This window comes from Ranitomeya imitator, chromosome 10 (genome assembly GCF_032444005.1).
Source record: "Ranitomeya imitator isolate aRanImi1 chromosome 10, aRanImi1.pri, whole genome shotgun sequence".
Taxonomy (NCBI): domain Eukaryota; kingdom Metazoa; phylum Chordata; class Amphibia; order Anura; family Dendrobatidae; genus Ranitomeya; species Ranitomeya imitator.
In genome coordinates this window covers 122,001,255-122,145,433 of record NC_091291.1, presented here as the reverse complement: position 1 = coordinate 122,145,433, position 144,179 = coordinate 122,001,255, and the positions used below count along the sequence as shown (strand labels likewise).

The 144,179-nt window shown below is 43.1% G+C and overlaps 4 protein-coding genes across 4 annotated transcripts; all 4 read left to right on the top strand.

Annotated features, from left to right (window-relative positions):
- Positions 1 to 19,813: 19,813 nt before the first annotated feature.
- Positions 19,814 to 38,455, top strand: LOC138652250 (5-hydroxytryptamine receptor 3A-like). Its single transcript, XM_069743017.1, has 9 exons — positions 19,814 to 19,868; positions 23,639 to 23,799; positions 24,464 to 24,508; positions 29,919 to 30,028; positions 30,425 to 30,594; positions 31,820 to 31,977; positions 35,181 to 35,391; positions 36,297 to 36,524; positions 38,187 to 38,455. Exons 1-9 carry the CDS (start codon positions 19,814 to 19,816, stop codon positions 38,453 to 38,455), a joined length of 1,407 nt encoding a protein of 468 aa, XP_069599118.1.
- A 17,303-nt stretch (positions 38,456 to 55,758) lies between these two features.
- LOC138652248 (5-hydroxytryptamine receptor 3A-like) lies at positions 55,759 to 81,215 on the top strand. Its single transcript, XM_069743016.1, has 11 exons — positions 55,759 to 55,813; positions 57,496 to 57,656; positions 58,020 to 58,064; positions 60,756 to 60,865; positions 62,749 to 62,918; positions 63,973 to 64,130; positions 65,020 to 65,230; positions 66,175 to 66,405; positions 68,315 to 68,491; positions 69,020 to 69,255; positions 81,132 to 81,215. The coding sequence occupies exons 1-11, from the start codon at positions 55,759 to 55,761 to the stop codon at positions 81,213 to 81,215; spliced, it is 1,638 nt and encodes a 545-aa protein (XP_069599117.1).
- A 468-nt stretch (positions 81,216 to 81,683) lies between these two features.
- LOC138652309 (5-hydroxytryptamine receptor 3A-like) lies at positions 81,684 to 95,302 on the top strand. The gene is made up of 8 exons (XM_069743100.1): positions 81,684 to 81,836; positions 83,793 to 83,837; positions 88,123 to 88,232; positions 88,953 to 89,122; positions 89,270 to 89,433; positions 91,461 to 91,665; positions 91,782 to 92,015; positions 94,506 to 95,302. Exons 1-8 carry the CDS (start codon positions 81,741 to 81,743, stop codon positions 94,763 to 94,765), a joined length of 1,284 nt encoding a protein of 427 aa, XP_069599201.1. The 5' UTR covers positions 81,684 to 81,740; the 3' UTR covers positions 94,766 to 95,302.
- Positions 95,303 to 104,738: 9,436 nt separating this feature from the next.
- On the top strand, positions 104,739 to 138,971 carry LOC138652247 (5-hydroxytryptamine receptor 3A-like). Its single transcript, XM_069743015.1, has 10 exons — positions 104,739 to 104,781; positions 105,854 to 106,005; positions 108,389 to 108,433; positions 110,630 to 110,739; positions 117,744 to 117,913; positions 118,035 to 118,192; positions 119,781 to 119,985; positions 123,411 to 123,632; positions 127,929 to 128,045; positions 138,886 to 138,971. The coding sequence occupies exons 1-10, from the start codon at positions 104,739 to 104,741 to the stop codon at positions 138,969 to 138,971; spliced, it is 1,308 nt and encodes a 435-aa protein (XP_069599116.1).
- Positions 138,972 to 144,179: the final 5,208 nt, after the last annotated feature.

Below are 144,179 nucleotides of genomic sequence, written 5' to 3'. Positions count from 1 at the left end.
AAATCTGGTGGCAGCTTTGGCCCTTGGCAACCTCACTCACATCCCATGTCTGGCACATGTGCTCAATTTGGTTGTGCAGAGTTTTCTGAGGGACTATCCGGATCTTGATGCCCTGCTGCACAAGGTCCGCCTAGAGTGTGCTCACTTGCGGCGTTCCAGCTTGGCCAGATCCCGCATTGCTGCTCTGCAGCGCCGATTCCGCCTTCCGGAACACCGCATCATATGTGACCTACCTACCCGGTGGAATTCCACGTTACATATGTTGGAGCGGTTGTGTGAGCAGCAGCAAGCAGTTATGGAGTACCAGCTGCATCAGGCGCAAAGAAGTCGCAGTCAGCGCCGATCAGACTTCACAACCACAGAGTGGGCCACTATGAAGGACGTCTGCCAGGTTTTGCGTCCTTTTGATTATTCCACGCGGATGGCAAGTGCAGATGATGCACTAGTCAGCATGACTGTCCCCCTTATCTGCCTGCTTCAGCAAACTTTGCAAGGGTTAAGGGATGATGTGGTGGAAGAGGTGGAGGATGAGGAGTCACCTTTTCCATCAGCTTCTGGAGAGTCAGCGCCACGTGGTTCCTCACAAAGGGGTACGCAGGGGCCAATTTGTGAGGAGGATGAGGAGGAGTCAATGGAGGAGGAAGAGCTCCGTCCAGAGGAGGGAGCGACACAATTGTCCAGTGGTCAGTGTGTACAGCGAGGGTGGGGTGATGACGAGCGGGCAGAGATCATGTCTCAAGCAGGGGACAGCGTTTCTGGGCCGGTTGGCACTCTGCAGCACATGGTGGATTTCATGCTGCAGTGCCTGAGAAACGACCGCCGCATCGACCACATTCTCAACATGCCTGATTATTGGGTGTTCACCCTCCTCGATCCTCGCTACCGGGACAACGTCCAAAACCTCATCCCTGCGTTGACCCGGGAGCGTAAATTGCGGGAGTACCACGACACACTGGTGAATTCCATCATCTTCTCCTGTCCAACTGAGAGGAGTGCTGCTAGTGCTTTACAAAGCAGCTCAGTGCGTCGAGGCAGTGGGGGAGGCTCTGCCCAAAGAGGGAGCAGAAGCAGTGCCTCTGCCCAAGGCAAGCCCAGTATGGCACAACTCTGGCACACTTTTGTGTGCCCGCCCCAAATGTCTACACCATCACCGGCGGCTCCAGTCAGCAGGAGGCAACGGTTCCGTCAGATGGTGACAGACTACATGGCTTGCCCTCTTACTGTACTCCCAGACGGCTCTTCCCCGTTCAAGTTTTGGGTCTCTAAGCTGGATACATGGCCAGAGCTAAGCCAGTATGCATTGGAGGTGCTGGCTTGCCCTGCGGCTAGTGTCTTATCGGAACGTGTCTTTAGTGCCGCAGGTGGTGTACTAACAGACCGTCGCATGCGACTATCCTCCGATAACGTTGACCGGCTTACTTTCCTGAAAATGAACCAGGCCTGGATCTCGCAGGAATTTGCCACTCCTCTGCCTGATTAAGTAATTGGGTGTCATCCAGGTCTCCTGCTGTGTTCATCTTTCTACCACCTGAACTGCTATTCCTGGGCTCCAACACCGCCAGTTGCGGCTCAGAAGTGCAGGCTGCACAGTAAAAACATACGACCCAGTGTTATTGGGTTTCAGTAACGTCAGCTGATCCCCAGCTGTGTAGCCGGCAATGTGTCCTGCGACCGCCACGCTGGCACAACAACCTAAATGTAAGGGAACCTGTCCCCCCCCCCCCCCCCCCGTCGTTTGTTACTGAAAGAGCCATCTTGTGCAGCAGTAATGCTGCACAAGGAAAAGGTAGCTCTTTTTTTTTAGCTCTTTGCACACGCAGAACTTAACACTTATAAAATGTGTTCACTGATACCGTTATACCGTCCCGGAGCTGGGACTTTCCTTCGTAATGTGACGCAGCACAGCCGTCATTCCTACCCCCTTGGTGCCATGCGCTGCCTCCTCAGCGTTGTTTTAAGCTGTCACGGAGCCTGCGCTGTTCTGTTATCCCTTGGGCATGCCCTATTTGCGCTGCCTGTCTTCTGACATAATTTGGTGTCAGGCTGGCTGCGCCTGTGCGGCCGCGGTGCCCGAGATCCCGCCTCGCAGTGTCTTCTGATTGAGTCACACTGCGGGCCTGGGATCCATGGGCATGCGCAGTGCATATCTTCCCCTCGGGCTCTCGCTCATTTCCCTCCGCCTTCTTTAGACTGTGCGCCGTCAGCTGATCCCTAGCATGCCACGGCCGTGACACCGCACAGTCTGAAGAAGAGGGAAGGAGGGGAGTGAGAGTCGAGGTTATGCACTGTGCATGCCCATGGTTCCAAGGCCCGCAGTGGGATTACGTTAGATGAGACTGCGAGGTGGGATCTGGAGCAGCGTGGACGCACAGGCACTGACAGCCTGACACCAAATTATGTCAGAAGACAGGCAGCGCTAATTGGGCATGGCCAAGGGCTAACAGAACAGCGCAGGCTCCGTGGCAGCTTAAAACAACGCTGAGGAGGCAGCGCACGGCATCAAGGGGATAGGAATGACAGCTGTGCTGTGTCCCATTACGAAGGAAATTCGCACCTCCGGAACGGTTTAACGGTATAAAGGGACACATTTTTAGTGTTTACTTCGGTGTTTGCAAGGAGCATAATTAAAAGAGCAACCTTTTCCTTTTGCATCCTTAGTGCTGCACAACATGGCTCTTTCAGCTACAAACGTCTTGGGGGGGGGGTTAAAGGTTTCCTTTCAACTTGCTCCAATCAGGCTTCGGCCTACACTCTGTTCCTCTGCTCCTCCTGCTGTCCCTGGGCTCTAACACCGCCAGTTGGTGCCTGGAAGTGCTGTATGCACAGTCAACAGTCGCTCCTCTGTTATTGGGGTTCAGTAACGTCAGCTGATCCCCAGCTGTGTGTGCGGCAATACCTCCAATCTGCTCCTCCTGCTGTCCCTGGGCTCTAACACCGCCAGTTGGTGCCTGGAAGTGCTGTGTGCACAGTCAACAGTCGCTCCTCTGTTATTGGGGTTCAGTAACGTCAGCTGATCCCCAGCTGTGTGTGCGGCAATACCTCCAATCTGCTCCTCCTGCTGTCCCTGGGCTCTAACACCGCCAGTTGGTGCCTGGAAGTGCTGTGTGCACAGTCAACAGTCGCTCCTCTGTTATTGGGGTTCAGTAACGTCAGCTGATCCCCAGCTGTGTATCCGGCAACGTGTCATGCGACCGCCACGCTGGCACAACTAAAATGTAAGGGGACCTGTCCCCCCCCCCCCCTAGGCGTTTGTTACTGAAAGAGCCACCATGTGCAGCACTAATACTGCACAAGGGAAAGGTCGCTCTTGAAATTATGCTCCTTGCAAACGCTGAACTACACACTCATGTAATGTGTCCCCTCACACCGTCCAACCGTCCCGGAGGTGGGACTTTCCTTTGTAATGTGACACAGCACAGCCGTCATTGCTACCCCCTTGGCACCGTGCGCTGCCTCCTTAGCGTTGTTTGATTCCGTCATGGACCCTGCGCTGTTATGTTATCCCTTGGCCATGCACAGTTTGCGCTGCCCGTCCTCTGACATCATTTGTTGTCGTCCTGGCTGCGCCTGTGCGTCCACGCTGCCCGAAATCACACCTCGCAGTGTCGTCTAATGTGATCCCACAGTGGGCCTGGTATCCATGGCCATGCGCAGTGCATATACTAGCCTCTCACTCCCCTTCTTCACGCTTCTTCAGACTAGGCGGCGTCAGCTGATCCCTAATAGCATGCCACGGCCGTGACGCCGCACAGTCTGAAGAAGCAGGAAGGAGGTGAGTGAGAGGCGATGATATGCACTGCGCATGCCCATGGATCCCTGGCCCGCAGTGGGACTACATTAGATGACACTGCAAGGTTGGATCTCGGGCAGCTTGGACGCACAGGCACTGCCAGCCTGACACCTACATGATGTCAGAAGACGGGCACCGCTAACTGTGCATGGCCAAGGGATAACATTACAGTGCGGGCTCCGTGACAGAACCAAACAACGTTGAGGAGGTGGTGCCCGGCACCAAGGGGGTTGGAATGACGGCTGTGCTGTGTCACATTACAAAGGAAAGTCCCACTTCCGGGATGGTTTGACGGTGTGAGGGGACACATTATATGAGTGTGTACTTCAGCGTTTGCAAGGAGCATAATTTTCGGAGCCACCATTTTCCATGTGCAGTATTACTGCTGTACAAGATGGCTCTTTCAGCAACAAATGCCTGGGGGGGGGGGTTAAAGGTTCCCTTTCAACTTGCTCCACTGCAGGCTTCGGCCTACACTCTGCTCCTCTTTGATTCCCTGGGTTTCAACACTGTCAGTTGCCACCTGGAAGTGTTGTCTACACAGAAAAAAACACTAGGTGATGTGTCAGTGGGGTTCAGCACCGCCAGCTGTTCCCCTGCTGTGTAGTCGGCAACGTGTCCAGCACAAGCCACGCTGGCACAACAGAACAAAAGCTGCCACCAGTGCAGGCTTCGGCCTACACTCTGCTCCTCTCCTCCTCCTGCTGACCCTGGGCTCAAACACCGCTAGTTTTTGCCCGGAAGTGCTAGCTGCACAGAGAAAAACACCAGCCAATGTGTTAGTGGGGTTCAGCAACGCCAGCTGTTCCCCTGCTGTGTAGCCGGCAACGTGACCTGCAAACGCCATGCAGGCACAGGAACTGAAATTAAAAGGGAACCTGGCCCCACCCCCCCAGGTGTTTCTATGTATAACAGCCACCTAGTACAGCAGTACTGCTGCATTTGTACAAGGTGGCTGACTTTTTCTCCTTGCCCACGTGGAACTCAACACGTACAAAATGTGTCTCATTGAGACCATTCCACTGTCCCTGAGGTGTGACTTTCCTTTGTAATGATACGCAGCACCCCCCTTGGTAGCGTTTCCCGTCTTTTGTCATCATGGTTAGCTGGCTGCGCCTGTGCATCCGCCCTGCTAGAAACAACGCCCCTCGTTGTCATATTTATTTTGTCAGCGAGGGTGTGGTTTATGGGCACGAGCAGTGCATATGTTCGCCTGTCTTAACTCATCTCCTTCCGCCTTCTTCAGACTGTGCGGCCTCCTGGCCGTGGTAGGCGATAAGGGATCAGCTGAGGCCGCCCAGTCTGGAGCCGGTGTAAGGACATGTGTAAGCGGCAAACCTATTTACTGCACAAGGCCACGAATCCCAGCCACGTAGTGTGATTGTTTGAAAACACACTGTGGGTCTGGGATTCATGTCCATCGCTAACCGCAACGGCCGACATGAAATGAGGTCAGAAGACAGGAAGCGCTCACAGCGCATGGCCAAGGGATCACAATAGCGCAGACTCCTGTACAGCAAATAACAACGCTCAGGAATCTGCGCCCAGTACCTAGGTGCAAATTTTGACACCTGTGCTGCGTCTCGTTAAAAAGACAAGTCACGCCTCCACAACTGTTTGACAGTATAATGGGCTAAATAGTGTACGTGTTTTAGTCAGCGTGTGCAAGGAGCAAAACAAATAGAGCAACCTTTTACTTGTGCAGCATTAATGCTGCACAAGGTGTGGCTCTTGTACCTTGCAACACCTGAGGGGGGGGTTAAAGGTAACCTTTGAAATTGGTTCAACTAGGCTTCGGCCTACACTCTGCTCCTCTACTCCTCCTGCTGACCCTGGGCTCAAACACCGCTAGTTTTTGCCCGGAAATGCTAGCTGCACAGAGAAAAACACCAGCCAATGTGTTAGTGGGGTTCAGCACCGCCAGCTGTTCCCCTGCTGTGTAGTCGGCAACGTGTCCAGCACAAGCCACGCTGGCACAACCGACCAAAAGCTGCCACCAGTGCAGGCTTCGGCCTACACTTTGCTCCTCTCCTCCTCCTGCTGACCCTGGGCTCAAACAACGCCAGTTTCTGCCCGGACATGCTAGCTGCACAGAGAAAAACACCAGCCAATGTGTTAGTGGGGTTCAGCACCGCCTGCTGTTCCCCCGCTGTGTAGCCGGCATCGTGTCCAGCACAAGCCACGCTGGCACAACCGACCAAAAGCTGCCACCAGTGCAGGCTTCGGCCTACACTTTGCTCCTCTCCTCCTCCTGCTGACCCTGGGCTCAAACAACGCCAGTTTCTGCCCGGACATGCAATCTGCACAGAGAAAAACACCAGTCAATGTGTCAGTGGGGTTCAGCAACGCCAGCTGTTCCCCTGCTGTGTAGCTTGCAACGTGACCTGCAAACGCCACGCAGGCACATGAACTGAAATTGAAGGGAGCCTGCCCCCCACCCACAGGTGTTTCTATGTATATCAGCCACCTTGTACAGCAGTACTGCTGCATTTGTACGAGGTGGCTGACTTTTTCTCCTTGCCCACGTGGAACTCAACACGTACAAAATGTGTCTCATTAGAGACCATTACAATGTCCCTGAGGTGTGACTTTCCTTTGTAATGACACGCAGCACCACCCTTGTTAGCGCTGCCCGTCTTTTGACATCATTGGTTAGCTGGCTGCGCCTGTGCATCTCCCCTGCTCGAAACAACGGCCCTCGGTGTCTTATTTTTTTGGACAGCGAGGGTGTGATTGATGGGCATGTGCAGTGCATATGTTTGCCTGTGTTCACTCATCTCCTTCCGCCTTCTTCAGACTGGGTGTCCTCATGGCCGCGGCAGGCGATAAGGGATCAGATGAGGCCGCCCAGTCTGAAGCAGGTGTAAGGACATGTGTGAGCGGCAAACATATTTAGTGCACCAGGGCACGAATCCCAGCACCGCAGTGTGATTTTTTAAAAACACACTGTGGGTCTGGGATTCATGTCCATCGCTAACCGCAACGGCCGACATGAAATGAGGTCAGAAGACAGGAAGCGCTCACAGCGCATGGCCAAGGGATCACAATAGCGCAGACTCCTGTACAGCAAATAACAACGCTCAGGAATCTGCGCCCAGTACCTAGGTGCAAATTTTGACACCTGTGCTGCGTCTCGTTAAAAAGACAAGTCACGCCTCCACAACTGTTTGACAGTATAATGGGCTAAATAGTGTACGTGTTTTAGTCAGCGTGTGCAAGGAGCAAAACAAATAGAGCAACCTTTTACTTGTGCAGCATTAATGCTGCACAAGGTGTGGCTCTTGTACCTTGCAACACCTGAGGGGGGGGTTAAAGGTAACCTTTGAAATTGGTTCAACTAGGCTTCGGCCTACACTCTGCTCCTCTACTCCTCCTGCTGACCCTGGGCTCAAACACCGCTAGTTTTTGCCCGGAAATGCTAGCTGCACAGAGAAAAACACCAGCCAATGTGTTAGTGGGGTTCAGCACCGCCAGCTGTTCCCCTGCTGTGTAGTCGGCAACGTGTCCAGCACAAGCCACGCTGGCACAACCGACCAAAAGCTGCCACCAGTGCAGGCTTCGGCCTACACTTTGCTCCTCTCCTCCTCCTGCTGACCCTGGGCTCAAACAACGCCAGTTTCTGCCCGGACATGCTAGCTGCACAGAGAAAAACACCAGCCAATGTGTTAGTGGGGTTCAGCACCGCCTGCTGTTCCCCCGCTGTGTAGCCGGCATCGTGTCCAGCACAAGCCACGCTGGCACAACCGACCAAAAGCTGCCACCAGTGCAGGCTTCGGCCTACACTTTGCTCCTCTCCTCCTCCTGCTGACCCTGGGCTCAAACAACGCCAGTTTCTGCCCGGACATGCTAGCTGCACAGAGAAAAACACCAGCCAATGTGTTAGTGGGGTTCAGCAACGCCAGCTGTTCCCCTGCTGTGTAGCTTGCAACGTGACCTGCAAACGCCACGCAGGCACATGAACTGAAATTGAAGGGAGCCTGCCCCCCACCCACAGGTGTTTCTATGTATATCAGCCACCTTGTACAGCAGTACTGCTGCATTTGTACGAGGTGGCTGACTTTTTCTCCTTGCCCACGTGGAACTCAACACGTACAAAATGTGTCTCATTAGAGACCATTACAATGTCCCTGAGGTGTGACTTTCCTTTGTAATGACACGCAGCACCCCCATTGTTAGCGCTGCCCGTCTCCTGACATCATTGGTTGGCTGGCTGTGCCTGTGCGTCCCCCCTGCCCGACACAACGCCCCCCGTTGTCTCATATATTTTGACTGCGAGGGTGTGATTGATGGGCACGAGCAGTGCATATGTTCCCCTGTTTTCACTCCCCTCCTTCCGCCTTCTTCTGACTGTGCGGCCTCATGGCCGCGGCATGCGATAAGGGATCAGCTGAGGCCGCCCAGTCTGAAGCAGGTGTAAGGACATGTGTGAGCGGCGAACATATTTACTGCACAAGGCCACGAATCCCAGCACCGCAGTGTGACTTTAGGAAAAGCCACTGTGGGTCTGGGATTTATGGCCATCGTTAACCGCACCGGCCAACATGAAATGAGGTCATGAGACGGCCTGCACTAACAGGGTATTGCCAAGGGATAACACAAGAGCGCAGACTCCTGTACAGCAAATAACAACGCTCAGGAATCTGCGCCCAGTACCTAGGTGCAAATTTTGACACCTGTGCTGCGTCTCGTTAAAAAGACAAGTCACGCCTCCACAACTGTTTGACAGTATAATGGGCTAAATAGTGTACGTGTTTAATTCAGCGTGTGCAAGGAGCAAAATTAAATAGAGCAACCTTTGACTTGTGCATCATTAATGCTGTTCAAGGTGTGGCTCTTGTACCTTGCAACACCTGAGGGGGGGGTTAAAGGTAACCTTTGAAATTGGTTCAACTAGGCTTCGGCCTACACTCTGCTCCTCTACTCCTCCTGCTGACCCTGGGCTCAAACACCGCTAGTTTTTGCCCGGAAATGCTAGCTGCACAGAGAAAAACACCAGCCAATGTGTTAGTGGGGTTCAGCACCGCCAGCTGTTCCCCTGCTGTGTAGTCGGCAACGTGTCCAGCACAAGCCACGCTGGCACAACAGAACAAAAGCTGCCACCAGTGCAGGCTTCGGCCTACACTTTGCTCCTCTCCTCCTCCTCCTGCTGACCCTGGGCTCTAACACCGCTAGTTTTTGCCCGGACATGCAATCTGCACAGAGAAAAACACCAGTCAATGTGTCAGTGGGGTTCAGCAACGCCAGCTGTTCCCCTGCTGTGTAGCTTGCGACGTGACCTGCAAACGCCACGCAGGCACATGAACTGAAATTGAAGGGAGCCTGCCCCCCACCCCCCCAGGTGTTTCTATGTATAACAGCCACCTTGTACAGCAGTACTGCTGCATTTGTACAAGGTGGCTGACTTTTTCTCCTTGCACACGTGGAACTCAACAAGTACAAAATGTGTCTCATTACAGACCATTACAATGTCCCTGAGGTGTGACTTTCCTTTTTAATGACACGCAGCACCCCCATTGTTAGCGCTGCCCGTCTCCTGACATCATTGGTTGGCTGGCTGTGCCTGTGCGTCCCCCCTGCCCGACACAACGCCCCCCGTTGTCTCATATATTTTGACTGCGAGGGTGTGATTGATGGGCACGAGCAGTGCATATGTTCCCCTGTTTTCACTCCCCTCCTTCCGCCTTCTTCTGACTGTGCGGCCTCATGGCCGCGGCATGCGATAAGGGATCAGCTGAGGCCGCCCAGTCTGAAGCAGGTGTAAGGACATGTGTGAGCGGCGAACATATTTACTGCACAAGGCCACGAATCCCAGCACCGCAGTGTGACTTTAGGAAAAGCCACTGTGGGTCTGGGATTTATGGCCATCGTTAACCGCACCGGCCAACATGAAATGAGGTCATGAGACGGCCTGCACTAACAGGGTATTGCCAAGGGATAACACAAGAGCGCAGTTTCCTGTACTGCAAATAACAACGGTAAGGAATCTGCGCACAGCACCTAGGTGTAAATTTGTACACCTGTGCTGCGTCTCCTTAAAAAGACTAGTAGTCACGCCTCCACTACTGTTTGACAGTATAATGGGCTAAATAGTGTACGTGTTTAATTCAGCGTGTGCAAGGAGCAAAATTAAATAGAGCAACCTTTGACTTGTGCATCATTAATGCTGTTCAAGGTGTGGCTCTTGTACCTTGCAACACCTGAGGGGGGGGGTTAAAGGTAACCTTGGAAATTGGTTCAACTAGGCTTCGGCCTACACTCTGCTCCTCTACTCCTCCTGCTGACCCTGGGCTCAAACACCGCTAGTTTTTGCCCGGAAATGCTAGCTGCACAGAGAAAAACACCAGCCAATGTGTTAGTGGGGTTCAGCACCGCCAGCTGTTCCCCCGCTGTGTAGCCGGCATCGTGTCCAGCACAAGCCACGCTGGCACAACCGACCAAAAGCTGCCACCAGTGCAGGCTTCGGCCTACACTTTGCTCCTCTCCTCCTCCTCCTGCTGACCCTGGGCTCTAACACCGCTAGTTTTTGCCCGGACATGCAATCTGCACAGAGAAAAACACCAGTCAATGTGTCAGTGGGGTTCAGCAACGCCAGCTGTTCCCCTGCTGTGTAGCTTGCAACGTGACCTGCAAACGCCACGCAGGCACATGAACTGAAATTGAAGGGAGCCTGCCCCCCACCCACAGGTGTTTCTATGTATAACAGCCACCTTGTACAGCAGTACTGCTGCATTTGTACGAGGTGGCTGACTTTTTCTCCTTGCCCACGTGGAACTCAACACGTACAAAATGTGTCTCATTAGAGACCATTACAATGTCCCTGAGGTGTGACTTTCCTTTGTAATGACACGCAGCACCACCCTTGTTAGCGCTGCCCGTCTTTTGACATCATTGGTTAGCTGGCTGCGCCTGTGCATCTCCCCTGCTCGAAACAACGCCCCTCGGTGTCTTATTTTTTTGGACAGCGAGGGTGTGATTGATGGGCATGTGCAGTGCATATGTTTGCCTGTGTTCACTCATCTCCTTCCGCCTTCTTCAGACTGGGTGTCCTCATGGCCTCGGCAGGCGATAAGGGATCAGATGAGGCCGTCCAGTCTGAAGCAGGTGTAAGGACATGTGTGAGCGGCAAACATATTTACTGCACCAGGGCACGAATCCCAGCACCGCAGTGTGATTTTTTAAAAACACACTGTGGGTCTGGGATTCATGTCCATCGCTAACCGCAACGGCCAACATGAAATGAGGTCATAAGACAGGAAGCGCTCACAGCGCATGGCCAAAGGATCACAAGAGCGCAGACTCCTGTACAGCAACTAACAACGCTCAGGAAGCTGCGCCCATGCAAAAAGGTGTTTTCGACACCTGTGCTGCTTTTCTTTAAAAAGACAAGTCACGCCTCCACTACTGTTAAACAGTATAATGGGCTAAATAGTCTACGTGTTGCATTCAGCTTGTGCAAGTAGACAAATTAATAGAGCAACCTTTTACTTGTGCAGCATTAATGCTGCAGAAGGAGTGGCTCTTGTTCTTTGTAACACCTGAGGGGGGGTTAAAGGTAACCTTTGAAATTGGTTCAACTAGGCTTCGGCCTACACTTTGCTCCTCTCCTCCTCCTCCTGCTGACCCTGGGCTCTAACAACGCTAGTTTTTGCCCGGAAATGCTAGCTGCACAGAGAAAAACACCAGCCAATGTGTTAGTGGGGTTCAGCAACGCCAGCTGTTCCCCCGCTGTGTAGCCGGCATCGTGTCCAGCACAAGCCACGCTGGCACAACCGACCAAAAGCTGCCACCAGTGCAGGCTTCGGCCTACACTTTGCTCCTCTCCTCCTCCTCCTGCTGACCCTGGGCTCAAACACCGCTAGTTTTTGCCCGGAAATGCTAGCTGCACAGAGAAAAACACCAGCCAATGTGTTAGTGGGGTTCAGCAACGCCAGCTGTTCCCCCGCTGTGTAGCCGGCATCGTGTCCAGCACAAGCCACGCTGGCACAACCGACCAAAAGCTGCCACCAGTGCAGGCTTCGGCCTACACTTTGCTCCTCTCCTCCTCCTCCTGCTGACCCTGGGCTCAAACACCGCTAGTTTTTGCCCGGAAATGCTAGCTGCACAGAGAAAAACACCAGCCAATGTGTTAGTGGGGTTCAGCACCGCCAGCTGTTCCCCTGCTGTGCAGCTTGCAACGTGACCTGCAAACGCCACGCAGGCACATGAACTGAAATTGAAGGGAGCCTGGCCCCCACCCCCAGGTGTTTCTATGTATAACAGCCACCTTGTACAGCAGTACTGCTGCATTTGTACAAGGTGGCTGATGTTTTCTCCTTGCCCACGTGGAACTCAACACGTACAAAATGTGTCTCTTTGAGACCATTCCACTGTCCCTGAGGTGTGACTTTCCTTTCTAATGATACGCAGCACCCCCCTTGGTAGCGCTTCCCGTCTTCTGACATCATTGGTTGGCTACTTGCGCCTGTTCGTCCGCCCTGCCTGAATAAAATGCTCCTCGTTGTCTTAATTATTTTGACTGCGAGGGTGTGATTGATGGGCACGAGCAGTGCATATCTTCGCCTGTCTTAACTCATCTCCTTCAGCCTTCTTCAGACTGTGCAGCCTCATGGCCGCGGCATGCAAGAAGGGATCAGCAGAGGCCGCCCAGTCTGAAGCAGGTGTAAGGACGTGTGTGAGCGGCCAAAATATTTACTGCTCAAGGCCACGAATCCCAGCACCGCAGTGTGGCTTTATGAAAAGACACTGTGGGTCTGGGATTTATGGCCATCGTTAACCGCACCGGCCAACATGAAATGATGTCATAAGATGGGCAGCGCTAACAGGGCATTGCCAAGGGATAACACAAGAGCGCAGACTCCTGTACAGCAAATAACAACGCTCAGGAAGCTGCTCCAAGCACCAAGGCGTTATTTTGGACACCTGTGCTGCGTCTCATCAAAAAACCAAGTCACGCATCCACTACAGTTTGACTGTAGAATGGGGTAAATTGTGTATGTCTTTCATTCAGCGTGTGCAAGTAGACAAATTAATAGAGCAACCTTTCACTTGTGCAGCATTAATACTGCACAAGGTGTGTCTCTTGTACTTTGTAACACCTGAGGGGGGGGTTAAAGGTTTCCTTTGAAATTGGTTCAACTAAGCTTCGGCCTACACTCTGCTCCTCTCCTCCTCCTCCTGCTTCAACACGGGCTCTAACATCGCTAGTTTTTGCCCGCAAGTGCTAGCTGCACAGAGAAAAACACACGCCATTGTGTTAGTGGGGTTCAGCAACGCCAGCTGTTCCCCCAGTGTGTAGCCGGCAAAGTGTCCTGCAAACGCAACGCAGACACAAAGCTGCCTCCAGTGCAGGCTTCGGCCTACACTCATCTCCCCCTGCTTACCCTTTGCTCCAACACCGCTAGTTGGGGCTCTAGGAAGACAATCTTTAATAGGCAAGGCAACGCATCCGGGTTCCAGCACCGCCAGCTGGTTCTCGGCAGTGTTTTTGTCACAGGTACTCCCTCGTGCCAAGCCTGGTTTCAGCACCGTCAGCTGTTTCCGGGTTGTGTCAAGCTCACTGAGACACCTATGCTTGCCTCGTCGTGGTGCGGTCGGGTTAGCCAACTCCAGGGTGCCTCCAGTTTAGGAGCTTCCTATGTGGGCTGCGTGAACTGGTAGTCAAGGCTGGTTCTGTAGTGCCAGTAGGCCCAGCTCCCCCTGTAGGACTGTTGGGGTTCGGTAACTGCGGCTGCCTCGCGGCCTAGCTGTTCTCTCCTCTCCTGTGGACCTTCGGGTCCACCACCTGGTTCCAGCACCGTCAGCTGGTTCCGGGCCGAGCCTTTGGCTTAGGTGCCTCCTCCTGGGTATCCGAGTTCCGCCAACGCCAGGCGGTCCTTGGTAGTGCTTTTAAGCGCGGGCACCTACAGCTTAGTAACCGGGTTCCAGCACCGTCAGCTGGTCCTCGGTCGTGCCATTGGCTCTTGCACACTGGGGCAACGCATCCGGGTTCCAGCACCGCCAGCTGGTTCTCGGCAGTGTTCTTGTCACAGGTACTCCCTCGTGCCAAGCCTGGTTTCAGCACCGTCAGCTGTTTCCGGGTTGTGTCAACTTCACTGAGACACCTATGCTTGCCTCGTCGTGGTGCGGTCGGGTTAGCCAACTCCAGGGTGCCTCCAGTTTAGGAGCTTCCTATGTGGGCTGCGTGAACTGGTAGTCAAGGCTGGTTCTGTAGTGCCAGTAGGCCCAGCTCCCCCTGTAGGACTGTTGGGGTTCGGTAACTGCGGCTGCCTCGCGGCCTAGCTGTTCTCTCCTCTCCTGTGGACCTTCGGGTCCACCACCTGGTTCCAGCACCGTCAGCTGGTTCCGGGCCGAGCCTTTGGCTTAGGTGCCTCCTCCTGGGTATCCGAGTTCCGCCAACGCCAGGCGGTCCTTGGTAGTGCTTTTAAGCGCGGGCACCTACAGCTTAGTAACCGGGTTCCAGCACCGTCAGCTGGTCCTCGGTCGTGCCATTGGCTCTTGCACACTGGGGCAACGCATCCGGGTTCCAGCACCGCCAGCTGGTTCTCGGCAGTGTTCTTGTCACAGGTACTCCCTCGTGCCAAGCCTGGTTTCAGCACCGTCAGCTGTTTCCGGGTTGTGTCAACTTCACTGAGACACCTATGCTTGCCTCGTCGTGGTGCGGTCGGGTTAGCCAACTCCAGGGTGCCTCCAGTTTAGGAGCTTCCTATGTGGGCTGCGTGAACTGGTAGTCAAGGCTGGTTCTGTAGTGCCAGTAGGCCCAGCTCCCCCTGTAGGACTGTTGGGGTTCGGTAACTGCGGCTGCCTCGCGGCCTAGCTGTTCTCTCCTCTCCTGTGGACCTTCGGGTCCACCACCTGGTTCCAGCACCGTCAGCTGGTTCCGGGCCGAGCCTTTGGCTTAGGTGCCTCCTCCTGGGTATCCGAGTTCCGCCAACGCCAGGCGGTCCTTGGTAGTGCTTTTAAGCGCGGGCACCTACAGCTTAGTAACCGGGTTCCAGCACCGTCAGCTGGTCCTCGGTCGTGCCATTGGCTCTTGCACACTGGGGCAACGCATCCGGGTTCCAGCACCGCCAGCTGGTTCTCGGCAGTGTTCTTGTCACAGGTACTCCCTCGTGCCAAGCCTGGTTTCAGCACCGTCAGCTGTTTCCGGGTTGTGTCAACTTCACTGAGACACCTATGCTTGCCTCGTCGTGGTGCGGTCGGGTTAGCCAACTCCAGGGTGCCTCCAGTTTAGGAGCTTCCTATGTGGGCTGCGTGAACTGGTAGTCAAGGCTGGTTCTGTAGTGCCAGTAGGCCCAGCTCCCCCTGTAGGACTGTTGGGGTTCGGTAACTGCGGCTGCCTCGCGGCCTAGCTGTTCTCTCCTCTCCTGTGGACCTTCGGGTCCACCACCTGGTTCCAGCACCGTCAGCTGGTTCCGGGCCGAGCCTTTGGCTTAGGTGCCTCCTCCTGGGTATCCGAGTTCCGCCAACGCCAGGCGGTCCTTGGTAGTGCTTTTAAGCGCGGGCACCTACAGCTTAGTAACTGGGTTCCAGCACCGTCAGCTGGTCCTCGGTCGTGCCATTGGCTCTTGCACACTGGGGCAACGCATCCGGGTTCCAGCACCGCCAGCTGGTTCTCGGCAGTGTTCTTGTCACAGGTACTCCCTCGTGCCAAGCCTGGTTTCAGCACCGTCAGCTGTTTCCGGGTTGTGTCAACTTCACTGAGACACCTATGCTTGCCTCGTCGTGGTGCGGTCGGGTTAGCCAACTCCAGGGTGCCTCCAGTTTAGGAGCTTCCTATGTGGGCTGCGTGAACTGGTAGTCAAGGCTGGTTCTGTAGTGCCAGTAGGCCCAGCTCCCCCTGTAGGACTGTTGGGGTTCGGTAACTGCGGCTGCCTCGCGGCCTAGCTGTTCTCTCCTCTCCTGTGGACCTTCGGGTCCACCACCTGGTTCCAGCACCGTCAGCTGGTTCCGGGCCGAGCCTTTGGCTTAGGTGCCTCCTCCTGGGTATCCGAGTTCCGCCAACGCCAGGCGGTCCTTGGTAGTGCTTTTAAGCGCGGGCACCTACAGCTTAGTAACCGGGTTCCAGCACCGTCAGCTGGTCCTCGGTCGTGCCATTGGCTCTTGCACACTGGGGCAACGCATCCGGGTTCCAGCACCGCCAGCTGGTTCTCGGCAGTGTTTTTGTCACAGGTACTCCCTCGTGCCAAGCCTGGTTTCAGCACCGTCAGCTGTTTCCGGGTTGTGTCAAGCTCACTGAGACACCTATGCTTGCCTCGTCGTGGTGCGGTCGGGTTAGCCAACTCCAGGGTGCCTCCAGTTTAGGAGCTTCCTATGTGGGCTGCGTGAACTGGTAGTCAAGGCTGGTTCTGTAGTGCCAGTAGGCCCAGCTCCCCCTGTAGGACTGTTGGGGTTCGGTAACTGCGGCTGCCTCGCGGCCTAGCTGTTCTCTCCTCTCCTGTGGGCCTTCGGGTCCACCACCTGGTTCCAGCACCGTCAGCTGGTTCTCGGCAGTGTCTTTTGCTCTTGTACCTTCTGCTCCCCATCCTGGTTCCAGTACCGTCAGCTGGTTCCGGGCAGAGCCTTTGGCTTAGGTGCCTCCTTCTGGGTATCCAAGTTCCACCAACGTCAGGTGGTCCTTGGTAGTGCTTTCAGGCACGGGTACCTCCTGCTTAGTAACCGGGTTCCAGTAACGTCAGCTGGTCCTCGGTAGTTCCATTGGCTCTTGGACCTTCGGCTACCCATCCGGGTTCCAGTACCGTCAGCTGGTTCTCGGCAGTGTCTTTTGCTCTTGTACCTTCTGCTCCCCATCCTGGTTCCAGTAACGTCAGCTGGTTCCGGGCAGAGCCTTTGGCTTAGGTGCCTCCTTCTGGGTATCCGAGTTCCGTCAACGTCAGGCGGTCCTTGGTAGTGCTTTTTAGCACGGGTACCTCCTGCTTAGTAACCGGGTTCCAGTAACGTCAGCTGGTCCTCGGTAGTTCCATAGGCTCTTGAACCTTCGGGTAGCCATCCGAGTTCCAGTTCCATCAGCTGGTTCTTGGCATTTTCTCAGCCTTCTTGTACCTTCTGCTACATTTCCAAGTTGAAGACCCTAACGTCGACGACCCGGAAGACCACCACGATGACGACGACACGGAAGACCACCCCGATGACGACGACGACGACGGCGGAGATGACGACACTGGAGACGACGACCCTGGAGACGACAACATGGAAGACCGAGAAGCAGAAGAACAAGAGGCTGCAGAACAAAGAGCAGAAGAACATTAAGCATAAGACTTAATATCAGAGCAAAAGATATTATCTAAATTATATGCAGAAGAAGACTAAGCAGTGTATGGGGGTGAGTCCGTTCCTCCTCGTGGTGCCCCTGGATAAAGCCTGATGCTGCAGGCCAAACTGAACGCGGACAAATGTAACTTTTGTGACTGGCAGAACGGAAGGTGTAATCTTCAAACTTTTATAGATAACAACTACGGGAATGCCTGTCACAAATGAGAATATGATGAAGAAGTAGAATAGGAAGAATAATAACAGTGGAATAAAAAGAATATGTAGAATAAGAAGAATAATAATAGTTGAATAAAATGAATATGAAGAATGTAATAAAAAAAAAAAAATAGGTAGAAGATGAAGAAGAAGATGAATAAGGTGAAGAAGTTGATGTCAAAGATGCTGATGATGATGAAGATGAAAGTGTGGGAAAAGAAAAAAAAAAAGAAAAAAAAGAAGGGGAAGGGCGTGGAATAGTGAAACATCAATATCTGACAAAATAAAAAAAAAATTTACATAGTCAATATCTTTGTCACTCCGAACGTCTTAAAAAAAAACAAAAAACATGCTATTCTATTTGATTGGGATAAACCTCTATGACTTTAATGTCTCCGCCACCTCCCCAAATACATCCGGCATTATTCTTAGTTGTTTTCCTTCATGTAGAATGAACCTACAAGGAAAGAAAGGGTTTATTTTAATTCCGATATTTTGGTCCCATTGACTTGCATTGGGATCGGGTATCGGTATCGGCGATATCCGATATTTTTTGAATATCGGCCGATCCAAACCGATACCGATACTTTCCGATATCGGAAGGTATCGCTCAACACTACTTACTACCGAACGTGCATAGATCCTGCCATATTCCAATGGCTTGCCTATTTTAAACTGGGAAAGCCTATATTTCTCTCATAGACAGGAGAGCAGGAGCTGCCCATTAATATACATGTATTAAAATATATGGCATACTATAAATAAATATATAAATATAATACTAGATGGTGGCCCGATTCTAACTCATTGGGTATTATAGAATATGTATAGTAGTATATAGCACAGGCCACGTAGTATATAGCACAACCCACGTAGTATATTACACAGCCCACCTAGTATATAACACAGCCCACGTAGTATATAGCACAGCCCACGCAGTATATAACACAGCCCACATAGTAAATAATACACCCCATGTAGTATATAACACAGCCCACCTAATATATAACACAGCCACGCAGTATATTGCACAGACCATGCAGTATATAGCAAAGGCCACGTAGTATTTAGCACAGAGATGTAGTATATAACACAGCCACATAGTATATAACACAGCCAACCTAGTATATAACACAGCCCACGTAGTATATAGCACAGCCCACGCAGTATATAACACAGCCCACGTAGTATATAACACAGCCATGTAGTATATAACACAGCCCACATAGTATATAACACAGCCACGCAGTATATTGCACAGCCCATGCAGTATATAGCAAAGACCATGCAGTATATAGCACAGAGACGTAGTATATAACACTGCCCACATAGTATATAACACAGCCCACATAGTATATAACACAGCCACGTAGTATATAACACAGCCACGTAGTATAACACAGCCACATAGTATATAACACAGCCCACGTAGTATACAACACAGGCCATGCAGTATATAACAAGCCCACGCAGTATATAGCAATGTGGGCACCATGTCCCTGTTAATAAAAAAAATTTAAATAAAAAAATAGTTATATACTCACCTTCCGTTGGCCCCCAGATCCAGGCCAGGCGTTTAGCAATGCTCCTCGCGATGCTCCAATCCCAAGAATGCATTGCGGCAATAACACGTGATGATGTAGCGGTCTCTAGAGACCGCTACGTCATCTCCGGCCATTGCCAAAATGCATTCTTGGGACCAAAGCGTCGCGAGGAGCAAGAAAGGCGCCGGAAGGTGAGAATATAATGATTTTTTATTTTTTTTATTATTTTTAACATTATATGTTTTTATTATTGATGCTGCATAGGCAGCATCAATAGTAAAAAGTTGGTCACACAGTGTTAATAGCAGCGTTAACGGACTCCTAAACCCCTATGTGGCCGGCACCGCTGACTGGAGGAGAGTATGGAGGGGGCACTGACTGGAGGGGAGTAGGGAGGGGCCAATTCGCGGCCAGACTGTGCCTGTCACGGATTGGTCGTGGCCAGCCGGCCGCGACCAATCAGCGACCCGGGATTTCCGCGACAGACAGACTGAAGTACCCCTTAGGCAATTATATATATATAGATTAATATATGTAACAAAATATTTTATTGTTTATTATCAAATTTTTCATCGCATTGATTACGTATCAGATTTTTCTTGCTCATTTCTGTAATTTTTTATCATTATTATTGATATCTTTTTATTTGCTCGTTTACATCTGTTCTGAATTTTTGGTGTTTGTTGCTCATGGAAGCAAGTATATAGAATTGTTGACATTCACTTACGGACTCACTTAGGATACTTTTACTATTTAATGGAAACTCCCAGGAATTATTGGTCAGACTTATTTGACTAAACCTTTGATCGGTACGTCCACGTTCTTCAGTGATATTAAAATAGTGCCATAAATAGGAGAACATTAACCACAAATTTGCTAGTTATTGTGGAGTCGTGACTCGTGCCACAGGTGCAGCACACAATACTTGTAGGACGGGCTTTAATAAAGTGGACTGCCAACTGCAGCAGATATCATTTCTTCTGTTCGGCATCTTGGTTTCTCAATCTGCACCACAATGATTCTTGGTTGGATTCACGGCATCATCTTCTACCTTCTTCACGTCTGTTCAGGTAAGTCCAGTGTAAATGTCATGTTCAGGAGATGCATTCCCTCCTTTATCATTAATAACAACCAGAAATGAACCCCGGTACCGGGGATGTGGTAAATTTTCTCGAATGAGTCTTCCTTGAGTGAACCAAATGGTTCCATATTCTGTGGCTCTCTCTATGCTTGTAGATGTCGTGTAGATCATCTCTTCAGGATAGCACAAGCTCTTTTGGTGGCCAAGACAGATGTTTCACAGTTGGTCCCTGAAGTTCAGCAGATGGACGATCATTAATTAGAACTAGAAATGAACCCCGGTACCGGGGATGTGGTAAATATTCTCGAATGAGTCTTCCTTGAGTGAACCAAATGGTTCCATATTCTGTGGCTCTCTCTATGCTTGTAGATGTCGTGTAGATCATCTCTTCAGGATGGCACAAGCTCTTTTGGTGGCCAAGACAGGTGTTTCCCAATCCCACCACAGATGGTCCCTGAAGATCAGCAGATGGACGATCATTTTTAATCAGATAAATTTTTATTGATCATAATAAATGTTATCTACTTATACAACAAGGTGCATTTGTGTTTTTTATTTTAACAAGAAAATATACCCCTTCTCCCCCCTCCCTCCCTCAGATAACCAACCCCAACTTTCCCCCCCTCCTCCACAAGAAGATCTTCTTTATTACAAACATATTGCATTATTAACATTGTTTTCCACAACCTCTTAATCATTCCCATTTAGCCATGGCTGCCATAGCTTTTGAAAAAATCCCATCCTATTCCTCTTGGTAAGGATGCTTTTTTCGAGCTGGACAATATGATTCACTTGTGCAACAAACTCTCGTCTGGTTGGAGGTTCCTCCCTAATCCAGTATCTCGCAATCACTTTCCTTGCAACGAAGAGCAATCTAGCTATTGCCATTTTGGCAGTTTCATCGGCCGACAATTCCTCCACATACCCAAGTATACAAACCACTGGATCCCTGGGAACCGCACATCCATAAAGCACCCCAATTTGGTTCAACACTGCTACCCAATACGAAAAGAGCCTGGGGCACACCCACAACATGTGAAGCATATCCGCCTCAGTCTGAGTGCACCTAGGGCACTCAGAATCCAATCTCACTCCGGCTTTGAACAAGATGGACGATCATTAATTAGAACTAGAAATGAACCCCGGTACCGGGGATGTGGTAAATGTTCTCGAATGAGTCTTCCTTGTGTGAACCAAATGGTTCCATATTCTGTGGCTCTCTCTATTCTTGTAGATGTTGTGTACATTATCTCTTCAGGATGGCACAAGCTCTTTTGGTGGCCAAGACAGATGTTTCACAGTTGGTCCCTGAAGTTCAGCAGATGGACGATCATTAATTAGAACTAGAAATGAACCCCGGTACCGGGGATGTGGTAAATGTTCTCGAATGAGTCTTCCTTGAGTGAACCAAATGGTTCCATATTCTGTGGCTCTCTCTATGCTTGTAGATGTCGTGTAGATCATCTCTTCAGGATGGCACAAGCTCTTTTGGTGGCCAAGACAGGTGTTTCCCAATCCCACCACAGATGGTCCCTGAAGATCAGCAGATGGACGATCATTAATTAGAACTAGAAATGAACCCCGGTACCGGGGATGTGGTAAATGTTCTCGAATGAGTCTTCCTTGAGTGAACCAAATGGTTCCATATTCTGTGGCTCTCTCTATTCTTGTAGATGTTGTGTACATTATCTCTTCAGGATGGCACAAGCTCTTTTGGTGGCCAAGACAGATGTTTCACAGTTGGTCTCTGAAGTTCAGCAGACAAATGGACGATCATTAATACTACTTGTTTCCTATTTCCCCCATTCTCCACCAATCCCACCACTTACTTTGCCCAGAACTGGTGGTCACACATGATCAGTAGTTCAGTAGAAGCTCCCAGCTTGCTTGCACATGGGCATCAAAGTAATTCTGCTATTTTGTAGGCCAGCCCAAAAGATTAAGTTCACTAGCAGAGTCATCTTCTCAGGAAGGAGTAAATTCACCCAATGTTCTTATATCTGTATAATCCGAATTAGTTTTCTTGTGCGTGAACTATTGACAACTGATGGAAAAACAGCATCGGTTGTCGTCAATGTTTTTCAACGGTTTCTATAACAAAACTAGGGAAGGCAGATTTAAAAAACACACAACATGCGACATTTTCTGATCCGCCTACTTCAAGGGTATAGTGCAACAGCAGATACACCAAATTAATGGGAATGAATGATCCCATAGAAAACTGTGGGATTTCTTCCTGCATTAACCGGTGTTTCATTTCAGTCTTCTTATAAAATTGTCCCTAGTGTCCATGGGTCTGGAGCAAGCAAATTACATTCTTAGCCCGGGGTCAAAAAATATTGTTAATGGTGACAATTTCTGTACTTGACCGATTCAACTTTACAGCTCCATAAAATGAACTCCATATGATAATCATGGGTAACTATTAGATTAGAGAGTTTGGGAAAACAAGGAGATATCTGACATTTGAAAAAAGGTCCATGGGACATACCGTGTGTTGCAGCTGGTCTCCATTCAGAAGGTTCCTAATTGTCTAGTTTCTTGGGAAAAAAATAAATTCTCATCTCTTACAATCTAAGTCTTGCAGTTCCATACAGTCATATATATATTATATACTGCATACATAAATCACAGTTTTCAAACCTCTTCTTAAAACTAGTAATGATGAGCTACAGTATAATAAGAGATATGCCATGCCCTGGTCTGTCACCCAGTCTGGTCCGTCACCCAGTCTGGTCCTCCTTGGCCTCCAATGTTGCATCGAACATTCTTAGAACCTCTCTGGTTGCCTTTCACGGTTTGTTCATCACTACATCATGTGAAGCCTATTGAGTATACATTATGAGACTTCATGAAGTTGCAGAGCATATGTGAGGAGTTTACTGCGACACAGAGGAGCTAGAAGACCCCAGCGTCTGATTTCTCCTACTCCTGCACAGATTAGAACCACTTCACCTTCATATTAAATGGAGCAAGTTTCTTTTAGCAGTACAGGGGTTAATCTGCTTAGTGTAGAGCTCCTATAAGCTTTCCTGCATTAAGGCTCATAGCTGTTCACTGTTAGCCACTCCCATCTCCTATATAACCTGGGTCCTGGCTAGCACTCATTGTCAGAGATAGCTTTGCTGCATGGCTGGAGGTTATAGGTGGTTATTGGAGAAGGCATTTGGTGGATTTATCTGTGACTATTGCTAGGTTTTGAGTGTGTGATAATTTCCCCTATTTCTCCTACATTAGTTTTACCCCATCATCCTCTCCTCGGTGCATACTTCTGTTGTTTGTGTGAGTATATGCGTATGATTGGTAGTTTCCTTTATCCCTGTTCATATTACCTTGTTAGTCTAGATCTTTCATTACTGCTCACTACTACTCCCCTCTTCCCTGGGTGGGAGAAGGGTACAGACTGAGGGCAGATTCAGCAGCTAAGGCAAGGTACGTTGCCTCAGCGTTTTTATCATCAGAAATAATCCAGGTAACAGGGTGAGCTAGGGCGCCCCTAGTGTTAGGGACAGGGAAGGAGCCTCTGGTCCTCGAACACACTACAACAGAGCAGTGACAGCATAGTAAGCGCCATAGGCACCTAGAATCCTGGACCAATAATGCCAGGCAGTCATGTTGTCGGACAATGGCACTGCAAAATAAATTGCTCATCCCTAGTTATAATGTGAAACCTAATTTCAGATGGCAACACTGGACATGTATAAGGTACTCTTGACATTGATAATATATTTTATTTTTCATTTTATTGATAATTTGGAGGTGCCCATGAAATATCCATCACTAAGCAGTCAAACTCAACCCCAGGACAACTTCTTCACTATCTGATGGAAGGATATGAAGCAAAGCTGAGACCAGTACGAGACTGGAGAAAAGCCACCTTAGTGCAGATAGATATACTTATCCTTGGTATCCTCTCAGTAGTAAGTATACATGTATGACGTCATATATTCTGCCAGTGGGAATACGTGGGAACGGCGACAATATGCGCAGTGCATGTTATCACTATTTGGCACATTTGTTCCAAGCCTGGAGAGCCCATTTAAAGGGGTATTCTACTTTCTTTCTATAAGGAAACGTTATTGAATGTTGCAATTTCTGAAATAATTCTTTGCAATATCCAGATCTATGACTTGAAGCCAGGATTTTCTGTAAAGTCATTAAAGTGATTTTCTTCCGTAGTCCAAGCCCCTTTTATAAAGTTTATCAACAGCGCTGCACCCAATGAGTGAACTCGACAGCTCTGCCCCTGTAGGCCACTGAGCTCTCTGATTGGCTGCAGCACTGTCAGCTTGACGTCAGCGCTGCAGACAACCAACAGAGAGCAAGGCAGTGGTGAAGACTCAACACTGGATCCGGAGAGGCTAAATTATACTCAGTGTGTTTTGTTATAACTACTACAGCTTATAGCAGAAAGTTTTCTGAAAGTGGACAACCCCTTTAATTATGCCACCATTCGAATTAAGTATGTTGGTAAATGCTTTCCTCTCCAGGTGTAGATCGTAATCATCATTACATTGTTTAATTCAATTATTAATTATTTTATACATTATATTCTTTAATATGTTACAATTTTCTAATTCAAAGGATGAGAAAAAACAGCTGCTGACAATATATTACTTGTATAATCAGGTGAGATACGAGATCATAGATCGCTCCTAAAAATAATAGTAAGTCAGAGGCCGGAGACATAAAACATGACCAAAAGTAAGAGATTAACTGCAAAGTCACATTTAAACTTGTCTTGTAATTTTTCTCTTTTTCTTTATCGTCTTCCCTCTCTCTCCACAGTTGTGTAAAACCAATTTGTCATCGATATTAAGAGAATCTAATAAACTAAACTCTTTAACCTCACAAATACACATGTACGTGATGGACTCATGTTTTTTAATCATATTAACTATGTAAATTTACCTTACACTTACACATGTGCAGTGCACACATTACACAGCACATACATTACAGTACACACATTACACAGCACATACATTACAGTACACACATTACACAGCACATACATTACAGTACATACATTATACAGCACATACATTACAGTACATATACAGTGGGTCAAAAAAGTATTTAGTCAGTAAGCAATAGTGCAAGTTCCACCACTTAAAAAGATGAGAGGCGTCTGTAATTTACATCATAGGCAGACCTCAACTATGGGAGACAAACTGAGAAAAAAAAATCCAGAAAATCACATTGTCTGTTTTTTTATCATTTTATTTGCATATTATGGTGGAAAATAAGTATTTGGTCAGAAACAAACAATCAAGATTTCTGGCTCTCACAGACCTGTAACTTCTTCTTTAAGAGTCTCCTCTTTCCTCCACTCATTACCTGTAGTAATGGCTCCTGTTTAAACTTGTTATCAGTATAAAAAGACACCTGTGCACACCCTCAAACAGTCTGACTCCAAACTCCACTATGGTGAAGACCAAAGAGCTGTCAAAGGACACCAGAAACAAAATTGTAGCCCTGCACCAGGCTGGGAAGACTGAATCTGCAATAGCCAACCAGCTTGGAGTGAAGAAATCAACAGTGGGAGCAATAATTAGAAAATGGAAGACATACAAGACCACTGATAATCTCCCTCGATCTGGGGCTCCACGCAAAATCCCACCCCGTGGGGTCAGAATGATCACAAGAACGGTGAGCAAAAATCCCAGAACCACGCGGGGGGACCTAGTGAATGAACTGCACAGAGCTGGGACCAATGTAACAAGGCCTACCATAAGTAATACACTACGCCACCATGGACTCAGATCCTGCAGTGCCAGACGTGTCCCACTGCTTAAGCCAGTACATGTCCGGGCCCGTCTGAAGTTTGCTAGAGAGCATTTGTATGATCCAGAGGAGTTTTGGGAGAATGTCCTATGGTCTGATGAAACCAAACTGGAACTGTTTGGTAGAAACACAACTTGTCGTGTTTGGAGGAAAAAGAATACTGAGTTGCATCCATCAAACACCATACCTACTGTAAAGCATGGTGGTGGAAACATCATGCTTTGGGGCTGTTTCTCTGCAAAGGGGCCAGGATGACTGATCCGGGTACATGAAAGAATGAATGGGGCCATGTATCGTGAGATTTTGAGTGCAAACCTCCTTCCATCAGCAAGGGCATTGAAGATGATACGTGGCTGGGTCTTTCAACATGACAATGTTCCAAAGCACACCGCCAGGGCAACGAAGGAGTGGCTTCGTAAGAAGCATTTCAAGGTCCTGGAGTGGTCGAGCCAGTCTCCAGATCTCAACCCTATAGAAAACCTTTGGAGGGAGTTGAAAGTCCGTGTTGCCAAGCGAAAAGCCAAAAACATCATTGCTCTAGAGGAGATCTCCATGGAGGAATGGGCCAACATACCAACAACAGTGTGTGGCAACCTTGTGAAGACTTACAGAAAACGTTTGACCTCTGTCATTGCCAACAAAGGATATATTACAAAGTATTGAGATGAAATTTTGTTTCTGACTAAATACTTATTTTCCACCATAATATGCAAATAAAATGATAAAAAAACAGACAATGTGATTTTCTGGATTTTTATTTCTCAGTTTGTCTCCCATAGTTGAGGTCTACCTATGATGTAAATTACAGACGCCTCTCATCTTTTTAAGTGGTGGAACTTGCACTATTGCTGACTGACTAAATACTTTTTTGCCCCACTGTATTACACAGCGTGCACACATACATTACAGTACACACATTACACAGCACATACATTACAGTACATATATTACACAGCACATACATTACAGTACATATATTACACAGCGTACACACATACATTACAGTACACACATTACACAGCACATACATTACAGTACACACATTACACAGCACATACATTACAGTACATACATTACACAGCACATACATTACAGTACACACATTACACAGCACATACATTACAGTACACACATTACACAGCACATACATTACAGTACATACATTACACAGCACATACATTACAGTACACACATTACACAGCACATACATTACAGTACACACATTACACAGCACATACATTACAGTACATACATTACACAGCACATACATTACAGTACACACATTACACAGCACATACATTACAGTACATACATTACACAGCACATACATTACAGTACACACATTACACAGCACATACATTACAGTACACACATTACACAGCACATACATTACAGTACATACATTACACAGCACATACATTACAGTACACACATTACACAGCACATACATTACAGTACACACATTACACAGCACATACATTACAGTACATACATTACACAGCACATACATTACAGTACACACATTACACAGCACATACATTACAGTACACACATTACACAGCACATACATTACAGTACACACATTACACAGCATATACATTATAGTACATACATTACACAGCACATACATTACAGTACACACATTACACAGCACATACATTACAGTACACACATTACACAGCACATACATTACAGTACACACATTACACAGCACATACATTATAGTACATACATTACACAGCACATACATTACAGTACACACATTACACAGCACATACATTACAGTACATACATTACACAGCACATACATTGCAGTACATACATTACACAGCACATACATTACAGTACACACATTACACAGCACATACATTACAGTACATACATCACACAGCACATACATTACAGTACACATTACACAGCACATACATTACAGTACATACATTACACAGCACATACATTACAGTACACACATTACACAGCACATACATTACAGTACACACATTACACAGCACATACATTACAGTACACACATTACACAGCACATACATTACAGTACACACATTACACAGCACATACATTACAGTACATACATTACACAGCACATACACTACAGTGCGCACATTACACAGCACATACATTACAGTACATACATTACACAGCACATACATTACAGCACACACATTACACAGCACATACATTACAGTACATACATTACACAGCACATACATTACAGTACACACATTACACAGCACATACATTACAGTACATACATTACACAGCACATACATTACAGTACGCACATTACACAGCACATACATTACAGTACATACATTACACAGCACATACATTACAGTGCGCACATTACACAGCACATACATTACAGTACATACATTACACAGCACATACATTACAGTACACACATTACACAGCACATACATTACAGTACACACATTACACAGCACATACATTACAGTGCGCACATTACACAGCACATACATTACAGTACATATATTACACAGCGTACACACATACATTACAGTACACACATTACACAGCACATACATTACAGTACATATATTACACAGCGTACACACATACATTACAGTACACACATTACACAGCACATACATTACAGTACATATATTACACAGCGTACACACATACATATACAGTACATATATTACACACATATATAGCACATACATTACAGTACATATATTACACAGCGTACACACATACATATACAGTACATATATTACACACATATAGCACATACATTACAGTACATATATTACACAGCGTACACACATACATATACAGTACATATATTACACAGCATACACACATACATATACAGTACATATATTACACACATATATAGCACATACATTACAGTACACACATTACACAGCACATACATTACAGTACATATATTACACAGCGTACACACATACGTATACAGTACATATAACACACATATATAGCACATACATACAGTACATATATTACCCACCATACACACATACATATACAGTACACATCTTACACACATATACAGCACATACATTACAGAGCACACATTACACATCTTACACACATATACAGCACATACATTACAGAGCGCACATTACACACCATACACACATACATATACAGTACACATCTTACACATATACAGCACATACATATAGAGAGCACACATTAGACATCTTACACACATATACAGCACATACATATACAGTACATGCATTACCCACCATACACACATATATATTCAGTACGCATCTTACACACATATACAGTACATTCTGCACATGCATAGTACACCCATTACACACGTTGCACACATACATATACAGTACATACATTACACACCATTAACACACATATTTATAATATGCACCTTTTTCACAAATACAACACATACATACATATACAATACATGCATTTTACACCATACACACAGACGTACATTTACAGTACATAGTGCACATATATAGTACACTCATTACACATTTTACACACATACATAAACAATACACACATTACACATCTTACACACACATATACTGTACAGTAAATACATTGCTGCCCTTACATTCACACATATACAGTATATACATTACACGCCATCAACACACTTATACAATACACTTTACACACATATACAATACATGCATACAGTATATAGTACACCCATTACGCATCATACACATGTACATTTACATGTAACACATACATTACACGTCTTACACACATATACAGTAAACACATTGCTGCTGTAAATACACACTCATACAGTATATACATTATACACTTTACACATATACACATACAGGCCATACATTACACACATACATATACAGTACATACATATATAGTACACAATTACACACCTTACACACATACAGTATACAGTACATATACTTCACGTATACTTGTACACACATATATATATACAGTACATACATTACACACATACATATACAGTACATCCATCATTATACACTTTACACTCATACATATACAGTACTAATGCAGTATGTACCTGTATATCATTATACACCTTACACACATATATGCAGACAGTATATGTGACTTATTATGGTAGAATTCAAAGTCAGGAAACTATAGCAGAGCAGAAATGTATCTATGATCTATGATGTAGAAAGCCCTTGCATGGTGCTGAGTCCTATGTTGTGTAAAGTGTGCTGCTTGTGTTATACTATTATGGTGTTTTGTCTCCATGTAGTACTGGAGCGATGAATTTCTGCGATGGAATCCAGCGGACTTTGACAATATGACTCTTATTTCCATTCCTACGGAGAGCGTATGGTTTCCAGATATACAGATTGCTGAACTGTGAGTGCGGGTTTGACCTGCTCGATATTGAACAACTAAGTGAACATAAATATCAAACTCCTTAAGGAAATACTGACCCCATAAAAGACCCGGAAGATTTAACCATCTCCTAATTTCTTCAGCTTGTAATCATCTTCAGTCCCATTTGCTGCTGTGGTTAATGTTCTGGCACTGGAGCAAGTATCAGAATATATCTACGATGGCTCTTTGTAGTGAGTTCCATAAATGGGGACCAGTGAGTATTTAGCCCACTGGGAAAGGACAAAGGGATCCTTTTCATTTGAGAGATTAAATGTTTACATTTTCCGGGAGATTCCTGGACATTTCATTGTTGGCCGTTATGCATTTGTAGTCAGTGAACAACATGCACTGAAAATATTTTTCCTCTTCCCGCAGTGTGGATTCTGGAAAATTATTAGGAAATAGTTTTGTCTACATTGATAGCACTGGACTCATAAAATATCAGGTGGCACTCCGACAATCGTTCGTGTGCATGTTCTACATCTTCTTCTACCCTTTTGATGCTCACAATTGTACTTTGAGTTTTTACAGTCAGCTTCACACAAGTACGTCTTTTGCTTCTAATTTTGATATCAATTACAATACTCTAATTTAGGGAACTGTCATAATATATTGTTCTGCACTGCTGATTTTTAAATTGGTTTTCCAGGCACACAGATTATTAAGGAATTGTAAAGCCTTTCAGAAATGAAGAAACTTCTTAATTTACATGCTGTTAAAATTCTGCTCTGCTCCTAAACTGTCACGTCTTGTTGTGACCTCCGACCCCTTAATTCCTGCTACAGTCAATTCAAAGCACAGAGTAGAGTTTCATGTCTGTGCTTTGCTCAGCCGGTAGATCTGCAATGAGCTCTGATCTCTGGTGTTGTGGCCTGCAATCATTGGCTAGTTTCACAGGACTGGGGGGTGAGCAGGAAGCGAACATTACAGGCTTCACGCAGAAATCTTATCAGTAGAGATGGGCCAACCCGAACGGACTTCTCACGGAGGTCCGTGTTACTGTTCGGGTTTGGCAACCCAAAAAAATCTTGTTGAAAGTCTGGAGCACAACCAATCAAAAAAGCTTTTTTTGTGTGGGCACTTCCAGTCCCAACACAACAATGTCAAGTATTGGCATGACTGTGATTATCCAGAGAACGATGTAAAAAAATATATAAAATAATAATAATAAAAAAAAAGGCACTGCAAGCGCTGACCTCAGTAAGGTTGTTGCAGTTCATAGATGACAGAGTGGGAACCGCCAGATGTTCGGCCCCCCATTCCATTCTGGGAAGCGAACCAAACTTTTTTATAAAGATCGGCTGAACTCGATGGACCCGAACATCCACGGGTCCGCCCATCCCTACTTATCAGCTTGTGAGTGGGGCCGGAAGGGATGTTGATAAGTGTTCCAGAGTGCTAGATTACAATATAATGTATGAATGCATTGTCTAGCTCACTGCTGCAATACGCTGAGTCTGTGTGGTGCCAATATCAGCAACTGTAACACTACTCACTGCAGGAGAGTGTCAGGATAGCACATAATAAAGTAAAAAAAAAACCTGACCAAGCATTTAACCATCTTGAGACTATATAGTAGTCTCAGGATGGTGCTTTGTACAGTATGTAAAGTGGATGGGCACTGAGAGTGATAGTGTGTGACCTGTAGGACAGATACAACTCTTCCTCTTAGGAAATGTACTCAAGAGCTAGCAGGAAGTTCAGGATGTAAACAATATTGGACATATTGGTAATGGACCTATCAGCCTTTTGTGTCTCTCTTGTTTCCAGTTGAACATATTAATTTGTCAGCATGGGTAGCATCAGACAATTTGAGATTGCAACTGCAAACGATTTTCTATCCAGGGGAATGGGAACTTTCCTATATGTCTTCCAGTTACAGAATGGAGACTGACGAAGAAAAGGAATATGCAGTGCTGGTCTTTCATGTGAGTTGGCATTTTTTCAATGTCATTTTATAATATGCAGTGCATGACTATGTTACAGTTGTGCTCAAAAGTTTACATACCCCGGAAGAATTTTTCAGACAATGTGAATGATAACACCAAAACCTTTTCTCCACTCATGGTTAGAGGTTGGGTGAAGCCATTTATTGTCAAACTACTGTGTTTTCTCTTTATAAATCATAATGACAACCCAAAACATCCAAATAACCGTGATCACAAGTTCACATACCCCTTTTCTTAATACCGTGTATTGCCCCATCTAACATCAATGACAGTTTGAAGTCTTTTGTGGTTGTTGTGGATGAGGTTCTTTATTTTCTCAGATGCTAAAGCTGCCCTCTCTTCTAGTCAAAAAGCCTCCAGTTCCTGTAAGTTCCTGGGCTGTCTAGCATGAGCTGTGCGCGTGAGATCTCCCCAGAATGGCTCAATGATATTGAGGTCAGAAGACTGAGATGGCCACTCTAGAACCTTCACTTTGTTCTGCTGTAGCCAATGACAGGTCGACTTGGCCTTGTGTTTTGGATCTTTGTCATATTGGAACATCCAAGTACGACCCATGCGCATCTTCCAGGCTGATCAGTGCAAATTTGCCTTCAGTATTTGCTGATAACATGCTGCATTCATCTTTCCTTCAACTTTGACCAAGTTTCCTGTGCCTTTGTAGCTCACACATCCTGAAAACATCAGTGATCCACCTCCATGCTTTACAGTAGGAATGGTGTTCCTTTAATCATAAGCCTTGTTGACTTCTCTCCAAATGTAACGTTTATGGTTGTGGCCAAAAAGTTCAATTTTGGTCTCATCACTCCAAATTACCTTGTTCCAGAAGTTTTGAGGCTTGTCTCTGTGCTGTTTTGCGTATTGTAGGCAAGATACTTTGTGGCATTTGCGCAGTAATGGATTTCTTCTGGCGACTCAACCATACAGCCCATTTTACTTCAATTGCCTCCTTATTGTACATCTTGAAACATCCACACCGCTAGTTCTCAGGGAGTTCTGTATTTCAGCTGATGTTATTTGTGGATTTTTCTTTGCAACTCTAGCAATTTTCCTGTCAGTTGTGGACAACATTTTTGTTGGTCTACCTGACCATGGTTTTGTTTTTACAGAGCCCCTAATTTTCCATTTGTTAGTCACTGTTTGAACCATGCTGACTGGCATTATCAATTCCTTGGATATCTTTTTCCATCCCTTTCCTGTTTTATACAATTCAACTACCTTTTCCCATAGATCCGTTGACAATTCTGTTGCTTTCCCCATGACTCACAGTCCAGAAACCAGTGGCTGGATGAAAGATGCAAGAGTCTGTCTGGATAAACTCACTCAGCTTTTATGCACACACACTGATTACAAACAAACAGGTCACAGGTGAGGATGTTACCTTTAGTAGCCATTCAAACCCATTTGGGTCAACTTCTGTGCATGTTATCAGGCCAAAATCACCAGAGTATGTGAACTTTTGATCAGGGCCATTTGGATGATTTAAAAAGATAAAACAGTAGTTTGACAATAAATGGCTTCACCCAACCACTAACCATGAGTGGAGAAAAAGTTTTGGTGTTATCATTCATATTCTCTGAAAAAAGAAAAGGAAAGCAAAAAATTCTGCTGCTTTTGGGCACAACTGTAACTATGTACAATATATTTTGAAGAAGCCCCATGGCTCCCATGAACATTTAAAACACCCTAAGTGATGGGTCAGTATACCCTACAGTAATATATGTGCCAGCTCCTGTCATTTTCGGTCTTGCTTCGGCTGCTAGGCAGTGTCGCCCCTTTGTTACAAGTGATGCGTGACAGCATCGGTCCTGTTTAATTCCTGGGAATTTTGATGCCACTAGATCAGGCAGCTATGGAGTTAATTGTCTGACTTCTTGATTACTCCTTTCTGAGAGCCTTGGGTAAGGCTGCATGCTATTTAAACCCTTGTGTCTCTTACTTCCACGGACATTCAATCAGTTGATTTCTTTTCTAGTCTGCTTCTGCTGGTTTCCTGATACCTCCTCTTTTCTGACCTTGGCGTGAATTTTGACTATCCTCTTATTTTATATAACTCTTCCTGCCATGACCTGTTGGCTCTGATCCTGCTTGGAGACCCTTCCTGCCTCTGGTTAGCTCCTTCGGACAGTGGCTCTCCTGTGAAAACCATCCGCAGCATCCCATGTCTCGTAGGATAGCCATGCACCTTAGATAAATATCCAACAATTGAATGTGTAATTACATTGTAAACTTTCCCAATTGTAGACATTGGGGGAAGCAAGAATCGGGCAGATTATATCTGAACCTGCCTAAAGCTGGACATATACATACACCTTCAGCAGTGAGCCACCTCTCTTTCTACTCTGATAGATGAGCGGATTTATCCATCAGTCTCCTCCATTGAAATACACATGCAGCAGGTTTGTAGGTTAGACTTTGTGGCCGCTAACCTCCAGTATATAAAATCTGCAGTATTATTTGTTTGTATTCATAGATGTGAAAAATAATACATTTCGTCCTTCAACTTCAAAAATTCGCAAGGTTTCAAAGGTGTAATTTTTTGGATGACGGTGTTCCTTTAAATGCTACAGGAAAGATATATATCTTGGTACCGTGTTAGCCAGTGGATAGACAAATATTTAGAATTGAGAGTCCTCAGTGGTTGATGCCTTTTAATGGCTAACTGAAAAGATGGTAACAAATTGCAAGCTTTCGAGACTACACAGGTCTTCATCAGGCAAAGACTAAAATAGTTCTGAAGAATCACATATTTATGCACAATACAGCCCAGGAAAAAATGCCATAGATAAGACAGGTGATGTGAAGCAAAACCACCATTATGTGAGAGTGCTAAAATGTTTATGTCGATAAATATTGGAACAGTTCATAGATAAGACAATAACATTCACACTCCTTATCCTTAATGGTAGTTCTGCTTCACGTCACCTGTCTTATCTATGGCATGTTTTCTGTGCTGTGTTGTGCATAAATATGTTTTTTTTCAGAATTTCTATTAGTCTATGCCTGATGAAGAGACCTGTGTAGTCTCGAAAGCTTGCAATTTGTTACCATCTTTTCAGTTAGCCGTAAAAAGGTATCAACCACTGAGGACTCTCAATTCTAAATATTTTCCTTTAAATGCTAGTATTAAAAAATACATTTTCTTTTAATAACGCGGTAACTTTTTCTAAATCATTTTTCTCTAGATTATCTTTAAGAGACTTTCACTGTACTATGTTGTGAACTTAATAGTGCCCAGCGTGTTTCTCATGATTTTGGATATCATTGGATTCTACCTCCCTAATGAGAGCGGAGAAAGGATTTCCTTCAAGATCACGCTGCTGCTTGGTTATTCTGTGTTCCTCGTCATAGTTATGGACATATTACCGGCTTCATCACACACAACACCAATAATAGGTATGGCCAAAGTTGTACATCATCGTATATATTGGTAATTTTATACTGTATGTTTCTTGGTAGTTTACGGTGGATTTAAAGATGTAAGAATTAACAGGTTCACATTCATGAGAAGCAATGGAATGAAACTGAAAGGGAGAAGATACAGATTAGATATTAGAAAATACTTTGTGACAGTGAGGGTGATCAATGAGTGGAACAGGCGGCCTCGAGAGGTGGTGAGTTCTCCTTCAATGGACGTCTTCAGAGGCCGGACAGACATCTGTCTGAGATGGTTTAGTGACTCCTGAATTGAGCAGGGGGTTGGACATGATGACCCTGGCGGTCCCTTCCAACTCTAACATTCTAAGATTCTTTATTCTTATTTGCACATGGTAACACAATGGCTAAAGGAAATAATACTGTTTACTTAAAGGGGTTTCCCCACAAACAAATTTTAATTAATAGATCTTGGAATAATAATAACTTTCACAATTGGATGTGTGTAAATAAAATGTTCCTGTGCTGAGATAATCTTATAAATGCGTCCCTGCTGTGTACTGTGTAATGGCTGTGTCTGACCGTACAGGAACATTTATAGGATTATCTCAGCACAGGAACATTTTATTTAAACACATCCAATTGTGGAACTTATTATTATTCCAAGAACTATTGATTAAAATACATTTTCATTTGTTGGAAAACCACTTTAAGTAATCCGGGTATATATCGCTAGATTAAGAAAAACAGTGGAGTTTACACCTAACAATAGAAAGTTACATATTTATGGTTAGTGACAAGACCTCATTAAGATTGATGGTTATTAGTATGCAAATACGCAAAAAAAATTCAGTCGAGGTTGGATTTGGCCTAACCTACTAAAATGCCATACGTTTTCTTTTGTTATTTTTTGTTGTTTGTTTCAGATATTTATTTCGTCGTCTGCATGGCTCTGCTTGGGATCAGTTTGGCAGAAAGTATTCTCATTTTTCATATAGTGAGTAATAAAAATAGCCCCTGTAAGGTACCGATGTGGGTGAGGAAGCTGGTTCTGGAAAGGATAAGCAAGCTGATACATATGAAGAGCAAGCATTGTGATACTGAGCCCAACGGAGAGTTCAGTGAAGCACAAGAGATGAGCTCTGCTAGTAGTGGTGAGTGATATAAATCTGCATTTTATGGGATAAGCAAATCAGATTTACATTTAGTTTACAAAGTAAGTGAAGAGGTTGGGTTTTTGGAAAAAAACAACTCAATTTTGTTAGTGTTAATCCACTACTAGGACAACCCCTTCTCAATCTGAGTGTTGGTCCCAGTTAAAATAAAAACCCTCACCATGCTGGTGACGTTCCAGCAATGGTGTTGGCACTCGTTCTTCGGGAACTCACATTGTCCAAGTAGTGGACAACTCCTTTAAGCCCATGTGTGACGCCTCATTCGTTAATGCCGAATTTACACAACCATGTAAAGACAACCATCAGCTCAGTCATGTCTAGAAGAAGTGGAAATGACTGGCATCTTTGGGAGTTTGTGCCTTCCTTTACATTGAGTACATGTGCACGTTAAGTGTTTCATTTGGCACAATTTGAACCATCCGACTCTTGACTGTGTGTTGTGTTGCATACTGGGATTTGGTCTACTCAGACCCCAAATTGTGTTTCTGCTGTTTGCGTGCAGTCCGTCGTGGAGTACGACACCACACTTTTATTGACTGGCCAAAGTTCAGACCACAACATATTCTTTATATGTTTTTTACTCATATAAATTGAGTCTTTGTTTGTCTATTAACCATCCACCTGCTGTAAGCATTATGAACTGTTTTCTGGACTTGATCACACTACAAGCGCTGCTGCAAATCCTGGACTGACTATACATCTTCAATTCCAGTATGTCACTCTACCCTAGAGTCTTCTAATGTTCTCTGCTCAGATTGTTTGTCTGCATTCCTTATCTCACCTGTTGAAGTGATGCTGACCAAAGGCGATGGCAGAGTGGGCAAGACTTCCTGGATGGCAATTAAAAGAGTAAAGACCAGGAATGCAAACAAACAATCTGAGGAGAGAACATTAGAAGACTCAGTGACATACTGGAATTGAAGATGTATAGTCAGTCCAGGATTTGCAGCAGCGTTTGTAGTGAGAACAAGTCTAGAAAACAGTTCATAATGCTTACAGCAGATGGATGGTTAATAGGCAAACAAAGAGGCAACTGCTGGCAGCAGAAATTAACAGGTAGACTACTTTATAAAAATGATACACTGATTCAGAAGTCTTAGAAGAGTGAACAACAACAGAGAAGAGTCTGTAATATTTACATCAGACAATAAGGGTTATCTGCAGGTTTGAGCCAAGAAGTAAATAAGATTGTAGAAACAAACAGGAGTTTGCAGAGATGATTGCAGCTGAGCCTGCCAAATGATTGTGGAACCTTATTTGGGGTTACTGTACGTGAGGACTATAGATTATTTCAATCCCTTTTTGATTCTATTATGATATTTTTTTTACTAAATAATGTGCACACACATGAGAACAATGTATGGGCATCCCACCAATAATGTTAAACATTGATCAGGCAGCGGGCACAGGAGGTGAGGCTGCAGATGAGCTACGCTTTCTTTTGCATTCCTTTCTATGGGAGTTGCAGATGCAATGCAGTGACGCCATACACTGCTGTTTGTTTTCAAAGCTCTACCTGCCATAGCGGTGCTTGAACACTGTTTTTTTCCAGTTTTAATCATGAACATGTGAGGTTGTAAAATCCGTATAAAGAAAAGAATGAATCGTCTACAGTATAATGTATTTTTCTTTCACTGACAGATAAACTGGATAAATATCCTAAAAGCAAAGAACCCACTTCTCAGCCAACTGGTGTTATGGGCGTAAGCCAAGATGTCCTGGAGAACATCTTCAAGGAGATCGTTACAATCCGGAAGTATATTGAAGGCAAAAGAGATGAGGAATCTAACAAGGAATGGATACTGATTGGACATGTTCTGGATAAATGTCTTTTCTGGGCGTATCTGCTAATTGTCTTAGCTTTTATTGTCAGCTTAGCTATTTGCTGGTCAAATCATATGGTCATATAAATCATATCGATGGTGAAAATGTAACAAATTCATAATGTTGATCTAGAGGAAGGAGAATATAATTTTTGGGATGGAACTTATTGAACCACAACATATATTTAAAGGGGACCTGGCAAAAATAATTGTCATCCAGTCCATTTACATGACTGTATAGCCCTTTAAATTATGAGCCAGCTGAACACTTTATGACCCAAATTGCGTCTTGAGCCGTGAGAGAAATCTCACTTTCAAGTTCTGCATACATAAATCTGGAAGTGCGTTGGGGTTTGATGATGCATTTCCAGTTCGTCAGCCTCACGTTGAGTTCCCTGCTTGACGCTACCATTTTTTATATCAAAGCCAGCGAACTGTCAATCAGCCAGAGGAGGATGGCGCTAGGCAGATAATAAATACATTGTCAGATTCATGTATACAGAACTTCAAAGCGTGATTTCTCGCTGCTCACTTTTGGAATATAAAGGGATCAATTGACTTATCTTTAAAAGGGCTAAATACTCCAATAATTGTTTTTTGTGGGGTTGAAGTTTTTGACAGGTTCTCTTTAAGATCATCGTTCACTTTTGGAAATCTCTTTTTGTTAGAAGGGTCACCGGACTATTTTGTTCTCATGGTGTCTTCTCCAAGTGCTAAGCTATAACAAGCTATAAGAAGCTAAGAAACTGGTAGCAAGTCCCCAGTTTCACTGTAGCACCCCTACAGGTGCAATTAACCATTACACTCAATTAAAATCGATTGCCTATCTGTAGTGTGGAAGGTTATTGAGGTTTCTCCACATAAAGAAACAACGTTTTAGGGTCTTCTCTGCATCTACAAATTGATTATAGTTCAGAAAGGAAGGCTCCTCATCTATTTAATAAGAATTGCATAATAGGAACATTTGAAAATTCACTTTCTAAAACCGCCACCACTATCCGATCTTTCCACTTTTGCACTTTTGTCTTATGGGGTCCATAGTAGCCAAAAAAAGTATCAATTTGGTAAAAAAAAGAAGTTTAATGCTCATGCATTGTATGGTAATTAGTCAAGGAGGTGGAGACACTGAGGACACAGGTGAAACTGGCAGCACCCTAATCAGATCTGATGAAGGGCACTTCATTCCAACTCCTGTTTTTTATTAACAAATGTGGAATAATTTCTAGAAGAAGGGAATATATTGTTACTTTAAACTTTAATTACAACTATGGATATAAAATAGCTATTTCCATTGTTCTTTTGCTCATGTTCTGCATATAATATCATCCAGTATCAGCTTCTCTCAACACCTTCATATCTTGTTTTTTCATAACCTTGTATTTTTCTGACACTATTCCACATACGTATTTCTTAAAGTTTTGCTGTGTAACTGTGTAATTAATATTTGTTATTCATTATTTATTCCATATGGGTAATTATTTATAAAGGATGTGTATACAGTACATCTGCTATAGCTATAGCCAACAACTCTAAAAGGTGACCTTGGCACCCCTAGTTGCATCTACAGAGTAGTTGCTAACCAAAGGCAGGAGTTGTAAAAGTAGCCAGGACAAAATTAGGAGACATTGCAATTAGGAGAATAGTTGGGGTCAAGTCAGGAGGTCAGTCAAAGCCAAGCAAGCCGAGGTAATGGTTAGGGCAAGGGATCACAGAGTTAGCTCAAGTCTGGATCATAAGCCAGGATAGGATCAAGATCAAAAAAGAAGGAAAAGCAAACCAAAGTTAAACCAACTCCCACCAAATTTTTTTGGGATGTAAATATGCTGTGTGTCAGGAACACCGCACTGCACTTGCTCACTGAGCCAGTGCGCGTGTCCTGAGTTGAACAAACTATGCTCAAAGATACCTGTGGAGCCGTGGCGGCAGCGGTGGAAATGCGTGCTTCAGACAAACAGGACCTGAAGCACGTGACTTCTGGGGGAATGTCTGGGGTGGAGACAAGCCCCGGCACTCTGGAGACCGGCACTTGGGCTAGAGATGCCCAGAGAGTAGTCGGACAGACGCGGGTCTAAACCAGGAGATGGCACAGTACAGGAGGGGCAAGACAAGGATGAGGTCAGTCACAAAGCAGAGTCTGTAAACCAGAGATAGCAGCATAGTACAGGCAGGAGTAATGGAACAGAAGGTCAAGGACAGGCAAAGGTTGTAACAGAGAGGCGAAACAAGTACAGAGTCAGGCAGCATTATTAGAAACAGGAAAGGACTAGGTAATACACGAGCAAGCATGCACAGGCAGACGATATCCACAGATACACAGGGGGTCAGGAACAGGGGTGGATTAAGGGTAGCCAGGGCCCCGGACTGTTCACACACTGTGGGCCCCCCCCGGTCATGTGACGGGGGTCATGTGACGGGGGTCATGTGATGGGGGTCATGATATACCCGAACCAGATTATTCCAGAAAAATGGCCGGGCCCTACTCTACTGTAACCTATTAAATATTTGTTAAAATCTGCAATACAATTTAGGTATATCTTGACCAATAATATCACATACAAGGAACAAATACCACCACACCATGACCAGACCACAAATTACAACCACAGTGATCGAATAATATCACATACAAGGAACAAATACCACAACACCATTTCCAGACCACATATTACCACCACATAGTGACTGAATACTACAATACTGATCAGTAATGAAAAAAAACAAAAAACACAATACTATCACCATAAGTGCCAGTATTCACAGGAGATCTGTACTTAGTATGCAGTGTCTGTGTAGAGGTAATACAGAGATCACTGGTGACATTGTACACAGGACCTCTATATAGTATACAGTGTATAGTGTCAGTGTATAGGTAACACTGACTCACCAGTGACATCTCTAGGTGAAGTCCTTCATCTTTCATCCAGCACAGACCGCCATCATTTCTTCCAGCCAGGACTCGTTTCTGCAGGAAATAACAGTTATCTCGAGCTCCGCTTGCAGAACACATTACTTAATTTTTCACAACTTCTACATTACACCACATGAAGATAAAAAGGCAACATAGTATCACTCTATACAGTAACAGGACCGCCCCCTCATTTAGAACAGTATACTCAAAAAATAAAATAAATACATCACTGCAGTAATAATATCCCTTAATTAGCCCCTATGGTAATAATATTCCACATCCTGGCCCCGTTTATCTCATTCCTGGCTCCAGCCATATGTTCTCCCATCCTGCACTCATGAGTATCCATTCTACCCCATATGATCTCCCCATCCTGCCCCATCTGTCTCCATCGTATCCATCCTGCCCCATGATCCAATCCTGCCCCATGTCTCCAATCATGCCCCGTGTCTACATTCTGCCCATGCCTCCAGTCCTGCCCCCAGTGTGTCCAGTATATTACCCCCAGTGTGTCCAGCAATCTGCCCCAGTATGTCCAGCATATTGCCCCCAGACAGTGTGTCCAGCAATCTGCCCCAGTGTGTCCAGCTTATTACCACCAGTGTGTCCAGCAATCTGGCCCAGTGTCTCCAGCATTGCCCCAGTGTGTCCAGCAATCATCTGCCCCAGTGTCTCCAGCATTGCCCCTGTGTGTCCAGCAATCATCTGCCCCAGTGTCTCCAGCAATCTGTCCCACTGTCTCCAACAATCTGCCCCATTGTCTCCAGCAATCTGCCCCACTGTCTCCAGCATTGCCCCCCCCAGTGTGTCCTCCAGCAATCTGCCCCACTGTCTCCAGCATTGCCCCACTGTCTCCAGCATTGCCCCACTGTCTCCAGCATTGCCCCCAGTGTGCCCTCCAATCTGCCCCAGTGTCTCCAGCATTGCCCCCAGTGTGTCCTCCAATCTGCCCCACTGTCTCCAGCATTGCCCCAGTGTCTCCTCCAATCTGCCCCACTGTCTCCAGCATTGCCCCCAGTGTGTCCTCCAATCTGCCCCACTGTCTCCAGCATTGCCCCCAGTGTGCCCCAGTGTCTCCAGCATTGCCCTTAGTGTGTCCTCCAATCTGCCCCAGTGTCTCCAGCAATCTGCCCCACTGTCTCCAGCAATCTGCCCCACTGTCTCCAGCATTGCCCCCCAGTGTGTCCTCCAGCAATCTGCCCCACTGTCTCCAGCATTGCCCCACTGTCTCCAGCATTGCCCCACTGTCTCCAGCATTGCCCCCAGTGTGTCCTCCAATCTGCCCCAGTGTCTCCAGCATTGCCCCCAGTGTGTCCTCCAATCTGCCCCAGTGTCTCCAGCATTGCCCCCAGTGTGTCCTCCAATCTGCCCCACTGTCTCCAGCATTGCCCCCAGTGTGTCCTCCAATCTGCCCCAGTGTCTCCAGCATTGCCCCCCAGTGTCCTCCAGCATTGCCCCCCAGTGTGTCCTCCAGCATTGCCCCCCAGTGTCTCCAGCATTGCCCTTAGTGTGTCCTCCAATCTGCCCCAGTGTCTCCAGCATTGCCCCCCAGTGTGTCCTCCAATCTGCCCCACTGTCTCCAGCATTGCCCTTAGTGTGTCCTCCAATTTGCCCCAGTGTCTCCAGCGTTGCCCCCAGTGTGTCCTCCAATCTGCCCCAGTGTCTCCAGCATTGCCCCCAGTGTGTCCTCCAATCTGCCCCACTGTCTCCAGCATTGCCCCCAGTGTGTCCTCCAATCTGCCCCAGTGTCTCCAGCATTGCCCCCCAGTGTGTCCTCCAATCTGCCCCAGTGTGTCCTCCAGCATTGCCCCCCAGTGTGTCCTCCAGCATTGCCCCCTAGTGTCCTCCAGCATTGCCCCCCAGTGTGTCCTCCAGCATTGCCCCCCAGTGTGTCCTCCAGCATTGCCCCCCAGTGTGTCCTCCAGCATTGCCCCCCAGTGTGTCCTCCAGCATTGCCATCCAGTGTGTCCTCCAGCATTGCCCCCCAGTGTGTCCTCCAGCATTGCCCCCCAGTGTCTCCAGCATTGCCCTTAGTGTGTCCTCCAGCATTGCCCCCCAGTGTCTCCAGCATTGCCCTTAGTGTGTCCTCCAATCTGCCCCAGTGTCTCCAGCATTGCCCTCAGTGTGTCCACCGATAACTGATCAAAAAAAAACAACAAAAAAAAAACAAGCAGTCTCCTCACCTGTCCGCGCTCCAGGCGGCGAGCTCCCTGCAGCAGCGCACACTCGCCGGCGACTGACAATGACGTCAGACGCCGGCGACGTGTGGGCTGCGGCCGACTTCAGCTGCCAGCCTCTAATTGGCTGGCGGCTGTTGTTAACTATTGACGTGCCGCAGCGCCGGAAGGGGCCCGGTGAGCAGATGAGAAGGGGCCCAATGCGGGCCCCCTCTCTCTGCCCACCGGGTCCGGGGGCACACAAACGCCACCCGGCGGGCAGTCACAGACGATTAGCGGAGGGTCAATCTGTGCGGTAGCCCAGGGCCCCCCCAGACCACTGGGCCCTGGGCTACCGCCCATATTGACCCTCTGATAATCCGCCCCTGGTCAGGAACTAAGCCGAGGTCAAATGTATCATTGACAATGGACAGAGCCGAATTGAGGCTATTTAAAGCACTCCCAGAACCAGAGAGAGGCCAAAAGCATTAACACCTGCAGCACAAAACCAGATTTCACATACAGACCATCAGAGTACCCCCCTCTTAATAGGGGGCCACTTGACCCCCAGGCTTCTCAGGATGTCTGGCATGATACTCCCGAACCAAACGATCAGCGTGTACAGACTTAGCCGGGACCCACGACTGATCGTCTAGACCATACCCCTTCCAGTGTACCAGATACTGCAAGGTGCGGCTTGCCAGACGAGAATTCACAATGTGTCTGACCTCATATGTGACTTTCAACCAACATTGGGGGAACAGTCGACACAGAACCCTCCTCAACAGATCCCAAAGGTTTTAAAAGGGATTTGTGGAACATCTTGGAAATCTTGAATGAGGCTGGGAGACGTAACCTATAGTCTACAGGATTGACTACCTCCATAATTTTATATTGACCAATAAATTTTGGCCCCAATTTGGCTGTTGGAATCTTGAGCTTAATATTCCATGTGGAGAGCCAAACCTTCTCCCCAACCTGAAAAGTATGACCTGAGACCCTCTTCTGGTCTTAAAAAACCTTATATCTCCCCTGAGACTTGGAGATGTTATGACAGACCTCAGCCCACAGATTTTTTTAAATGCTGTACAGACTCCTCCGCCCCAGGACATTCAGAATCCAAATGAGAAAATTACCCAAAGTGTGGCTTAAACCCATAATTCACCTGGAAAGGAGACATACCAGTGGACTGTCTCAGAAGACTGTTAAAAGCAAACTCAGCCAAAGGCAACGCCCCATGCAGAGGGACCACGTGTTGCACAAACAGCCTGGACAAGGTTTCAGCAGAGGGCAATGCGGACAATGGTACAAATTGAACTTGCTTAGAAAACCTGTCCACCATCACCTATATCACGGCATTACCCCTGGAAGGAGGGCGATTGGTGATAAAATCCATGGACAAGTGAGTCCATGGTCTTTCAGGAACTGGCAAAGGCACCAGATCCCGGGCCGGCTGGCTATGAGAGCTCCTAGAATGGCACAAACCTCACATACAGACACCACTTTTTTGACATACGTACCCAAAGAGGGCCACCAAAAAACTCTTGCCACAGCCTCCCGTGTGGCAGAAATATAGAAACAGGAACGGATCGGGTCATACACAAGCAAGCATACATCGGCAGACAGTATCCACAGATATACAGGGGTCAGGAACTAAACCGAGGTCAAAAGTATTACTGACAATGGACAGAGCCCAATTGAGGCAATTTAAAGCCCTCCCAAAACCAGAGAGAGGCCAAAAGCATTAACCCCTGCAGCACGAAACCGAAATTCACATACAGACCTTGATACTGTGATGTTGCTTGGGTAGTCAAAGCTGGGAAAACTAATTATATCTAGGCATCATGGCTCAGTGGTTAGCACTGTTGCTTTGTAACACTTGAGTCCTGGGTTCAGATCCCACCAAAGGACAATATGTGCAAGTAGTTTACATGTTCTTCCTGAGCTTGTTTGTGTTTTGCCCCCATCGCATACATTTAAAATGAAGTTCGAAAGATCAAGACGATCCACTTGGTCACTCCTTCATTGACCGTACTTCTCCAGACTTTATATCACATACAGAATAAGAAAAAGTGGAAATAAAAAAGGAGAGAATAAATGTTAGCTTCAAATTTCTAACTTTCCTTTTTCCACCTTCCTTAGGGATTTCTTTTCCTCTCCCACCTTCTCCTCGTGCCTTAGTCTGCCTCTTTTACCTTCTTTAAAATCTTGATTCTCTGCTTGGATTCATTCATTTTTCAGAAGAGGCTTTTACTAATGAGTAACATAGTAACGCAAACTAATCTGTTTTATTCCATTCGCGTACCTTTTTTCATGGATTAGTTTGCTGCAATTTTTCGACATTTGAGCTGATTATTAACTTTCTCACAAAATATTGTAGTTGAAGTCATGAAGCGACACTCGTTGGTGCTCAGTTTGTATGTAGAAACTACAAAGTACTTTTTAAAGTGGCTCAGACACCCATTTTTTTACCTGGGCTGTGGTAATAAAGTACAGTAGAGCTCCTCACGTTGGACCTCCATCTCTTAGATTGAGCACAGAGAGCTGCAAACAGAACATATGACACCAGTGTAAAAGACACAGGTGTGATTGCTGGGAGTTTCACCTTTGGGAATGACTAGAACTTGTTTCCCAATCCTCTGTTCCTCCTCACAGTCCCAGATTGGAATGGAGCGGACTAACTACTGCTGCTCCGTTCACCTTTTTGGTATGGAAGATAATTGAGCTCTTTCAGTCCAGAAAGGTGGCAGGATTGGGACTCCTGTTTTAGTGGTTGATGAGGATCCAGAAATCAAACATTTATCCCTTATCTTTGATAGGCAAATCCTTTTAAAGAGAATGTGCCCAAATAATAGCGTAAGATACCTTATAAAAATCCCTGAGCTACCCTGTTTGTGCTGCTCTTTTCCGTTTTCCGCTATGTCACACCTTTGCAAAGATATGGACATTTGTTACTTTTGGAGAGCGATATGTGAAATCTCTGCAAGGTATTTTTTCAGTGTCTTCTCTGGGGGAGTGTACTTTCACCCCTCCCTCACAGATGCTGCCAATTACAGCTGTAGACGGTTAGTCTGCTAGATCAGCAGCTGAACTGTGTTTGGCAGCAAAAAAAAGGAAGAGTAGTGATAGCCCCTCCCCCAAAGGAAGACTCTGAAGAAACGCCCAGTTGGGCTACAAGCAGAGATTTCACATACTGTGCTCCAGAATAAACAAATGTGAATATTTCTGCAAAGGAGCTTCACAGTATAAAATGAAAAAGAGCGTCAGAATCACGGAAACTCAGGGATTTTTATAGGGAATAACTCAATATTTTTGAGCAAGTGACAGACAGATTCTCTTTAAAGGGGTTTTCTTAGGATCAATTCTCAGGAGCACTTTCCTATTTTAACCATTTATCATATTGAAACATCATCTGAAATGTCTTTTCCAGAGGACGATGATAACCTAAACAATCTGTACAACCCCTGCTCCTGATCATTGCTAAGTGAGAATGACAGTAAACTACTGCCTATCGGAGTTCTTTACTGGAAGTTTATTCGCTCGCGTGAAAGGAAGTTTACTGAGATGGTTTCAAGGATATTAAATTTGCTAATTAAATCAAGAATTATATTTAATATTTGTATTACATTTATTGATTTGAAAACCATCTGTTGACTTTAGCTATAAAGATGTAGCACAGGGTAATTTAGTGATTGTTTACAGGTTAAGGTGTAATAGGTATTGTAAATTGTGACATAATGTATCTAAGTGTTGGCAGTGATACAATTATTTATTATGTGGAATGAAAGCTCCTCGCCCTGCTAATTGAACTGTTCCATCATTAATTGCATTTGTGGTAAACTGTACATTAGTCAAATAATGCGCAAATAATTAAGCAAAACACTTACAAAAGTGCACAGTAATTATAGGACACGAGAGCTTGTCTTACCCTGAAGAATGGACGGTAGTCAATATCTCAAATGCTTTGGGTCTTGGAGATTTAGATTAATGGGACCAGACAGGAGACTTATATTAGCACCTTTTTGGTAACTTTCCATGCAGTTGATTTGTTTCAGAAGTTTCCAAGACTTAAAGTGAACCTGTCAGCAGGATTGTGCTCAGAAAACTACAGACACTGTCAGATTGGCGCCTTTGTTCTGAATAAAATGATACCTTGGGTGATGAAATCCGTCTTGTGGTTGTTGTTTAATCGTTATTCGTAGTTTTGAGTTAATGAGATTCTCGTGCTCTGGGTGGCCTGTGGGCAGCCTGTGGGTGTGCTGTGGGTGGCCTGTGGGCAGCCTGTGGGTGGCCTGTGGGCAGCCTGTGGGCAGCCTGTGGGTGGCCTGTGGGCGGCCAGTGGGTGGCCTGTGGGCAGCCTGTGGGTGGCCTGTGGGCAGCCTGTGGGTGTGCTGTGGGTGGCCTGTGGGCAGCCTGTGGGTGGCCTGTGGGCAGCCTGTGGGTGTGCTGTGGGTGGCCTGTGGGCGGCCAGTGGGTGGCCTGTGGGCAGCCTGTGGGTGGCCTGTGGGTGTGCTGTGGGTGGCATGTGGGCAGCCTGTGGGCGGCCTGTGGCTGGCCTGTGGGTGGCCTGTAGGTAGAGCGCCAGCGGGGCTTTATAGGGTGCACTGTTCTCATATTTCTCCTTATGGGCTTATGACAGGTCACTGATCCTTCAGTGACCTGCCCCCTATTTCACATACTGAATATACTATTGTGGGGTCAGAAATGTTTTTTGTACCTTCATCTAAATGGCGCTGCTGCCTGAGCTATAGCATGATACATGCCTATATGCCTATACTATTGTGGGGTAAAAAAAAAAATTGGCTCCATCAAAATGACACCAGTTGTCCCATTCAAATTGATGGGATGGTGGTAAAATTTACCACCTTCATGACCTTGGGATTTTCCGCTTTTCCGTGTTCGTTTTTCGCTCCCCTCCTTCCCAGAGCCATAACTTTTTTTATTTTTCTGTCAATATGGCCATTTGAGGGCTTATTTTCTGGAGGACGAGTTGTACTTTTGAGCGACATCATTGGTTTTAGCATGTCTTGTACTAGAAAATGGGAAAAAATTTCCAAGTGTGGTGAAATTGCAAAAAGAGTGCAATCCCGCACTTGTTTTTTGTTTGGCTTTTTTTCTAGGTTCACTAAATGCTAAACTGACCTGACATTATTCTCCAGGTCATTACGAATTCATAGACACCAAACATGTCTAGGCTATTTTTTATCTAAGTGGTGAAAAAAAATTCCAAACTTTGCTAAAAAAAAAATTGTGCCATTTTCCAATACCCGTAGCGTCTCCATTTTTCATGATATGGGGTCAGGTGAGGGCTTATATTTTTGCGTGCCAAACTGACATTTTTATTGATACCATTTTGGTGCAGATACGTTCTTTTGATCGCCCGTTATTGCATTTTAATGCAATGTCGCGGCGACCAAAAAAACATAATCTTGGCGTTTCAAATATTTACTCGCTACGCCATTTAGCGATCAGGTTAATCTTTTTTTTATTGATAGATTGGGCGATTCTGAGCGTGGCCATACCAAATATGTGTATGTTTGATTTTATTTGTATTGTTTTATTGAATGGGGCGAAAGGGGGGTGATTTAAACTTTTATATTTTTTTATTTATTTCATATTTTTTGTAACTTTTTTTTTACTTTTGCCATGCTTCAATAGCCTCCATGGGAGGCTAGAAGCTGGCATAGCCTGATCGGCTCTGCTACATAGCAGCGATCATCAGATCGCTTCTATGTAGCTGAAATGCAGGCTTGCAATGAGCGCCGACCACAGGGTGGCGCTCACAGCAGGCCTGCATCAGTAACCATAGAGGTCTCAAGGACCTCTATGGGTACTAACCTGAGGCATCGCTGACCTCTGATCATGTGTCTGGGGTCGGCAATGAGAGCATTTCCGGCCTCGCGGACGGAAGCGGTAGTTGAATGCCGCTGTGTTATGACCTGGTGGTCAGGACAATAATGGACCTGGTAGTTAAGAGCACACGGAATGACCTGATAGTTACTGATAATAAAGGACGAGCTCTGGGACGTGGGAACTCTGCTGACCGCAATCCCTAATCCTATCAAACACACTAGAAATAGCTGTGGATTGCGCCTAACGCTCCCTATGCAACTCGGCACAGCCTAAGGAACTAGCTAGCCCTGAAGATAGAAAAATAAAGCCTACCTTGCCTCAGAGAAATTCCCCAAAGGAAAAGGCAGCCCCCCACATATAATGACTGTGAGTAAAGATGAAAATACAAACACAGAGATGAAATAGATTTAGCAAAGTGAGGCCCGACTTACTGAACAGACCGAGGATAGGAAAGGTTACTTTGCGGTCAGCACAAAAACCTACAAAAAGACCACGCAGAGGGCGCAAAAAGACCCTCCGCACCGACTCACGATGCGGAGGCGCTCTCTCTGCGTTCCAGAGCTTCCAGCAAGCAAGACAACAATAAAAATAGCAAGCTGGACAGAAAAATAGCAAACCAAAGAAATACAAGCTGGAACTTAGCTTCTGCTGGGAAGACAGGTCACAAGAACGATCCAGGAGTGAACTAGACCAATACTGGAACATTGACAGGTGGCATGGAGCAAAGATCTAAGTGGAGTTAAATAGAGCAGCCAGCTAACGAATTAACCTCGTCACCTGTGGAAGGAAACTCAGAAACACCCACCAGAGGAAGTCCATGGACAGAACCAGCCGAAGTACCATTCATGACCACAGGAGGGAGCCCGACAACAGAATTCACAACACGCTGTCAGCGTTTGACAGCAGCATTTAACTAGTTAATAGCAGCGGGTGGATCGCGATTCCACTCGCAGTTATTGCGCGCACATGTCAGCTGCTCAAAACAGCTGACATGTTGTGGAACCAGGGGATCTGACCTCAGACGTACTATCCCGTCCAAGGTTAAAAAGGGGTTAAAAATTCTAATCTATATTTGTAAATATTTAAATTTCGTAAAAAAGTTTTTTCCCATGCTGGCATTTAGCTCATTCCTCCCTACTATTTTTTTTTATCAGTGTGAACTCGCAGGTGCTCCCACTGCACCCACAATTTCAGTAGTCTCCTTTTGTCACTGCTGAATTAGAAGCAAGTTTTGATATCGGAAGTTTAACCCCTTAGAGGAGTTGTCTGGGACTTTAGCATTGATGGTCTATCCATAGGATAGTAGAAACCTCAGTATTGCAAAAAGAAAATGGAAGTGGTTGGTCTTGCTGTAGTGTTATTTATTTTGATCCGTCAAGGAGTCATAACAGATATGGTAAAATGTTTTGACCAAGAGCGGTCATCATCAAGGACATCTGTGTGTACAAAGAGTCGGGAACAAGGAAGCCCACGGATTACATACTGCCGCATTTCCTGGTTATTTTTTTCATTATCAAGTGTTTTTCATTAATATTTTTTAGTAATTTTATATGATGAAAAAATCTTATTCTCCCTCTAAAATGCAAACACATCAAAATATTTTGCTGTGTACAATGTATCTCTATGTAATCTGCCTCCTAGTGGGATCACCAGAGCTTGTGGCTCAGTAGCTTAGGCTCCTGCCTATAATGTTGAGATTGTGGGTTCAAATATTGGAGAGACTCAGAGAGAAAAATTATGTCTTTATAATTGGTCATAAATACTTTTATAGGAACAAAAAATTTTTTTTCTTCACCTCAGTATACAGCGACCATAGAAATACATTGTTATATATGCACTGTATCTCTATGGATTTGTATATCCTGTTTCTGGGTTCATTGCCTGCAATAGAGCTCAAGATTACCAAATTATGCTGTGTGTATAATCATAAGCTGTGGCTCATTGCTAGAGCAACATCCTGTGGACATTAGTTTGAGTTCCTGGGGAGCCCTGGTCAAAGGAGAAGATATAAATATAATGATGTTTTTATAATTTGACATTATTAATTTTACTACTTTTATAGGAACAAAAAAATATTTTTCTTCACCTCGGTATACAGGGACTATAGAAATACATTGTTGTTTATCCAATGTATCTCTATGGTTATGTATATTCTGTTTTGAGGTTCATTGCCTGCAATAGATGTCAAAATTGCCAAATTCTCATGTGTGTATCTTATACCCCTGCTGAATTTGGTATATAAGGGACCCTTGATGTACTTCCACAGGCTACATATAGGGGGATATATGGGGTTGCAGGCTACATGTAGATGTGGGGGTTGCAGGCTACTTTAGCTTGGTGGGTAGTCCTGGTGGACTTTACTATCTAAAGATATGGGGACTCCTAGACACTTGTGTTTTTCATTGTCTTTTCTATTGATTAATATTTTTTATTTTATTTTAGATTTATAAGTAACAACCAAACTTAATTCTCCCAAGCATGTTACATTATTTTCTGTGTGTATGTATTTGATCTTCATAACACATTTCATTTTTCATCTGCATGACTTATCTTAAGATACATTTTACAGTAAATTGGGAATTTTGAAAATAATCAGTCAATTGGAGAAAGAAGGAGATCTTTCTGATAATGTACGGTATATTACACAATTTATTATTTTCATGTGTATTATTGATTTATGGGAAAAAAATACAAATAAAATGATGATTGCTCTTTAAATATGGATTCCAGTAGGTTTTCTTACACAGGAAGCCAAATAGAAAAATTGTCTTAAGATTAAGTGCAGTGAACAAAAATGAGAGAACATTAACACTTAGAAACAACAGAAGCTAATTATCATGGACGCCAACAAAAGTAATGTATATGGACCTCTCGTCTACAGTTTTTCTCCAGTGCATTAGTAGAAATGGGTTTCTTGGTTTCTGACTTCAAAAGCAACTTCACATCACATAAACTATTATACATATCTCGGGATGGAATCTTTCAGTTTAGGTTTTGCTTCATTGTGTTTTTTGTTATTTCATTTAGATGTATCAAATATATCTTTGAGCTGTTGAAGGCAAGATTCTTGTGTTTCTGCTTTAGACTCTTTTCACAGTCATTGTTTCTGTTAAAGGAGGTTATCCGGACTTGGGGTTCAAGTCATATAGAGTAACTGCATGCAGACTTGTGAATCTTCACATTGTGCGCACTGCATACTGTCAGGATTCTGCGGTCTGCAAGTATGCGATTTACATACATATAATCACGTACTAACCAGAGGTGCACAGCCTCGCTCAATACCAGTGAATTCAGTGAATACGTCTAGTTGGAATCTGACCGGAAGTATGCAAGTCGCATACAGTACTTGCGGTCCTTTTGACCACCCACTTCTGACTCTGACACCGGAGAGGAGAATTCAGACAGCGCTCAGTGCAGGGTTTGCAAGTCTGGAGTCGCATAGAGTGACTGCAGACAGGAACCCCAAGCATAGACAACCCTTTAAAGGTCTAAACTGACGTGTCTGCAGTCACTCTTAGTGAGAGACTATGCGCTTTGTGTCACCGTCAGGAACAGCGGTCACGTACTCCTGGCCAGAAGCTTAATAGACCCTTTCTGGTGCACCCAATGCAAGTGTGATACACGAGGCTGGAAACAGTCTAGTTAGATTCTGGCCAGGAGTAGTATGCATATCGCATACTTGTGGTAACATGACCACTATTCCAGGCGGTGACACTGGAGAACCCTCACAGCGTGCCGTGTGCGTGCTGGGAAGATTCACAAGTCCACAGTTACATAGAATTACTGCAGACGTTTCGTTTTAAATTGTATTTTTGGGCCACAAACGACCACGACTACATCACCAAATGGTAGTTTAAACAGATACCCAATTCATATATAAATAAAAAAGCTTAATACTGATGTAGAGCGGCACTAGGAGGTAGCCGAGAATGAGCCACTCAACTCATTGTTCGCCCATCACACTACGTGAAAGTGTGGGTCCTGGCTGGGTGTGTGGACTTGTGCTATGAGGGCATCATGCCGATGCAGGCTGCATGCAGCCAGTGGTGCAGGCTGGCCAGGACCATAGATTCTAGAGTTGAATAAAGGAGACGTCGTTCCAACATAGAATCTTTACTGAATGTAAGCTTGGCAAAGGATACATACAAGTGGTAGTGGGCACAAAGTCTTAAGGTTGTTTCCTGCATGGCATAGAGCGATCTTCCTGATACCGTCTCCTTTCTCCGTAGTTCTACTCCAGGGATCGGCAGGCACACACAGCCTGAACGCCACAGTCCTGATCAGTAAGTCTCTCTACTGACTCATCATTTCACGTCCTATTTCTTCCACTACTGATGCCCTGGATCTACCCCACTGTCATTGTATTCCTGGAGCCCCTAGAGAGCGGTCGCATCAGCTGATGCTGCTGTTCTCCACGGGAGATCGTCGTGGGACACTCGTGGATTTCTGTGGATCAGGGAGTATATTGTTTGTTTGTTATTTTAATATTTTTTTTTACAGATGACAATGGCTTCGGGGAACAAAGTGACAAGTGATGGTGAGTATGTACTCTATGTTATATGTACTGTATGTCTTTATGTATGTAATGTATGAATGTATTGTATGTAGTATGTATGTAAAGTACTATGTATGCATGTAGTATGTATGTAGTATGTATGTATGTATGTATGTAGTATGTATGTAGTATGTATGTTGTATGTATGTTGTATGTAAGTAGTATGTTGTATGTATGTTGTATGTATGTTGTATGTATGTTGTACATATGTTGTATGTATGTAGTATCTATGTATTTAGTATGTATGTAGTATGTTGTATGTATGTAGTATGTATGTTGTATGCATGTATGTATGTATGTAGTATGTATGTATGTAGTATGTAGTATGTATGTAGTATGTATGTAGCATGTATGTATGTATGCAGTATGTTGTATGTATGTTGTATGTAGTATATATGTAGTATGTATGTAGTATGTTGTATGTAGTATGTATGTGATTTTTTTTTACATTCAACACATTAGCCGGATGATGGGACTACTAGTGTCCCATCATTGGCTAATGTGTCAGTCACTGTCATTGTAACAGGCATAGCCCGATGGGACTTGTAGTCCCTTCGGACGATGCCTGCACACAGACACAAAGACCCATGAGAGGCCCGCACAGACCCCAGGCAAGCCCGCACAGACCCCCGATAGGTCCGTACAGACCCCCAGCAGGCCCGCACAGACCCCCGGCAGGCCCACACAGACCCCCGAGAGGCCTGTACAGGCCCCGGCAGGCCCGCACAGACCCCCAAGAGGCCCGCACAGGCCCCGGCAGGCCCGCACAGACCCCTGAGCGGCCCGTACAGGCCCCAGCAGGCCCGCACAGACCCCCGAGAGGCCCGTACAGACCCCACCCGCACACACAGACACGCACAGTCTCCGAGCATGCACCGCCCACACTCTTCCCCCCTCCCGAACTGGATGTGCAAGGAAAGAAAGGGATTATTTTCATTCCGATATTTGTGGCCCATTGACTTGCACTGGTTTCCGGTATCGGAATTGGCGGTACCCGATATTTTTTCGGTATCGGTCCGATCCAATCCGATCCAATATTTCCCGATATCGGAAGGTATCACTCAACACTACATATTATATATCTTTTGAGAAATCCATTTATTTTATGTATTTCTTTTTTGGTTTACCATTTAGACATTTTTACGATAGTACATTCTATAAATTGATTTTGTTTTTCAAGATATAATGTATGATATATGAATTAAAATGGTAAGAATTACTGTGACACTTTACACGATAAAAAGGAAATAATAAATAGAGGAAAATAAGCAAATATGAAAGTAGCAGAAAGTTCAAACTGACTATAAGAAAAATGAATTAAAATGCTTTGTATAATTTGTCCTTTGTCTTCAGTTCTGGGAAGTACCCAGTTGTTGGTGGACACCTCATGGTCCAGCAGTGGATGATGTTTTGTCTTGTTTTGTGATATTTTGGATCATTATTATTGATTGATACCATTCATCCTATTCAACCTTTTTTTTTTAAATAAAAAACTCTCAAGAAAAAACAATTTTACCCTCACTTTGATGCGTTAGCCTTCTGTACGACCTATGTGACTATAAGCCGATGTGTTTACATAAATAGTAGAAGGTTGACCACGAACGTACTAATGGTCCTAAAGCCATTACATCAGACAATAATATGTACTTAAAACTTATGTTACAATCTTAAAAAGGATTGGTGGAATGTTAAAAGTGGGGGAGGGATAGAAGCACCAAAGTGGTGATATTCTTTGTCTCTCGGTTCAGGACTCACTTCTTCTGGAATGGACCAACGTGCTGAGATTTACAACTTCTTAGACTCTTTTTGCATTCATTAGTTCATTGGCTAAACGATAGAGCAGAAGATTTGTATTTTCATAAGACTACAGGAATTTTGCTCTAACTGCACCAAATATAATTGATAGACGGGCGCAACAATGGCTTCGAACTGGGTACAGAACAGCATCTTCTTTCTAATTCTTCTCTGTTCAGGTGAGTACATCGTAGATGCCCGATAATAGATTCATTGGGGATTTATCAAAATTGTGGAATACTGATGGAGTTCCCCTTAGCATCTAGTCTGGCTCCAGATAACATCATGCCCTTTTGGCTAGAAAGATTTTTTTGCAATTAGGTTTTATCTGGACTGTTTAACTTCTACAGCATGTATTTATAACTGTACATAGCAAATTCCAGGTTGAGTTATCAGTGAATTTGTTAGTAAGCTGTTCTGAAAGCAGGATGTGCGGCCTTTATATCTCCTAAACCATCTTCCAAGCTGATTTATGACCACCCGAGAGTTCAGTTTAACTTTGATGTGGTCATAAAATGGGCGAAGAGAAGTTCAGAAAAAGAAAGAGTTACAAACAGAGAAAGCGCATTGACAGATTCATAGTTAAGCCATTCTGCAGCCAGCAATGTATTGTGAAACGTAAATGCTGGAGAAGCAACTGGTGCAAAATTCTGAATGAAACCTAACTGCAAAAAATCTTTGACCCAAAGTACATTCGTTTAAAGGAAAAGAAAAATGTCTGTCCCAAAGGTGTTCACATATGATGACCATGGATGATCGCGATGATTCTATTTATACTTATTTCTGGATCATTGACCATATAAACGGATTCTTGGAAATGGGGCAGGAAACCACGAAAAATCACAAGGTTTTTATTTTTTTGCATTCTGGTTGGAAACAGACTTCAATCTAAGAAATCTTAGAAATTAGTAGTTAGTTGGAGGTAGAATGTGGCAGAATTTTTATTTAAAGTGGTGTTTTTCCATAAGTATAAAAAATGGCACAGCTCCACACTTGGTGCCCGTAGGCTATATGGAGTATGCAGTTCATCTGCATTCAGCCCGTGGACAAGAGTGGCCCTGTTTTCGCAAAAATGAAAAAATATTATAATCCTGCACACTCCTTTTAGGGGACTTCCACATATACTGGATTTTCAGGCAGAAAGTCTGAAATATATTACATTAGCTGAAAAGTGGATACCCTTTTAAAAAATGGCAGCCGTACACTTCACAAATAGATTGGTGCATAAATTGACACTCGGGGTGGAATGTAAACTTGCATCCTGATGATTATTTCTGTGGATTTTTATCATGAATTTTACACTTTGATATGCAATGGGTCACAATAAATCTGTGAACATGCAGATTTTTTCTTGGAGTGAAATTCACTGTGAAAGCCACAACTGATTTCTTCTTCATTCCCTTAGAATTCGTGCACATGACCGTAGTTTCAGTCAAAGAGCGATTCGACAAAACATAGGACCAATGTTATTCTATGAGGCTGTGCACGATTTGCATCCAATATTCATCTCACACTCGGCCACGCAAGTCAATAAATCCATTAAAAAAAAAAATCGAACTGCACTTGGATGATGCCTAAATGCATTCTGATTTTCCTGGACTGACAGAATAGAGAAGACGGAGAATTTATTTTTTCCATCTGCTCCTCATCTAAGAAAATCGGATCACACTATAATTATACTCAGAGATTAATCAGATTGTAATTAGTATAATCATCCCAATTATCTCAGATAAGAAAATACAGTATTCTGACCCTAACCTAAGTGTGAATAATTAATTTATTGCATAAAATGATGGCATGTTTGTTGTACTTGTAAATTAACATAATAATATATTTACATATATTTATGTTTCTGGTTAAGGAACTCAAGAAACATCTAACTTTAAGCAATCAATGTCAGCTGAGGTGCGTCTTCTACACTCCCTCATGAATGGGTACGAAGCCAAAGTGAGGCCAGTTCAGGACTGGAAAAAGGCCACCGATATCCACATAGACATAACTGTTTACGCCATTCTCTCTGTGGTGGGTATATATATATATATATGTTGCTGCTACCCGATAGATATAGTTTGTGTATCTATATAAAATGGGTTTTTATGTGCATCATCTCTAAGTGCAACTTCATAGAAAGAATTATACCAGAATTTATTCCACTTAAACCCAGTGCACTGTTTGGTTTTCCTCGACTTCCTAAATGGAGAAAAAAAATTATTCCTTTCTACTTTCCTCCCGTTAACTCAACCACTTAACAGCCTTAGTCCACCTGTAAATATTAAAAGCTTCCTCTCCAAATGAAACTACCTCATACCCTAATTTTACTTATATTTTTCTTAAAAAAAATATATATACAATGTTTATCACTATTTTCAATGCTTCAATTCATAGGATGAAAAAAATCAGCTGCTGACCACCTACTTCTTGTATAATCGGGTAAGAAAATTGCTACAGACTTCTATCGACTTTTTCCAAATTCAAGTTTTCTGAATGTTAGAATGGTTTAAAGTTTTTTTAAAACTTTTTTTTATGCCTATCCATAGGATGTGCCATACCGACATGATAAGTGGTGCCCAACGTCTAGGACTTCGGGTGGTCTTGTAGACTTTTTTTTTTACAGTGATAGATGAAATTTCACCATCAGAATATAACTTTCACATAGGAAGAAATGAATGACTACGGCTCTTATTTCACATAATACATTGCAGCCTCACTTTAGTGCCAATTGTATAATCAAGTCCTCATTTAGGAAGTTTTACAGCAAAAAGTCATACATTTCGCACAATGTTGCACAAAATTCAGAGGGATGAGGGAGAGGAAGAATTTCAGGAATACATGAAATTACTCCAGGGGAAAAATTTGCATAAAAAAGTGAGACTTTTGGAAAAATCACATTGATGAATCAGGCGAACACATCTGGGTACCCCCCCCAAACCATGTCCACGATGGCAAAGCAAAAAAAAAAACACAACAGACAAACGTAAAAAAGTAATTTAAATAGAAGTGCAAATCAAAAGAAGAATTAATCACAAATAAAAAAACAGGTTGAAAACACCAATAACTAGACAGACAATAGCGCAAATGAAATAACAATTTCGGTCCTACGTGTTTAAATGCAATAATGGCTGGGATATGACACCACACCCTCCTTTGTGGGTATTAAACTGCCAGGGCTCCTGCCAGTCTTCAAAAACAAAAGACTGATGGTCACTTCCAAACAGAAAACAGGTGTGCACAGGCGCTTACTAAGAGTGGCCATCTCCACATATATAACCAACAAATAAATAGCACTCTGTAGCGCTATAGCATGCAAAAATGGAATACATAAAATATTAATTGCATTATTGCTCTAGAAAATAGGAAAAGTTGAGAATTCTTAGCGCATAAATTGGCCAATTCATGTGTACCCAGCTGCCGCGATAAGGCGATTCTCGTTGCTGGGAACCTGCTTAATGTGAATCCTCTCCTAGGCTGAAGCCTACAATTATATGGTTAGATAGGATCCTGTTATGATTAAACCTTCCAGAGGCTGAGGGGTGGAGTGTTCAGTCAGAGAAACTATGCATACAAATATCAAAAGATTGACTGTCACTTCCAAACAGGTGTGTACAAGTGCAAACTGAGAGTAGCCATCTCCACATATATAGCCAACAAATAAAGTAGCACTCTGTAATGCTATTATATTAAAACATGAAATATATGATATGCGAATTGCATTAATGCTCTAGAAAATAGGAAAAATTGACAGAGCACTCCACCCATCAGCCTCTGGTGGTTTTAATCATAGCATGATCCTACCTACCCACATAATTGCAGGCTTCAGCCTAGGAGAGGATTCACATTAGGTAGGTTCCCAGCAACAAGAATCGCCTCATCGCAGCTGCTGGGAATACATGAATTGGTCAATATATGTGCCAAGTATTTTCTAATTTTTATATAACAATAATGCAATTCACATTTCATTTATTTCAGGTTTTAATGCTATAGTGATATAGAGGGCAACTTTATTTGTTGGTCTCATCAATCCTCATGATGAAAGGATCATGGCGCTATATTTACAGCACAGTAGGTGACTGGAATTGCCCATGTGCAGAAGAAAAGCAGCAGGAACCTTGCTATGTTACAGCCTTATAAAATCATATTACCTGTGACTCTAGTCACTACTCACGGACAAGCTGTGAGATTGGGAAGCCAAGAGGTCCAGGGGGCAGATACTAAGAGGGTTTATCATAAACAAAAAGGGGTAAGGCAAAGTCATCATGCCACAGTCCGAGGTCAGAATTTCAGGAAGGTAGCAGATCAAGACAGAGGGGAAAGGCAAAGAGATGATCAGAGGCAATGTCCAATGTCAAGCAACAATAGTTTAGAAACAAAACCCTGAAGAACAAGGCAAACATGCACCACTGAGCTAAGGCTAAAACTGGCAGTAATCAGAGGCAGACAGCCAGCAAAATAACCAGGGACTACACTGGAACTCGCAAAACTAACAGGTCAGCATGCCCCAGCCTCAGATTGGATGGCTGAACCATCACTTGACACACTGAGTGGAGAAATCGTGCCAATACTTCTTGAAAGGGAATGTGTCAGCAGGATTTCACAACTTAAACTACATATGTACATATACATCTTTCAAAGAAAAAGGGCTATGGTAGACCCAAAGCCTCTGTCTCTCCAGCTATATTCCCTGCCCAGTATCACCTCCTGCTTGACTGATGGCTCCTTTGCTTGAAGTCACACAGCATAGAGGCTGTCAGTCAAGCAGGAGAAGGTGACTCTGGGTGAGGAATAAAGCTGGAGTGACAGAGGATTCAGATCTACCATAATCCTCCAGCCTCATTTGCATATCAATTCAAATGCTGATTTCTCAATAAAGGAAGAAAAGACTGGCCATTTAAAGGTATTTCTGGATTTGTCTTTTCAAGAACTATGTGCATATATAAATAGTTTGGGAGGTGAAATCCGGGAGACAGATTCCCTTTAAGACTAGAAAGCCCAAAGAGTCCTTGTAAAATTAATGATGACTTTAAATTGTTAGTGATTAAAACAGTTATTTATAATCAGAGCACAATCCATTACACATTGTGTTACTTTCTTTGTATACACGTTTATTTTGTGTTCGTTTTTCAGTACTGGATCGATGAATTTCTCCAGTGGAATCCAAAGGACTTTGACAATATGACGATTATTTCCATTCCTAGTGAGAACATTTGGGTCCCGGATATAATGATCAGTGAATTGTGAGTATCGTTCTGGCATTCTTTATACACAAAGAAACAGAAAAAAGAAATATAGGGAAGGTATGATTTATTGTAGGTCACATTTCAGCTCGATTTATCTAGGAAGATGTTGGATTGTTTCTTAGATTTCTAATCTTAAATTACTAAAATAGAAATACATCTATATTGTAAGAACATGCTTTATATGTAGGTTTATTGTGTTCCGGAGTATCAGAATAAGGCTACGTTCACATTAGCGTTGCGTCGGGCGCAGCCGTGGCGACGCATGTGTCATGTGCCCATATATTTAACATGGGGGCGCATGGACATGCGCGTTGTCTTGCGTTTTGTGACGCATGCCTCATTTTTGGCCCAAGCGTCAGGATGCAGAGGACGCAGCAAGATGCATTTTTTTGCGTCCAAAATGAAGCCAAAAATGGACGCATGTGTCACAAAACAATGCGTTTTTGCATGCGTTTTGCATGCGTTGTGTGTTGTGTCGCCGACGCAACACACAACAACGTAAATGTGAATGTAGCCTAACTTGTAATGGTCCTGGCTGATTCATAAAAGTGCAAGATTCACAGTAACATGTAAAGTTTAACATTTTGTACACATCGAAGCAGAAATTCCTAAGAAATGTTCATAAGCAGCAATTATTTTTCTGCAGCTAAAACCTGCTCTCCTGGCAGTAAAAAAATGTTACAGTGAAAACGCATTTTTGCAGTGTTTTTTTGAGTGCCAATTACATTTGTGCTTTGTCTACACTACATATATAATAAAGTTAGTTTTATGGGCTAGTCCAGGATTTTGATATTAATAACCTACACTTAAGATAGGTCATCAATATCAGACCAGTGGAGGTCAAACACCCAGGACCCATTGTGATCAGCAATGGCCACTACTCAGTGTACAGAGCTGTGATGTTCTGGGTCCATACAACTGTGGGACCTATTAACAGCGCATCCTGCACTTGTCTGACCTCCAGTGATTTGATTGATGATCTTGCCTAAGGGCAGATTAACTAGGTTCAGGTTGCTTAACCCTTAGTTGGTGCAAAGAAAGAGGCGAGTGCTTTTTCCAAAAAATAAGACCACTTTGTTCTTGATTTCTTCAGTATTGATCATAGAATTTTAGGAACTGTGCACCAGAGAGCAAAAGAAAATGCTTGAATACTTGCAACCTTTCAGATGATGTACGCTTCGTCAGGCATAAGACTATAGTCTAGGTTGACTCAATCGTTTGTATGGAGAAGTCAGAGATGGTCTTCTCCAAATGTAGACCGAGTAGTAAACAGACAACATGGTGCGATAGAAGAGTCTGTTTACTGCTGAGCCTACTTTTGGCAAAGACCATTCCTGACCCCAGACTTCTCCATATAAATGAGTGGATGCCCATAGATTACAGTCCTTGTTTGATTCTTCTCTTTGTTTTGCGATGAGAATCATGAATATGAGAAAAATCTAAGAAAATATTGAAAAATATTCTCTGCCTTCTGGTGTGTGGTTTCTCAAAGTATCTGATTAATTTTTCGTTACGGTAGGTCATCAATATCGAAGTCCTGGACAACCCCTTTAAGTTTATGTTTAAATACCATTTAAAAATACAAGTTTTATGATCTAATTGCCATAAACCTTTCCAGGTACCTAAGTGACACCATTAATTGGACATTATCGGGGATCATACTGTAGAGATACACAACCTTGAGGTGGTACTGTGCTGCTAATGGTTACCAGTAAGAGAAAAACTATACCCACGAAGATCCACCACAATCTACAGTACATAGTGTGATGTCCACTTACTGTGTCTTTATGGAAACATTTGCACAGGTCTATATAAAACCTTAGGACCGTCCAATATCCGGCCAATATTATAATCACTGTGAGATGCTCTTCTTTCCACAGTTTGGATTCGGGAAAATCCTTAGGACATAGTTTTGTCTACATCAAAAACACAGGACTGGTAAAATATCAAAAAACAAACAAGCTATCCACCATGTGCATGTTCCACACCTACTTCTTCCCTTTTGATGTCCACAACTGCACTTTGAGCTTTCGCAGCCAACTACACACAAGTAAGTCCCAAACTTTTCCTTGAATACATACATCACCCGAGAGAATATATGCTGTTGTGACCCAAACCTTACAGGTAACCCAACTTCCTCATAGACTGCACCGCTCTCCTGTCCTCATAATGGCTGCCGATGGAGGAACATGTGACCAGAGCTGCCCGTCAGCCTCCTCCAATAGAAAACCAGTATTCACCATATCCAGTGCTTCTTTATTGGAGGAGGCTGATGGACAGGTCTGGTCTCACGCTCCTCCATCAGCGGCCATTGTGAGGACAAAAGAAAAGTGAAATCTGTGAGGAAGGAGGAGAACTTGTAATATGTATACATTAGTGAGTGCCTTAAAGTCTGGTCCTCAGCACATTTGCTTAAATAAAGATATAGTAAACGATCCCTTTAACAGTTATCAATGAGTATAGATAAAGGGGGTTCAGATATTACACAATAATCAATCTGGCAGAAAAGAACAACCCCAGTGTTATTCATGGCTCTTGGTAGTTTGGGCATGTTCTTACAGATTATGGCCTTGATTTATCAAGATTGGTGCTTTGCATGCAGGCTCCTAATAAAAGGTGCGCTGGAAAAGGTGCTCCAAATTCATTAAAATACATATGGCTCTTAATGAATTTGGTGCATCTTACAATTGGTGTGCGCCTCTACTAGAAATGCAAATTGTCTCTTCAGAGAAGAAGAGGACTAGAACTCTAGTGCCACCTATTCGAAGTAGCAATCCTAAAAGTCAATATGAGCCTTGTCACATGACTTAGGAGAAAAGCCAAAACCAATATCTCAGTTTGCAGACACTGTTTCGGGGTATTGCCCCTCATCAGTGCATAGTGTGAGATCTGGTTTTGCTGGGTGAGAGACATCTGACCAGGATCCAAAGGGTAACGTTTCTCCTTGACATGTCACTCTCCCCAAGGAGAAAGATCTCCACCAGAAATGTTACTCCAGCTAGCTTTGTGGTGTGAATTGTGAAGAATTTACCTGGTGGGCTTCCAGATGCCCTCTCCCATCCCAGCATCCGATTGTGGATAACATGACTTATTGTCGTTACCAGCCGAACACATCAATATGTCCACATGGAGAACAGCAAATGATGCAAAGAAGGATCTGCGAATGTTTTACAATAAAGGAGAATGGGAACTGGTCAAAGTATATTCCAGCTACAGACTGGAGGCTGATGAAGGTGAAGAGTTCGCAGTGCTAACGTTCAATGTGAGTAAACGCAGAAGTGGTAATCTGTATAACATGTTACATTATAATCTATGGCTAATCCATGAGTCTGAACATATCTTGGTTAATCCGTCTTTATTAGAAGGCCTCTTTCTTATATGCTGACGGAAGGATTTCCTTCAGTTGTGAACTGTAGGAGAATTTGATTTGACAGTGAGTTTTTAATTTTGCTACAGCTCCCCCACAGGAAAAATAAAGTATTACACATTATTTAGTATTCAGATAGAGAAAAGCTTTCTGCTCCAGGGAAAAAAAAATCCCGGATTCTCTAACATCGAATTTGATAATTAGTTTTAGACACAGTATATCAGTAGTTTTTCATAACATAGCTCCATTGAAAGTCTACTCTGGAGTTTAGATCTTCAGTGTCACAGAAGAACCAAAGAAATGAACCGGAACATAAGTTTGTATACATGCAACATATAGAAGCATGTTTACTCCGTGGTCATTTATCAGACTAAGCCTAAGACAGAAGCAAAATGCAAGAGGCAAAATTAGAATATACTTTGTAGTCAGTAAGTAAATAGTAAATAACATAGGGTACTTAGTAAACAATGTAAAAGCATAAAATTCATACCACCACATCAAGGTGTACCCAATCGGGACGGTCCTATCCTCTAATATTGAAACTTAACCTAGTCATATGTACCCTGTGTTATTTGTGTTTACTATTTACTTCCTTACAGTAGGGTATATTTTTATTTTCTTTCTATCTTAGGTAGTCCCAGAGGACCTAATGGTGATCTCAATATTTCAGCCCCCATGTCTCTATGGCCTGTGAAAAGAGTTTTTTAAAGGTGCCATAAGTTTATTTAGTAGCACTTTAATTTTTTTAAATTTATTACTGTTTCATCTTTATTATTTTCCATAGATCATCTTTAAGAGACATCCCTTGTACTATTTGGTTAACCTGATCATACCCAGCATCTTTCTCATGGCTTTGGACATTATTGGATTCTACCTCCCTATTGAGAGCGGAGAAAGGATTACATTCAAGATCACCCTCCTGCTGGGTTACTCGGTCTTTCTTATCATCGTTACGGACACATTACCGGCTTCAGCCCACACTACTCCTATTATAGGTATGAATGATCCAAGGGTAGATATACAGTATCATCGATACAACCTGGGGCACAGGGGCCCTAGCGGTAAGGGGGCCACTATCACCTCCAAAACTGGTGGAATTGTGCTTTATGATGAGATATTGGACTACAAAGAGCCCATATATTGTTCTTTCTCAGGGTAATTCGGTCTGTGTCCATCAGTAGTATGATCCTATAGAAATATACAGTAAAGGAGTAACTATCTGGGACACTTACTGCATATCTGGACCCTGATATCGATGGTTGGATACACCCATATCTCAAGAACGGGGCCTTTTGCACGCAAAACAATGGAGAGATGGGTGCACATGCGCAACGCTCACCAGTCATTTTTTTAAGGGATCTGAAATGATCAATATCTTCTCAATATGCCATAAAGGTTCAACAAATACCAGTCCCATCATTAGGACATGCATGTATCTCAAGCTCACAAATCCAGAGAGTGTGCTGTCAAAAGTGGAGAAGTGTCTGCGCATCTTTTCGGTTCATTTCCATAGGTGCTTCAAAAATATTGATATCCTTTTGAAAAGCCATAAATGTCCCTGACAATAGAACCTCTTGAAATCGAAACAAACGTTTTATTTTTTAGGTTTCATTCATAATTAGTACACATGAAGATAAGCAATGTTGTCATACTGTATGTCTTATTAGAGAAATTCCACTTTTTTTCTCCTCCTGGATTGATAATTCTCATTTCATGGGTACAAATATGTCTTCAGTGACTACAGATTCTCCCACTATTGAGATAGGAGATGACAGTGGAAAGACCTACTGATAGGGAATCTAGATTCTGAGCACCAAACGGGGACAGTGCTGATATCTGTACACTGCTGCGGAACATGATGGCGCTATATAAGCAAAGCATAATAAATAAGTATTGGTATGTTTATTTGCTTAGTGGATAATGATTGTTTTCCCTTCAGATTGCTATTTCCTGGTCTGTATGGCTTTACTTGTGATCAGCTTGACAGAAAGTATCTTCATCGTCCGAATAGTCAGTAAGAAAAATATCCAGCCGAAAGTACCAAAATGGATGAGGATATTAGTTCTGGAAAAGTTAAGCGTCTTGGTTTGTATGAAGGACAAAAACTGGCGCATCAAGCAAAAAAGGAATCTTTCCGATGAGCCGCAAGACATGGAGGACACTAGTAGCGGTGAGTTCCTAACTGGAGGTCTTTGAGGAATAGGTGATTGTTAAACAGGGTCCTCATATATTTGTTTCCTCCATGTATACGATAATTGCCATCGTTACTGTAATCCCATTTGTTTAAAATTAAAAAAAAATACAATTTGAAACATTTTTTTTTATATAATTATAAAAAACAAAGATATACAGAATAGTATGTCCCTAATGGAGAAGAGAGAATTTCCAATTGTGTGAGATGTGATTCATGAAGCCAGATTGTCCAAGGAGTAAAGGAGTTGTCTGGTGAAAACAAGTTATCACCTATCCACAAAACTTATTGATCGGTGGGGGGCCGATTGCTGGGACCTGCACTGATCGGTTGAAGAGGGTACTTTTACACCCGTTAGAGTGGAGCAGCATTTCGCATGCTGGACCGCCTCCCTTTGATTCCCTATGCGACTGCTGACTTGGCTTTCTCCAGGTGCCTTATAGAGAATGAATGGAGCGGACCTGTTGATCCATTTTATAACTTGGATAAAAGTGCCTGTCAGGGATAAAAAATCTCCAATTTGCGCATCCGATTGGTGGGACCCTGGCGGAGCAGTAAGTTATCACCTATACGGTGGATTTGTGATAACTTGTTTTCACTACACAATCCCCTTTACCAAACAATGGGGCAGACTGTCAATAAGAAAAAAAGATAGCTCAACTTTCATTTGTGAGGGCGTTGTCCTACAGCGTCTGCATTCGGCAGGCAAAGCCGCTGAATTTTTCTAGGCAAAGTCACTTCAGGAGAGAAATACCTCATTTTTTTCCTGAATTGAATTCGTTGGTGGCTTTGCCGTCATTTTTCCAGGCAATGTCTTCTCACCCAAACACTGAACATGTTACTTTTTTTAACCGCTTCAGTTTCCAAATCCTGGTTAAAAAAAGTGACAAAAAGAGGGGAATATGTGCACAGCAATGTCGGTTTTACATTGCTGTGCACTGGGTTCAATTCTTGCGGTTGTTTTGTAGCGCTTTTTCAGGCGGTTTCCAAGCAGAATCCACCTAACAAAGACATCGTGTGCACATACTCTTCAGCTGCGCTGATAGAACGAGAGCTACGGACAGCAAAGATAACATTTTCTAATTGTGATAATTCCATAACTTTTACCAGGGGTTGTACACACCCCCAAGTTGGAAACAAGAACATCCGGTTATTATATTAGACAAACCCTTGTAATAAGATGATAAAAACCAAGAAGGCGCCATAACTCCCTTACAAAATGGATATCTTGTTTTTAAGAAAAACAACTGCCACACCAAGGCTAAAAATGGACGCACCGACCAAAAATGGATGAAAATCAAATCCAACACATTGGGTTGGGCTGTCCACTTTTGAGGATCATTTTTTTATGCATGTATTTGAAGCTAAAATTAATTTTTGCAATTGGGCCTCATTAAAAATTTTGCACTGTTTGGCTTTTCCAGGCTTTTTGTTTCCCGACACATTCAACTTTGATGTAGTCTGTGGTCATAAATCAGCTGAGAGGAGTTCAGAGTTACAAAATCTTCTGTCAGATTTTCATAGAGATTCTGCAGCCAGCAATAGACAGGCAAACAATGCAAAATGCTTGATGAAACCCAATTGCAAAATTGATGTTTAGCTGGTTGCAGGATGTACTTGCTATGTACATACACTAGTCTAGTCCCCTAATCAACCAAAGAGGTACATGTAACGATATTTCCCATGCAGACTGTTGTTCAGTGTGAAAAATCAATCATGTGCACACTGGATCCTCTGGATCGTCTCCCGAGCCTTATTCGAATCTGATCACAGTCTTTTACTGGTGCTGCTTACGGTCTTCTACCGGCTTTGCTTACAGTCTTCCACTGGCGTTGCTTATGGTCTTCTACTGGTGCTTCTTACGGTCTTCTACTGGCTTTGCTTACAGTCTTCCACTGGCGTTGCTTACGGTCTTCTACTGGTGCTGCTTATGGTCTTCTACTGGCATTTATTACAATCTTCTACTGGCATTTCTTACGGTCTTCTACTGGTGCTGCTTACGGTCTTCTACTGGCATTGATTACAATCTTCTACTGGCATTTTTTACGGTCTCCTACTGGCGCGGGTCACTTGTCTTCCTCTTACCTCAGGTCACAAATCTTTCTGTCAGCTCAGGCCTTCTCTGGATTTTGACTGCTCTTGGACCCTTATGTTTCATTGGCGGCTGTAAGCCCATTTCAAAGCCACATGTCCTGCCTGGTCCTGGCTCTGGCGCAAACTCCCCCCTTTCCGGCCTGGCCTTTTATATCTTTGTAACTGTGACACAGGTGTCACCTGACCTGGTGTCGTCTTCAATCTCTTCCTTGGGAACATACACTTCCACTCTTGGGGTTCCTAGTACTATAATTCTTTCTTTACTTTCCCTTTTGCCTTTGACCAACAGATGGTGGTGTTCGCCCACAGATACTCAGATACTAATCATACTCGTCTTTTCTCTTGTCTGCTTCCTTACACACGCACTGCACATCTCCTGAACGATCCACAAAGCTTACTTTCGAAGCTAAGTTTCACGAATGCTGGACCATTGTTTTGTCTCACACTTGTATTTCTCTATAACTGGAATACTATGTAACCTTATATTTAATTTACACAGATAAAGTGAACAGATTTACTGGGATTGGTGAACCCTCGGCACAGACACCTGCAGTAATTAATGAACGCTCGGAGATTATGGAAAGCATCTTCAATGAGATAGTGACCATCCGTCAGAATATTAAAGACCACAATGATCACGGAACGTCTAATGAATGGCTGCTCATTGGATACGTACTAGATAAATTCCTTTTCTGGGTGTATTTGATAACTGTGATGACTTACAGTGTTACCTTGGTAATATGTTGGTCAAATCATATAGTTGTCTAAAATTTGAAGCTGACCAATAATTTTGTGCATAGGTTTATCAATAGTACATGTGAGTATCTGAAACTTTGTAATGTATATTAATATGGAAAGTGGCATTGTATAACATCTCTCAAAGGGTTATTTCACCCCCCCAAAAAAAAAATAAATATTTTTTTTTACATAATTGCTAACTGGTTTCTATCAGAGCTCAACTGTCCTGATTTCCTCCACAATAGAACTTGTAATTTCTAGGTAGTGCAGCGCAGAACTGCAACAGACAGATCAGTTATGTGAAACTGCAAAAAGCTGCTTTATTGATGCTTATGGCAGAAGATAATCTTCTGCCATATGTATCAAAAGGGTAGCATTTGCCGTTTTACATCACTGAAGTGACTGCTGCAGCCATCAAACACAGATCAGCACTGCATGTGTAAGTTCTAATGAGCCTAGTTACTACAAGCTCCACTGTGAAAAAGTGCAAGACAGTTTAGCTCTGCTAAAAAGCAGCTAACAGAGCAAAGATGTAAAAACATTCAGGCATCTAAACTGATGTAGATAGCCGAAAATAAAATTGGACTTGCAAAGTTGTGTACAAAAGTACACAGTACACAGAAAAATACTGTGAATTATATACTTAGTTTAGCTTAATATGCCAAATATCTGTGATGGATGCAGCTGAGTTATCAACTCAGAGAGGTGGGGCTAGACACTAACAAACAGGAAAGAAGAGAGGTCTGCAGCACTGAGGAGAAGCGGAGTGCAGTGCTGCTGGGAAAAGTAGTTTTAGCAGTATAAGAATAGGACCATCATTTTTAGTTAAGTAAAGCTAGATGCATAGAGGGGGCAGACAGAGAGGAAACACTGGTACAAGAAAAGTTATATTGTGCTTAGCCACTATATTAACAATAAGTAACATGCATTTACTGTGCTTTGTGAAAAAAAATGTGATTGTGGGAATAACCATTTAATTTCTCTTTCTGGGACTTAAGCTTTATGTAAATGTTCTAAAATCTCAGTTCAAAATAGGGGATAAGGGAGTAGAGGGGGGAGAGGGGGAGAAGACAGGGATGCAGCTGCAGCAGGATTTCTGATTTTGAAAACAGAGGACAGGAGGAGGAGATGCAGTTGCACCAGTTTTTCTAATTTTCACATTGTAAGCAGAAGGCAGAGAGGAACGAGAATGGAGAATGCAGCTGCACCTGTTTTTCTAAGGGAAAAGGGGGGAGGAGGGAGATGCAGCAGCAGCAGAAGACTTTCTCCTTTCTTTGTATGTTTCACTGCTCATGTAATAACTGAAGTTTATGATAAATGTTAATCATTTCTAATTGTATTGTCTATGAGTATAATGCAAACTATGTATTTTTCAGATTGAATTAACCATTTGAAAAAATGCAATCATGTATGGTATTGAATATGCAACTTTGTGAAACCATTGGCTGTACACAAAAGATTTTTGAATAAATGCATATTAAAGTGTTTGTCTTTTCTATTTTTCTCAAGAAAACGTTTATTTTGCAAAGTATAGTTAGTCTGTTGCAAATCAATTGTGCTATCAGTGTGAAAACTACTATGATGTGGACTGACTTAGTTATCCACAAGATTGTATGGGCTAAGAGAGCTCCACTCCCAGTCTCTCTCCTCACATGCTTTCTTTCCTTTCACTGTCTCACACTAAACTCTCTAACCCCGCCTCCAGACCAGAACTTATAGGGTAGTTCCCCTGAAACCAGGTTTAGAGCTCCCCTTCTGGTCTGGAGTCCGGAAAAGTGTTATATGTTTGTGTTACCTGCTATGGGGACCCCTCCTTGCTTCCAGGCATGACATCACCCCCCTGAGGAAGGCAATGCCATTGTGGCAACCAGACTCTTGGGGTGCCACGCGTACTGTATAATCCCCATATATAGCATGATGGCACCAAACATATAATCTCCCATGTATAACAAGATCCCATCCTTGTATGCATGGCTCCCCCGGTCCCATTTTGTAAGCATGGCTGGGCTCCCCATCCTTCTCCATCCTCCCCTGTCCTCCCCGTCCTCCTCTGTCCTTTTCTGTTATACTTACCCCCCTCATACAGTCGCTGCACGTACCTGCATCTCTGTCCCAGTGCGTCAGCTTCTTCCTGTGCTGAGCGGTCACGTGGTACCGCTCATTAAGGTCATGAATATGCACTCCACGCCTATGGGAGGGGAGTCGCATCCATATTCATGACCTTATTGAGTAGTACCATGTGACTGTTCAGCACAGGAAGAAGCTGCCGTGCCAGGACAGAGATGCAGAGAGATGGAGATGCAGCGATGGAGGGTGAGTATTGATGTCTTCTGGAAGCCAGCAGCTGCAGCTGTCACTGTGCTACAGCCGCCGGCTCCCCGTGTGTTGCAGCATTCAGATGATGAACACTGAGTTCGTACGTGCACCTCGGTGATAATGAGCCACAAGGTCAGGCACCTGCAGTGTGCTCTGAGCCATGGTAGACTGGTAGTTGGGGACTCCTGGTCTAGAGCACTAAACAAATTACTTGGAAAATCCACCTCAATCTTATGGAAATATTGCCTCCATAATTACCTATTGTCGAGTTCCTGCAGCATCAGCCAGGTTCAGTGCATCCTTATAATAATAATGATCCCCATTGCACCTCCTTATAATAATGAGCCCCGTTGTGTCTCCTCTTAATCATGACCCTATTGTGCCTTACATTAATAATGACTCCATTGTATCTTCTCTTAATAGTGATCCTATTATGGCACCTGTTAACAATGACCCTCATTGTAGCTCATCATAATAGTGACACCCATTGTGTGTCTCTTCTTAACAATGACCCTCATTGTATCTCCTCTTAATAATAACCCCATTGTGTTTCTTTTTAATAATGACCCCCATTGTGTCTCCTTTTAACAATGATCCCACTGTCTCTCCTTGTCATGCACTGTGTAGGACAGACTAAGAGCAACACAAAGAGATAAGGGGATGGGGGCCCAACACAAGGAAAGCGAGGAGTGGAGACACTTAGGCAGGTCTAACATCACCCTGTCTGCCCTAAGAGACCCTAAATACGTTCCACACCTATCGCCGAGCAGGATACATAATCCCTGCCAGACCCTAGAGATAAAACCTGCTTAGGGAAGGAAGAGGTGAACGATGGTCGAACAGCACTAATACTAAAGACTGCTAGGATAAACGAAACAAGGGAGACACTTAGATTTAGTTGGCTCAAAGAGAAACACTGACGCCCTCCAAACTTCAAAGAGGATGCCAGCAGACTGCTACAGCTCCAAGCCTCAATAGAGAAGAGAAAATAGAAAATATCACCCGCAACTCCCAACAGGAAGTTTGGTGTTATAAATACCCAGGTCCAGGTGTGGCCAATAGCACCAAGGGAGGTAGCCACTAGTCTGCAAATTAAACTACTGAGACGTTCTGCAGGTTGAAAACGAACACATCTCCTGATTATCAAGCTCAAGGTTCCAAAGGGTTAATCAAGTCTCTTGTTGATTTGGGATAGCTGGACATGCCACAATAAAATGTTCCTTCCTCCCAAAATAAACATAGACCCTTTTTCTTGCAAATGTTGGGAGAAACATGCGACACCCAACTGCATGGGTTCATCAAACTCCACAAGTATAGGTTCACCCCTGGACCTTTCCTCCAACACCGGGATCTTGTCCCGAAAAGAGGGCTCGGAAGCAAGTGGTCTTACCAATCTGTCCCGCAGGCATCTATCCACCCGAATAGTCAAGACATGGCAGCCTACAAAGACACTGGAGTTTCATACACTGCTAATGCATCCTTTATCCTTTCAGTGTGGCCCTGAAGGAAATGGCTTCTGAGAGCCAGGTACCATAACGAAACAAGGGAGATATTTAGCTTGAGTAGACTCAGAGAGAAACACTGACGCCCTGCAAACTCCAAAGAGGATGTTAGCAGACTGCTACAGCCCAAGCCTTAACAGAGAAGTGCAAATAGAAAATATCACCTGCAACTCCCACCAGGAAGTTGGGAGTTATAAACAACCAGATCCAGGTATGGCCATTAGCATTGGAGGAGGTGGCTACTAGTCTACAAAGCAAACTACTGAGACCTTCTGCAAACAGACACTCCTCTTAACAATGACCTTCATTGTATCTCCTCTTAATAATGACACATATTGTGTCTCCTCTTAATAATGACCCCCATTGTGGCTCCTTTTAATAATCCACTCCCCCATTGTGCATCCTGTTAATTTTGACCCCCATTGTGGATCCTATTAATAGTAGTAAAGTCCATCTGTGCCTGTCAAATAATCAAACTAAACTAATACTCACCTCACTCCACTCCCGTGCTGAGTGGTGATGCACTCCTCCACTCCAGCTGCTGCCTGCATTAGCAAGCAGCAGAGCGGGGAGTCCATGGCGCCCTGCTCAACTACAGCTTTCCACAGTATTGGCATCCTGAAGAGACCGTTACTGTTGAAAGTATTGTGGGCCGATGTAGGACCAACCCATCTGGTGTTTGCCAGAATTACTAGATGGCCAGTCCTGACCTAGATGCACCCTCTCTATTTGCAGGGTTTGGGAGGGCTGTGATATATGTTCAGGAGAGCATATCATAGATTACCTCCAAAGATTTCTGTAATTTATCTAAATCTGTATTTCCTGCTTTATCTTAATATATACTTACCTTGTAATGTCTTCACATCCTGTTCCACCCAGATGTGTCCGGATCCCAGAATTCCAGCGGTGGAAGTTCACCGACCTCCATATTGGGACACCCAAGTGATGGAAACTGCTGGTGGTTCCAGCTTCTTGCTTGGTACCATCAACGGAACACTGTCGCACCACACACACACACATATACACACACACTGTACATGCCATACGCACCACACACACAAACACACACTGTATATGCCGTATACACCCCACACAATGCATACACCGTACGCACCACACACACACTGTATACGCTGTACACACCACACAAACACACACTGTATATGCCGTACCCACCACACGCACACTGTATACGCTGTACGCACCACACACACACTGTATATGCTGTGTGCACCCTCTTGCGCGGTACCACCAGCGGAACACTGTCGTGTACACGCCGCCGCCAGGATCAGCCGAATGATTCACTGACCGCCGCCATCTTTGTACAGGAGGAGCACATGTGCAGCTTTAATGTGGCCACTGCTATCTATCTGCACAAAGATGGCGGAGTTCTGATTTACTGCACCTGTGTGAATTCCGCGCAGGTGCAGGGAATTATTCAGCTGATCCCGGTGGCAGATGCGCGACGTGTCTACAGGCAGAGGAAGCCGGTCACATTAAAGGGGTTTTCCCACAAACGAAAGTTCATTTTTAAAATTGTCTGTGTCTTACCATGTACGGAGCATACCCCATCTCCTGGGCAGGGGAGGAAGCAAAAGACAATACTAACATTACAGCAGGGGATCGCAGTGGATTCATTTTGTCAGGTAAAATATTTCACTGACTGTTTTTAAACAATATTTTACCTCACAAAATGTATCCTCTGCCATCTCCTGTTGTAATGTCAGTATTGTCTTTTGCTTCCTCCTCTCCAGGAGCTGTGGTATGTTCGGTACACGGTCAGACACAGACAATTTTTAAAATGAACTTTCGTTTGTGGGAAAACCCCTTTAAAAAGCAAATATCAACACCAACATGGCTCCTCCTAAAAAGTACGCCAATGACAATGAAAGGAAAGAAGCAAAGGCACAACGTCGAAGACAACAACGGGTAAATTTTTCCATGTTAATAAAATGTTACCTTTAACTACTTTGCTTTCATTTTAACACGGGGGAGGGGTGAGAGTACATAGGAAAGAGGACACAAAGGGGGGAGACAGCTCAAACAAGAGAACACCTGAGGGAAGAAGACAGCACAGTGGTGGAGAAAAAGAGAGTACACAAGGGGGAGAGCACATTGGGTACACAGCTCAAAGAAGAGATGACATGAGAGGAGAAGACAGCAGATGGGGAGAGAGAAAGCGCACAGGGGTGAGAGAGACAGAGCTTAGGGGGGAGACAGCTCAAATGGGACAGCATATGAGGTGAGAACACAGCACAGGAAGGAGAAAGACAGCAGTCAAGGGGCAGAGCACATGAGGTAGACAGGTCAAAGAAGAGAGCACAAATGGGAGAAGTCAGCACAAGGGGAAAGAGAGAGTGGATAGGTGGGTGAGCACATGGGTGGGAGAGATTCTCAAGGCTGCAAAGCCTGCCCCCATCGCGACTTTACCGCCCTCCCGATGCGATACCTAATAAGAATAAATCGTTTAAATAAAGCAAAATACAGGAATAGTCCCAAGGTGATACAAATAGAGAAATCATGGGATTCATTGCCAATGTCTTTATGGGTAAATGGTGGCCATATTGAAAGTTAATATGTTTTTTTAGCAGTTGTTTGGCTTTTTGAGCTGAACTGCGAATACTTAAACACTTAAAATAGACTTTACAAAGATTAACAGGTTTCACAAAACCGTTACTAAAAGGTTGTACAACCGTCTCACACTGCAAAGTCTTTAACACCTCAAACACTTCACATAAAATAATAACAGCACCCGAGCAAACCTACAACGAAGGTGTCGTTACAAGCAGCACGGCGGTGCCTTGTTCAGTAACATCAGCAAATGCAAACATTGCTTCACGCTTTATATATTGTTGGGTAAAAAGAAACTTTACAAGTACAGTGAAGTAGCACGTTATATCTATCCTGTAGTGATCATGATTTTCAATAATGAAGAGGACAAATGCACGATGCTTGCTGGGCGTCTGACGGCAGCAATGAAGACAGATGAATGTAAGGGGCCACATAGTTTCCTGGATAATCTGCAAAACCACAACTGCATTAACCCTTTAGTGACCAACCAATTTTGACCTTAATGACCGAGCCAATTTTTTATCACTGTCACTTTATGAGGTTATAGCTCGGGAACACTTCAATGGATCCCACTGACCCTGAGAACGTTTTTTCGTGACATACTGTGCATCATGTTAGTGGTAAAATTTCTTCGATATAACTTGCGTTTATTTAGGAAAAAAAAGGAAATTTGGCCAAAATGTTGAAAACTTTGAAATTTTCAAACTTTTAATTTTTGTGCCTTTAAATCAGAGTCATGTCACACAAAATAGTTAATAAATAACATTTCCGACATGTCAACTTTACATCAGCACAATTTTTGGAAAAATAATTTTTTTTAGGAAGTTATAAGAGTTAAAAGTTGACCAGCGATTTCTCATTTTCCAACAAAATTAAAAAAAAAAACTTTTTAGGGACCACATCACATTTTAAGGGAATTTCATGGGTCAATATGACAGAAAATACCCAAAAGTGACACCATTCTAAAAACTGCACCCTCAAGGGGCTGAAAACCACATTCAAGAAGTTTATTAACCCTTCCGGTGCTTTATGAGAACTAAAGCAATGTGGAAGGAAAAAATGAACATTTTCCTTTTTTCACAGAAAATTTATTTTAGACCCAAACTTTTTTATTTTCACAAGGGTATCAGGCAAAAATGGACCACAAAATTTGTTGTGCAATTTCTCAAGAGTATGCCGATACCCCGTATGTGGGGGAAAGCCACTGTTTGGGCGCATGGCAGGGCTCAGAAGGGAGGGAGCACTATTTGACTTTTTGAACGCAAAATTGGCTGGAATCAATGGCGGGTGCCATGTCGCGTTTGGAGACCCCATGATGTACCTAAACAGTAGAATCCCCCCAGTTCTATCTCCAACCCTAATCCAGCCCTACCCCTAACCCCAACCCTAACCACAACCATAACCCTAACCACAACCGTAACCCCAATCCCAACACCACCCTCTCCCCAACATCCCAACCGTAACCCCAACACAACCGCAACCATAACACAACCCTAACCACAACACAACCCTAACCCTAGTCTCAGCCCTAACCCTAGCCCCAATCCTAACCCTAGCCCAACCCTAACCCTAGCTCTAACCCCACCCTAATCCTAGCCCCAACCCTAACCTCAGCCCCAATCTTAACTCTAACTGCAAAAAAGTAATCTGGGGAACATGGCAAGCTAGAGCGCCCATAGTGTTAGGGGCAGGGAAGGAGCCCCTGGTCCCGGGACACCCGACAACAGTCGTGACATTATATGTCCAAAGTAGGCAAGTGGTGGAGCAAATATCAGCAGATTGGTGGAGGTGTTGGCTGGAAGACAGACCACTTTGTTCTCATATTGATGATCTATCTTAAGAATTAGTTTTCAATATATTACATAGTTACATAGTTATTAAGGTTGAAGGAACACTATAAGTCCATCTAGTTCAACCCATTAGCTCTTGGAAAACGTATTAAGTACTTAATTGTAAATTTAGAAGTAATTTCATGAGTGCTTCACCTTCATATAATCTAAAAGAAATTATTTTAGGCAACCAAGATAGCAAATAATTAAACGATAATGGTTTATTTGGAAATAATGTTCCACTTGCAAGACCTACAATACTAGGAAATTTCATTATCTGATCATTCATCGTTATATCATTTCAAATTAGGAATATTTCCTCTACATTTTGTTGCTTTTGTATCATGCATTTTTAATGCGTCACGTTATCAGCAGTACTACAGCCCACAAAGTAGAAAGTTCTAAAAACTTCAGTAATGTAGATTAATATCTCCAAAGACTAAGTGCACAAGCTTACAATAAGTTCAGAATACATCCGGCCTCATAGACCTAACTGTATCCTCATTAGTAAGAAAATAACGGTTGGAAATCAGTTTAAATTCTCAATACTTAAGATCCTAATGATAACGTAGATCATAAATTTCGGAAGTATTACTATATGTCTCTTGGTATTTTCTTTCATCTATATGCTGTGTGGGTCAGGATGTTTATTTTCTTTATGTTAAGGTGAAGTCATTAAAGGCTTACTTACTTCTTGGCAAGTTGTCACTTATCCACAGGATCGATGATAACTGGCCAATCTTTGGGGGTCCCACCACTGGAATGGAATGATGGTCACATATGCGCTTTATACAGCCATCTTGGGAAGTCCTACAGACAATGAATAGCGCGATGGCTACATGATTAAATCTACAGTGAGTGCAGTGGTAGTAGTATCAGGCATGTCTTGGAGAATAAAGGTTCCTTTGTCCCATAGAAAATGACCAATACTATTAAAGACCAAAAGACCTGAGTGGGGGTTTGTTTAGTTGGACATTTTAGATATGGTCCTACGAACTTTAAGTTAAACCACTAGGAATGCATCATGCCTCTTTTCCAATGGGGCATTTAGATCCTTGCTCATGAGATTGGATGTGATCTCAGTAGGGGTCCACAAAGTAATCAGCATTTGCCTAAATGCCCCATTGGCACATTAAAAATATTTGTTGGACTTGATGGACCTAAGCCTTTTTTCAAGCTTAGAAACAATTAAATTACCCTGTATAGATAGGAGTAAAATGGGAATTAGCATTTAAATTCAGTTTACTATGGATTTTCCTGGCTCAGAATTCCAGATTACCCTCATCTGGTTCCAGTTTCAAAAACAAAAATGGGTTCCCATTGTTTTCAATGGGATTCGAGTTCTGATTCAAGTTCGGGAACAGTTCTGGTACCTGAACCTGAGCTTTAAAATAAAGTTTGGGTAGGATACCAGAACCCGAACTTCCACAGGTCCGCTCATCCCTAGGTACACTCATATATTATATAGAATCATTACAAACAGAGTGATCTATTTCAAGTGTTTATTTCTGTTAATGTTGATGATTATGGCTTACAGCCAATGAAAACAAGAAAGTCATTATCTCAGTTATTTAGAATAATTAACAAAAAACACCTGTAAAGGCTTCCTAAACTTGCTAAAGAAGCTGGCTGTTCACAGAGTGATGTATCCAAGCACATTAATGGAAAGGTGAGTAAAAGGAAAAAGTGTGGCTGAAAAGGGTGCACAAGCAACCGGGATAACCGCAGCCTTGAAAGGATGGTTAAGAAAAGGCCATTCAAAAATTGGGGGAGATTCACAAGGAGTGGACTGCTGCTGGAGTCATTGCTTCACCACACACAGACGTATCCAGGACATGGGCTACAAGTGTCGCATTCCTTGTGTCGGCCACTCATGACCAATAGACAACGCCAGAAGCGTCTTACCTGGGCCAAGGAGAAAAAGAACTGGACTGTTGTCAGTGGTCCAAGGTGTGGTTTTCAGATGAAAGTAAATTTTGTATTTCATTGGGAAATCAAGGTCCGGAGGAGGAGCGGAGAGGCCACAATCCAAGCTGCTGAGGTCTAGTGTGAAGTTTCCACAATCAGTGATGGTTTGGAGAGCCATGTCATCTGCTGGTGTAGGTCCACTGTGTTTGATCAAGACCAAACTAAGCCGGGCGTCTAACAGGAAATTTTAAATTTTGGAGCACTTCATGCTTCCCTCTGCAGACAAGCTTTTTGGAGATGGAAATTTCATTCCCCAGCAGGACTTGGCCTTTGTCCACACTTCCAAAAGTACCAATACCTGGTTTACAAACAACAGTATCTCTGTGCTTGATTGGCAGCAAACTCGCTTGACCTCAACCCCATAGAGAATCCATGGGGTATTGTCAAGAGGAAGATGAGAGACACTAAACCCAACAATGCAGACGAGCTGAAGGCTGCTATCAAAGCAACCTGGGCTTCCATAACCCCTCAGCAGTGCCACAGGCCGATCGCCTCCATGCCATGCCGCTTTGATGCAGTAATTGATGCAAAAGGAGCCGCGACCAAGTATTGAGTGCATTTACTCACCATACATTTCAGTAGGCCAGCATTTCGGATTTTAAAATAATTTTTCAAGCTGGTGGTATAAAGTATTCTAATTTACTCAGATAATGATTTGGGGGTTTTCATTGGCTGTAAGCCATAATCATCAACATTAACAGAAATAAACTCTTGAAATAGATCACTCTGTGTGTAATGACTAGTGTTGAGCATTCCGATACCGCAAGTAGCGGGTATCGGCCGATACTTGCGGTATCGGAATTCCGATACCGAGATCCGATACTTTTGTGGTATCGGGAATCGGTATCGGATCCATAGTGATGTGTAAAATAAAGAATTAAAATAAAACATATTGATATATTCACCTCTCCGGCGGCCCCTGGACATCACCACTGGTAACCGGCCGGCTTCTTTGTATAAAATGAGCGCGTTTAGGACCTGAGAATGACGTCGCGGCTTCTGATTGGTCGCGTGCCGCTCATATGACCGCCACGCGACCAATCACAAGCCGCGACGTCATTCTCAGGCACTAAACTCCTCATTCTAGGAATTTAGGACCTGCGAATGACGTCGCGGCTTCTGATTGGTCGTGTGGCGGTCACATGAGCGGCACGCGACCAATCAGAAGCCGCGAAGTCATTCTCAGGTCCTAAACGCGCTCATTTTAAACAAAGAAGCCTGCCGGTTACCCGCGGTGATGTCCAGGGGCCGCCGGAGAGGTGAATATATCAATATTTTTTATTTTAATTCTTTATTTTACACATTAATATGGATCCCAGGGCCTGAAGGAGAGTTTCCTCTCCTTCAGACCCTGGGAACCATCAGGATACCTTCCGATACTTGGTGTCCCATTGACTTGTATTGGAATTGGATATCGGTATCGGCGATATCCGATACTTTTCGGGTATCGGCCGATACTATCCGATACCGATACTTTCAAGTATCGGATGGTATCGCTCAACACTAGTAATGACTCTATATAATATATGAGACTCACTTTTTTTATTGAAGCACTGAAATAAATTAACTTTTTGATGATATTCTAATTTAGTGAGAAGCACCTGTATATATACACAGACAATATGAACACAAATAAAGCACCGCATGTATTTTGTGATTTTCAGTTGCAATTTTATTCTACTTGCAGGTATTTGTGCTCGGCATTGCTTTTGTAGTTTTCCATCTTGAGGATGACTATTCCCATAGATATCTGCTAATAGCAACACGGTAATGTTACATTTCCATTAAGAAGTTAATTGCTGGCATTTACAGGCCGGAGATGACGTAGCATTAATGTTGCAAACTAATTGAAGAAAAAAAAACAGTTGAGTAACTGGCACTAAATGGATGACGAGTGCGCTAACGGTCTGTAGGAACGGGCGGGAGGCTTTGTCTGATCCCAGACATTCGGAAGCTACAGTAAGAGGGATTCAGTCTGTACCTCAGGCACCGGCATCCAAGTCCTTGTAAGAAGCAGATGGTAGAGGACGACCAGATCTGGACACAAATCATTGACCATTTGCATCTACCGGGCAAACAGAAGAAATGTACGGGACATGGACCTTACCCAGCGCCTGCATCCTATATCTCATCAGTACCTGCACAGGTAAGAACTCCTGCTAGACCATCATCAGTTTGCATACCAATATACCATATGAATTGCGCTAATTAACCCTTTAATATCTTATAATGTTTCGAAGCCCAGGAATATAACTCAACTCTTACACCGACCCTTGTAAGACTTACAGACTACCTAATGCAGGGGTACAATAAGGGAGTGAGACCGGTGCAAGACTGGAAAAGGGCAACCACTGTGCACGTAGACATCATGATATATGCCATTCTGGGAGTGGTAAGTATTAGAGTTTACTATCCCTTCTGCTTGTGTTTGTCGTTCCCCTTGCATATCTAAATGTAGGCAGCTCTCCGTGGTCATTTGAAGCGCTACAATAATACAGAGAAATCCATCCGAGATGGCAGGAAACCTCATTAACATTCCTCGCAGGAAGAAAAACGACAATAGCAAATCATGCAAACCCAATTTAAAGCTCGACGACTAATTTGTTTTTAATCAAATGTTATGAAACAAATGCAGAAAAATAGAAGATGATCCTACAAATGCTGGAGACGAGGATTTACATGGGAAATATGCACTTTATTTTTACATTCTTTATAGAGAATAGAAAAAATGGACCTCTGGAGGCCTCAAAAGACAGATTACTACTGATATCATTGCACAAATCAGGTTTCTTGTGCATAGATAGAATGTGTATACTGTATATATACATACATAATACATTGCCATCGCCAATATTGAAATATATGATGTGCAAACATAAGAAATAAATAAGAATATATTTATGTGCAGCTCCTTTTATAGTAGGTGCATCTACCTGAATAACTCCCATCAAATTTTTATCCTCTTAATATATTGTATTTCTCCTATTATACAGCACTGTGTGCTTATAATTGCTCATTTTGCCTTTCTACCAAGATAATTCTTCTCTTTTCCATTATGTCTATGACATCAGGTGATGAAAAACTGACTAGCTAAATTGAAAGTATTCGACGCTCTATGTAAAAACAGGAAGTCTCTTTTCCGTGCATGAGACATCATTAGAACTACAATTCTACATCATTGCAAGGTCCCTGGCAGACCAACTCCACCCTCCCTTTAACTTCTGACTCAACTACTCCGCTCCTCCCCCCTGCCAGTGATGTAGAATTGTAGTTCTAATTTTGACTCATGCAGGAAAAAGACCACAAAATGAAGAGTGGCTGACAGCACTCACTCTACTGGGGCGCCCGTTCCATGCCCAGGGAACCTTCCTGGATATTCCAAGACCATCCAACATCAAATGAACAGCGCTCCACTCGGGTGTAGAAATCTTCAAAAAGTGCTTTATTTAGCCATGATACAACAGCAACGTTTCGACCAAAACTTGAAAAAGACGAAGTTTTGGTCGAAACGTTGCTGGTTGTATCATGGCTAAATAAAGCACTTTTTGAAGATTTCTACACCCGAGTGGAGCGCTGTTCATTTGATGTTGGATGGTCATGCAGGAAAAAGAGACTTCTTGTTTCTACATAGTTTTTTTCCTTCGTCCAAAGGAAAACTTATGAAAATCGGACCAAACTCTGATCGTAAAAATTGACCAATTTCTGATCAAAATACCGAAGAAACTAGGACCGATTTTCTCATATGAGAAAATCACTTAGATCTGAATGAGCCCTTGGGGTCGCTGCTGATAAACATATGAGAAATCATAAGAGTTTTATCCAGAAAGCATGGACGATCTTTTTCCAATTAAAATCCGATTTTCATCCGTATTCCACCCGTGTGCCCGATGTATATGCTGGCCTGCGTGAGCCCTTACGGGGCTGGCAGTGAATTTGTCTCAGCTGCAATAAAGTAGTCAGTCATTTTTCTAGACACAAAACAGACCTCAAAGTGTGCCGCGCTGCCAAGGACCACATGGCCAAACGGTGACTACTCTCAGTAGGCTGCACTGCCCTCCATGTGTGAATTCAGAATCAACCAACCCAATTCTGAAAATATATAAGACCTTAGAGTTGCACATTAATCTCGTCCATTCTTCTAAGAACATAGAGCCAGAGAACGGCTTGTCTCATTCAGTTCCTTTGAATGTCTGCGTCATGTTAGCTTTTAGAGACGACCCTACCTGCACAGAACCGCCATTATTTTTCTATCTGATTTGCCGAATTTTGCATTTTATGTTCCCTCTTTAAACATAACTAAGTCATATCTACAATTTCCTTTCTTTTTACAAATAATTACTGTCATGAGGATGAGAAAAATCAAATAATGACAACTTACATCTGGTACAATCAGGTAAATTGGATCATTTTACATTTTGAATAATTTGCATATTTAATTTCCCAGATGAGCATGCATGGCTTATAAGTCTCCTTGCTCTGGCATGCCAGGCTTGGCTTGTCACTCTCCACAAGACGTAATGTTACCCCTTAGACCCCAGTCCAATCATATCAGATCTCATACTTTGCACCGCTGAGGGGCAGCACCCTGAAACACTGTGGCTGCCAATTGAGACTCTGGTTTGGCTTTTATCCCAAGTCATATGGAAAGGCTCCTTAAAGAGTCAATATTAATTTTTAGGATAGCTGGTTCCAATAGGAGGCGCTACAGTTCTAGTCCTCTTCCTATCTGAAGGGACACTTTGCATATTTAATTTCCCAGAGGAACACGCCTGGCTTATTCTAATGGCTTCCCTGAAATATATACCACTGGCTGCAGCTTCACTCAATTACATCAACTGTTTACTGGGAGTACTGGAAATTGGATCTGGGGATAATGAGTAAAGATGAGAGAATTTATTCAAGTGTAACTGAATTCTGCACAAATTTTATAAAAATCTAAATTTTCCAGGAAACATTTTTTTTTGCAGTTTGCTCCATGCAAATTCAACCTCAGAAGGACACAAAAGGTCCCCCAAAAAGATTGATGCCTCACTGTTCCTCTGCCCCACCGCCCTCGGTGCCAGCTCTTTGGTGCCCTACACCTTTACACTATTGCGTTCCTCATCTTTGGCCTCTTCATTCTAGGCTAGGACTTCTGGAACTGGCCAGGCATCGGACGTTCCTGCCGACATGGCTCATATTGCGACATAACAATGTTACAACGTACGTCATGACCTTACCGCGAACAGTGACATCCGAGGCCTGGAAGTCCTAGCTTAGCGTGACGATGGGGAAAATGATGGTGGAAAGGAGAGAGGTGTGCTGGACTAGATGGCAGCCAACAGGCAGGGGGAAGAGGGACAGGTGAAAATAAAGGAAGTATTAATTTTTTTTCAAGCTTACCTTTATTATGGTCTGGGGTCTGCAAATAAGGAACACCCAATTCACAAGGAATCATTTTACTGCGAACAGACTTTCGGAATAAAATCCAAGTACTGGTAATTTGGAAATTTCAAATCTCACCAGATCCGCTCATCTTTACTAATGAGACAATCCCTTTAACCTTCACTGTTTTAGTATAAAGAGGAAATGTAATGAATAACACATACACACACAATAAAAACAAAAAAATACAATAAACATCAGCTTAAAGGGATTGTCCAGTCTCGGCAAAAATTATAGACGAAGTACAGATGGATACAAAATACTTACGGTAAGTTCAGCATGCTCTACTGCTCTAAATTCTGTGAATCTGCCTTGGCGGCCTGGGCTGGGACCTTTTCACTTCATGTTCCGAAGCAGACCGATGGATCTAAAAGGGTTACAAATAAGTCAGTTGTCTAAAATGGGGGGCGACCGAAGGGCACGCCAAAGTCTATGGGCGTGCAAATTTTGACACCTACATCTGTGCCTCTCCCAATGTCAAATGACTTGTGCCTTCAAATGCTGTTTTCTCTTTGAACGGCGCCGATTATGCACGGCACAACAGGTGAGATGGCTACGACATTGACTGCTGCGCTCTGCATAGGCAGTAACCAAAATGAGTAAATTAAGTATAATGAAGTGCACTTTTAGCTTTCTCATCTTGGTCGCTGCCTAAGTAGAGCTTAACAGACCATGGCAAACTCATCTCGACTGTTACGCTTTGCAATAAAAATGATCAAATGGCAGAAGATGAGCAGCAAGTGAAAGAACAAACTATTAAATTATGTGCACTGCTCGTTATTCCATACTGTCTTAATGTAATACTAAGAGCTGTAACTCCGTGACACTATTTGTAACCATAACTAGGGTTAGGGTTTCGGTTAGGAATTGGTTTGGGGTTAGAGTAAGGCTTAGGGCTAGGGATAATTTTAGGGTTAGGATTAGATTTAAGAGAATATGAATAAGTTCCAGCTTCCACGATCGAGTAAAATTAAAATCGTCTTTTATTAAATAATCTACGGACAACAGGCAAGACAAAGGTACAACGATGCAACGCGTTTCGAATCACCTATTATCCTTATTCATAGCATTAAAAAAATGTTTTGCTATGAACAATGATCAAAAATGATCCGAAACGCGTTGCATTATTGTACCTATGATTTGTCCGTAGATTATTTAATAAAAGTCGATTTTAATTTTACTGGATCGTGGAAGCTGAAACTTTTTTCTATTCTTTTACTGCTGCACACAGATCATGTGTGTAAATCTTGGGGTGACGAGTTAGCGGGACTTTCTTTATACTAAAACTAGATTTAGGATTAAATTTAGAACTATGGCTAAGGATAGGGATAGGAAAATAAAATTGCTTTTAGAGAAAAAAATATAATAATGTGCAGCTTTTTATTTTTAAAATGTTACGTCTGACTTCAGCACAAAATACACAAAAGCCTAAAAACTATTTTTTTTATTGTTGATTTAAACATTATTTTTCATTGTTTTGTTTGCACTTTTAAAAGTTTCTTATGAGTGTGATATGTTTTATACAGTGGGGCAAAAAAGTATTTAGTCAGTCAGCAATAGTGCAAATTCCACCACTTAAAAAGATGAGAGGCGTCTGTAATTTACATCATAGGTAGACCTCAACTATGGGAGACAAACTGAGAAAAAAAATCCAGATAATCACATTGTCTGCTTTTTTAACATTTTATTTGCATATTATGGTGGAAAATAAGTATTTGGCCAGAAACAAAATTTCATCTCAATACTTTGTAATATATCCTTTGTTGGCAATGACAGAGGTCAAACGTTTTCTGTAAGTCTTCACAAGGTTGCCACACACTGTTGTTGGTATGTTGGCCCATTCCTCCATGCAGATCTCCTCTAGAGCAGTGATGTTTTTGGCTTTTCGCTTGGCAACACAGACTTTTAACTCCCTCCAAAGGTTTTCTATAGGGTTGAGATCTGGAGACTGGCTAGGCCACTCCAGGACCTTGAAATGCTTCTTACGAAGCCACTCCTTCGTTGCCCTGGCGGTGTGCTTTGGATCATTGTCATGTTGAAAGACCCAGCCACGTTTCATCTTCAATGCCCTTGCTGATGGAAGGAGGTTTGCACTCAAAATCTCACGATACATGGCCCCATTCATTCTTTCATGTACCCGGATCAGTCATCCTGGCCCCTTTGCAGAGAAACAGCCCCAAAGCATGATGTTTCCACCACCATGCTTTACAGTAGGTATGGTGTTTGATGGATGCAACTCAGTATTCTTTTCCTCCAAACACGACAAGTTGTGTTTCTACCAAACAGTTCCAGTTTGGTTTCATCAGACCATAGGACATTCTCCCAAAACTCCTCTGGATCATCCAAATGCTCTCTAGCAAACTTCAGATGGGCCCGGACATGTACTGGCTTAAGCAGGGGACACGTCTGGCACTGCAGGATCTGAGTCCATGGTGGCGTAGTGTGTTACTTATGGTAGGCCTTGTTACATTGGTCCCAGCTCTCTGCAGTTCATTCACTAGGTCCCCCCGCGTGGCTCTGGGATTTTTGCTCACCGTTCTTGGGATCATTGTGACCCCACAGGGTGGGATTTTGCGTGGAGCCCCAGATCGAGGGAGATTATCAGTGGTCTTGCATGTCTTCCATTTTCAAATTATTGCTCCCACTGTTGATTTCTTCACTCCAAGCTGGTTGGCTATTGCAGATTCAGTCTTCCCAGCCTGGTGCAGGGCTACAATTTTGTTTCTGGTGTCCTTTGACAGCTCTTTGGTCTTCACCATAGTGGAGTTTGGAGTCAGACTGTTTGAGGGTGTGCACAGGTGTCTTTTTATACTGATAACAAGTTTAAACAGGTGCCATTACTACAGGTAATGAGTGGAGGAAAGAGGAGACTCTTAAAGAAGAAGTTACAGGTCTGTGAGAGCCAGAAATCTTGATTGTTTGTTTCTGACCAAATACTTATTTTCCACCATAATATGCAAATAAAATGTTAAAAAAACAGACAATGTGATTTTCTGGATTTTTTTTTCTCAGTTTGTCTCCCATAGTTGAGGTCTACCTATGATGTAAATTACAGACGCCTCTCATCTTTTTAAGTGGTGGAACTTGCACTATTGCTGACTGACTAAATACTTTTTTGCCCCACTGTATGTTTGATGGGAATCTCATCGCCTAAAATATGTGTATGAATAGTGCTATCCGTCAGCTTGATTACAGGGTGGATAGTTGTATTATAATGCACATTTTTTATTTTTGTCCTGTTTTATGCCGTACAGTCCTGGTTTGATGAGTTTCTTACTTGGGATCCAGAAAACTTTGATAATGTCACAAAAATTTCAATTCCTACGCAATGGGTATGGAAACCAGATATTGTGGTCACTGAGCAGTAAGTATGCATTATTTCACAGTAAGTATGCATTATTACTTTTAAGTCTTCCATATGATAGGTGAATTGTTAATTAGAAGTATTCTCAACAGTCATGGGCTTAAAGGGGCATTTTGGTGTTGACAGGACTTGTCTATTTTGGTCGGTGCCTGTGAATATGAATAATGGTAAAGGGCAGATGATGGCCCAGCCTCTTAAAGTGGTTGTGCAGGACTTGCATATTGATGGCTTATTCTTAGGATAGGTGATTAATAGCTGATCGGTGGGAGCACGACACCTAGTGCACCCACCGATCAGCTGATCCCTAAGCCGCCGCCGGTTTGTAAACTGCTCAGTTGCACAGCTCCATCAGTGGTATAATGGCTGTGGCCGAGTACTGCAACCCATCAACAATTCCAATCAATAGGATGCAGATGTGCAGTACCCCGCTGCAGCCATCAATGTAAAAGTCATGGGCAACTACTTTTATTCAACTTCTCCACTTGTTTGTTTTTGACTTTTGCCAGCTTTCTATGGCTCAGTCGCCAATTTGCCCGAATTTGCATGGATCAAATTGCAAAATGTTTATATTCTGGTTAATACTGAATTCAATTCCACTTGCATACATTTTGCTCATCTCTAAATTAGGTTTCATATATCTTTTATATTACGCGTTCTGAATAAAAGTCATTTGATCTTAGAAAACGAAAACGCTGACCTTAAGTTTTGTTTGGTTTCCAGAGTGGATGAAGTGAAATCTTCAGACGAGACTTTTGTCTACCTCGATTACACGGGCAGAGTCTATAACAACAAGCCCATGCTAATAAAATCTTCCTGCAAAGTAAACCTTTATTATTTTCCATTTGACCATCAGAACTGCTGCCTGACATTTTCTAGCTGGACTCACACAAGTACGTCCGTCCAACCTTCCGCCGCGACATTATTCCGTTGCTTGTGTTATGCACGAGTTTAGTGAAACTTTAGAAAATTAATACCTTAATTGGTATCTGATTCCCCAAAAAATGACATTTTTGTAATTTCTTTTTTTCCCTTTTCAGTACAAGACATGGATTTATCTTTTTGGAGACATACAAATGACACACGGAGTTTCACTAGTAACTACAAGAAAAATGGGGAATGGGATATTCTGGAAGTCATTCCCAGCCACGTGGTACTTACAGAAGAGGATGACAATCACAAATTTGGGCTGGTTTTGTTTTCTGTAAGTGAATGCCTTTTTTATTATTATTACTAGATTGTGGCCCGATTCTAATGCATCGGGTATTCTAGAATATGCATGTCCCCATAGTATATGGACAATGATGATTCCAGAATTCACGGCAGACTGTGCCCGTCGCTGACTGGTCGAGGCAACCTTTATGACATCATCATCGCCATGGCAACCATTATGACATCATCGTCACTGTGCCCGTTGCTGATTGGTCAAGGCCTGGCGGCCTCGACCAATCAGACGCGGGATGTCTACGTCCTTTATGACATCATCGTCGCTGTGCCCGTTGCTGATTGGTCAGAGACTCGGGATTTCCAGGACAGACAGACAGACAGACAGACGGAAAAACCCTTAGACAATTATATATATAGATTATTATTTTTATTTGTGAATTAAACCCCTGGCATTTTGTTGTTATGTCGACCTGAAGTTGTGGCTACTACAGAATATGACATTTTAGACATTGCCATAGGTCAGCGTTTCTAAAACTCCAGTCTTCATGGCCCCCAACACATCATATTTTCAGGATTTCCTCTGTGTTTTGCTCATGTGATGGAATTATTATGAAGTCATCAGAAATGGCCACAGGATCTCTCACCTGCGCAATACTAAGGAAACCCTGAAAACATGACGTGTGAGAGGTAGTGATGAGCGAGTGTACTCGTTGCTCGGTGTTCCCTAGCACGCTCGGGTGACCTCCGAGTATTTATGACTGCTCGGAGATTTAGTTTTCATCACGGCAGCTGAATGATTTACAGCTACTAGCCAGGCTGAGTTCATGTGGGGGTTGCCTGGTTGCTAGGGAATCCCCACATGTAATCAAACAGGCTAGTAGCTGTAAATCATTGAGCTGCCACGATGAAAACTAAATCTCTGAGCAGTCATAAATACTCGGAGGTCACCGGAGCATGCTCAGGAAAACCCAAGCAACGAGTACACTCGCTCATCACTAGTGAGGGGTCATGAGGATTGGAGTTTGAAAGAACTGCTATAGATAAAAAAAATATTTTAATGCATTTTACAACATAACAGTGGATGCCACCATTGCATCTGCTGACTTGGGACAGTAGAACATCCAAAATTGGCCCTATTGTTAGGGTAGTACATTACAGTTAGAGCACTTTGTAGCATGTAGAACACTTCTCGGCTCTTTTTTAGGTAGCACTAAGGTAGCAGTTTCCCCCAATTCTTTGGTGTTTGGGGCCATTAATGGACTGCTGGAGCCCATGTGGCTCATAGTAACATAGTAACATAGTAACATAGTTAGTAAGGCCGAAAAAAGACATTTGTCCATCCAGTTCAGCCTATATTCCATCATAATAAATCCCCAGATCTACGTCCTTCTACAGAACCTAATAATTGTATGATACAATATTGTTCTGCTTCAGGAAGACATCCAGGCCTCTCTTGAACCCCTCGACTGAGTTCGCCATCACCACCTCCTCAGGCAAGCAATTCCAGATTCTCACTGCCCTAACAGTAAAGAATCCTCTTCTATGTTGGTGGAAAAACCTTCTCTCCTCCAGACGCAAAGAATGCCCCCTTGTGCCCGTCACCTTCCTTGGTATAAACAGATCCTCAGCGAGATATTTGTATTGTCCCCTTATATACTTATACATGGTTATTAGATCGCCCCTCAGTCGGCTCAGATTAGGTTTCTGCTCTGAACTGATGTTGGGGTTAGTCCTGGCTCACTATTTCCATTCTTCTTTATCCCAACGCTGTTAGACAATGATGAGATCCCATGTGCGGCTGGTCATGCTCTGCCACCAAACTCCCTCAACCATGTCCAAATGGACCTTGTGCACTGGAGACCAGAAAAGGGCCTTCCCCCAAACTGTTCAAACTTCACCTTGAATGCTGAAGTATTAAGAATTGACATCACAGGAGATAAGGGGACAAGTCCAACCCCTTAAAAACAAGCTCGAAATAACCCTAGTTTCTGGCAGATTATATATATTTATTTTTTTAAGCATTTTAATTATTTTTTTTCATTTATTTCCTGACTCATTTTTTAGATAGTAATAAGAAGAGAACCTCTGTTTTATGCCGTGAATCTGATTCTGCCCAGTATGTTATTAATGATCATGAATATTGCTGGATTTTACTTACCCCCGGAAACTGGAGAGAGAACATCCTACAAGATCACTCTGCTCCTCGGATATTCTGTCTTCCTCCTCATTGTATCAGACAATTGTCCTCCCACTGGAACACCACTAATAGGTGATTTTTTTTTACTAGTCCTGCACTACAAGACTAAAATCCCCACTTAGAGGATACGTTCCCTAGAGTCGTCATTCTCCTGGACTGTCTCAACTCTTTGTGTTCCTTCCTTATAGGTTCATATTTTGTAATGTGTATGGTTCTTCTTGTGATCAGTGTGATGGAGAGCATATTCATAGCCCGAGTAGTACATCAGGACACTCTTCATCGATCGGTTCCTCAGTGGGTGAAGACAATGGTCCTGGAGAAGATGGCTGCACTGGTCTGCGTAAAGAGCAAAGATTATTTTGCTATATCACGCAATAATATATCAGATATATCAGAACAGAAAGAGGACAGTAATAGCACTGGTAAGTAATAGATTGAAGGCTAAACCAACTAGTATATTTCATATGTACTGCTTAAGTTTGGATAACAAGACTAGAATTACATAGAGGTAGGAAGGGGCTATATCTCAGGAAAATAAAAACAACGCCAAAGGTCAGGAAAACGGGAATTTACAACAGGATTACAACATTACATATTAATGTCACGTAACAGGTCTTCTTTAACGTGGTGTTCCCATCTGGGACATTCATGGCATGCTGAGAGGATATGCTATAAAGATCTCATCTATGAGGGTGCAGCAACTGAAAGATGCATCACGAGAACGAGGCACAGTTGCCCTCAGAAATGGAGAAGTGGCTGCTTGCTCTCAGAGGACCAATAAAAATTTTTTAGACAGCCATGTGTGCGTGGCTACATGGATGACAACAAAGATCTGGGTCCCAGTTGTGGGACCTGGCTGCGTCTATTGGACATTTACAGCACATCGTGTTGATTTGCCCTTTCTTGATTTCAGAACTTTCAGACAATCAGATGTCTCCGCACTTCAGCCCCATCTTCCTTCACATGCAAGCCGTCTCATAGACACCACGAGAGTGTGAAACAGCTGCTGCATCCCATTCTTAACCCTTCCAATAACCCCTCTTAACCCTTCCAATAAATAATATATACTTGCCAACTGTCCTGAACTTGCCAGGATTGTGCTGAAATTTCAGATACAGTCCTGGTAGTTTCAGGGCACAAATAGAATGTTGGTTATGTAAACCCCATCCAAACGTTAGTTGCCCATGGTGAGTTAGGACCCTCCTGGGAGGAACATAAACATTCCCCCATCACTAAATGTTGATAAGTATGGCGATGATAAAGCTTATAATAACAATAGTCATGCTATAAATGAGAAAAAAACATCACAGATCCACCAAGAAAATCATATTCAGTTGCCTTAGACTTATATTAAAGGGGTTGCACTAAATTTGTACGTTATTACGCTCCATTCATTTTCTATGGTATCACCAGAGATAGCAGAGCGCTGAGCTCAGTTGTTCTTTGACACATTCATTAAGAATGAATGGTGTGAAGGTGCACATGCTTGTTTCACACCAATCATTCAAGGCTCATCAGAACCTAATTCTTGGGATTAGTGGGGGGCCCATCAGTCGGACTGATAATGGTTGGTAAGTTCTTCTCTATGTTATGGTTCAATTGGTGAGATAGATCCTCTAAGTCCAAGGTCCGGGTGTCACGGGTATGTCAGAAGCTGAACAGTCGCACTGCAGCTAGCTGAAGAAGGTCTCTGCATTTGGATTTGCATGCACCTTCTTAACCCTTCGGACTCTCTGACCCAGTGGCAACCTTTTTCTGAGTCTACTTGACACATCTGGATTGGGTGTTTATAGACTCCCAGCCTGCTGCTGGGAGTTGCTGATGATATTTTCGTTTCCCCATGTTGAGGCTTGGAGCTATAGCAGTCGGCTATATTGCACTTTGGTGTTGCTGGAGGACATCTGTGTTTCATCTCTTAGTCTACTCAAGAGATGAAACAAGGGAATAAGGTGTTCCCCTTGTTTGTCTATCCCCATCTATCTTTAGTTGCAGTGGTTATTGACTAGTGTTCATCCTGTCTGTACCTAAGCAGAGCTTAACGCCAGGGTCAGACAGGGATTAGGTACCTGCTCGGCGATAGGTACAGAACTTATATAGGGATGTTTAGGGCAGACAGGGTGACGTTAGATCTGCTTAGGGGTCCCCACTCATACCTTTTCTTAGTGTTGGGCTCCCTACCCCTCATCCCTTCGTGGTGCACTTAGTCTTTCCCACACTGTGCGAGACACCAGGTGGGGCATATGGACCACCGGCATTGGTGCAGCAGACAGGCGAGGCACGGGGGATAACAGATGGCATAGGTGCTGGAGGCTGCAGGCAGACAGGAGACTGGGAAGCAGGTAGCAGTGGTGCTGGAGACCGCAGGCAGACAGGAAACTGGGAAGCAGGTAGCAGTGGTACTGGAGACCACAGGCAGACAGAAGACTGGGAAGCAGGTAGCAGAGTCCGCAGGTATACAAGACTGAGGAACACTAAAAGTCTTAATACCTAGACCCAGGTGTTTGTCTTGGTGTACCTTATGTAATCTCAGGTAGACTATTAAATTGGATCAAGACAGGTCGCCTGCAAAGCCCGATGTGGAGTACAATAGAATTCAGCAGACCAGGATGAGGGGAACAAAGCCCAGATCCAGGACAGGTGTGTAACACTCTACTCTATGCTCCATTCATTCTCAATGGGAGTGTCTGATAAAGCCAAGACTGCGCTCAGCTGGTGTTTGACACTTTTATGAGGAATGAATGGTATGGAAACGCGCATGCTCGACCTCCGCGCCATTCACATAGGGCTCTTCAGAATGTTATTCCTGGAGTCAATGAGGCTCCCATCAGCCGGACTGACGAATAGGAAGTTATCACCTATGAGTTCAACCCCTTTAACCTGATAACTATTTAATTTTTATGTTTTTTTCACAGAAAAATTGTCAATCTACAATGATGAAACTATCAAGTACCATATCAGGCAATTGGCCACGGCACAGGACCTGGATGCGCAACTCATGATAATAAAAGAAATCCAAGAAAGCCTGAAGAAGAATACAGACAGGTGTATCTCCAACGAGTGGCTCCATGTTGGATACATCATTGACATGTTCCTTTTCCGTCTATATATTTTAATTGTACTTCTGTTCATGGTTTCCATGGCAGCAATATGGGCTCGCTGGCCCCAAACTTAAATTATACTGAATTAAATCCAAAAGAAAAGGACAAGATGGACCCTATTAAATGTAACTGAGCAAGAACCAAAGTCATGTGCAGAACTTACGCTTACAAAGATGTAATGACCCTCATCAGCTAATATTGAATAATTGTTTGACAGTGTAAACTTAGTCTGAAAATACGACAAATTTGGGACAATGGTGCACAGATTTGACCTCATTTCGTCAACCAGGCTAAAAGTAAACTGTTACCCATAGCGACCAATCAGAGCTCAGCTTTCATTTCTTTAACGGCTAGGTTAAAATGAAAGCTGCTCTGTGATTGGTTGTTATGGGAAACACGACCATTTTTATTAGACATTTGATTGTCTCTTGCGCTCACTTTTAATTATTTTACTTCAGAGTGTTAATATTTTGCCAATGCTAATAACAAATATGATGCATTTTTTAAACTCAATACCCCATTTGTAGATGGTTGACACGTGTACGCCTCACTTTTCTATCAATAATGAGATGGTTTGAATTAATTTGCACCAAAAATTAAAAAGTTCAACTAATGTTAGATTTCTGTTGTAACCACAATAGTAAATGTCGGCCAATGCAATTCAGAAATGGAGGAAAACAGCGTACCAAAGATGACTCACACTCCCTACATTTTAACAATATAGCTCTTTATTATATAGCAAACACAGAAACCCAGAAAGCACAAATAAAAACAATGAAAAATGTGCACATTGATCTAGAATCTGCTTCCTAGACCACGAACTGGCTCTGGGATACAAGCCATATGACCGGCAATAGAGCCATGAAAGTATAGTAGGTATCCGAAATAGGTGCAAACAGACACTACCACAAAGTGATGCTAAATACTATTAAACAATGAAGACTGGTGCAATACACACAAAAAAAGCATCATGTGAGTGTAAGAACTCTAAACGTATCGCCACAGGAGCTGGCTTCCTCAGGAGTTACCTCAGAATGAGGACTCCACACATATTGCCAAAGGAGGTGGCTTCCTCAGAGGTTCCCTAAGAATGAAGACCCAACACAAGTGGTGGTTTCCTCAGGGGAAACTTGTGAATGAGGACCTTGTGATTATTGCCATAGGAGGTGGCTTCCAAAGGGGTTTCCTAGAAATGAGGGCCCTACATACATAGATATTGCCACAGAAGGTAGTTTACTCAAGGGATCCCTGGGAATAAGGTGCACCCACGTATCACCACCTGAGGTGTTTTACTCAGGGGTTTCCTGGGAATAAGGACCTCATATCTATTGCTACAGAAGGTGGATTGCTCAGAGAATTCCTGGGAATGAGGAGTCCCTTAGTATTGCAGCCGAACTTGGCCTCTTCAGGGGTTCCCTAGGAATGAGGACCTCATATTTGTTGCCACAGGAGATGGATCCATCAGCAGTAAGGTTGAATGGCTATACTAGTGCTTTCTATAATATATTGTTGTAAAAAGCTGAGTAAATTACGTGATCATCATGAAGATAGACAAAGAAGGATTCAGTAATCAGAAAAAACAATCTCATCTCCTGAGATCTCAGTCTGCACATGTGCCGACTCTGGCTGCCATTTTCCCGAAGAATGGGAAGGGGACTCCGCTCACTGGCAACATCTTATGAGAGCCCAGCGCCAGCAGCCTCGCACCACCAGAACACCCCTTCCTCCCAGTCCAGTGCCCACAGCACATCCCCAGTACTGCCACCACTGGCCTCCTAAAGCAGCTACCCTACCTCCTCTAACCCCGCTCCACCGCAGCTACCCCCACCGATCAGCTACCACAATATCAGACTATAAGTCGCATCATCATTTTATTTAAAAAAATGTTATTCCTATTTTCCGCCCCAAAATTTCGAGTGCGTCTTATGGTCTGCTGCATTTTATAGTCTGCAAAATACAGTATATACCAATGTTAGAAATGAAATGATACACTGCAAATTCATCTCCGCGCAGAGCGAGGTTCAGATTCAAGCATAAAGCTAGTAATAAATGCCCAAAGCAAGAAAAACACATAATACGTATCACCCGGGATTTGGCCACCAGTTATCAGCATCTGAAGACTGAGGTTAAGATTAAACATCTCACTGACTTAACTAACACTTTGTTATACGTGTGTGTGTAAATAAACAAGACTTTCTATCAGGTAAAAGATAGGTGACATCAAGTAAAACCGAGAGGAGTTCCCTGTGCATCTGGCTTATAAATGGCAGTCAGTGCGCAAAGAATAGGCAAAGTTTGCAGGGAAGATGAAGAAGATGTCACTTTAGTAGATACGTTTATAAGACCATAAAAGACAGTAAAAAAAAAAAAAAAAAGAGTTGGAAACTTATTCTGGATCTACACATCTAATATCAGCACCAAAAATTGTCTTTTGTCTTATTGTTTGCATATGGGTGCGTTAAGAGAGATATTTTGCCGAATTGCCAAATTTTGTCAAATTGCCTCAAAAATTTAATTTGTGTTGAATTCATTCACAATGAATCGAAAGTGCTCCAAAGCCTCCAACTACCCTGAGATGCCATTTTTGACACTGTGAGGTCTCCTAGGACTGTATCCAACCACCTTTTAAGCTATTTAATGCAAATTTGCCTTAATAATATCACAGCAACCTCAACAAATATGGCTAAGACAACCTGTCTCCTCCATACATCTGTGACCTCGTCTCCCGGTACTTTCCTGCACGCAACCTCCGATCCTCACAAGATCTCCTTCTCTACTCCCCTCTTATCTCCTCTTCCCACAATCGCATACAAGATTTCTCTCGTGCAACCCCCTACTCTGGAACTCTCTACCACAACATATCAGACTCTCGCCTACCATCAAAACCTTCAAAAAGAACCTGAAGACCCACCTCTTCCGACTAGCCTACAACCTGCAGTAACCACCGATTGACCAAACCACTGCACGACCAGCTCTATCCTCACCTACTGTATCCTCACCGATCCCTTGTAGATTGTGAGCCCCCGCGGGCAGGGTCCTCTCTCCTCCTGTACCAGTTGTGACTTGTATTGTTCAAGATTATTGCACTTGTTTTATTATGTATACCCCTCCTCACTTGTAAAGCGCCATGGAATAAATGGCGCTATAATAATAAATAATAATAATAATGTACCGTATTATGCTTCACTACTGTGTCATTACATGCAATAGCTGTACAGTTTTTTCAGTGTTTTATGGCTTTTTCTTCCTATGTGGCTAAGTTGTGAGCTGTGACGTCCTCTCACTATCCAAATTCCGTAAAAATGACTGCTGTTTTTCACGTTGCTTTTATATAGGCTATGATATTCTCTCCTGATTGGCTATGTTAAAACATGTGATGCGATAGCTGCAAAGCATTAGGCTGGGGTCACACTTGCAACTGCAATGCGAGAAACTCGCTCCAGTCTCTCGCCTCAATACCTGGCACTGCCGCCGGTGGTTCGGACCGGAGCATTCAGCTGCATAGAAATCCAGTGCCGGGTATTGAGGCAAGAGACTCAAGCGAGTTTCTCGCATTGTAGTTGCAAGTGTGTTATAGAAAACCCGTCCAGTCATGCCCAAGGTAGTGTGATCCTTCTCTGGCTCATGCTATCTGTTGCAATATGCCATTTTAGGGGAAACGTGAATTGCAAATTGCTCAAACTCACTGGATTTAGCAAATTCCTAAAACTGGAACATGAATTCAATTTGCATTGAATTGCTTCACTCATCTCTTTTACTTACTCCTACTGTACCTTCTTCAACTAATTTCTATCGCAGTTTCCTCTACTAACTCTCACCAGAACGTCTTCTGATAACACCTACATTAGCTGCTTCTACTAAATCTTAGAAGAGCTTCTTCACCTTTCTCCCACCCTTGTTTCTTCTCCTAACTCCTACCATAGCTTCTTCTCTGAGGCTTCTACCATATGTTCTTCCACTTACTCCTACCATAGCTTCTTCTCTGAGGCTTCTACCATATGTTCTTCCACTTACTCCTACCATATCTTCTTCTCCTAACTCCTACTACAGCTGAGCCTACTCTACTATCTTCTGCCATAGGTTCTCCTACTAACTCCCACCATAACTTAAACTAACTCCCACCATACATTCAATTAACTCCCACCATACATTCTTCTCCTACCATAGCTTCTTTTCTGAGGCTTTTACCATATGTTCTTCCACTTACTCCTACCATAGCTTCTTCTCCTAACTCCTACTACAGCTGAGCCTACTCTACTATCTTCTGCCATAGGTTCTCCTACTAACTCCCACCATAACTTAAACTAACTCCCATCATACATTCAATTAACTCCCACCATACATTCTTCTCCTACCATAGCTTCTTTTCTGAGGCTTCTACCATATGTTCTTCCACTTACTCCTACCATAGCTTCTTCTCCTAACTCCTACTACAGCTGAGCTTACTCTACTATCTTCTGCCATAGGTTCTCCTACTAACTCCCACCATAACTTCAACTAACTCGTCTCCCACCATACATTCAACTAACTCCCACCATACATTCTTCTCCTACCATAGATTAAATCCTACCACAGCTTCTCCTACTATCTTCTACAATTGCTTTTCCTAAGTCCTACCATAACTTTTATTTTTACTAATTCTTACCCTAGATTTTTCTCCTAACCTCTATCATGGCTTCCTACTTTCCTACCATAGCTTTGCCTACTAACATATACGAAGTAGCTTATTTTTTACTTATACTAACCTCTACTGAAGCTTCTCTACTGAAGATTTGTCTTCTATTTTCTATCTTGGCTCTTTTAGTTCCTTTAAAAATATCTTTCTTTCATTTCATCATAGATTATAATGCCAATTGCCAAACATTTTATATTAACATTTTAATCAAGTCCAGAGGTAGAGAGCTTAAACAAATAACCATATTCCTGATACATTACCTCAACCACATGTGTTAAAATAATATTCAAAACTACAGGTTATTTCTGCCAAAGTTTTCATCTGATGAACCACTTATAACAAGCCTCAGATACTGTATTCCCCACAATTTGCTAAACATTATTCAAATATACAAGATATACAAATGAAGACGTGTCCATTTCTATTTGGCCACTTTGCAAAATAAATTTGTCCTCCAAACCTAAAGCAGCGCAGAGAGTGGAATCACAACGACTGGCTGCAGCTAATGTGACACAAAGGAAACATACACTGTAATGAGGATATGTATTCCTCCCTAATATTTCTAGATATACCGTATTTAGAAAAGTTAGATTTATTACCGGGAGATCTTTGATGATGAGATGATGTATATATATATATATATATACTATGTGCACTTTAAAAACTTGTTCTAAAATTTCATCTTAAGAACTTCCTTCATCTTTGAGAGTCCAACACTCGCCAGCCTCCCAGCTTGCTGTTTGTTGGGTGCGGTGCGCTCTTGAAGATTGACATTTTAGACTGATGGCTTTTTTGCAGCATCGCAGAAAAGCAGGGGCACTAAAGGTGGCTGTATCATACATTCCCAATATCAGGTCAGCTTTAGATCAGTGCTTACAAGCTCTATTAGAAAGAGCTTGTAAGTGCAGCATATGCTCAGCCACCACTGCTAACCTAAGCAATAGCCAGTAACCTAGACAATGAGCATTAAACAAAAAAAGTTAACCTTTCTGGGTCTCCACTGTGAATAAGTGAACATATAGGGTTATTCCCTACTGGGCAAGCTATCCTCTATTCACAGGAAAGGTGTTACATTGATGACCACTGGGGTGCAAGCACTGGGACCCTAAACGATCATGTGAATCCGACCACCAATCTATTCTAATGGGACATTTAAAGAAGCACGCCTCCTCCAATCAAGATTTTTATCCTCTTAACATATTGCAGTCATCATATTATATAGCACTGTGTACTCACAATTGCTCATTTTGCCTTTCTACCCAGTTAATTTTTCTCTTTTCTCTGCTCTATGTAGAAACAGGAAGTCTCTTGTCCCTGCGTAAACCACTCCCCTCTTCAACTCCTGACCCAGCTGCTCCCTCCTCCCTCTACCTGGGACCTTTCCAGGGACTTAGGACTCATGCAGGGAAAATTGACCTCCCGTTTCTACATAGAGCTTAGAAGGATTCAGCTAGTCAGTTATTAATCATGTGATGTCATAGACCTAATAGAAAAGAGAAGAATTAACGGGGTAGAAAGGAAAAATGAGCAATTGTAAGTACACAGTGCTATATAATGTGATGATTGCAATGTATTCAACGGACTAAAACTGGAATTGAACAAAAGAAAAAAATAATTCTGAGGTTTTCATTTTTTTCTCGTTACGCCATTTACTGATTTAGATTAATTCTTTTTATATTTAGAAAGATAGAGCGTTTCTGAACTCGGCAATACCAATTATGTGTACTTTTTAATTTTTTTAATTGGTTTATTTTGTATGGGGCAAAACGGGAGTGATTTGAACTTTTATATTTTACTTTTTTTTAATTTTAATTCTTTTTTCTTGTTTCAATAGTCTCCTTAGGAGGACAATCCAAACTATTACATCTGCTTTTAAGCACTTTTCCTGTCTTGGGCCACCTATGCACAAACAATATGATATGACATCCAATGTATAGTGCTATAGTTATATTTTTATACCTGAGCATTGCAGAGTAAAGATCAATGACCATAGCGGGAGACAAGACTAGTCCTTTTCTGCCACTGGACAGCTTTTCCCAGCGCTGCTGCAGGTAACATAGAGGTTATCCCAACGTTGTGGTGATTACCTGCTGAACACTGAAGGTCCCATCATTGGAACACCCACAATCCCAAAATAGGGTCTCTGAAGTTCCCCGTGTGAATAGAGCAAAGGCCACACATGCACACCACTAAGGCTACTTTCACACTAGCGTCGGATTCGGCCCGTCGCATTGCGTCAGGCTGAGATTCCGACGCTAGCGTTTGATGCGCCGCACAATGGGCGCAGCGGATGCATTTCTCCGGCGCATCCGCTGCCCCATTGTGAGGTGCGGGGAGGTGGGGGTGGAGTTCCGGCCGCGCATGCGCGGTCAGAAAAAGCGGTCCGTCGGCAGCAAAAAACGTTACATTTAACGTTTTTTGCTCCCGGCGGTCCGCCACAACACGGCGCAACCCTCGCATGATGGTTGTGACGTGTGTCAATACGTCGCAATGCGTCGGTAATGTTACTCTATGGGGTAAAAACGCATCCTGCAAACAACTTTGCAGGATGCGTTTTTTCCCCTAAACGACGCATTGTGACGTATTCAAAAAAACGCCAGTGTGAAAGTAGCCTAACCCATTCATTATGGTCTGCTGTTGTACTCGTTTTTCTCCAGCATCCCCATAAGCATGTGTAGACGATGAAATGGGGTATTTTAGTGCCCGGTTTTCAGGATTAATGGGGGGCCCAGAGGTCAGACCCCTCGCAATCAGTAAGCTATCACCTATTGTGAAGATAAGATGATAACTTGCTAAGTGTGGAATTACACTTCTAAAAGGGCAAACTCGATGGGTCGCGTCACAAGGTCTTTTCCTGCCATTAGTCTTCTATGTTTCTAAACCTTAGCAATTAAAGTTGAGCTTGTACATTTTCCAAAGTCATTCTGGACGATCAGTTCAATGATGTATTTATAATGGCTTCTCCTAGATCAGATGGCATGGAAGATGACATTTAAATCTTCTCTACCTTTGAAGCATCATTTGCATCCCATCATTTTTGCATCTCTTTCACCGTTTTATTCTGCTCCAACATGATTCTATAAAAGATGCAAATCTCTGCTTTCAATCCCTGAGACCTATTTTTCGCTTTGCCATTGTTGCCTTTGCCTTTTCTGTGCGTTATCTTTTGATATTGATGTTGTTCAATTAAAAAAAAATAATCAAAGTTTGGTTCTAATGTCTTTACTTTTTCTATTTCAATTTTATTTCTTTAATACAATGTTTTAACAGGACATCCCGATTACGATGATCCTTGTTGGGGGACTCCCACCTTGTATATGGTGGTTAGAAGTGATATTTTTCACTTCTCCTAACTAAAAATTAATTTACCAGGACCCAGGGGTGACACCGACCTCTACGTCCTTTATGGATAAGTCTCGGAGTGAATGAAATCATTGCTTTGACAAAGTCAGACATCAATATTTTAGGCATTTGGTCAAGTTCAGAAGTGACATTAAAGATATAAGTCCACATTTCAAAACATGAAAGTAAGGTTAATAATATAACTTTCATTACAAAATTTTCAGTTCTACTCAAGCTAGCTGTTGTTAAAATGAGTAGACCCCACATTAAAAAAAAAAAACAACTACTTCTAGAATTGTGTACGACTTCCATGATTTTTAAGGACAGCACCAAGTCTTCCAGGCCTGGAATAAACAAGTTGGTGACATACTGCAACATCTCTTTTTCCATTCTTCAAGAACACCTCTTTTATAGCCTGGATGCTGGATGGAGAGTGATAACATCTTGTCTCTTCAGAATTCCCCATAGGTGTTCGGTGTTTGATTAGGAGACACTTGGCCACTGAATCACTTTCACCCTGTTCTTCTTCAGAAATGCATCAGATGGGTGTTTTAGATCATTGTCATGCGTCCTTGAGCCTGTGCTTTGTGGTCGGTTTCACTATCCGCTGAACCACAGCAATTACACATTTTCTGTGAATGTTTATTATCTGTTATCCTTGCTTTAGTCTTTTTAGGTTAACAGGTGTTTTCATTTATCAATTTGTCTGCCCTATCACCTTTCGGGTGTGGCTTTATACACTTCCCTCCTGCTGGTTTTTCCTGCTGGTGATATTCTTATTTAGTTGTCCAACCATACTTCCATTTTTTATGCCATTCAGTGAAAGACCAGCTAGAGATTATCTGTCTTCTGATTATGCTTTTCACCCTGCACCTATCTTCTGTTTCTTGTTTAGGAAGTAGGCAGCATACTTTCTAGCAGTACGTACCTTATCTTTTCATTTTGTATTTCTTGGTTTGTTTTAACTCACTCTGGGATCTCTTTCTATTTTCGTACTCCTTCCTTTCTGTAGGTAAATCACACTCTGCTCTGCCCACTGGTTCCTTAGGAGCAATGTGAAGCACCTGATGGCCTTTCAGGCAGACTAGGTCCAAGATGCCATAGTTTAGTATCTTGTTAGGAACCACTAGGGCCTGCAGGGTCAGAATCTCTAGCCTTTACAGGAGCCAGCAGGTTCAGTAGCAGTTTCTAGTGTTCTTCCTGTTTTCTCATGTGAGCTGTTGCACAATCATTACAGTCATGTTGGAAAAATGCTCGTCTACTATGGGCGCTGAGCTTTGGCAGCATCTTCTCTATCACAATAGAGCAGTACATCTGTAAATTCGTGATACCATCGATGACATGGAGCCCCCCAACACCAAGAGCTCTCATGTGCCCCACCTAAGGACATGGCCACCTCCAGGTCTCACTGTAGGCACCATACTTTTAGAAGAATGGATTAAAAAACTGCACGGTGCCGACAATGAGCAGTATAGTGAGTATTGTATAATGAGCAGAGACTACGTATAATCACTCCATGCACCGCCCCGATGACTGGAAGTAAGCGGCTATGCGGAAAATTAACTTCATTCTTTTCTTGTAGCCTCTCTTTTATTAAACCAGCCTTACACGATTTAAATGCTCTTTACCTGGATAGTAACCCTATATCTGCAGGTAGATAGTGTTTTTTGGAGGTTTTTAAAGTGAAAGAAGTGTAACAGTGATCAACTTAAATTATGAAAGATATAAGGGATCTCATTACAAAACAATGACTATGAAGTAAATGTAACTCTAGTAGTATAGAGGCGGGACGGGTCATAGACAGATCACATTTCTACACTTCCAGGATTTGTCCTCAATTAACAACAGAGGAGAGGGTACATGGATGGATACATATATGTGGTATATAGGGAGGACAGAAGGCATGAGAAGTCACTTTGTGACACAGTGTAGTTCAGGCTTGTGAAGGTGAAGCCTCGGGTGGACAACGATCCAGATCTACAGGTATCGGGTGATGAATTCCGGATCCATCTTTGGGGGCAGCCGGTACTATGGTGACTCTACTTATCCTACTCATGATCTTCCCATGTACAGGTGAGAGAATCATCGTTTTAGTATTTTAATGATGTCACGTTTTGGCAACATAGAATTTAGTGTTTATCGAAAATGATTGTTTTTTAAATTACATTTTTGTTTCTTTCTCGTTTCCGTCATAACTTATTAATAATGCTTGATACGTTTATACCCCTTGTTTATTATGTTAATCAGTGGGGGGTTCCAGGTCCTAAGACCCCCCAACGATCGCTCTAACCAAGCTTATACTCAAGCGCACGGACTGGTGTTTGGACTCACACACTTCCTATCCAAGTTCATCCTCAGCTTTGTGAAAGCTAGAAAAGAAGTTTTTATATATTGTTTGTGCAGCAAAACCTTGCTTAATGTTTTATTAATTATAATCTTGTTTCCCTTTTTTTTTTTTACATTTTTTATGTTCTTTCTCTAAAGATTTTTTTATATACATACATGCACCATAAAGAGTGAACGTTTTCAATAACACACAAGAATTAAAACAAAAAAAAAATTCTACAAAAGTGAAAGAGGGGTTTGTTCCCTCTGTACTCTAACTGCTTTTCTTTATTTCACTACTTCCTCTGATGACGCTTCCTTTCAGAATCCCATTGCATGCTGGGATAGTGAAACCAAGCGTCATCAGGGGGCAGCGGCATCGTAAAGGCATGCTGGATAGTGATAAGCGAATGTACTCGTTACTCGAGATTTCTCGAGCACGCTCGGCGGTCGTCCGAGTATTTTTTAGTGCTCAGAGATTTAGTTTTTCTTGCCGCAGCTGAATGATTTACATCTGTTATGCATCATATGTACATGTGGGGGTTGCCTGGTTGGTAGGCAACCCCCACATGTACTTATGCTGGCTAACAGATGTAAATCATTCAGCTGCGGCAAGAAAAACTAAATCTCTGAGCACTAAAAAATACTCGGACGACCGCCGAGCGTGCTCGAGAAATCTCGAGTAACGAGTAAATTCACTCATCACTAATACTGGACAGTGGCATACAGTAAGTTCCATATTCATTCTTCCATTGGTTCCATATTAAAAAAAAATAAATAAAGAACCGCTATATGTGTTTTATTTTCTTTCATTATCCAGTTTCTTATGAATTGGAATCCAATAGATCAACATTAGTGGAGCTTTCGGACCACTTGATGGATGGCTACCACAAGGATGTAAGACCTGTGAAGAACTGGAGGACAACAACGACAGTATACATAGAGGTGGCCGTATATGCAATTCTTGGAGTTGTAAGTTTTTTATTTCCTTAGTTATGGCTCTTCTAGACTTTAGAGTTGTATAAAACGTTGCGTTCAGCAATTGTTCAAATGTTTATTCGGCTTTCCAGTTTTCTAAACGATGCCTTCTTCAGAGGGCTTGTCCCCTTCAGAAAGCTCATCGCCTCCTATAATGGAATCTTGTTCAGAATAAAGCATGGTTATAAAGATCACTTCTTGCTTTGTAGGACCTGTCTAACCCAGATTGGCTTCACCGGGAGAAGCAATATATTTATGCTTTTCTGTGTAGCCAAAAATACAAAAATTGTATGACAATATATATATACTAGCCTGTCATCAAGTGAATGGATTTCTCAAAGGGGGTCTTATTCCACATTTTACAATACAAACTTTTTTGTACAGTATACATTATTATCACTGTGAGAGAAAAGAAGAAAAAAAACTGATTGGATTGCGCAACTGTTTTCTGTTGTTTATCTCAGCACAGTGCTGGAATCACAGCTACACTGCTCAATGCTGCTGTATAATGACCTGCATGGTCTATGTTTCTAAACATAAACAGAGACAGGAGAGCAGTAATCCCTCATGTATTTGTGTGCTTTGTGTTCAGAGATATACAAGACACATATAATTGTTTTAGAGATGAGTGTATCTTCCATGATTTGAAATTCGGCAGATTGCAGGGAAATTCAATTCGCATAAAAATTATTCTATGTGAATATAATATTATTAATCATACCCTGGGATTTCTCCAGACCCCAGGGCATAATAATATATAGAGTGAAACCATAAAAAAATGTAATGCCCTACTTGAGACCACCTGGCCTTCCACTGTCGGAGGCTACCATCTGGTCCTCCATTAGTTCCAACCTCTTCAATCCTTCCTCTGGTGTGCAACGCCATCTTCTGGCTCAGGCTCCGTCACTAAGAAGGTCTCTGATATCATTGCAGACATCATGAAATCAGAATATGCCTCACCCAAGGCTTAGTCTGCACCTTGGGTGATGCACATCGTCAAGTCTAGACATCATGACGTGCACCATGTTGTTAAAGGCCTACCTGGCACTAGAGGTTGTAGCGCAAATTGAAAATTCATGAAAATTAGCTATTGGTTTAGAGAAAGGTACAAAGGAGAGGTCAAATGAAGCAAAGGAACGGCGATGATCTGCGGAAATAGCGAGACAAGTGAATGGGAAGGTGAGGGGATTTTTTACCCTGCTTTCTGGACCAATGCAATGCAGCAAAATGGTGAGTGGTTGATCACTATTTTATTGGATTTACAAGTAGTGAATTGCAAAAAAAAATGGATTTTGGAAAATCTGAAATTATGCATAATTTGCGGTGAATTAAATTTGCCTTTAGCAAATTTGCTTTAATTAGTATATTCTAAGGGGGTAACGTTTCTCCTTGTCTAGATTGACATGCCAGGGTAAGGAGACTTATGCAATGCTTCTCTGTGCAATTAAATATGCAAATTGGCTCTTGAGAGAGAGGATGAGGACTTGAACTTCAGCGCCACCAAACACTAATCCTAAAAGTCGATATCGACCCCTTACCGAGCCCTTCCACATGACTTAAGACAAAAGCCAAACCAGAACCTCAATTTGCAGACTCATGTTTCAGGGTGTTTCATCTCCTCAGTGCAAAGCATAAGTTCTCATTTGGCTGTATGAGCGGACTCTGACTGGTGTCTAAGGGGTGACATCCCTCCTTATGGAGAGGGACAAGCCAGACATGCCAGTGTAAGGAGACTTAATTAATAAGTAAGATATAATCATGATAAATTTACTTTGGTTTGCATTAGTAATAAAGTGACCAAGCATCAACTTTAGCTTTGTAATTTGTGACCATTGCTAACAAAAAAAATCATTGCTGGATTAGTTGAGACAAATACGATATTGCGAGCAAAAGTCTGAGACCAGACATTGGATATTTGAGCCTCTGATGTGTAACTTGGACGGATCATTATGGCTGAATTTCTCCTTTAACAGTTTGGTAACAGATACAATGATAGAAACAATACGAGAAAGTCTGAGTAAAATCTACAATGCTCTAAGCCAGTGTTCCCCAACTCCGGTCCTCAAGACGTCCTGTTTTCAGGATTTCCTTAGTATTGCACAGGTGATAATTGCATCATCTGCACAGGCAATAATTCCATCACCTGTGCAATACTAAGAAAATTCTCAAAACATGACCTGTTGGTGGCTCTTGAGGACCGGAGTTGGGGAATAGTGATCTAAGCGAAATCATGATAACTAATGTGTGGGACGGAAACATAAGAAGAAATCAAACTTTACATTATACCGGACATTGTTCCTCATGACATTGTATCATTTCAGTCATATTATGATTTTAATAGTCATTTTACATCTTTATTACTTTCCATTGTTAACAGGATGAGAAAAACCAATTTGTGAAGACCTATATCTGGTACAATCAGGTAATGTTACTGATAATTTATATTATGGTAATATACAGGGTGATTCACTCGCTACTTCACCTAGAAAATTTGCTGTCGACTGTACTGATATTTGGACTGTACCTACCTTGCTTCATGAGAAGTGAGAGTGCAATGAACCTCAGCAACAGCGTCGAGAAACATCCTTGACTGAGTGGTCTCGCTGACTTGTTGTCCTGCCGGTCTTCCTTCTCAACTACAAGTTGCACGCTTTTCTGCGCGTCAGTATCGCGTTTATCGGTGCTGCTTGCATTTCACTCTTGCCGAATTCCTTCTTCATTTATTATTAATGTACAGATACAGTTTGGAGGAACGGGTTTTCATTGTGAAAACTTATTGGAAAACCGAGTCCTTAAAGAGGCGCCAAAGCGGGTTTCTAAAGAAGTTTAGTGGTTGAAATAAGCTGGAACGTACAGGAACATTACTGGATAGGCATGATGTGAATGATGATGTTTCAGGGCACTTCCTTAAGAGGATCCTGAACCCAATTTTGCGGGTTGTATAGCCAAGACCATGTATCTCTGATGTTGGATCAGGTAATATTTTATTGGCTATGTGCAGCAAATAAAAAACTTAATAAAAAACTAATAGACAATAAAAACGTATTAAACAAACACAACGCGTTTCGGCCTTGTGGGACTTCATCAGGTGTATACTTTGGATAGGCAAGATGGAAGACAACCGAAAATGACTAAAGAAACAATTCAAGATGCGACTTTTGGTATATCTGCGTAAATTGTTGCACAGCCTTCCCCAAGAGACAGGCCTGTCGTATTCCACATGTCAACAAGCGGCCAAGAAAGGTCGTGTTCGCCGATAGAGAGCCACTGTTGTTCAGGAATTGAAAGGGCCCAGTCAAGGGAAAAGAATTCGTTATTGCTTGATATTTTTCGTTGGGGCCATTTGACGGGTCGGGTGTACAGTAACAAGCCACGAACATTACAGGCGCTACAAGAGTAATTTAGGCTATGACCCCAAACTTTCTGAAGAAAACATTCAACAACATGAACGGAGCTCACCGGAGTGACTGGATGCAAACAGTGGACAATTTCAACACGTGCTTTAAAACATCAGTTCCTCATGGAGCAAGGTATGTACAGTCCAAGTTTACGTACGATAGATCATCTCTTTTGGAAGTTACAGCAATTTTTCCAGGTAAAGTAGCGAGTGAATCACTCTGTATTACTTGGTCAATTATGCAATGGGGGTAACTCCCTAAAAAAATTGTTTTAATAAGAGGAGTGTCCCATTATAACATTCACGTTTTAGGATTTAGACCCTGGATGTGATACTAATATTTGCAATTTATATGCTATTAAAAAATTAAGTGATTCAGTTAACAGTTATGAATGTGGCTCACTGGGTGTTCACACTAGGCTGGGACTTCTGGCCATGAGTAGTCCTGGGACAACCCTGCGTATGCCGCAACCCTACAACACGCATGCACAGATCCATCCCGGGACATTTTCAGCTCACACCCATTATAAGGTTGCGGCAATTTGGTGACGTCACAATGTATGTCACGATCTTACAACATGCACGTTAGGTCTGGACTCTACAAGTGTGAAGAGGCAACATGTTGCGGCTGTAATAATTTGTGCCAAAGGTCTACAGGGGTGCGCAAGTGGAGAGGTTTTGTTTTTTTACCGGTCCTCTACGGTTCAGAAGGAAGACGTCCAGCCGAGCAGACATTTTGCTGAATTCGAGCAGAGCACATTCCAAGAAATCTGCATTTGTAAAATTTAAGTAGAGTTCAATTCCGCCCATGGGCCCCAATGCAAAAGCTATAACAGAACCCCCAATTATTGTAAGTCTTTAATAGCATTGGTCTGTTTATATAGGCCAAAGGGACTTTTTGGTCCCCATAGGCTCCAGGGGCCCAGGTGCTATTGCAACCCTTGCATTTGAAGTGACACCCCTAATTCCACTCAAATATTCGCCCAACTCTAGTATTTACCACTTTTATACTTGTATTATATATGTGCATGACTGGCCTTGATTTTCCTATATTCAGTAAATTCTCTTTGGCTGTTTCATGCATGAAAAAAACATCCAGAAATAGAATAAAAAACATAAAATTTTAACATAACAATTTTTTGCATATATGGTTAATACATTTTTATTAATATCATAACCATTAATAATGTTATCTCCTTGTTTGATTTTTGCTTTATACAGTCTTGGGTGGATGAATTTTTAAAGTGGGATCCGATCCAATTTGACAACATCACTCATATCTTCATTCCCACACATTCAATATGGCTTCCAGACATTATGATTGAAGAAGTGTAAGTCCTAATCTTTTTATTTTTCCTTCTAACCAATGAAGAAACTCTCTCTGTGGTAGGTACAGACAGACAAAATTGGTAGAACAGTTGATAAAAAGGAGCCAAGGAAAAAAAGGGGGTTTCTACTCCATGGGGACATCTAAGGTTATCCCTACTCTATGAAGCTTGTATTGTGTTGCAATTTTTGTCCATTTTTCTTTAATTTTGCTCAGATAAGCTAATGATGCTTTGTATTTAGCAGACTAAAATTGAGGTTGCTGTTGGTGAGTTCTAGGAAACTCCCAAATCAAGGTTCATGCAATCTCTGGGTTACTGTTCGGGAAACAGTGCTTCAAACAAAACCTGTCAACAGGTGAGAAGCGGCCGGTTTTGCTCTTATTTTATTCCTACTTCTCCCACAAGATATAGGTCTTTTTATTTAGCGCTAATTTTTATGGCGTTTGCAAGGGGGTGTGTCTCACTAAATAATGCAACAAAAAGACACGCCCCGGAGGATCCTGTGAGCCACGCCACCTTGGTAAAGACCATAAAAATAAATAAAAAGGACTGTATCTCTGGGACCATATGGTCAATTTAAAAAACAAAACAAAAAACAAAATGTGGAATACTCAGAAGAGCAGCAAGAATCAAATAAGAGCAAAAGCTGGACAGTTTTGACCTGGTGATAGCTCCTGTTGTGAATTCTGTTGTCGAGCTCCCTCCTGTGGTCGTGAATGGTACTTCGGTGAGTTCTGTCCGTGGGCTCCCTCTGGTGGCTGTGAGTGGAGCTGCTGCTTCTGAGGTTCCTTACACAGGTGACGTGGTTTATCCTTTGGTTGGCTGCTCTATTTAACTCCACTTAGATCGTTACCCCATGCCAGCTGTCAATGTTTCTGCATTGGTTGAGTTCGCTCTTGGATCTTTCTGGTGACCTGTCTACTCCAGCAGAAGCTAAGTTCCTGATAGTATCTTATTCGTTCATTGTTTTCTTGTCCAGCTGGATATCATGATTTTGTCTTGCTAGCTGGAAGCTCTGGGATGCAGAGTGGCATCTCCGCACCGTGAGTCGCTGCGGAGGTCTTTTTGCACACTCTGCGTGGTCTTTTGTAGTTTTTTGTGCTGATCGCAAAGCTACCTTTCCTATCCTCTGTCTATTTAGTAAGTCTGGCCTCCCTTTGCTGAAACCTGTTTCATTTCTGCGTTTGTGACTTTCATCTTTACTCACAGTCAATATATGTGGGGGGCTGCCTTTTCCTTTGGGGAATTTCTCTGAGGCAAGGTAGGCTTTATTTTCTCTCTCTAGGGCTAGCTAGCTCTTAGGCTGTGATGAGGCGCCTAGGGAGCGTCAGGAGCGCTCCACGGCTATTTCTAGTGTGTGTGATAGGATTAGGGATTGCGGTCAGCAGAGCTCCCCCATCCCAGAGCTTGTCCTGTGTGAGTTTTAACTATCAGGTCATTCCGGGTGCTCCTAACCACCAGGTCATAACAAGCTCCGCTTTAGTTGGTAATCAATGGCTACCTCTGGGGAAGTTCAGGAGATTACTGCATGTGGTGTTATTATTAAGTATAAAGGGGTTATCAGCTTGAGAAAAATTGTGCTTAGATATAATATGTTTGAATTATAAACATATAGACATTATCGATATATTTTTGAAGGGGCACTAAACACTGACTGTTCCATAACTTATACAACATTCCCATCTGTCACAACATATGCTTAGGCAGAAAAATGGCAGAGCGAAACATCTTCACATACAGCACATATTGACACAGGAAGTATATTTTATTTATTTTACTCACCTGCATAGCACCATTAATTCCGCATCGCTTTACAGACCTTATCATCGCTGTCACCATTGGGGATCACAATCTAAATGCCCTGTCAGTATGTCTTTATAGTGTGGGAGGAAACTGTAGAACCCGGAGGAAAACCACACAAACTCCTTGGTGGGATTTGAACTCAGGACTAGGATTGAGCGAAACGGATCGGACAAATTCAAAAATCGCCGACTTTCGGCAAAGTCGGGTTTCTTGAAACTTTCTGCCATTGCATCGATTTAAAGTGACAGGAGACAGCATTTGTCCAGTATGGTTACGAACTACTTTTCCTCCCTTATCGATGTTCTCCCTCACAGGTCATTCCCCTTTGATTTCTTGGGCATCTAAAATAGACACCTGGCCTGAATTGGCAGAATATGCATTACAGAAGCTCGCTTGCCCTGCTTCTAGTGTGCTATCAGAAAGAGTATTCAGTGCTGCTGGTTCAATACTGACCGAAAAAAGGACTCGTCTGGCTACCCAGAATGTTGATGATCTAACCTTCATTAAAAAGAACCAATCATGGATTTAAAATTATTTTGCCCCACCTTCTCCTGCTGACACGTAGCTTGCCTGAAAAATGTCTTGCTTTTGGCCTCCTCTTACTGACTTCTCCAATTCCTCCATTTGAAGCTTCTGAATGTCCACCATAGGCCATTTTTCTACCTCCCTAAGTGGGCTGACTCCCCCCACAGGGCCATGGTCACCACCTGGCGCAAGCACCCGTGCTAGTGCCGTTTGCCTGGACAGGTGGGTGTGCCCACTCTTGGGCGACAGCACTGGCACAGGGTCCCTCATAGTACAATGAAGTGTCTCTGATGGTGGTGGTGCACAACCAACGTCAGACACACCGTTGTAATATGAGGGATCATGTGCCAGTACCACCGCCCACGAGAGAGTGTTCCCCCCAGCTCAAACAGTGCTATACCACTTGCAATACTTACCTCTCCCTGCTCCACCACTGTGTAGTCTGTGCTGTTAAATCCTTCGATGGCACTGCCAATACAAATTTGTTGCAATGATAGATGATAGTTAAAATATACAGGGGCCCTGTCCTCCATTTAGACCAGTTAATACTTTGCACCTACTACCACTGTCTGCTACTCAGCAGAGGAGCCCACCCCAGTACCTAGCTATGCCACCTGTTTAGTCCTGTTACCAATTTTGAACTGCATTTAGCTTACTTTATTATTTAGGCCTATTATTATTATTATTATTATACATTTTTATAGCGCCATTTATTCCATGGCACTTTACATGTGAATACGGGGCAAATATAGACAAATACATTAAACATGAGCAGATAACAAGGCACACGAGTACATAAGGAGGGAGGACCCTGCCCGCGAGGGCTCACAGTCTGCAGGGGGTGGGTGAGGATACACTAGGAGAGGGAAGAGCTGGCTGTGCGGCTGTTCAGTAGGTTGAGGATCACTGCAGGCTGTAGGCTTGTCGGAAGAGATGAGTCTTCAGGTTCTTTTTGAAGGTTTCTATGGTAGGCGCAAGTCTGATGTGTTGGGGTAGAGAGTTCCAGAGTATGGGGGAAGCACGGGAGAAGTCTTGGATGCGGTTATGGGAAGAAGAGATGAGAGGGGAGTAGAGAAGGAGGTCTTGGGAGGATCGGAGGTTGCATGTAGGTAGGTACCGAGAGACCATGTCACAGATGTATGGAGGAGCCTACTAACTGTTTCTGCGCCACTCATTACAGTTGTCCTCCACGGAACTAAGCTATGCCCCCTCTTTAGTCCTGTTACCAATTTTGAACTGCATTTAGCCTACTTTTTGATTTTGGGCCTAGTAACTGTGTCTGCACCACTCATTACAATTGTCCTCCACTGAACAAAGCTATGCCGCCTGTTTAGTCCTGTTACCAATTTTGAACTGCATTTAGCCTAGTTTATTCTTTGGGCCTATATCTGTGTTTCCTCATCCTGCCCATTGCCCAGCCAGTGATAGATGAGTCTGCTGGTACACTGACCCAGACCACTACCTTCCCCTTGCACTCTACACAGCCAGAATCTGACCCTGCTGAAAGTCAGGTTCCTCTTCCCGCATACTACTCCACCTTACACAGGTACAAAGAGGAAGGTGCAGATGAAAGTGCAGGTTCCTTCATCAGGTGGGGGGCATACTCGTTGGCACTGGCACAGGGCCCCTCATAGTACGCAAAAGTGTCTCTGGCAGTGGGAGGCGCCACCCACCGTCAAACACACCGCCGTACTATGAGGGGCCCTGTGCCAGTGCCAACTAGTGGGCCCCCCTGCTTGCTCAGGATCACAGCACTTTCAAAGTTGAAATACTTACCTCTCCCTGCTCCACCGCCGTGGCGTATTCCATGTTTCCTGGGCCCACGAAAATCTTGAGCCAGCCCTACCCCCCCACAACTTTAGCCAAATGACCCCCTGTTTTCAATGCCTAACTATTATTATAAAGTAAATTAAGATTGACAAGCTTAAGAAATAAGAATTGATGTTTTTGACATTAAAATGGGCACTGTAGGTGTTTTCCTGTCCTCCACTCACTGCCGACTTTGATTCCCCATTGACTTGCATTGGGTTTCGTGTTTCAGTCGCCCCCTGACTTTTCGCAATGATCGGCCGATTTCACCCGACCTGACTTTTGATAAAGTCGAGTTTCACGAAACCCAATTCGATCCTAAAAAAGTAAAAGTCGCTCAACTCTACCCAGGACCCCAGCGCTGCAAAGTAACAGCGCTAACATTGAGCCACCATGCCGCCCTAATTTCTTTCTTGGGTTGAACCCAAGATACAGTGGAGCTGCTATGCCCAGGGACTCATCCTGATATCTGAAGATTGAGGCAATATTGAGATAACAAGTATATTAGTTAGCTTTGTAGATTTATATTTCAAAGGCTTCTAGCCACTGCAAAAAGGGAAAAAATCCTGTACCAAAAAACGAATATATATATATATATATATATATATATATATATATATATATATATATATATATATATATATATATATATATATATATATAATTTAACAAAAATTATATATTTTTCTCTGTGCTTGATTTTTACACTTTTTCATGTATTTACTGCCGGGGACATTGGCCCCGCTATGTCCGAGCATCATCTTGTGGACTTTCGCATACATTTGCCCTGACTTTTTTAGTGAGCTGATGCTTTATTTTTCTCTTTTTCCCAAAGGCAGACAGAATGTTATCCTTCAGTTTCACATGTATGCAGGAGATAAAAGGATTTATCTATTACGTCAAGGCAGATATATAAGATATATAAAGAAACCAATTTGTAAACCATTTTGGATGAAAAAAAATCTTTTAAAACGTAATTATGAGCATGATGATATCTTACCGTCTGAGTGTCAACATTAATCCTACAGAGGCACAGAAGATCTTTGTGTTACATTTTGTGACACATTGTTGTTTATTATTATACAACCCCTGGCAAAAATGATGGAATCACCGGCCTTGGAGGATGTTCATTCAGTTGTTTAATTTTGCAGAAAAAAAGCAGATCACAGACATGGTACAAAGCTAAAGTTATTTCAAATGGCAACTTTCTGGCTTTAAGAAACACTAAAAGAAATCAAGAACAAACAATTTGGTAGTCAGTAATGGTTACTTTTTATAACCAAGCATAGGGGAAAATTATGGAATCACTCAATTCTGAGGAAAAAATTATGGAATCATGAAAAACAAAAAAACACTCCAAAACATCACTAGTATTTTGTTGCACCACCTCTGGCTTTTATAACAGCTTGCAGTCTCTGAGGCCTGGAATTAATGAGGGTCACACAGGACTCTGCATCAATCTGGCTCCGACTTTCTCTGATTGCTGTTGCCAGATCAGCTTTGCAGGTTGGATTCTTGTCATGGACCATTTTCTTCAACTTCCACCAAAGATTTTCAATTGGATTGAGATCCGGACTATTTGCAGGCCATGACATTGACCTTATGTGTCTATTTTTCAAGGAATGTTTTCACAGTTTTTGCTCTATGGCAGAATGCATTATCACCTGGAAAAACGATTTCATCTTCCCCAAACATCCTTTCAATTTATGGGATAAGAAAAGTGTCCAAAATATCAACATAAACTTGTGCATTTATTGAAGATGTAATGACAGCCATCTCCCCAGTGCCTTTACCTGACATGCAGCCCCATATCATCAATGACTGTGGAAATTTGCATGTTCTCTTCAGGCAGTCATCTTTATAAATCTCATTGGAACGGCACCAAACAAACGTTCCAGCATCATCACCTTGCCCAATGCAGATTCACGATTCATCACTGAATATGACTTTCATCCAGTCATCAGTCACAGTACACGATTGCTTTTCCTTAGCCCATTGTAACCTTGTTTTTTTCTGTTTAGGTGTTAATGATGGCTTTCGTTTAGCTTTTCTGTATGTAAATCCCATTTCCTTTAGGCGGTTTCTTACAGTTCGGTCACAGACATTGACTCCAGTTTCCACCCATTCGTTCCTCATTTGTTTTGCTGTGCATTTCCTGTTTTGGAGACATATTGCTCTAAGTTTTTGGTCTTGACGCTTTGATGTCTTCCTTTGTCTGCCAGTATGTTTGCCTTTAACAACCTTCCCATGTTGTTTGTATTTGGTCCAGATTTTAGACACCGCTGACTGTGAACCAACATCTTTTGCAACATTGGGTGATGATTTACCCTCTTTTAAGAGTTTGATAATCCTCTCCTTTGTTTCAATTGACATCTCTCGTGTTGGAGCCATGATTCATGTCAGTCCACTTGGTGCAACAGCTCTCCAAGGTGTGATCACTCCTTTTCAGATGCAGACTAACGAGCAGATCTAATTTGATGCAGGTGTTATTTTTGGGTATGAAAATTTACAGGGTGATTCCATAATTTTTTCCCCAGAATTGAGCGACTCCATAATTTTCCCCTGTGCTTGGTTAAAAAAAGTAACCATTACTGACTACCACATTTTTGTTCTTGGTTTCTTTTAGTGTTTCTTAAAGCCAGAAAGTTGCCATCTGAAATGACTTTAGTTTTGTGCTATGTCTGTGATCTGATTTTTTTTTCTACAAAATTAAACAACTGAATGAACATCCTCCAAGGCCGGTGATTCCATAATTTTTGCCAGAGGTTGTAAGTTGCTACTTTCTTCCTTCGGACATTCTGCACTTTATATGCAATACTCTGCTCCATTACTGACTTCCCCGACAATTACTGATTGTTTTCTGTCTGCAGTGTGGGTGCTCGAGAGACGACAAACGCCCCTTACATCTACGTGAACAATAGAGGCCGAGTCTTCAAGAAGAATCCCATTCACATCATGACTTCCTGCAATCTTGATATCTACCATTTCCCTTTTGATTTCCTGAACTGTTCCATCTCATTCAGAAGCTGGCTTCATTCCAGTAAGAATATCACCATTTTGCTGTTAATTACTTTTTCAACCAAATGTGTTAATATCGTTCATGATAGCAGGTGAATGATCGGCATCTGAGACGGTTCTCAACTTTGCATCATATCTTTCAGCTCAAGAAATAAACATATCTTTATGGAGAACACCAAAAGACATGCAATTGCTCAAAGACCCATCTGAGGACGATGGAGAATGGGATCTCGTAAGTGTGGTGCCCAGTTACGAAGTGACTACTGATCACAACAACAATTACGGACAGATAACGTTCTATGTAAGTGAATGTCAGGATGAAGCAGAGACTCTGTATCTGCGTGCTCTGCAAATAATCGACAAAAGTTTAATTTTATCCTATTAGTATTATTTACGTCCTATAGTTGTCCCCATATGTGCTGTCTTTTGAGCAGATTTACTGATGTGATAACCACTTAAAAAAGCACCCCACCCATCAAAGTTTTTATCCTCATAATATATGGCATTCATCATAATACACAGCACTGTGTACTTACAATTGATCATTTTGTCCCTTTACCCAGTTAATTCTTCTCTTTTCCATTAGTTCGATGACATCACTCGATTAAAAACATACTAGCTGAATCCCTCTGAGCTCTATAAAGAAACAGGAAGTCTCTTTGCCCTGCATGAGTCATCATTAGAACTACAATTCTACATGACTGCAAAGTTTCTGGCAGATGAGAGTAGCAGGGGGAAGCAGCTGGGTCAGGAGTTGAAGAGGACGGGGAGCTGGCCTGCCAGGGACTTTGCAATGATGTAAAATTGTAGTTCTAATGATGACTTACAGTATGTAGGGAAAAGAGACTTAAGGTACCGTCTCACAGTGGCACTTTGGTCGCTACGACGGCACGATCCGTGACTCTCCAGCATCGCTCCAATATCGCTCCAGCGTCGTAGACTGTGGTCACACTTCGCAATGCACGACGCTGGAGCGATAATTTCACGACGTATGTGCGATGTAGAAGCTGTTGGTTACTATGCGCACATCGTATACAATATCGTGCACACCTTTGTTACACCATGCGATCATGCCGCCACAGCGGGACACTAGACGACGAAAGAAAGTTTCAAACGATCTGCTACGACGTACGATTCTCAGCGGGGTCCCTGATCGCAGGAGCGTGTCAGACACTGCGAGATCGTAACTATATCGCTGGAACGTCACGAATCGTGCCGTCGTAGCGATCAAAATGCCACTGTGTGACGGTACCCTTACTGTTTCTACATAGAGCCTAGAAGGAGTCAGCTAGTCTGCTATTAATCATTTGATTAGACCTAATGGAAAAGTTAAGAATTAACTGGGTAAAGGGACAAAATGAGCAATTGTAAATACACAGTTCCAAAATAAAAGATCATGTAGCAGGCAGAAAGAGGGCGTCACACATCTTCTGAGCAACCATCATGTCAGTCTGTGATTGGTCCATGTTAGGTCCATTCCATATATAGTCTTCACACTCCGAGGATTATTTCCATGGTGTTGTTCCAGGATGCAGAAGCCATCTTGCCACATCACATACTAGCTTATGTAGTGCCAACTGTTTTCCAAAAGTGTTATTAAGATGGGGCAACCAGGCAAAAATGCCCAAGAACCAAATTTACTAGTAACTAGCCAGTATAAGTTCAGATCACTTTGTGCTTCCTTGTGACCTAGAACTATTCCACCAGTCATTTTCTCTAATGATCCCTTGATCTCTCGCCCTGTGGCTCCAGTAGAAGAATAAGACATAAAGCAAAATGTGTCCTTACATGGAATATTGATTTACATATATGTAATCCTGTGTAAGTCACATTATACCTGACCTCTCTTACACATCGCACTTTCTCTTTCTTCCATTTGATCACCGAAGGTGGGTGTCAGGAGAAGACCTCTCTTCTACATTGTGAATCTGATTCTCCCCAGCGTCCTCCTCATGATAATGGATATTATCGGCTTCTATATTCCTCCAGAGAGTGGAGAGAGGATATCATTTAAGATCACTCTTCTTCTGGGTTACTCTGTCTTCCTCATCATCGTATCTGATACATTACCTGCAACTGGAGCTCCGTTGATAGGTGAGACCAGAGCAACATAGACGTAAGTGTATGGTGCACCAAACTGGTATAAATGTGAGTTAAAGTGACTGTCCCAACTTATCAAGTCAGACTCATCACCTATACAAAAGATAGATGATAACTTGCTGATTTCTGGGGGTTTCACCCTCCACTGGGCTTCCAATGATCCTGAGATCGAGGCTCTGAAGTATCCTGCTTGAATAGAATTATGGCCACCATGCACACCATTGCCTAAGTCAAAGAATAGAATGGTGATTGACATTCGGGGCCGTTGTTCTGATCAAACAAGTTACTTCAGAGCCTCGCTCTCAGGATTTTTGGGTCCAGCAGAAAATGTATCCTGTAGCAACACAGACAGTTATATAGAAAGAATTACAGGAACACATATATCCACTAACTGGATCAGGTACACTGATTGAGCTGTGAAGGAAAGGTCCGTACTTCCACTTCGGTCACAGACTTAAGTGCAGTCTTTTAATGGAGGTCCTGTCTTGACGCAGCTGTCTACAGATGGAGAGCTTTTCCTTGTTGATTTGTAAGGAGGTGGACACATTGCCCAATTTACCCCTTGAAGAATAAGTGTCATGTTGTATTGTGAAATGTGAACCGTCACATGCGTTAATACTGTTGGTTTTGTAGGTTGCCCAATCGTAGGAAGAGTTAGAGTTAAATTTCAAACTAGCTCGAAACGTGAGATAGGGCCCAGAATGCATAGAAAGCAGACCTAAGGTCTTATCAGTAAGCAGTTACCGCATGGCGTGAGAGTCCCTAAAGTGAGAGGAGACCGTGACAGAAGATAGCGAGATCCTAGTGGAAGGACGGGGAGACGTGTCCAAGAGAGCAGAGTGATCGATCGGAGACGGGTCCCAGGAGAGAACGCCTAGCAGTACGGACCTGAGGTAACGGGCCAAGATGGGACAGAGTACGTGAGATGAAGAGAATGCCCTGGGTGGGAGTTCCAAGGTGTCAGTAGCAGAGAAGATAAGACCTCCATCAAAGGCTTCTCACCCACGCAGCCAATGAACTGCTCTGCACTGATGAGAGGAAGTAGTTCTGAAACAGCTTCCTATAGAAGGTCCTCTTTTGGAGTAAACTCTAATTTGGCTAAATATTCTAGGTCAAGGCTTGTTAAAGGGTCAGATTTTGACTTTGGTGGCTACTAAATGGCACTTGAGAACCAGATGCAGGATAGTTAATATCATAAAACAGAGCTGCAGAGGGAAAACCCTTTCTAAGCAATGTTCATCTGTTCTGTACACTGCCCAGACCGGGTGGTGAGGCATTAAAGGAATTATCCAACAGTTCAGTATTGACGACTTATTTTTTAAGATAGGTCATCAATGTCAGATTGGTGGGGTCTCACTCCTGGCACCGTCAGCTGTTACCATGACCCACAACAGTTGGATGTATACTGGAACCGCAGAGCTCGGTACACCACGTAGTGGTCATTCTTGAGTACTGCATCTCAGATCACGTATACTTCAACAATAGTTGAGCTGCAATACCCAGGAACGGCCACTGCAAGGTGCTATTCCGACTCTGTACACTGTATACATTCAGCAGCCATAGGACCAGATAAGAGATGGTTGATGGGGGTGCCAATATCGACCACAAATGATCTGATATCAATGATCTATCCTAACAATAGGGCATCAAAATCAAGGTCCTGGATAATCCCTTTATCTTAGAATTACTGCAATGTTTACATAGTTACAAAACGCATGTCAGGTGTAAATTTCACTGTTTTCTTTGCAGCAAATGTATCCGTATAATTATAAAACCGTGCTCCAGGTGTTGACGCTTTTTCCTCTATCTTTCTACTTTAAGTATTGTTTTACTACTGAGACAGTCAGACAGTAAAATTATGCATGAAATTATTAAGTTGTCTGGAAGAATAAAAACGACGAGCAGCAAAATATATCAATATCTTTCTGGTAATAAAACAATCAAAATGTAACGAGGAAAACGAGGGTAAATTATGGAGCAAAGAGAATCTATTGCTAACAGAAAAGAAGATTTTATGCAGACACAGATTCCCTTCTGCCGGCGTCTCACACACGACCACTCACTATGCTGCATGCGGGAAAACACACGACATTTATTATGAAGTTGATGCCCCCCATAATAAATATGGTCCATCTTTAGGCAGAAAGTTAAACAGGTCTCCTTATGACAACATGTTCAGTAGTTTCCAAACCATTGGGCATTCTTAAAAAGAATGAAACGCATATAGTATCCACCCTCCCCTGGTCCACTTCAGTCTCTGTTTTGGCTACAGCGTTGACTTCACAGCTACAATGCACGTCACCGCTGCAGCCAATCACTGAGATTTGCGGCTTATGACGACTACATCAATAGAGCTGACGAGCTCAGCGATTGGCTGCAGCCACAGAAACCGGAGAAGCGTCAGAAAGCTGTCATTGGACCAGGGGAGAGTGGATTATGCTTGTTTTGTTTCAAATATTCAATCATTTTTGGGTCCGGTTTCTTATAAAGGGGAAAATGCAGCCGAATTCTCTGCTATTCGCAATGCATTTGCTGTGTATATTAAAGAGTAACTAAACTTTTAAAAGTTTTATTTATTTATTTTTTTAGATGTTTTAGCCCATTAGATGTTTTATAGATCATGTGATGATTATTGATTGCTCAAAAAACTGCACAGGAATGCTGAGCTCCAGCATGCTCACAGTGGCACGTACTGAAGTGAAAGTCTACTGATCCGTACATCACTATGCGAGACCTCTCGGTCATTAGAGCAATCAGTGGGGGTCTCAGGGTTGGACCCCATCTATCTACAAGTCATTCAACGGGCTCCAATATGTGAAACAACTTTTAAAAGTTTAACTTTTGCAAAAGCTTAGTTTGTCTAAATTTAATGTCAACATTTTTTGTTTTTTTTTAAATTGGGTGCGTAGAACAAATGCTGGCTTTTGTTGCGTATCTTTTTTTAAAATTATTTTATCACCACCATGGGCTCGTTTGTAAAGAAACATATAAACAGTGGGCCGCATCTTTACATCTGCCTATGGTTTCCATCATTACATGGATCAATGTACATATAAAAGTGGAGCGGATGTGCTGGGATAAGGTGTTATCTGAGCATGCTCTGGTGCTAACCGAGTGTCTTGGGCGTGCTCGAATAATATATGTTCCAGTGCCCACGACTGCATGTCTCGCGGCTGTTCGACAGCCACAGCACATGCAGGGATTTCCTAACAAACAGGTAATCCCCTATTATTCAAGCACACAGAAGTCACTCGATTAGCATCCGAGCATGCTCAGGTAACACCTTATCCCATTACGTTCGCTCATCACCAGTCAGGATACAAATGTACCATGTCGTGTATAAACACCACTAGATTTCATAGCTGTGAATGTAGCATTCTGGGTTTTCTGCTCACTCTGGATACATTACTCCTTCCTAGGTATATACTTTGCTCTCTGTATGATTCTGCTTCTGATAAGTCTAACAGAAAGCATCCTGATAGTCCGGTCATTCCATCAGCAGAATCTCAGGCCTGAGGTTCCCAAATGGTTAAAAACGTTAGTCCTGGAGAAGATGACGGTTTTTATTTCCATAAAGGACAGAGGAGAAAGCGATGGATCTAACTCTGGAGCTTGCTTTCATAATGAAAACGTCAGCAGCGGTGAGTAAAGTGAAGGGGGAGCAGCAGAATATAATGTGTAAGGTGCAGATATTCGAGAGGATACACAGGCTTGGACTGGCCAACAGGAGAACAGGGGAATCCTCTGGTGGGCCGCTGTGCAGGAGGGGCCACCACCCTCTTATATGAGCAGTACTTGGCACTATTTACAACCCCTGGCAAAAATTATGGAATCACCGGCCTTGGAGGATGTTCATTCAGTTGTTTCATTTTGCAGACATAAAGCCGATCACAGACATGGTACAAAACTAAAGTCATTTCAAATGGCAACTTTCTGGCTTTAAGAAACACTAAAAGAAATCAAGAACAAAAAATGTGGTAGTCAGTATTGGTTACTTTTTATAACCAAGCATAGGGGAAAAATGATGGAATCACTCAATTCTGAGGAAAAAATTATGGAATCATGAAAGTAAACAGACAATAAAACATCCCTAGTATTTTGTTGCACCACCTCTGGCTTGTATAACAGCTTGCAGTCTCTGAGGCCTGGAATTAATGAGGGTCACACATGACTCTTCATCAATCTGGCTCCGACCTTCTCTGATTGCTGTTGCCAGATCAGCTTTGCAGGTTGGATTCTTGTCATGGACCATTTTCTTCGACTTCCACCAAAGATTTTCAATTGGATTGAGATCCGGACTATTTGCAGGCCATGACATTGACCTTATGTGTCTTTTTTCAAGGAATGTTGCACAGTTTTTGCTCTATGGCAGGATGCATTATCATCTTGAAAAATGACTTCATCATCCCCAAACATCCTTTCAGTTGATGGGATAAGAAAAGTGTCCAAAATAACAACATAAAGTTGTGCATTTATTGAAGATGTAATGACAGCCATCTCCCCAGTGCCTTTACCTGACATGCAGCCCCATATCATCAATGACTGTGGAAATTTGCATGTTCTCCTCAGGCAGTCATCTTTATAAATCTCATTGGAACGGCACCAAACAAAAGTTCCAGCATCATCACCTTGCCCAATGCAGATTCACGATTCATCACTGAATGTGACTTTCATCCAGTCATCCACAGTGCACGATTGCTTTTCCTTAGCCCATTGTAACCTTGTTTTTTTCTGTTTAGGTATTAATGATGGCGTTCATTTAGCTTTTCTGTATGTAAATCCTATTTCCTTTAGGCTGTTTCTTACAGTTCGGTCACAGACGTTGACTCCAGTTTCCACACATTCGCTCCTCATTTGGTTTTTGGTGCATTTCCTGCTTTGGAGACATATTGCTTTAAGTTTCCGGTCTTGATGCTTTGATGTCTTCATTGGTCTACCAGTATGTTTGCCTTTAACAACCTTCCCATGTTGTTTGTATTTGGTCCAGATTTTAGACGCAGCTGACTGTGAACAACCAACATGTTTTGCAACATTGTGTTATGATTTACCCTCTTTTAAGAGTTTGATAATCTTCTCCTTTATTTCAATTGACATCTCTCGTGTTGGAGCCATGATTCATGTCAGTCCACTTGGTGCAACAGCTCTCCAAGGTGTGATCACTCCTTTTTAGATGCAGACTAACGAGCAGATCTAATTTGCTGCAGGTGTTATTTTTGGGTATGAATATTTACAGGGTGATTCCATAATTTTTTCCTCAGAATTGAGTGATTCCATAATTTTTCCCCTGTGCTTGGTTAAAAAGTAACCATTACTGACTACCACATTTTTTGTTCTTGATTTCTTTTAGTGTTTCCTAAAGCCATAAAGTTGCCATTTGAAATGACTTTAGTTTTGTACCATGTCTGTGATCTGCTTTTTTTTTCTACAAAATTAAACAACTGAATGAACATCCTCCAAGGTCGATGATTCCATAATTTTTGCCAGGAGTTTACTTGAACCACTATGTACAGATATCTTATTCATTTACCAATCTACCCAGTTCATTGTTGTATACATTTGTGATTGAGGATAATGTCACATTTGCATGTAGCTGAAAAGTGGGGTCCTGGAGTCTGTTACTGATGGGTCTTTGGCACCCCTGTCCGACACTGAGTGGAGGAGAACTGCGGCTAAAGATGGACACTTTGCACCTGTTACGATACATGCAAGACTCCTGCCCTGGGTCTCCCAAAAGAGAAATACTTTAATAGAAACTGAAAGGGAAAATGTTATTAAAAAAATGACTGACTGTATAATATAGGAAATTTTTGCTAATTGTAGTTTTAAAAAAATTGGCAATCTTTTTTTCTTTATTTTTCATATCAGGATCTGTATTTAGAGAGAACCTGTCATCAGTTAAAAAGTGGAAAGATTTTGCTCTTATTTTATTTTGGTCTCTTTATTTAGTAGTAACTTTTAAAGTTCTTTCCAAGGAGGCATGGCTCACAGGGTAATTGAGTAGCGCATCTTAAAGACACACCCCAGAGGATCCTGTGAGTTATTTCCCCTTGGCTCACAGGGTAATTATGTAGCGCATCCTAAAGACACACCCCAGAGGATCCTGTGTTATTTCCCCTTGGCTCACAGGGTAATTAAGTAGCGCATCCTAAAGACACACCCCAGAGGATCCTGTGCTATTTCTCCTTGGCTCACAGGGTAAGTAGCGCATCCTAAAGACACACCCCAGAGGATCCTGTGTTATTTCCCCTTGGCTCACAGGGTAATTATGTAGCGCATCCTAAAGACACACCCCAGAGGATCCTGTGCTATTTCTCCTTGACTCACAGGGTAAGTAGCGCATCCTAAAGACACACCCCAGAGGATCCTGTGTTATTTCCCCTTGGCTCAAATGGTAATTATGTAGTGCATCCTAAAGACACACCCCAGAGGATCCTGTGTTATTTCCCCTTGGCTCACAGGGTAATTGAGTAGCGCATCTTAAAGACACACCCCAGAGGATCCTGTGAGTTATTTCCCCTTGGCTCACAGGGTAATTATGTAGCGCATCCTAAAGACACACCCCAGAGGATCCTGTGTTATTTCCCCTTGGCTCACAGGGTAATTAAGTAGCGCATCCTAAAGACACACCCCAGAGGATCCTGTGCTATTTCTCCTTGGCTCACAGGGTAAGTAGCGCATCCTAAAGACACACCCCAGAGGATCCTGTGTTATTTCCCCTTGGCTCACAGGGTAATTATGTAGCGCATCCTAAAGACACACCCCAGAGGATCCTGTGCTATTTCCCCTTGACTCACAGGGTAAGTAGCGCATCCTAAAGACACACCCCAGAGGATCCTGTGTTATTTCCCCTTGGCTCAAAGGGTAATTATGTAGTGCATCCTAAAGACACACCCCAGAGGATCCTGTGTTATTTCCCCTTGGCTCACAGGGGAATTAAGTAGCACATCCTAAAGACACACCCCAGAGGATCCTGTGTTATTTCCCCTTGGCTCACAGGGGAATTAAGTAGCGCATCCTAAAGACACACCCCAGAGGATCCTGTGTTTTTTCCCCTTGGCTCACAGGGTAATTATGTAGCGCATCCTAAAGACACACCCCAGAGGATCCTGTGTTATTTCCCCTTGGCTCACAGGGTAATTAAGTAGTGCATCCTAAAGACACACCCCAGAGGATCCTGTGTTATTTCCCCTTGGCTCACAGAGGAATTAAGTAGTGCATCCTAAAGACACACCCCAGAGGATCCTGTGTTATTTCCCCTTGGCTCACAGGGGAATTAAGTAGCACATCCTAAAGACACACCCCAGAGGATCCTGTGTTATTTCCCCTTGGCTCACAGGGGAATTAAGTAGCGCATCCTAAAGACACACCCCAGAGGATCCTGTGTTTTTTCCCCTTGGCTCACAGGGTAATTATGTAGCGCATCCTAAAGACACACCCCAGAGGATCCTGTGTTATTTCCCCTTGGCTCACAGGTTAATTAAGTAGTGCATCCTAAAGACACACCCCAGAGGATCCTGTGTTATTTCCCCTTGGCTCACAGAGGAATTAAGTAGTGCATCCTAAAGACACACCCCAGAGGATCCTGTGAGTTATTTCCCCTTTGGAAGAGGAATTTTAAATAAATACATTTTACATAAAAACCTGAATTAGTCAATTTGGCATTTACTGGTGATACATTATTTTTAACCCATTCCCACCATAGCCTTTTTACATTTTTGTTGCCTTTATTCCTCATCTTCCAAAATTCAAATTGTATTTATTTTTCCATCACGGTAGGCATACAAGAGCTTGTCTTTGTTTTCTTTTTGGTTTCTTGTATAATCTTCTGAATAATGGAAATTTGGGGGAAATGGGAAAGAATCAACAATTCCACATTGATTTGACACGTAGGTTCCTTTGCTACATTAAAACATATCTTTGCATTTCTATGTATCCAGAGAATCCTCCTGACTGTAATAACGAGAAGGAAAGTGAATTTTACGTTCCGGCACAACTGAAAACAGTGAACACAAGATATCTGGAAGTTGTTCATCACATTGCAAAAGAAATCACATGTATCAGGCTTCATCTACAGGGCGCTAAGGACCCCAAAACCCACTCGGAGTGGCTACACGTGGCTTATGTGTTGGACATGTTTTTCTTCCGAGTTTATATTGCTTGTCTAATTATCTTTGCTGTGACAATAGTTTGCCTCTGGGCGATCTAGTTACCCATCCTAAACCGGTAATACGTCCATATAGATAGTTGGGTTGTAGAAGACTTATGTCCAATGGTGTAACTTGGGGCAAAAATCCCAACGTGGCCCCAACCATCACTGGTCATTAATAGTAATGGTCTTTTCATATGGGTCAAAGGCACCTTTTCAGCCCCTCTAAACTCCAGGGCCCGGGTGCGGTTACACCCCTGTTGGTGTGGGAAGAAGGGGCAAGGGTAAGTTCTAAAACCAAGTTTCCGCCTATTGATACAAAGGTAGGTGGCCCCATCAAGGCTTACATCTGAACCCCCCACAAAACGGGATTCGGACGTATGCGCCCATGGAGCCGTAGACTACGGTATAATGGTGATGGCAGAGAGAACATTCACTCCGATCTGCTCCATTTTGGGGCATGTACACAGTCTACTACTGAATGTCCACCTCCCGTAGGCGTACACGCCCAAAAAATGATACACGGCAAGCCACACGTTCGCTCTGCCAGCGTTATCATAGTCTGTGGCCCCGTCCGAATCCCATTTTGCAGCGGGTTTGGATGCGAGGCTTGACGTGAGCCACTGAATGGGTGCCTAATCCCAATGTGAAAAAATCTTTAGTAGTAAGAGGGGCAAGGCTTTTCTTAACTCCCTGACAACAAGAGGATTGGGCATTAGTGATGGGCAAACGTCTTGGATAAGGTGTTATACGATCATGCTCATGTGCTAACTGAGTGTCTTCGGTGTGCTCAAAAATTATGTTCGAGACCCCACGCCTGCATGTCTCTCAGCAGCAATACATGCAGGGATTGCCTGAAAACTCCAGTGTGCATAACTAGTACTTTGTAGAGTCTCCTTTTTTGGCAATTACAGCTGCAAGTTACTTTTGGATAAGTCTACATGAGCTTTCCACATCTTGCCACTGGGATTTTTGCCCATTTGCCAAGGTTTGTTGTGGTACCATGTTATTTCCATTTGATCATAATGGATTTGATGGTGATCCTGGGGATCATCAGAGATTAGGATATTATTTATAACCCAACCTTGACTTGTACTTCTCAACAACTTTGTCCCTGACTTGTTTGGGGATCTCCTTGGTCTTCATGCTGTTGTTTGGAGATCTCCTTGGTCTTCATGGTGTTGTTTGGAGATCTCCTTGGTCTTCATGGTGTTGTTTGGAGATCTCCTTGGTCTTCATAATGGTTTTGGAGATCTCCTTGATCTTCATGGTGCTGTTTGGAGATCTCCTTGGTCTTCATGGTGGTGTTTGGAGATCTCCTTGGTCTTCATAGTGCTGTTTGGAGATCTCCTTGGTCTTCATAATGGTTTTAGAGATCTCCTTGATCTTCATGGTGCTGTTTGAAGATCTCCTTGGTCTTCATGGTGCTGTTTGGAGATCTCCTTGGTCTTCATGGTGCTGTTTGGAGATCTCCTTGGTCTTCATGGTGGTATTTGGTTATCTTCTTGGTCTTCATGGTGGTGTTTGGAAATCTCCTTGGTGTTCATGGTGTTATTTGGAAATTTCCGTGGTCTTCATGGTCTTTGGTTAGTGGTCCCTCTTGTTAATGGTGTTGCAGCCTCTGTGGCCTTTCAGTAAAGGTAAAGTGTATATACTGACAGATTTGTGACACTTAGATTGCACACAGGGGGACGTCCTGTCACTAAGCATGGGACTTATGAAGGGAATTGCTTGCACCAGAAATTTTTAGGGGCTTCATAGAAAAAGGGGTGAATGCATGTGCCAATTTTTAGTTATTTGCTCCCATAAATTTAATTTATGCCCACATTTTTTTTCACTTCAATTCACCAACTTAGACTATTTAATGCTGTTGCATCACGCAGAAATTGGATTGCAAAAATATTCAAACACAAGTTGTAAAGTAACAAAATAGGTAAAAAGCCAAAGGGGTGAATACTTTTGCAAGCCACTGTACAATTAAGTGTCTGGGGTGAGAAAAGGACATTACAAATATCTGTTACTTGCATTTTATATATTTGTCTTGATGAAAAGCAGTTATTTATTTATCGAGCTTATGGTGCGGCTTCCGCTTATACAGAACAGCAAGATCTGTAGTGTAAATCATGGGGGAGGGAGTGAGCAGCAGGATAAGGGAAGGTGCACATGAAGGATTTCTTCGACATTCAAAAACAAATTTTCCATGGGAAACTTTCAGAAAAAACATTTTTTTTAGTTTCTTTTTTCCTGAACTGGTTTTGAAGAGTTTTTTTTTCTGTTTTTTTTTTTTTTTCCAGCCCTTTAATTAGCCACTGCCTGGTTTGGAGACGATTCTATCAGGAGCCTAAAGATATGAACAAAAAGGAGGCGGATTTCCTGCAAACTTGTCCCCTTAAAGGGTTTTTTTTTACTATGAAAAATCTAGTGCCTGTATGATTACATTCTTGAAAACAAAAAAAACATAGATTGTACTCGCCCTCCGATGATATAACATCGTCTCTCCGCCACTGCTCCACTCTGCGTGCATTGACTGCAGCCATGACGTCAGGACTACAATGCACATCACCGCTGCAGCCAATCAATGGGCTCGGCAGCTTTGCTCATGTGATTGACTGCAGCAGTGATGTGCACTATAGTCTTGAAGTCATGGCTCCAACCAATCCATAGGGAGCCGAGTAGTAGCGCCAGACCTGATCAGGGCGAGTACTAACGGTGTTCAGTAGTTTGGGTACAACTTTTGAAAGTTTAAAAAACAATAAACTTTATCTTTAAGAAACATGTTAGGAATATGATTTAGGGACACTAATATACATGTATTACCCATACTCCTCCTGCACTGGTTAGTCATCATTTTACATCTACTGGGATCGTGCAGTCCCATGTAAAAGCACAGATCATAAGTTTTGATGTTTTACATGAATGAGTTGGGTCGGACAATGAAGCCAGCTCTGCTGCATCTGTACCTGTGTGCGTACAGAGAGATCAGTCGGAAAAATGCTGCTTGGAATAACATTTTCAGGTCAAACCTCCAAACATCTGGCATTTCATGAGGGCATTGGTCAGAATCCAAATAATTGGTCCCCGCAGTATTGAAATGGGTTGTTTTAGCTGAACTGGTGCTGAAAGAGTTTGAGCTCGGAGACGGTGCGGAGAGGTGATGTTTAGCATCTGTTCTTCACTTAATGTGCTGATCATCCCTAAGTAACCATCTATTGATGAGGTGTCCAGACCGGGAGTTAGTAAGACAGTAAATCAGCCATTGATCCCTGCTAAATCAATTGAGTTACAGAGCTGATCAGCACAATGGGCAATTAACAACCTCTCCGATCGGTTACGTTCATGTAACATCAAACGCCTCGCTGGACAAATCCAATAGTTAGATTGATCTACGCCGTCGTCTTCTGTATACACCATATAAATGTACATAAACCAGGAGAAGCGACGGCGCTCGTGGTTAGATTTATGCTCGTCTCGATAAAAACAAGCGCAAAGAAGTTTTGTCTGTTACCAATATGCCAGAATCTCTGTGTCGGAAGGCGAAAAATGCCTAAACCAATATACCGTAGCTCTGACCCGGCGAACAGAACTTCAATTGCACTTGCGCCTGAAAGAACAATTGTTCACTTAGAACTGGCACGTTGCACCTTCTGTGAGCCGGCTGTCAGCTTGACTGCTGGCTCAAAGGATGGACGACTGGGTGGTGACAAAATGCAGCCCCCCGCTAAGACACTTCAGATCGCCACATTAGGCGGCCCCACTGCACCCCCTTCCCCGCCAGCTGTGCCTCTGTGAGTATCGGTAAGGCCGGAGTCACACTGCAGCGAGATACGGCTGAGTCTCGCAGGTTAAAAACAAGCTCTGGCATCGGCACTTGGGAGTGGAGCGTGCGGCTCCATGTATTGCTGTGCGGCCGCACGCTCCGCTCTGGAGTGCCGGTGCCAGAGCTTGCTTTTAACCTGCGAGACTCGGCCGTATCTCGCTGTGTGTGCTCCTGGCCTAAGGGTTACACCGAGCTGTGAAATGCAACATCAGAATGGAGAATAAGTGCCACCAGTCTATTCATTCTCTATGGGACTGTAGGAGATAGAAGAGTACAGTATCTCTGACAATCCCATAGACAATGGCATATACAAGTAGAGTAAGCTTTGATAGGCATGCACGGCCTCAGCTTCATACCAATGGGGCATTATAGAGCCCTGATCTCATGAGCAATGCACACAATATTAGGATTCCTTTCCTCAACCCTCACTCTACCAAAATGCTCGTGCATGCCCTAATCATCTCCCGCCTCGACTACTGCAACATCCTCCTCGGTGGCCTACCTTCTAACACTCTCGCACCCCTCCAGTACATCCTTAACTCTGCTGCCCGACTAATTAATCTCTCTCCTCGCTACACTCCTGCTTCACCTCTTTGCAAATCCCTTCACTGGCTCCAAATTTCCCAGCGTATCCAGTTTAAATTACTAACACTGACCTACAAAGCCATCAATAACCTTTCTCCTCCGTATATTTCCACACTAATCTCTCAATATCTTCCCTCACGTAATCTCCGGTCCTCCCAAGACCTCCTCCTTTCCTCCACGCTTATTCGCTCCTCACTCAATCGCCTCCAAGACTTCTCCCGAATATCCCCCATCCTCTGGAATTCAGTGCCCCAACACATCCGGTTATCCACTACTTTTGGATCCTTCAAAAGAAACCTGAAAACCCATCTCTTCAAAGAAGCTTACAGCCTGTAAAGACCACACGGCCATCTGAACACCATTGGAACTACTGCAACCCTCGACCTCCTGTCTCCTTCCCCATAATCCTGTAGAATGTAAGCCCGCAAGGGCAGGGTCCTCGCCCCTCTGTATCAGTCCGTCATTGTTAGTTTTGTTTACTGTAAGTGATATTTTTATTTTGATGTAACCCCTTCTCATGTACAGCACCATGGAATTAATGGTGCTATATAAATAAATAATAATAATAATAATGATTCATAAGCCTGCCATCATATAGAGTAACTTCAGACTTGTAGCCTGAGGCTGAACAACCCCTTTAAGGTAGGGCAATGGTTAAACACAGGAGTTTGGTATCTCCCAGGAGAGCAATGGATAATAGCAGCAAAGTCACAGAGTAGTAAGTGCAGGTTGGCATCTTCCAGCAGGACAATGGTTCATAGCAGCAATGTCACAGAGAAGTAAATACAATCTAGTATCTTCCAGCAAGGCAATAGTTAATAGCAGCAATGTCACAGAGCAGGTAATGCAGTTGGGTGTCTTCCAGCAGGGCAATGGATAATAGCAGCAATGTCATAGAGGCTAGGTGTGAACAGGTGCAAGAAGTTTGCAACTTTTTGAAAGATGGATTGAGTGTGCAAATAACTCTGATTGCAGTATGTAAGTCAGGATAAGCTGAGGAGTTGACAATTATCCTTTACATGGCTGGAGCTAAACCAAGCGAAATAGCAGCAACAGACCAGCGTCAAAAGCTGTCCTTAAAAAACCAATGGTGATGATGTCAGGAGAGTTCACCAGGTTACCTGAGAAACCCAGCATAGACTAATGCAAAGGAAGGCGGCCAAAGGTGAAGAGAGCAGGGCCGCATGCAGAATGGATGATGTCCAGAGATACACCATTATTACAGCATTATGTATTTACTTGAGCAATTGGAAGTGCTCATATTGTAAGTGTGGGTATAATCACTTGGTGAGCACTACAGATCCCAGCATGCCAAAGAAGGGAATCAAATATTCATTGATTACTCTTCATGTTTATGTCAATCACTGGGCATACGGGCCGTAGTTCGTCATTGCCTTTGCTCCTTTTTTCCGGAATAAAAATGGTTCTTTTGGTGACTTTTCTGTTTGCCCCTTATTCATTATTTCATTTCTGCATATATTTAAGCTTTCTTGTTTATTTGCTTTTTGACAATGCGGACGTGGGCTTTAGCCTAACATCATGTGCAATGCTTTGAAATGTTATACTCTAGTACCCCTACCGGACTACAAGATCTGTCTAATTTTGTTTTTGCTCAGTTGAAGATTAACATGCGACATTTGAAAAGTATCATGCTACTTTTACCTTTCAAAGGATGCAAAAAAAAAAAAGTGCAACTTTGATTTTTTCCCCCAAAATTTCAAGTGCCATTTTGAAGAATTTGGAGCAGAGGCTACGAATACTAGAAAGAAAGTAACTTAAAACTTACTAAAGATGAAAAAAGAGTAACAAATAACATCATCATCAGCCATTGTGTCCAACCCCCTGCTCAATGCAGGAGTCACTAAACCATCTCACACAGACGTCTGTCTGGCCTCTGTTTGAAGACTTCCATTGAAGGAGAACTCACCACCTCTCGTGACAGCCTGTTCCACTCATTGATCACCCGCATATATATAGAAAATATATGTTTCCTGCGCATTTCAGACTAAACAGTACTCCAAATTCATGGATGAATAAGGACTAAGGTTTCGTGTGAAAGGCGTAGGAAACCACATATAGCTTTGGATGTCCCATTTTTAACCATGTTTGAATAAAGCTCATGCGTAGTTTATACATGGATGAATAAGGAATAATATTTAGTCTGAAATGCGTAGGAAATAATTTTTACTTTTGGATGTATCGGAATCTAATTTTTATCCTTATTGCAATAAAGTTTACGCGTAGTTTATTTATGGATGAATAAGGACTAAGATTTAGTCTGAAATGCGTAGGAAACATTTTTTCATGTACAAAAAAAGTCATTTTTAACCATGTCAGAATAAAGCTTAATTATATTTTTTTAACGCGGGATAGAGCTGGAAAGCTTCTTACGTCAGATCAGAGCTTTTTGTGCCTTTTTTTCTGCCAAAATTCTGATGCAAATTGCATAATGAATATCCCTCAATGGGTGCACAATAAATCAGTGAGACCACACAGATATCTATTTTTTTTAATGACACAGGAAATTGAATTGAGATTGTTTTTTTTTTTTTTTTAAACCGGTGGTTATGAAATCCGGACATAGAGATCTCATAATAGCAAGAGTTTAGTGTATGCAGATCTCATACGCTCGCCTCAACTCAACCATCAATGGCGTTTCATGAGCTGTTAATCATTGTACGCGGATCTCTGCTACATTCAATGGAAAGGGTCTTGTCGTCTATGACAGGGGTCCCCAACTCCAGTCCTCAAGGCCCACCAACATGTCATGTTTTCAGGATTTCCTTAGTCTTGCCCAGGTAATAATTGCATCACCTGTGCAATGCAAAGGAAATCCTGAAAACATGATGTGTTGGTGGGCCTTGAGGACTGGAGTTGGGGACCCCTGGTCTATGACACATGAGAAGAGAAAAAAAAAAAAGAAAGGTGAAATTATAGCATGACCTTAGGCATTGAGAAAAAAAAATGTAACGATCAGTGACTATAAATACGTGAATGGTTAAATGATGTATGTTGCTGTTTTCAAGTTTCAGGTCACATCGGTCTCGAAAGGAAGAAAAGCTGCATATTCAGTGGTGGCCACTAGATGTCAGTAGAGTTCTCCAGTTTGGGAGGTTATCGCCTCCCCAGGGAGGGTCTACTCTACCAATAAAATCTTCTCACATAACACATCTTCCAGCAATCAATATGCCCAACAGGTCTTTCAACAAGTATCAGTCTGCGAGAGATGTAATGGAAGCAAAGGTCTTACTAACACCAGTCTACACCACATCAGGACACATTCTGTTAACATTCTTCCGCATTACATAGGTTAAAAGGACTCACTAACCTCTAATCCGTTGTTGTTTTCTTGCACGATCCGTCGTTGGAGTGCGTGAACAGGGGACGCGTTGTTATATTAATTATTTGCGGCAGACCAATAAATGACAGTATAAAGGGCAGGGAGCGATTTACAGCTCGGAAAGCACGGTGTTTTGCAAAGATCTGGGCAGGATGAGGTTAATATATTATGGGGTTTGCTTGTATGATTAATGCAATGAGGACAGTGGAGGGTTTTGCTGGGAGTTATAGTTTCACAATAGCCGGAGATCACGGCAGGTAATGGAAAATTAATACGTTACTGTGAGACAATCCGCCAAAAATATCGCACTGTCATTGTTCCGCGATATCTGGACTGTTGGATATATTTGTGTTCTTTGCTCGGAATAAATCAGTGCAGTTACAGGATTTTTACAAGTCTGATATGAAAAAAAATACTGGGGATTATCACGTTAATGTCGGCGCACAGGCAGCGCTCGCAACACCACGAAATGCAGAAATCTGGTGTAACTATTCTGATAAATATGACCCACTGGGTTTATATAAAGGGAGATTATCGGCCTGATTCATGCTGCCCAAACCATAGGGAACGTGTATATACATTGGATAGACCTGTCAATCACTTGGAACGACGCTGGGAAGAGCAGGCCAAGTCATCGGCTAGATCTTCAGACTATATTTTCTCTGAAATGGAACATATCCAGGCACTGATGCATGCTGCCCATTGTTTGGGCAGTATGAATTAACTGACCGTTTCCCTTTAAATTGTCACTATCAGCCAGGGCCGTATTTGCCACTAGGCACTTGAGGGCACATGCCTAGGGCGGGAACGATGCGGGGGGGGGGGGGGGCGGCACCTGAGCAAGGTTTTTTTTTAAAGTCCTGGGTTACCTCCCGACCGAGTGAAAGAAACAGAGGCAGAGTCGCACACACAGAACCTTGTTTCAGCTTTTTAGTAAGTGGTTTATGCTGGATTCACAGCTGCATTGCTCACTACTGCTGTATAATGTCCCCCATGCTGCTGCCGTTCTTCAGTAATCCATCATGTCTCCATGTGCAGTATATGGCAGATATTGTAACAACTAGCAGGGGCGTAATGATCGCGGCTGCAGAGGGTGAAATGTATTACGGCACCGAGATCCGCTGGCTCTTTACACTGCAATACAAGCTACCATCCATTTAGAGGCCTGCAGCTGATGTCGCCATGCCGGTCATGGGCGGTGAATGGCAATGCGTCATGCGCTGCCCATGGTTGGCGCTCCAAAGTCAGCTGCCAGCTTCTGCACCGGCTATGGAAGAGGACGCTACTCATAGTGGGAGAGGAGGAAAGTAAAAAGAATAATTTTTTTGTTTTTTTAAGAGTAGCAGAATGCAGAACATTATACCAGGAAGAGGCCCAGGATGGGGCATATCATACTAAGATGAGGGACATTACTACTAGAAGGGACCTAGCATGGGGGGCATTATACTAAGAATGAGCACAGGAAGGGGGACATTATACTTTATCGGACATTATACTAGGATGGGGACATTATAACTTTAAGGGTCCCAGGATGGGGGACATTATTACTGTAAGGGGACCAGGATGGGGAACATTAAAATGGGCACAGGAAGAGGACATAACTACTGGAAGGGTCCCTGGATGGGGGACATTATACTAGGATGGGGGACATTATTACTGGAAGGGTCCCATGATGAGGAACATTATACTAAAAATGGGCACAGGAAGGGGGACATTACTACTGGAAGGGTCACTGTATGGGTGACATTATACTAGGATGAGGGACATTATAACTGGAAGGGGCCCAGGATGGGGGACATTATACTAAGAAAGGGCCCAGGATGGGGGACATAATACCAAGAAAGGGCACAGGAAGGGGGACATTTTACCAGGAAGGTGCCCATGATGGTGCACATTATAACAGCAAGAGGACATTGCTACAGGAAGGAGCCAGGATCGGGGACAATATTAAAGCATGGGGGACATTCTTACATGGGGTGAGGGGTGAACACATTTGTCTTTATAGGATGTAGAACACTACAAGGGCCCATACATCCGGCCAACATGCAGATGGTGGTCCAGGTCAACATTTTTCACCAGGGCCCATTGGACTCTAGTTATTCCACTGCCACCTAGCCTGCGCTCATTAGCTCATACACAGCTGAAAAATATAAAGACAGTCTGAAGAGAAGAAAACTGGTGAAAAATGCAGGATAGAAGTCACATAATGGTCAGAAATAGTGTTATTTTTCAACTACACACATGGCAGCTTTATCTCAAAAGTCTCCTGGAACCACAGGTCCTGTAAACCTCAACAAAACTTTGACACAAGACCGATCATTTAATGAATTGGAATAGCTAATAATACCCCGGAGCTTGTGTTAGGGCGACGTTCAGCAGAAGGCTCCATAATGCCGGATAACTGACCGAGAGGCCCGATGCCCAGCGAAGCAGCTATTCAGGGGGATACCATGGGCATTTTTAAGCAGGACCTGAAGTTTCAGTTCCTCTCCTCCCAAAAGTAATCCAACTAAGTCAATAGCCAAGCCTCAGACAGGCAAGTCGTTGAAAAAAAGTTACGGCTCTCGGAATGTGGTGACACAATGAAAAAGTAAAATTCCTGCGGTTCAGTCCTCCAGGGGTTAAACGCCATTAGTTGTATTTGTACACTGTGTAGCTAGACTTTCACAGAGATGAGTCACAGAGAGAACCTCAGATCACCTTGGCGGAAGTGATCGATGGTCAGGAGACCAGTTATCAGCGCATTCTTTGCAATTTTAATAGTTCTATTAAAAACTGCTTTAACCCCTTCTCACCTCCCAACCCCCACAACAAAGAACAATGGATGCCCTGACAAACCCAAGCACTAATCTCTGTGCAAACAAAGCTGAAAATGGGACTAAGTAAAACATCAATCTGCAAAGTGTAAAGTGACGGAACGTGACAGCGACGGCGCAGGATACAGAAAGGACAAGAGCTGAGACTACATCATTAAGGTTATGTGAAACACATCTTTTCTTTCTGTAGGCCACATAGCTGCATTCATCCAGGAACAGCACCACCCGGGTCTACAGGATGAATGTGGTATTGCGGCTCAGCGCCATTCACTTTAACAGTACCACACTTGACCCGTGTAGGGGGAGTGGAGCTGTTGCAGGGTATTTTTTTGCTAGTGTTCATGAATATCTTTTAAAGAGAGCCTTTTGAAAATTGCACCTTGAGTGATTTAATCGCTGCCTCTGTTCTGCAGACACAGAAGTTTAATTAAATATGCTAATTAGTATGTATGCATGGTGCACCCTGGGTGTGGTCACAAGGATCAGTGCACCGTTCTAACCCTGGTGATTGCCTACATCGAGCACTGTCTGCAGAGAGAGCTCAGGAAAGCCCCGCTGTCAATTCAATCCCAAGCTAAAAAGGTTGGAAATGGAAAATAAGTGGGCAGAACAGTGCGCTGAGCCTCTTAGCCACACCCAGGGTGCACCATAATTAGCGTGTTTGATTAAAGTTCAGTTTCTGCAAAATGGAGGCAGCAATTTGATCACTAAAGGAGCAATTTTTATCTGGGATATATCCCTTTACAAGTCTACATGCTTAGTTTATAAAGTCAGTTTGGGCTGACACACTCCCTTTAAGAATCTTCATACGGTTCCTCAACCTAAATTGCTCTTTTCTTGGACCAACCATGTCTACATGTTCTCTTTCGTTACTCACTGTCTGCCAGAGACTACCTACCTCCAGTCTTGTCTTCTCTTTCCTACCACCACAAGAGGAGTAGGGAGAGATAGCTGCCGGCAGGACAAACAGCAAGAGGATCTATTAGCGGTCAGCATTTTAAAGTATATGGTAGACTTATGGCTGGAAGTAGAGGATCTCCCTGGTCTTCACCTTTATGGAACTCACAGATCATGTTAATGATCTGCAAATTATGAAAATATGAAACAAAACATCTCGATTTATTCAGTATGAGAGTATGGAGAAATCCCCACATTTACACACCTTGACATGCCCATTGCTAAAGTTTACGCCAAGAAGGCTGCTCACGGTAGCATGAAATGCGGAATAGTTTTGTTGAAAAGGGTTTCCGGGACACTGTAGAGAAATGGCCGAACCACTGGTTTCAGAACCAAATCAATGTACCACTGAGTTGCTAGTGTACCTGTAATGAAGAGTATAGGGGTCCAGCTACTGTACATTATGCCACCCCACATCATAATTCTAGGAGTAGGACCAGTATGACATTCCTTCATCCAGGCATCTTCATGGCGTTACCTACATGGTTTCATCAGATTCGAAGAATGTGGTGTAGTGATCCATTCTGTACTGGAAGTGAAATTAGACGTCACATACTGAGTCTAAGGCATCAAAGAGTGTCTGCACAAAGCATCAGAAGGCGTTTGCATGAAGTGGGTCTACGAGCCCAGTGTCCAGATACAGCTGTCCCATTGACCTCACACCACCGCTCTCAAAGGCTATTATGGTACACAACAAGACAGAAATGTAGGCTGAAATAGAGGTCTATCTTGTTCAGCCATGAGACTCACTTTTGTCTTGGATGCAATAATTTCCACAGATTGGTCAGGAGACCACGTGGGCAATGCCACGAAGAGGCCTTCACAAGGGTACATAAAAGTGTCCTTGGAGCCAATTTTTCCTTCACAACCATCCCAAACCGCATGTTGCTCATTCTACTGAGAGCAACCTGAGTAGTCTAAACATGCAACCTTGACCTACAGCGTCTCCGAACTTGTCTCCCATCGAGAACATCTTGGACGTCATTGGTCGGTGATTACACAGGAGCTGCCGGCAAGGATTTTGGTGATTTACCCAAGTCCATTCAGTGGCAGAAGCTTCCACAGATGACCATTAATAACCTCATTGATTGCAGCCAAGGTTGTAAGTCCCAGAGTTTCAGTACATAATGAATAAATTGAGATGTTTTTAAAATTCTATTTCCAATTTGTAATAATTTGCTGATCAGTACCATGACTATCCATCCAATTACTTCCATCATTCCACGACTTTTCTTGGTGTTACAATTTGTTGAGGATTGAATGTACGTATCTCTATCTATCTCATATCTATCCATCTTTCTTTCTATGTATCTGTCTATCAGAAGATTATGACCCATGTCTATCAATCCACAAAAAACTAATTCTAAACATCTTTTTCAATCCAAGAACCAGAAGAGCTAACAGAAAATAATCTCGATATAAAGCCCACCATTGAAAGCTAGAAATATACAGTCTCATTGTTCGGCATTATTGTGAAGCTCATGATGTTTATTTTCGGGGGTGTGGGTGAAATAAGAGCTCCGCAGCTCCATATCAGAATCCTGTTAACTCACACGTGCCACTTTAACTGTCTAACTCTTTGCCAACTCACACCAAGCAGCAACATGAGCTGAACCGGTGCCAGGCCTGCAATTAGGCAGCATTGAGAAGGTCCCGTTCTGCTGACGTGGAGCAGCACAAAGTGAGGATGATCCAGCATCAGACCATAATCTGGAGGAAACTTAATTACACCACTCTCATCACAGCTTAATTAGTGCCACTTAATATGAAGCGTTAAACTATGTTTTATTATAATGCCAAGCTCTGTGGGAGGGCAGCGCTGGGGTGAGGAAGGAGGGCGATGTATATTTTTATCGATACGCTGTTGTATTTCCTTTTTTGCTTTTGACATTGGGTGTTCTGTTGGCAAAGCAGGGGTGGTACAGTTTAACCCTTCTCCGGTCAGAGGCGAAGCATGCAAGTAAAATAGGCACCAAGACTAACCATGGAGAGATGAACGGAATATAATGTCTCATGTCCACGTATTAACCCCTTCACCCCCAAGCCTGTTTTCACCTTCATGACCAAGCCAAATTTTACAATTCTGACCACTGTCACTTTATGTGGTTATAACACCGGAACCCACTGATTCAGAGAATGTTTTTTCATGACATATTGTACTTCATGGTAGTGGTAAAAGTTATTTGATGACTTGTGTTTATTTGTGAAAAAAAATCAGAAATTTGGTAAAAATTTCACAATTTTCAAACTTTTAATTTTTGGCCACTTAAATCAGAGAGTTAGGTCACACAAAATGTCACACAAAATAGTTAATAAATAACCTTTTCCACATGTCTACTTTACATCAGCACAAATTTTGAAACAATGCTTTTTGTTAGGAAGTTTGAAGAGTTAAAATGATTTCTCATTTTTACAACAAAATTTACAAAAGCATCTTATTGAGGAACCACATCACATTTGAAGTTACTTTGAGGGGTTTATATGATAGAAAATACTCAAAAGTGACACCATTCTAAAAACTGTGCCACTTAATGTACTCAATACCATATTATTAATCCTTTACGTGCATCAATTAAATTAATGGAATGTGGGAGAAAAAAAATGAATATTTCACCTTTTTTCACAAAAATTTTACTGCAGACCCACATTTTTTTATTTTCACAAGAGTAGGAGGAAAAATGCACTATACAATTTGTTGTGCAATTTCTCCTGAGTAAGATGATACCCAATATGTGGAGGAAAACTACTGTTTGGGTACATGGCAGGGCTAAGAAGAGAAGGAGTGCCATTTGACTTTTCGAATGCAAAATTTGCTGGAACAATTAGCGGATGCTCTGTCACGTTTGGAGTGCTCCTGATATGCCTAAACAGTGGAACCCCCCCCACAAGTGACCCCATTTTGGAAACTAAACCCCTCGAGGAATTTAACTAGATGTGTGATGAGCATCTTGAGCCGCCAGGTGCTCCATGGAAGTTTATAATGTTGGGGCATGAAAGTAAAAAATCAAATTTTTCCCACAAAAATGTTCATTTAGCCCCAATTTTTATATTTTCACAAGGGTAACAGGAGAAAATGTACCCTGAAATCTGTTGTGCAAGTCCTCTTAAGCACGCCGATACCTCATATGTGGGGGAAAACTTACTGTTTGCGCGTACGGCAGGGCTCAGAAAGGAAGGAGTGACATTTTGGAAGGCAGATTTTGATGGAATGGTCTGCGTGCTTCATGTTGCTTTTGGAGAGCTACTAATGTGACTAAACAGTGGAACCCCCCACAAGTGACCCCTCAAGGAATTTATCTAGATGTATTATGAGCACCTTGAACCCATTGGTGCTTCACACAAATTTACGTTGATCTGTGAAAATTTGAAAAAATATTTTTCCCACAAAAATATTGTTTCAGCCCCAATATTTTTTATTTTCATGAGGATAGCAGGAGAAAATGGACAACAAAATGTGTTGTACAATTTCTCCTGATTACACTCATCCCCATATGTGGTCAAAAACTACTTTTGAGGCAGAGTGCAAAGCTCAGACGGTAAGGAGTGCCAAATTGGAGTTCAGATTTTGCTGGACTGATTTGTGGGTGCCATTTTATTAACTATCCATCTCAATGAACTCATCTAGGGGTGCAGTTATCATATTGACACCACAGGTGTGTCACAGAATTTTATATCATTGTGCAGTGAAGAAAAAATAATTACATTTTTACCACCAAAAGTTGTCACACAATTTCTGCTGATTGTAGAAATACCCCATATGTGACTGTACAGTACTGCTTAGCCACACAGCGAGACTCAGGAGGGACGGTGCGCTATTTGCCTCCTGGAGTGCAGATTTTCCTAGAATAGTTTGCTGACTCCATACACAGAGCCCCTAAGTGCTAGAAGAATAGAATTTCCCCTCAAGTGATCTCATTTTGGAAATTAAACCCCTTTGGGAATTTATTTACAGGTTTAGTGATGATTTTGACTCCATGGGTGTTTCCAAAAGCAAGCAACAGTGGATGTTGGCGAGCGAAAATTGCAAACTGCCATAGTAGAGTATGCACATTGTAGTCACCAGTACGTTGTAGTGCCCAGTATGTGGTAGTGCCTAGCTCATGCTTCAGGAATCATGCACCTGTGAATTAGGCGGGCTTTCATTGTTACAGAAATGCCAAACATGTGGATGCTGAAAGTAGTTTAGGTACACTGGGGCTCAGAATGGAGGGGACATTTGGGTTTGGGAGCACAGAATCTGAGCCATTTCACTTTTCCAGTTCCTTTGAACTATCAGTAAAGTGGAACTTCCCTATATTTCTATTAACAGATGATGGACCTGAGTGGGGACTTGCTTTTTTTGTGAATTGAGTTGAAGCTTTTATTGGGAACATTTTACATAACATTTGCTATCACATTTATCCTATGCTCTACCCTGAGCACTTAATTTGAGGTTTTCATCTAAATCTGAGTGTTGCGATTCACATGAAACCCCCAAAGGATTAATTCATTATATTGAGGCAGCAGAGTTACACTGGACTCCGTCTG

Excerpts from the sequence above, each read along its gene's own strand:
- LOC138652250 (XM_069743017.1), top strand. The coding sequence starts at position 19,814 with ATGATTCTTGGTTGGATTCACGGCATCATCTTCTACCTTCTTCACGTC. Across the intron at positions 19,869-23,638 it reads CCTTCTTCACGTCTGTTCAG|GTGCCCATGAAATATCCATC; the intron begins GTAAGTCCAGTG and ends GATAATTTGGAG. Across the intron at positions 30,029-30,424 it reads GATATACAGATTGCTGAACT|TGTGGATTCTGGAAAATTAT; the intron begins GTGAGTGCGGGT and ends CTCTTCCCGCAG.
- LOC138652248 (XM_069743016.1), top strand. The coding sequence starts at position 55,759 with ATGGCTTCGAACTGGGTACAGAACAGCATCTTCTTTCTAATTCTTCTC. Across the intron at positions 65,231-66,174 it reads CCACACTACTCCTATTATAG|ATTGCTATTTCCTGGTCTGT; the intron begins GTATGAATGATC and ends TTTTCCCTTCAG. Across the intron at positions 66,406-68,314 it reads CATGGAGGACACTAGTAGCG|TCTTCCACTGGCGTTGCTTA; the intron begins GTGAGTTCCTAA and ends CTTTGCTTACAG.
- LOC138652309 (XM_069743100.1), top strand. The coding sequence starts at position 81,741 with ATGCAGGGGTACAATAAGGGAGTGAGACCGGTGCAAGACTGGAAAAGG. Across the intron at positions 88,233-88,952 it reads GATATTGTGGTCACTGAGCA|AGTGGATGAAGTGAAATCTT; the intron begins GTAAGTATGCAT and ends TTTGGTTTCCAG. Across the intron at positions 89,123-89,269 it reads TTCTAGCTGGACTCACACAA|TACAAGACATGGATTTATCT; the intron begins GTACGTCCGTCC and ends TTCCCTTTTCAG.
- LOC138652247 (XM_069743015.1), top strand. The coding sequence starts at position 104,739 with ATGGTGACTCTACTTATCCTACTCATGATCTTCCCATGTACAG. Across the intron at positions 110,740-117,743 it reads GACATTATGATTGAAGAAGT|TGTGGGTGCTCGAGAGACGA; the intron begins GTAAGTCCTAAT and ends TTCTGTCTGCAG. Across the intron at positions 123,633-127,928 it reads TAATGAAAACGTCAGCAGCG|AGAATCCTCCTGACTGTAAT; the intron begins GTGAGTAAAGTG and ends CTATGTATCCAG.